This window comes from Pteropus medius, unplaced genomic scaffold, assembly GCF_902729225.1.
Source record: "Pteropus medius unplaced genomic scaffold, Ma_sr-lr_union100, whole genome shotgun sequence".
In the NCBI taxonomy this organism is placed as follows: domain Eukaryota; kingdom Metazoa; phylum Chordata; class Mammalia; order Chiroptera; family Pteropodidae; genus Pteropus; species Pteropus medius.
The window spans coordinates 24,667,278-24,811,456 of record NW_024349802.1 but is presented as its reverse complement, the minus strand read 5'-3'; the positions used below and the strand labels follow the sequence as shown (position 1 = coordinate 24,811,456).

At 38.5% G+C, this 144,179-nt stretch overlaps 1 protein-coding gene and 1 pseudogene across 2 annotated transcripts; both read left to right on the top strand.

The window, feature by feature from the left end:
- Positions 1 to 449: 449 nt before the first annotated feature.
- LOC120581757 (uncharacterized) lies at positions 450 to 568 on the top strand (annotated as a pseudogene).
- A 59,851-nt stretch (positions 569 to 60,419) lies between these two features.
- Positions 60,420 to 138,515, top strand: LRRC3B (leucine rich repeat containing 3B). 2 transcript variants are annotated; one of them, XM_039836725.1, is made up of 2 exons: positions 60,420 to 60,884; positions 137,250 to 138,515. In XM_039836725.1, the coding sequence occupies exon 2, from the start codon at positions 137,414 to 137,416 to the stop codon at positions 138,191 to 138,193; it is 780 nt and encodes a 259-aa protein (XP_039692659.1). In that variant the 5' UTR covers positions 60,420 to 60,884; positions 137,250 to 137,413; the 3' UTR covers positions 138,194 to 138,515. The 2 variants fall into 2 exon arrangements, with proteins under 2 accessions (XP_039692659.1, XP_039692660.1); XM_039836726.1 differs by lacking the exon at positions 60,420 to 60,884 and adding an exon at positions 62,824 to 63,149.
- Positions 138,516 to 144,179: the final 5,664 nt, after the last annotated feature.

The following is a 144,179-nucleotide window of genomic DNA, read 5'->3' as shown; positions in this document are numbered from 1 at the left end:
TTATTTTATATTGCTGTCTAATGACAATGAGTCTTAGCTTAGTTTTTCTTTTCATCTAACTGTGTAAACTTGAGGAACTGTTACCTTCCTTGAGAAAAAATGTATGTACTCAAGAGGATTAGCAACACGGTGTTGCACATACACAATCACACACAGCACACAAAGCCCTAGGAGAGCTTCCTTTCTTATTTGCCAAATGACAGAGTCCCTTCCACCTTTATGAATCTGTAATATCATGATTCTGAAGCAATGCTTCTTAAACTTTAATGTGTATAATTCACTTGTGGGTTCTTGATATATTGCAGATGCTAATTTAGTAGGTCTTGGTTAAGGCCCAAGATTCTGCATTTCAAACAAGCTCTCAGGTGATTATGATGATGTTGGTACATGGACCAATGCTCTACTAAATAATTTTTAGCTTTTCTCCCATCAAGAAATTAACAATTTCTGTTTACAGCCATGCCACCTTGAACAAGCCCAATCTCGTCTGATCTCAGAAGCTAAGTCGGGTTGGGCCTGGTTAGTACTTGGATGGGAGACCACCTAGGAAGACCAGGTGCTATAGGCCTGAATAATAAAATAAATAAGGGATTGTAAGCTGACAAGGTCCTTGCAATCTGTGAGGTCAACCAAGGGTTGCCTCGCTTAAAAAAAAAAAAATTAACAATTTTTTCATATAGACAGAGAAATATACACTTAAGAGAGTTCTTATGTAAAGAAATTCAGATGAATCTTTGAACGCAATAAAAGAAAATCTAACCATAAGGCATTTATCAGCCTTTTAAAATATATCAGTTTTACCACTACTTCTTTATTAGAATGGCTAATTTTAAAAAAATTAAAAAATGACTATTCCAATTGCTGGAAAGGATGTAGAGGAATAGGAACTCTCATTCATTGGTAGGAATGCAAGATGGTAGAGCCATTTTGGAAGATAGTTTGGTCATCTCTTACAATGCTAAACATAGTCTTATTTTATGACCCAGCAATTACATTCATAAGTATTTGATGATCTGAGAACTTATATGCACACAAAATCCGCATGCAAGATAGATAGCAACTTTATTTATAATCACCCCAAACTGGAAGCAACCAACATGTCCTTCAATATGTGAATCTATAAACAAACTGTGCATATCCTTAATATGGAAAATTATTCAGAGACTTAAAAATAATGATTTGTCAAAGCCATACAAAGACATGAGTAATGTTAAATGCATATTGCTAAGTGAAAGAAACCAGTATGAAAAATGACATACTGTATGATTCCAATTATGTGACTTTCTAGAAAAAGCAAAATTATAGACAAGGTAAACAGATCAGTGATTGCCAGGGGTTCTATGCAGAGGAGGGATTGAGTGAGTAAAGCATAGGGGATGCACTTTAGAGAAGCAAAACTATATTGTACCATGCTGTAATGGTAGATACATGATACTATGCATTTGTCCATATCCATAGAATTTTATGGCACAAAGAGTAAACGTTAATGTACAAAATTTAATAATAACTACTTAGGAAGTTTAAGGACCCAAGTATGAAACTCAGAAGATGTATAAAAGAATCTGTATGAAACAACCTCATGAAAGAAGGTGAGGGGAAAGATGTTGAACTAAGTCACTTTGGAAGAGTAGAGTCTGTAGCACCAAAGAAACTATGCTCTAGTTGAAGTTATTTCCCATGGGTATATGAGTTAAAAATTATGAAACTTCTATATATGTACACTGGGATTGATTAATTAATGGCAGGTGATGAGAGCCAGGTTTTTCACTATTGGAGTGGGAATTTACGGATAAGCAAGTAAAGGAAGCTAAAATAATCCATGTAGTAAGGGATTAGAGTTGGAAGCTTCAGCATAAATTCATGTTTAGCTTAATACGAATACAGATAACTCGACATAGAAATATTTATACATATGTGTACACACACAGGTTAGTATACATGTATGTTTTTTTCTTGCTCTGTCAGCTGAGAAGACCTAAAAACAATAAGACCCCAGCAGCGACAATTATACCTAGCATTCAGGTCTTAGTTTCTAATACCATTTTCCAATAAGGGAACTGGGGATCCTTGGAGAAATGTTTCATTCCAGGACTGAAAAAGGAAATATACAACATAGACTGAAGACTCTTGTAGTGTCAGCAAGTAAGGAAATACTAAAACAACAGCAACAACAACAAAATCAACAATTATAGTGATATGTCAAAGGGGCAAAAAAGCCAACTGAAAGAGCTCCCAGTGGCCAAACTTGCAACAATTTGAGCAAAAAAATAAATAATGTCATATTTGAGTATAATTTGGAGTATAAAATAAATGTCTGTGATTCCATTGAACTTCCCAAAACCAAATAAGATTATTGTGAGGCTCACTTTGGTAGACAATTTGCCTTCATATTGAAGTTTTTATTTTCTCTATTAAGCAGATTATCGGTCTTCCAGAGATTGATGCCCTTTGAACATAGACTCTGCTAAACCATTAGCCAATCAATCACCCTAGAAGTTGGATAAGCCAATGGCACTAAACTCCTTACTCAATCCCCTGGGATAAAGTTGCATGGGCAAAGAGGAGACCAGGAGAATATTTGGATGTAGGAGATAATTATGTGACAGTATCCAGTTCAATGAATCCTTGCTGGTAAATGTTAAATCATTAGTCTTGGGCATATGTTCTCACAGAAGCACAGGCTTACAGGATATTACGGCTCATCCTTTGTAAGAAAGGATAAATGATTATGTAAAACTAATATGCATGATTGTCCCCCAGCTCCCTATAACCTGTCCCTGCTTCTCTCTGGAAATGCTAATGCTTAAATGAGAAATTTCAACCAGACAAATGAAATTCTTTGAGGGAACCATCCTTCTTCTTTATTGTGGTTTTCTGAGATCTCCTTTATGGAATAGCTCAAGGAAGCAGAAGTAGCAAATCAGATACTTTTACCAATCTGAGGTATTCTTTTTTTTTTTAACTCCCCATGAATTTCAAGCTAATTTACCCACTTTGAATGGTCCTAATTTGAAATGAAGCTCAGGTAGGTCAGGTGAATAGTCTCACTGGTCCAATTTTCTTCCATCACACACAGGCTACATCCTTCCTATTTGGAAAGTGTGTTTTGATGTTTTGTCACTAATGACTGGCCTGCTGGGAGTCTCTGAGGACAACAATGATTTTAAAGGGGATTTTAATTGTTAGACTGTGCTAATGCTCCTTGAGATCTTTGTTGCACACAGCAGTTACCTAATACCCTCAATATGCCTAGAGAATTAAACCAAAGCCTTTCTGTGCTATCTGGTATATCTATAACGTTTTTAAAAGGAAAAATGAACAAAACCTCTAGCATGAAGTTGCAATGCAATTACAGATTAACCTAAGGAAGAAAGAAATAGGAATGATAATTTAATCAATAACACATATAATAGATATCTTTGTCTCCAAAACTCTGCTAGTGAGAAGAATACGCAGCTGTAGAAAAATATTGTCTCTGACCTCAGCGAACTCACAAATCTAGTGGGAAAAACAGATGGCGTGAAGGCGAACTGTAACACAATGAGCAAAGTTGCTGGGGATAAAGCTAATGAGGAAGGACTGACTCTTAGTGGTAAAAGATGGGGCAGAAGAAGCATTAAGAGGAGATAAAATTAAATTTGGACCCAAAAGATGAGTATAAATTTCACAAAAAGCCAGGGAAGGCTAATCTAGGCAGACTAAATAGAAAAATCAAACATGTGGCAGTGTGAAGATGCTTGTATGTTAGGGAAAGTTTGGATAATACAATCAGGCTAGGACAGTGCCAGTAGAAGTGTGGACCATGCATCAAACAGCATCAGGATCAACATCTGGAAGCTCATCAGAAATGCTAATTATCAGACCCCAACCCAGACTGCCTGAATGGGAATCTCTGGAAGCGGGGCCCTGCAATCTGTTTTTCTCTAGCTGACTGATTCTGACACAGATTCATGAAGTGCTGGACTAGAACACTAACTGATCATGGAGACTGACCGCAGGGGAGAGAAGCAGGGGAGTAGATTGAAGGTGGGGCCAGGCTTTGATGCTTCATTGTCCTTAATTAAGCATAATTAAACAAATTGAAAATGTGATGAATTAAAGAATAAATCTGATCCTTGGCAAACAAAGTATGGGATAACTTCAGAAGTACAGGATATTAATGATGAAGTGCTTAATACAAAGTGGGGAAACTCTAGGAGAAAAATAAAAACAGAACCCGTGTTTAGGTAAGTGTTGGAAGTCACAAAGTAGACAATTGAGACCTAGACCGATTTCTAAGGGAGAAAGTCCGGGAGCTAATGTACAGGGATAATCTGAATACCTGGTAGAAATATTTGGCAGAGGAAATTGGAGATGTCCCAGCTGATAGAGTCTCAAAGGTGCCTGGCATCTCCACCTTGTGCAACCATTTCCAATCAACTCTGTTTCTGAGAGAGAGCCAGAGGTGTCATAGAGACAGAGCATCTCAGGCTAGTCAGTAATGGTGAAAGAACAGGCAATTTCCCTGTCTCTAAATCTGACATTTGTATTTATTCAGAAACATATTTGTGTATTTATATATATATGTATAAACATACATATTTACACAGTAAAAGATATTTTAGTTTACTTAAATTTACCATTTTCTACTTCCCCACGTGTGTTAGGTGCTAAATCATGTGGTTATAGTAACTTCTCTGGCCTAAGAGTCTTTGGAAAGAATGTGCCTTGCCCTAGACTGTACTTCAGGAATGACCTAAAACTAATGTAGGAGGGAAGTGCTCTTGGATCTTTCAATACAGGCAGCTGAATGAGGCTGAATAAGTGACTCCAATTAATACTACATGGAGCAGAAGAACCACTCAGCTGAGCCCTACCCAAAATCCTGACCCACATATTTGTGAAAAATAATAAATTGTTATTGTAAGCCCCCAAGCTTTGGGCTGGTGTGGTACATAGCCCCCATACCATCATTACTCTCAGTCAGAATATAATCTTAATTGGGGCCTGAAGAAAGAGCCACCATGCATAGTGAGTGCTAAGGGAAAGCATTCTAGGAAAGGCAAGCGCAAATCTCTGGAGGCAAAAAAAGGTTTAAAGTGTTCATAGAACTGAAAGCAGACCAGTGAGACTGTAGCACAATGAATGAGAAGAAGGTTGAGATGAGGTAGGAGAAGGAAACAGGAGGTAGACTATTTATTATACTATTATTATATGGGGTTTGAAGTTTATTTTTATGAGCAATAGAAAGTCATTGGTATATGTGTTAAAGATGATCTGATTTATTTTTAAAAGACTCTGGCTAATCTGTGGATAATGAATAGTGGTAGGGCAGGAGTGGAGGCCGAGAAAGCACTTAGGAACTATTACGATGGACCAGGAAAGATGTGATGCTTAGATGAATAAGAAGCAGACTATGGACTTGGAGAAGGGTGAACAAATTAGAGATGTGTTTTGAAAGTAAAATGGATAGAACAGTGATTGATCTGAGGATGTAGTAGAAGAAAAGAGGAATCAATATGACTCCTGGATTTGGAGCTCGAGCTACCAGGTACTATATTTTAATAAACAAGACAGACTAGAGGAGGAGGAAGATTGTGGTGAAGGACATAGGAAGTCATCAAGGGCCCTGGTTTTAGTCATAAGAACTATTACAAAACCTGGTTGAACGTCAAGTAAATGGTAAAAGATTTGGGCTTGACTCCTGGGATTAATAAGATCTCATAAGAGGAGACTGTTGACAGAGAAAAAGAGAGTGATAGGCTAAGCCCTGAGACAAGGTGATCCCAAAAGGTTGGGGTAATAAAGAAAAACTTGCATAATACAATGGGAAGGGACAGCTATTGAGGAAGAGGAAACTTAGAAGACTAAAATTAGAGTGTTTCAAGAAAGAATGAGGAGTACACTGTGTTGCGTATCACTGAGAATCAGATAAGAAGATGGAGACGATGTTCCTTTGACTTGGCAACGTGGGAGGTGTTGATAGTATTGACATGAGCAGTTTCCTTAGTGTGAGGGAGCAGAAGCTGGATTTTACGTGATTGAAGAGTAAAGAGCTATAAAGAGCAAAAAGTATGGACAAGTCCTTCAAGAAATTTTTGTCCAGACAGAGAGAAAGGAGGTGAAGACTCCAGAGAAGGTAGGACTAAAGGGAGGGTGTTGCATTTTCTTCTTGTTTTATATCTTTATTTATTTATTTATCAAAGTAGTACATAGTCTTATTTTGAAAAACTTAAACTTAATTTAAAAAAACAAAAAACAGTAGTCCCTTACCCTACCCAAGGGGCAGCCATTTTTAATTCATTTAGCTATTTCTTCTTGTCATTGCTCTTATATTTTAGTAATACAGTTATATTACTGTTTCTCAATGTATTAAGATATTTCCTCCTGACTTACTGCTGTAAAAGGTTTTTTTTTTACCCCTTTAATGACTACTAGAGAAGAGATTTGCAAACTTTTTCTGTAAAGGGCCAGATATTTTAGGTTTTGTGAGCCATTTGGTCTCGGTCACAACTATTCAACTCTGCTATTGTAGCATGAAGACAAGCATAGACAATACATAAATGAATGAGCATGGCTGAGTTTCAATAAAACTTTATTACCAAAACAGACAGTGGGCTATATTCAGCCCACAGGCTGTAGTTTTCCAACCCCTGTTTTAAACATAATCGTGCACTTATGAGACTGATTCAAGAGAGAGGAGGTGATTGATGATGCAACTTCTAACTATAGGGTTTGAAATGGTAAAGGGCAACACACCACTTCACATGATGTTAGAGCTGTTTTCAATCTTCACATTTCACCACATCCTCAACACTATGGCAGGAGATCAGGAGCTCTCTGCTTGGGCAGGAGCACAAAACTAGTGTAGACATTCCTGCCCCATTGGGTATGGCTCTTATTAATATACCATATTTCAGTAGAACTCGACAACAAGTGAGATCAGCTGTATATATATGGCTACTTATACTGATGCAGAGGTCAGAAATCAGAGATAATCAGCATAGTGTATTAATGTCTATAAAACCAAAAAAGACACAGGAAGACTCTAAGGTCCCTCAGAAAACCCAGGTTAAACAAAGATTGCAAATCGAGTAGCCCATGTTCTCACCTATGAGCTATGATGTGTTTATAGAAATAAGGTGCTCTGGTTTTCCATGTCTCTTAATACCTAGTGGCTCAAGAACAGGATATTTATTGGTCTTGACAAAATGAATAGCTGTAAACAGCCTTAAAAATAGACACTGTTAAATAATCCAAGCTTTCTCCAAATGTGATACTCCTGTGGCCTTTCTTGTTCCTTTTGATATAGCATGGCAGAGGCAGAATGGGAACCCCACCATCCTAACATGAATAATGACATAATAAGCAGTGACATTGGTGGCTGGAGACAAACTACTATTGCCTCCCAAAATGTTCACTTTAGTTCTAAGCACTGGAGAAATCTGGCTAGCTGGTCAATATGTTTTATGGTTATTTGATTAAAATGACCCAGCCTTGGTCAAAAGAAAATATTTTTGTCAACTAAAATGCACTTTTATGATTACTCCCCAAATCAAGTAATGGTTTATTTATACAACAGAGAACTTCTGTTTTATTTACTTGGGATGTTATACTGTTAAATATAGAGCATAGGCCCTTACGCTAATTTATTGATGATATTTTGTGCCTGAGATGGTTTATGTGTATGTGTAAACATGAAAATTAACCTAACTAGTTAAATTTAAGAAGTCCTTCCTGCTTGTTAATCCTTAAAGAAATTCCTATTTTTAAGAGAAATTCATTATCCAGGGGCTAGAAGAGTTGGCTTTGGGCTTTGAGATATTCATATCAGCTAGCAACATGTTTAGGGAGAGATACTTGGAACATGCTTTGTTAGTTTTTGTAGTTTATAGTGGTAAGAATGACTGAAATCACAAACTTAACCTGTACAGGTATTTATTTTGGATCCACAAGGACTTTCTTGGGGAGCAAGATTGGTTTGCATCTCCAATTTATCTGTGGGGTTCCTGGGAATGAGGCTGTTTACAGTGAAATGAATTTACAGTAGGATCAAATTAGATCAATGGGCATTGGTACCCCATGGAGAAAAGCCAGATAGAAAAGATAGTGAGAGCAGCCCAGCTCACCTGGTGTCCCAATTGCCTGTGAGTTAGGAGAACTGTGTAGTTCTGGCTGTGATGGGCATTTGGCCAGTGCTCGCTTCAGAACAGCGAACCCACTGCTCTGAACCAAGCAAACTGGCCCTTTGGAGAGAACATCAGATGTCCACAGCTCAGTGCTCTCAGCATGTGGTGCTAAAGTTGGGGAATGAATTTGCCCTTAGAGGGAAAGAAATTGTCATCAGTGGCCTCTCCTGCAGTCTCCACTGGCTCCCTATTCTCACTCTCCTCAGAATGCCTGTTACTACCTACTGTCCATCCCTCTTCTCTCAGATCTATGTGTGGTGCCACAGCTGCCTCCTGATTGAGGGTGCTGAAAGCAGGAGGTGAACATGAAAAATGAGGCGAGGGACACACATCTGATGGGCTTTAGCCAGTATTAAATCTTAAGATGAGGCTTCATGTGCAAGTAGTTTGTTAAGAAAGTACACTAGAGGGACCACTGGAGGAGCAGGGGCAGCAGGACAGGGAAGAGAGGAAGCCAAACAGAGGGTGGTCTCAGACACCGTGCAGAGGGGAGCTCCAGCCTGAGTCTCAGGGGAAACTGCAGTGTAAGTTGTGCCAGCTGTCAACATTGTCCTAAACTCATGCATACTTTTGCACCAGCCAGTCAGTGATTAGCTGCCACCCAACAGAAAGGGGCACTTTCTGTTCTCTGCACCTGCTGGTCATGTGGTTTTAGCAGCCTGAAACCAGTTCTATGAGAAACAGCCACAAATTCTAGCCATGGAAAGCATATGGAATCCAGAGAGGGCACAGAGCCATGGTCAAGTACTTATGTGAGAGGATCTGGAGATCCTCAGAGCACTGACATCATCCTTATGGCATTTGGTGAAAGGTGAAAAAAGACAAAAGACACAAAAACTTCAGTTTGGTAAGCTCTCCATTATGTGTGAGGCACCATTCTGAATACTGACATACGTTATCGCATTGAATCTCTACCTAAGGATGGACATTTCTGTTCTCCCCATGTTATAAATGAGGAAGGTTAGGATTGAAGAAATTAACTTGCCCGATTTCAAACAGCTCCTAGGTTGCAAAGATGGAGTTTAAATCCAGGCTTCATTTACTCCATCATCCATGCTCTTCAGCATAGAGTATGTCTTCTCAAAATGCTTTCATATTACTCAAGATTTTCCAAACATCACATGAAATTTGACATACCCATTCCTCTGCTTAATGGGCCTTCTCTGGAACGCCCTTCCTCTTGTGTCCACTTGCCGATATCCCTTTCTTTCATCACAGCCCACCTCCCTCCATTGTCAAGTTTGTCCTCATAGTGTTTCAGACAAGCAGTCAGTCCTTGTTTTGTTCTTCCTAAGCTTTGTGTTGTCCCAAGGTGCTGACCTTTCACATTGTGTTGGAATTGCACAGCCCTGTGTTTTCCCTCACATTAGACCACAAGCTCTTTGAGGTCGGAGAGCATGCCTCACTCATCTTTGTAGCCCTGGCAGTGAAAAAGCACCTGGCACACAGTAGATGGCTAATAAGTGCTGAATTTTATGAGTCTGTGTATAGCAAGGGAAATCAATGTCTTTCAATTGCATGACAATCGGAGGGTCAAGCGAGTGTTAGATTCGTAGAGGAAAAATTTATTTTTGTCTGGGGTATTGAACAAGGCTCCATGGAGATTTTGACATTTGATGATAATTTCCATGTTGAGAGGTGGGATTTGGGGGCAGACTTTTCAGATGGAATTGGCAGAGTGAGCAAATTCAAAGGCTAGAAAATGTAAAATATTTGAAACAGAATTTATGTGTTTTTGAAATATAGGATAGGTGGGAAAAGCCCAGGAAAGTGAACATGTTCCAGATCTCAGGGAACTTTGGATGCTCTGCTAAATGAGAATTTTTTTTTTCATTTTGTAGACAATAGAATATTGAAATATCTTTTTTTAAAAAAATGAGTATACATATATATATATATATATAAAGTGGTTAGAATAGTGCCTGATACATAGTAAGTTTACAATAAAAATTGACTAACATTATTGTTAAGATTTTGAGCAAGAAAATTTAAGTAATTATAACTCTAAGGGTGGCATGGGGTGGATGGCAGAATTGAGTGGAGAGATTGACTAGAATGTCTTTATCGATAGCTATAGCCTAACTCACGTTTGTTCTGAACTTTGGTAGCTGGCAACAGTGGAGGAAGCCACTAAATCCCCACAGAAAAAAAAGTACCCACCGCAATCCCAGAATTTCCAAGCGAGCAGAGAAAAGCAAGGATGAGTCCAGGGAGCACAGTCAGGCAGGCCACCCCATGGACTAGACTCTCCCCAGGCTGAATGCAGGCCTGTGTGCCTGAGGGACTGTGCGCTTACCCCTTCCTAGTATTTGTTTCATCTTCATGCACCTGACTTAGGCTGGGGTCTACTAAACTAGGCTGACTTTGATAATTCTTTCAGAATCCAGGGGTGTGGGAACAAAGGTATAGCAGAAACTGTTCTCATTTTTTTCTTCCTTAATTAACAAGAAAAGCAATTCTGGAAATACTAGCTTCCAACTCCCAACCCCCACAAGCCTTCCCTCTATTCCCTCATCCTCAATCCAGGAAGCCAAAGTAGATTCTATCAAAAAGGAAATGAAAACCTATGAGACTTTTGACTTGCCCTTTCTGTAAGAAGCTACTTCCCTTGCATAGGTGATGATTCTCACAAGCTTCCCCCAAATCTCTCTTTTCCATTTATAGAAGGCTTTGAATTTCCCAAGCCCTATGGTTTGGAAAGGAATGATTTCATCCTCTTCTCCAGATATGGTCCTTAACTGGTTTTAGCTAACCCTTCTATTTCATCTCCTCCTGCAATTATTGGTTCAGAGATGAGTAAATGATCCAGGTTTGGCCAATCAGGGAAAATTCTTTCTCTTTTCAGTAGCGTCACACAAAATTAGCTGGTAGCCCCCTGAATGCCGGCAGCCATTGTATGACTGCAGGAGGAATACATTGTTAAAGAGAATCTTGTAATGAAAAGAAAGAAGCTGGGTTCTTGTTACATTGCTTGAGTGCTGCATGAGGCCAGGCTTAAAGCCATTTTTACCATTTTCAGTTATAGGAGATAACATTAAAGCAAGATAAACAGGATATCCATCTTCAACCAGTTTAGATATAGAGTTTTCTTAGTCGCAACCCCAAATGTCTTAATGCACACTGAGATCTTTCTTTGCCTCAGCTGCTGGTTTGGATCACCTGGAGGATACTATCATTTACCCAACCTACCTTCCCTTCCAGCATGAATACACACAGTGGTGACAAAGAAGACATGTTTACAGGCAGCTTGGAAATATAAAATTATGAGTAGTTTACAAATGCTATAACAGCAACATTATCCTACACAGTGGGAGATAGTGACAGTCCTGAGTCATCGTCTACTTCGTGGTTAAAGAACTGACAATTTTCTCTTCATAGGGAGTAAAACCCAAATATTTTCTCAACTACATATAATTTTTTTAAAATTTTATTTTAAAATTCTTGACCTATGATAATTCAGTTTGATATATTCTTTAGCATTATTTCAGACAATATATAACCAATAAGAAATTAGTTTGGACACCAAGCTTTGCTGATCCATCTACCCAATCATTATGGAAAACTCAAGTTTGATGGGCAAATACAAATGCCGGCTAAGAGCTCTTCTCAAACCTGGCATTCATCTAAACTTCCGTTTTGAAATAGTAAGTTTATTACTAAAGATTGCTCTCTGCTTTTCCACCTTTTAAAAACAAACAAGTAGATAAAGAAACCAATTCTAAACCTATTTGGGGGACATAGTTCACAAGAAGGCATAGAAATCCTTTTACTGAGAAGATTCATCCAGCATTACAATACTGATTATAGGCTAATTTGCCAACATTTCTTATCATTTAATTAGATTCTAAACCTAAGAGATGCTCTTTCTGAGTGTTTATTTCTGGAACTACAAAATGCACAGAATATCCTTTTAAACCCTACTCTGATGCAGTAATACTACACTACACAGTGAGAAACACTCACCGAGACTGAACTCACCAAATAAATGACACATTGATGGAATCTGCTTCTGATTTGGAGACTGAGAATTCTCCTAGATTTAACATTATCTACCTAGGACCTTTTGAAGAAATAAAATATATCTCCACATCAACCTGTAAAATTTTGTATCAGGAAGTGTACCAGAAGCAGCATATTCTAGTGGCTAAGACATGGATTTTTAACTTTTTTGAGACCTAGACCCCTTTGATCATCTAGTGATGTCAGTAGATCATGTCTTAGAATAATGTTTTTTAAGTCCACAAAATAAAACACATAAGATTGACAAGGAAACTAGGAATTATATTAAAATATAGTCATCAAAATATTTAAAAATCATGACAAATAATATCTCTTCTTTATTAATAAATTAAATAACAAGATCTAGCAGGGTCTTATAATTACTGTAATTTCAAAGTGGTGATAAGTGTAAACAATATCTCATCCTGTTCGTAAAAACTCTGTGATTTAAAAATGTAAAAATGTATATTTTCAATTTGTGACAAATGGTACTGCTAATACAAACATGGGTTGTTATCTATATTCACAATGAAGGATGAAAGGAAATACAAACTATCACTTAGAAAGAAGTGAAAATAAAGATGTGATAACTTTTTCCCCATGCATGTTCGTAGACTCCCTGAATTCCAGGTCAGAAGCCCTTGCGCTAAAAGCATAGAATCCAGGATTAATATATCAGTGTTTCCAGCTTTGTGGATTTTAATTTTTTTTAGGGGGTCATGGATCCTCCATATATTTGAATTAAAACTATGGCAACTTTACACATTAAAATGCCCATATTCACACACAGAGATGCTTGCATGTAATCTGGTGGGGAGTGGGTGGCCATGGAATCCAGGTTAACAACTGTCCCACTGTAGGGCGGGTGTTATGCCTTGTTTATCCAACTTGTTTATTCAACTGCCTAATCATAGAAGCAAGTGTTTTGAAATGAAGATGATGACAGTGATAAAGAAGAAGATGAGGAAGATACAGGTGAATTCTGGTGAATAATAGGGACAATAGCAAGTATTTCTGATAGATTTCTAGCAATCAGGGATCAAATAGGATTTCTTTCTATGACTCATGCAGGTACAGTGGACAGAATATGGGTTACCTGTATAAGACATTTATTGTTTTTACCTGCTGGGTTGCCCATTTTTCTTCCATTTGATAATCATACCTCAGTTTTTCTTGGGAGAACCAACTCCTCCACTCCCTACCCTCATTCTTAGTCAATGTCATTTGAAAGAAGTTACCTCTTCCCTCAGCCTCAATGTTGGATTCATGCCTACCCGATCAGAGAATTCTCCCTTCTTGGCCATAGCAATTGGGTCAGACTTTGGCTCGTGACCTCAATCAGACAAATGATGCTCAATTTCAGGACTTTTGTGGAACTTTTAGCTAAGAGAAATTCTCTTTCAAATAGGATACACAGGAGGAAAGACTGCTGGCCACCATTTTGCCACCAGAAAGAAACAGTCTGCCTGAGAATGAAGATTAGATGGAGAAAAGCAGAAATCAGACATGGGAAAATCAAGAATGAATCTCAATGAAATCATTTGAACTCCTAGATTAAACTGTGCCCGAAGCTAGATATGTCCATAGACTCCTATTACATGAACCAATACATCCCCCTTCTTTACCTTTGAGCCATTTTGAGTTTGATGTCTGTCCTTTAGCAGTTGTTTTGACTAGCACATTACCCATCATCCCTCCAGTAAAACCAGTGTGAAAGTAGGTAGAGTCAGAAGAGATACCTTTTCTTAATAGCCAATTCTTAATAACCTGACAAAGCATTTTACATTTTGCAGATTAAGTCTGCTAGCTGAAGGATTTTCTTTGTATTTCTCTTTCCAACCTCCCGACTTTCCACCATTCCACAGGATCCAGGATTCTGATACTAGAGGAATATGGAATAGGCAGGGATATAGTCTCATCAAGAGGTTAGTACATAAGTGTGTGATTGAGCTTGTGTGTGTGTGTGTGTGTGTGTGCCTTTCAAAGCCAAATAAAATTACTGTTTAATATTAGTTCACATTACTTATTACTATTGACCTACCCAGCTTTTTAATACAGTTAAACATGTCACCTAGTATCTGTAAATTATCAGGATAATATACTGACTTCAATATTCTTAAGATTTTAAGATCATTTCTTAGACTCCTCACAAGTATCACATTTTGAAGAAACAATGTACCATTAGGGAAAAAAATACCCAAGATGAGTTGAAAATTTTGTAAAGCCCAAAGCTACTCTGATATATTAAAAGCCCTAAGTAGATCACTAATGGTAGTTGAATAATCAGCCGTTAGGTATAGTCATTCATTCCACAGATTTTAATTAAGTACTTACTATATGTCATCTACTATTCTAGGCTTAAGGGAAACTATAGTTAACAATTCACAGGTAAGTTATCTACTCACATAGAGCTTCCAGCAGGAGGGGAGAGAGAAAGTAAGTAAGTAAACAAATAAATGAAGAAGAGAATATCAGATAGAAATGAGTGATATGAGGAAAATAAAAAAGGACAGTTTAATAGAGAATGACTTCGTAGGGGAAATGGTCATTACAATAAATGGTAAGTGTTGGTTTCTCAAAGGATGTGGCTTCTATTATAATAGATTTGTTTTCTAAACAACCTTATTCTCACATGTTCTTCATGATAGTAAAAATTGGTGCAAACACTTTGCAAACCTATTTTACTCTGTCTATTCAGGTTGCATGAATTCTGTCTCAGCTTGGGCTGCCATAACAAAATACAATAGTCTAGGTGACTTAAATAACAGACATTTATTTCTCACAGTTCTAGAGGCTAAAAGTCCAAGATCAGGGTGCCAATATTTTTGGGTCTAGTGTGGGCTCTCTTCCTGGCTTGCAAACAGTTATCTTCTCACATGGTAGAGAGAGAGAGGAAGAGAGGAAGACAGGTAGGGAGAGAGTACACAAGTATAACTCTGATGTCTCTTCCTATAAGGGCACTAAACACATGATGGGCCACACCCTTAACCCAATTACCTCTCAAAGTCCTCATATCCAACTAATACTTTGGAGTCTCACAGCCAGCAAGTGAGAGAGCCAGGCAAGCTAGCTCCTGAACCCCTGGATTCCTGCCCCTAACTACTACCCATTGTACCTTTGCCGAGGTGCCAATGAATAGTCTGACCGATCCTAATGAGGAATGAACATACGTTTTGGGAGCGATGATCTGTGTTCAAATCCCAGTTTTATGACTTATGAGCCTGGTGAATTAGAAAATTTATTTGACCTCTGTGATATTTAATTCTCTCTAATACGGAGATAAAAATAACTACTCCTTTAGTCTGAGATGAGAACTTGTGTACAAGTGTTTTATTTGGAAGATACTTTCCCAGGAAGTAGCAATGAAGGAATGGGGAGAATAAAGCAAGGAAGGAGGAGAAGGCGGGCAGTGGGGGCCGGGGAGAAGGTAAGTTATTAAGGATGTGCTGTCGGCCACAGGAACCAGATTCTTCCATGACCACCTGAGAGGAGTCCAGAATGTCTCTCAGAATTGATCACTGGAAAGATATGAGACTAGAGAATCCACCTGCCGGTTCTTGGTCCATTTTGGCTGAGGGAGGCCTGTAGTATTAACTTCCTTGCACTTCCAGGCTGCTTTGTCGATGCCAAGTGAGAACTGGCTCCTTGATATCAGAGAAGAACCTGAAGGAAGGTAGAGTGCTGAGGTGGAAGGCTGCAAAGGAGCTGATGAGTCGGAGGTGGACCAGAATGCCCATCGCATCAGTGACTTAAATAAGAGATAGGTCAGGGAGATTTGCCATAGGGTACCAATCTGCTACACTTATTTTTTAAGATTAAAGATGTTACCTCCAAAGCATCTGGCCATCTGTCTGAGTATAGTGAATAAACACTATAGCCTCCCATTTTTCAAAGATACCAGTGTGAATTGGCCTACAACTGCAATTATGTCTTCTTCTGCTACCACTATTTCACTGTGATTGAGCAATTGGAAATTCATAAGCAAAAAAAAAAAGAAAGAAAGAAAGAAAGAGCTCTGATCCATAACTTATACTACATAAAAATTAACTCATGATTCATAATATACCTAAATATAAAACCTAATAGTATAAAAGTCTAGTGACCTAGGATTAAGCAAAATATGGATCCATAAAAAAAAAAAAAAATAAATGAACTTCATCAAATTTTAGAACTGCTTTCATAAGTCACTTTTAAGAGACTGAAAAGACAAACCACAGCTGGGAAGAAAATATTTGCAATTTAGATACTTATGAAAGACTTGTATCCAGAATATATAAAGAACTCTCAAAACTCAATAATAAGTAACCAAGCAGTAAAACAATAGGAAAAGATTTGAATAACATTTTACCAAAGAAGAAGCATAGATGGTAAATAGGTAGATGAAAATATACTCAAGATCATTAGTTCTTAGGGAAATGCTAAATAAAACTACAAAGAGATACCACTACATATCCACTTACAGTAAAAACACTGACCCCACCAAGCTTTTCGATGATGTGAAGCATCTGGAACACTTTTACACTGCTGCTGAGAATGTAAAAGGATACAGCCACTTTGGAAAACAATTTGGCAGTTTCTTAAGAAGTTAAATATACACATATCATATGATCCAGCCATTCCTCTCACCCGAAAGAAATGAAATCATATGTCCATATATAGACTTGTATGTGAATGTTTAGAGCAGCTTATTTTCAATTGCCAGAAACTGAAATATCCACCAAGAGGTAATCAAATAAACAAATTGTAGAACATCAACACAATAGAAAATATTCAGCCTTAGAAAGAGGATAAATTTTTATACATAAAATAACATGAATTAATCACAAAATAATTATATTGAGTTTAAAAAGCTAGATGAAACAAGACTATGTGCTATATGAATCTATTTATATACAATATCTGAAATGCAAAGCAATCCACTATGATAAAAATTGGTAGGTTGGTGGTTGCCTGGGGAGAGGGGCATGTGGGAAAGAGATTTTAAAAGGACGAAAGGAAATTTGGGGCGGGGGGTCATGGCTCTAGTCACTCTCTTGATCATGGTGATGGTTTACAAGTTCATTCATATGTCAAAATTGATCACATTGCACAATCTAAACATATGCAGTTTATTGTGTGTCAATTGAAACCATTAGAATATTATTATGATAAAATTTCTCCTGAATTAAGGATGGGAAAATGGCCAGTGCAGCTTCTCTCTTCCAGGTACAGCAGCTCTCAAAACGTAGGTTATAAATGGCCACCTACTTTATCTGTTCACAAGGTCACATTTAATATACTCTCTCCAGATCTCTTATAAAAGGAATGTCATTAAATACTCTTTAGCCCTGAATTTGCACACATGTTTATATTTGTGCATTTGTCATTGCATTAGGATTAATGCTTTAGAGATCACATCTTTAATTCATTAACCCCAGGTCCAGATGGCACTGTGTCTAGAGAGAGATTAAATTTTATCATCTGTCTTTAGAAGACTGGACAAATGCTCCTGCTCAGAGGTGCTCTGTACCTCACTGGAAAGAAACATGTTCATCAGGAAGAAACTCACCCTTAGAAAAATATTCTACTTTTTAAAAATAACACAAACACCCAAATTATGGCAGATGTTTTAAATTTCCCGTGCTAATCCCAGAGTAGCAGGGATAGACAGTTCCACGCACTGGCACCGATGCCATCCCCGCTCCAGCTCACTTCTGTTTTTCTCTCTGGGCTTTCTCTAAATGCTAGGAATCCCCTCAGCCAGCAACCAGGCACAGACCAAAATCAAAAGGTATTTAATGTTCATGCAAGTAACTCTCAATTAATAGAGCATGAGTTGACAGAAAATGCTACCTACATTCTGCATTCCTTCAGAGAGAACATTCTAAGGCACATTCTATGTGATGTCTCAGAAGACAAGCCTGAGTCTCAAGGTGTAGTGGTAAACCAGTAATACACTCAGATTGTCTTTGATAACTTCTCTGTTTCCCTCTTTCCAATTCCTCATCTTTGCTTCCAGGAATTAACCTCCCCAATACATTTAAGTACATCTTAGTCCTTGTCTCAAGCTCTAGTTTTCATCATTACCACATTAAAATCTGTACTTTCAGACTCTAAACAGTTCAACATTTTGCTTATGGGTTGGTCTAAATAAGTTGGGCAAAAGCTTTGGTAATAGAGTGGAATATTCTTTCAAATTCTTGATGTCTGAAAAAATTTTCTGATATTATTTTCTTCAACTTTTTAATCCTTCATAAGTAAAATTTTGACATTCTAGTCACAGGTTAAAAAATTTACTTGGGCAAGGAAAATAAGGAACGAATGTCTGTATTTAAAATCAAGACCGATTTTAGAAGAGAAACTCCAACCAAATAGGGCCCTTTGGGCTCATGATATTTGACACTCGATGGCATGGATACACATGAAAACATTAACTGCTTAAAAATCACACTGCAGTGCCCTAAATTGGCATGTTGACAGAATCCTCACTAGTACAACTATATCTTTTTCTACCTGGTATATTAACTATTTATATTGCTCAGAAAACTCCTGCTGTCATCAGATACAACTTAAAAACTAAAATTTAGATGTCAAATGTTAGTTTAATCTATTATTCAGTATAAAAAACATAGCTGTCATAATACATTTATGATGATTATATTTATCCTTGACAGAAATGAGCCCATAGAAGAACATTAAACAGTGTCTAACTACTTCTCTGCATGTCTAAGTGAACTCTTTTATTTGACTGATGAATACATAGTTATCTCCCCAAATTATGAGACTTATTTTCATGAACTATCCATATGAAACTAATAATTTAAATGTAAAACAAACTTTACTCAGGGTATGCTGGATCACTATGGTATTTGATATTTCATTTACATAAAATTCCAAAATTTTTCTTATTTAAAAAGTATCATAAGGAAAATTATATAAGCACAGATGAAGAGAGAAGAACAAAATGAAAAATGTTTGTCATTTGAGCAATGCGGTATATGCTAGTTTTTCTGTTTTCTGACAGGGGAAAATTTGTGACTTGCTGGTTAAGAAGTGAAACTCTATATCCAGTCAAGCTCCAAGTCTAGGTATTCCAGGAATATCTGCCCACAGATGCAAGAGTCTAATCCTGAGACATTAGTTTTGCCTTTCCTGTGTGCCTCCAAAAAAAGCAAAGCATACTGGTTAAGACATAGGGCTTTGGAGTAATACATAGATTCAAATCCAAGCTTGTCTGCTTATTAGCTATAGAACTTTAATTCTCTGAGCTTCATCGTCTTTAGGTCTAAAATAGAATTTGTAATATCTATCTGACAGGAATATTGGGATAATTAAATGAGCTAAGTCTGCAACATGCCTATAAAATGACTGGCAAATAGCAAGTATTCAAAAATTCTTCTGCTGGCGTGAGAGAGTACCATTCTCTAAGTAACTTTCTGTTAAAAAGAAGTCAGCACTTACTGAAGAAAGACAACACATTTCAAACACTTAGCAGTATGACACTTACAATGTCCAACATCTAATAAAAATTTACTAGATATGCAAAGAAGCAGGAAAATGTAACCTATAACAAAGATAAAAAATAATTCATATATATAGGTCTAGACATGATGGAATTAGCAGACAGGATGGTTAAAACACCTATTATAAATATGCTCAAAAATTTAAAGGGAACTATGATTATAATCAAAAGAGAAATTAAGATATTAAAAAGATACAAATGGAACTTCTAGAGCTGAATATTACAATATCTGAAATAAAAATTTCACTAAATAGGCTTAACAGCAAACTGGATGCTGCCGATCAGCTTCAATGAACAAAAAACGTAGCGGTAGAAATTACCAAATTGCAGTTCAGAGGAAAAAAAAAAAACTTTTACAAATTAACGAAGCCAAAGAGACCTTTGTAACATCAAGTGATTCATCATATATGTATTGAAGTTCCAGCAGGAGAGGAGAAAGAGGGAGAAGCATCAAAAATATTGACAGACACACTGACCCAAAATGAAAATTTTCAAATTTGTTGAAAAGTAAAACCCACAGAGCCATGCATGACTCAAAACATCCCAAACAGAATAAACACACAGTAAATGATACCAAAGCACATCATAACCAAATTGCTAAGTCAGTGATAAAGAGCACACAGATGACAGAAAAAACACATTATATCTAAAGGAACAAAGAGAAAATAAGTGTTTACTTCTCTTCATAGCAATGCACTAGAGAAGACAATGAAGCAACCTGCTTATTGTGTTTAAAGAAAAAAAAAACTGTCAGCCTAGAACTGTACAGTCAGGGACAATAGCCTTCAAAAATGAAATGAAAATAAAGACCTTTATAGACCAACAAAGGCTGAAATAATACATCATCAAAGAAATATTAAATAAAGTCTTTAGGCTAAAGGTAAAATGATATTGATAGAAACTCGAATCAATAAAAAAGAATGACAAGAACCATAAAGAGCAAGTATGTGGTTAAATACAAAAGAATAAAATCTAATTGTTCATTTCTTTAAAGATATTTGTTTGAAATGAAAATAATAGCAATGTGCTATGGGATTTATAATATGTATAGAAGCAAAATCTATGAAAACAATTGCACAAAGTACTGAAGAGGTGGAATGATGAATAGTGTTATACTATGGGTCTTATATGTAAAGTAACATACTATTGCATAAAGGTAGACTGCAATAGCTAAAGAAAGACATTGTATATTTTAAACTCTAAAGCAAGAGCTAAGTCGTTTTTTTAAAAATAGCACGTAGCTAATAAACCAACAGACAAAATAAAATGCATTACTAAAAATAAGTATTAATTTAGAGAAAACGGAAAAAGACCAGGGAAAATAACAAATAAGAAAAACAGAAAAAATAGTAAGATGGTAGGTAAAACCCAACACATCTAACTCTTTATCTACAATGATATAGTTATCATTGTAAATCGTCTAAACAATCCAAATAAAAGCAGAGCATGAGAGTACATCCTAGGAATATAAGATTAGTTTATATTTTAAAACCAAACGTTACACATTAGAATAAGAGAAGAAAAAATAAAATCGTCCTATTAAACAATAGATACAGAAAAATTGTTTTACAAAATTTAACACTAATTAATGATAAAAAGTAACTCTAAACAAATTAGGTATAGAAGTAATAGTCCCCCAAGTTCACGATATCAGTATATTCATAAGAAAACACCAGTCAAACCCAAATTCTCAAAGTACTTTACTAGAATTCCCCAAAAGTGTCAGGTCATGAAATATAAGAAAGACTGAGAAACTTTTGGATTAAAGAGAATTAAGGAGATATGATGACTATACACTTGAGATATTCTTAATTGAATCCTAGATGGGGATATTATTAGGAAAACTGGGTAAATCATAATTAAGTCTCTAGTGTAGTTAATAGCATTGTACTGAGGTTAATTTCTTGCTTTTGATAAATGTATCAGGGTTGTAAGATGATAAATTTAGAGTAAGATAAGTGAGGATAGAGTAACACTTTATAAATTCTTGCAACTCTTCTGTAAATGTAAAATTATTTCAAAAATAATTTAGAAGTGTTCAGATTGAAAAAAAAAGATAGGAACTGTCTTTATTCACTGGTGACATGATTGACTCGAAGAAAATTATAAAGAATCTACAAAAAAAGTTACTAGGACCAGTATGTGAATTAAGCAAGTTTGCAGGATCAAGATCAATATATTAAAAGTATTTAATATATACTAGCAATAAACAAACTGTAATTGAAATTTTAAAATACCATTTGCAATAGCGTCAACATGTAAAATAGAAATAAATGGATAAAAATTGTCAAGACCTATACACTGAATACCAGAAAACATTGCTGGAAGAAAATAAGGAAGTCCTAAGTAAATGGAAAGATATATGTTGTTCATGGAGTAGAAGACTTAATATATTAAGATGTCATTTCTCCTCAAATTTCTCTAGATATTCAATGAAATAAGAAACAATTCCAGGAGATTTTTTTTTTATAGGAATTGATGAGCTGATTTTTTTTTTTTTAGATTTTAAATATTTCAATTTTTTTTAATTAATTAATTTTTTATGGTGACATTGGTTAATACAATCTAATAAGTTTCAGCTGTACATTTTAACAGTAAGGTATATATATATATATATTTACACTGTGTGTTCACTTCCTTGGTTAGATTTCTTTCTGTCACCACATATTTGACCCCTTTTTCTCCATCTACCTCCCCCCTCCTCTCCCACCCCCTACCCTCTAGTAACCACTAGTTTACTGTCCATGTCCATGAGTCTCTGTTTGTTTGTCCTATTCATTTGTTTTAGGTTCATATCCCACATATAAGTGACATCATGTGATTTTCAACTTTTTCTGTCTGGCTTATTTTGCTTAGCATGATTATCTCAGGGTCCATACATGTTGTCGCAAATGGCAGTATTGCATCTCTTCTTATAGCTGAGTAATATTCCATCGTATATATGTACCACAGCTTCTTTAGCCAATCACCTATCGTAGGACACCTCGGTTGCTTCCATGTCCTAGTCACTGTGAATAACGCTGCTATGAACATCGGTGTGCAAATATCTTTTAGGATATGGGTTTTCAACTCTTTAGGATAAATACCCAGTAGAAGGATTGCTGTATCATATGGTCGATCAACTGTTAGTTTTTTGAGGAACCTCTATACTGTTCTCCATAGTGGCTGTACCAATTTGCAGTCCCATCAGCAGTGTATGAGGGTTCCTTTTTCTCCACATCCTCTCCAGCATTTGTTGCTACTTGTCCTGTTGATTATAGCTATTCTAACTGGTGTGAGATGGTATCTCATTGTGGTTTTGATTTGCATTTCCCTAATAGCTAGCAATGTTGAGCATCTTTTCATATATATGTTGGGCATTTGTATGTCCTCTAGGGAGAAGTGTCTGCTCAGGTCTCGTCTGACCTTGGGTTGGGTTGGGCCTGGTTAGTACTTGGATGGGAGACAGGTTGATTTTAACATTCATTTGAAAATGCAAAGGATATAGTTAAAACAACTTTGAAAAAAGTAAACAAAGTTGGAAAGTTTGCACTACATGATTTCAAGATGTATAACATAGCTACAAAAATCAAGACAGTATGATATTGGCATAAATTTAGACAAATAGATCAATAGAACAGAATGTGAAGTTCAGAAATAGACTTGCACAGTTATGGTTGATTGATTTTTGCAAAGGTGCAAGGACAATTCAGAGTAGGAAGGATAGGTTCTCCAACAAATGGTGCTTGAACAATTCAATATCCAAAAATACAAAAATAAAAATGTCCATTGCATTCCTGTTATAAAATAAATAAGTCATAGGGATGTAATATAAAGCATGGTGACTATGGTTAATAATATTGTACTGCATATTTGAAAGTTGCTAAGGGAGTAAAAATTCTCATTATAAGAAAAAAATTCTGTTGCTATGTATGATGATGGGTGTTAACTAGACTTATTGTGGTGATTATTTTGCAATATATACAAATACTGAATCATCATGTTGTACATTTGAAACCAATAGAACGTTGTATGTCATTTAGTTATATTACATGCCAGTGAGTCAATTCCAACTCTTGTTGCACCTACGAATTAATTATATCCACAGTGTCCTGTCCTCAACAGCCCCGTGCAGCTCCTGTAGACTCATGCCTATTGCTTCTTTTATGGAGTTAATCCATTTCATATTTGGTCTTTCTTTTTTCCTACTGCCTTCAATTTTCCCCAGAATTACTGTCTTTTCCAAAGAACTCTGCTTTCTCATGATGTGCCCAAATAAGACAGGTTCAGTTTTATCATTTTTGCTTCCAGGAATGTTTCAGGCTTAATTTGCTCTAGGACCAGCTTGTTTATCTTTCTGGCAGTCTGGGGTATCTATAGAGCTCTCCACCCAACAGCATATTTTAAATGAATCAGTTTTTTTTTTTCTCTTTTACCTATCAGTCTTCTTCACTGTCTAATTATACCTCAATAAAATAACTCAATAAAAAATTAATATCTAAAAATATAAAAATAAACCTATATTTATACATTAAAACAAACATACACAAAAATAACTCAGATAGATGATAGATTAAATGTAAAATCAAACACATAGACTTTTTAAAAGAAGCCCTGGAAAAAAATCTTTTGTGCTTTAGGTTAGGCAAATAACTCTTATATGTCCCCAAATCACAGTCTATAAAGGAAATAATTTATAGAGTTGACTTTATGAAAATTAAGACATTCTTAAAAGACATATATTTGCAAATCACATATCTATTAAAGGACTTTAAACCAGAATATAAAAAGAACTCTCAAAACTAAATAATAAGAAAACAAAACCCAGTCAAAAAAATGGACAAAAAATTTACATACATATATATGGCAAATTAGTACCCCAAAAAAGTGTTCACTATCATTAGCTTTTAGAGATACAGCGCTAATACCTATTAGAATGTCTAAAATTAAAAAGACTTAATGATACTAAGTGTCAATAAAAGTGTGGAGCAACTGGCACATTCACACACTCCTGATAGGAATATAAAATGGTGCAACAAACTTGAAAAATAGTTTGGCAATTTCTTAAAACGTTAAGAATACGCCCATCATATGACTCAGCCATTTCTCTCCTAGAACTTACTCAAGGGAATTGATGACATATGTTCACATAAAGACATGTACGCAAATGTGCATAGCAGCTTTATTTGTAACAGTAAAAAGAAAAATAAAAACAGCCTCAATGTCCATCAACAGCTGAAAAGAAAAACATTGTGTTGTACAAATAGAATGGACATTACTCAGCAAGAAAAGAAACAAAGTATTACCTACATGTAAAAAAATAAATCTCAGAATAATTATGCTGAGTGAAAGAAGCCAGACTATAATCATAATAGAGTATATGATTCTATTTATCTAATATTCTGGAAAATACAAACTAATCCATAGTGATGAAAAATTATATCAGTGGTTGTCTGCAGATAGGGGGTGAGTTGGTGGGAGTAGCAGAAGGGAAGAATTGCAAAAGAAGCTTTTTTGTGTGAAGGTATGTTTGTTCATTATATTTGTTGGAGTGATGATTTCTGGGTGTACATGTATGTCAAACATCAAATTGTCTACTAGTTAAGTTTTGAGAGAGTCAAAAGTTACATGTGGATTTTCAACTGTGCTGAGGTTGGTACCCCTTAACCCCCTTGTTGTCAAAGGCTCAACTGTACTTTAAATGTTTTCAGTTAGTATTTGTCAAATATACCTGTAAGAAGCTATAAAACTTATACATAAAAATATTAGCATAGTGACATAGATAACTGTTAAAATGTCTGATTTGGTGGTACTTATAGATCTTTCTCAAATTATATGCATACTACCTAAAACCATGCACATTCCAGAAATGGGTGGATGCCATTTGTATCATCCAAAAAAACATGTACTTCAATAGCAAAACCCAGCAAATAAAATCAAGAAAAAAAAAAAAGACTTTTGTAATTTACAAAAAAAAAAGGCAAGATACTTGAGCTCAACTGTAGTATTGCATTCCCATAGTGGGAAATAAAAAAGAAGTATATAAATTGCAAACAAAATGACACTAGACAGATTTATGTTCTTTATGGCTTCACCATTAACCCTGTAGTCAGAACAAAGTAGTCTGAAAAAATTAAAACCAAACCCTCCAAACTCTTAGCTCTGACTGTGCTCTTGAGTTTTCAGAATATTACATTTGGGTCTGCTGACTATGATCCTTTTCCTTATCCAAGTAAAAGACATTAAGTACCTATTTGTGTGGAATCAACACTGAGCAGAAAGCATGTTGAGCACTGTACACAATTATCTGCATTCTCTAGGGATTAGCTATTTCTGAGAGCATGTATGAAGTCAAAATTGACTAGTCTTCTAAGAAAAACTTTTGGCACTGGATATGTGGCAACAACTTAACTTTTCCTTAGCTCCATTAGGTTAGTGGTGGGGAGGGGGGGCGCGGCGGGCGTGAGGCATCAATTTGATACAGATGTACTGGCCTTCCAGAGAGTGATGTTTATATACACATTTAGAAACCCTGCCTTTGTTTTAAATTTTCTTTAACTTTTTTTTTTTTTTTTGCTCAGGCTTTTAGCTAGATGGCCAAATAGATTTTCCAATCAGCTTTGCATTTTCTATGTATATTGTGAGTAGTAGCTGGTAAACCTGGGACAAACCCAAAGGATTTTTTGGAAATCTGTAGACTAGAGATGAAGCACTTAGATGGTTAGGACAATGACTCTCTGGTGCCTGGCACATTTCCTGGTACTTAGTGAACACTCCATGATTGAATACATGAATGAATGGATGGATGAATGAATGAATGATAGAAATAAGAAGATGCTAGATTGGCACTATATAGAACCAAAGGAAGTGAATGTGGTGGAGCTCTTTATCCAAGCCATGGTGCGGCCTGATGAATCTACTGTGTCATGCAACAGATTTCCTTGACCGATGTCCGGGATTCTTGTGACTTCACCCCCACCTCAGGTTTAGGGACTCTCTGCAACAATAATGAATTGTCAGGTTGGCATCTTGGAGCCTAGTTTGCTATCTGAGTCACTCCTTTCAACTGAAACATTCCTTCTCCAGATGAAACAACCAATCTACCACTGTACTCCCTGGGACACAGCATCCCCTCCACTCTGTGGGCTCCCTTGATTTTCACTCCCATAGACAACCTTCTTTCCAAGTTTTGACTGGAACCCTCACTATTGCTTATGAACAGTTTTTCTAATGTTTTTAGGCCTCACTCTCTTCCAAAAACAACTGAAGTTAGCGCACAATAATGCATAAAATACCACAAGAGAATATAAATTAGAAAAAGGTGAGGGGAAATCTAGGAAAGTATCACAAAATGCAGCTAGCAGTGATATTAAAATTCATACAACATTTTAATTCTAAGTTTTCTTACCACCACAAGGGATGACATCTTCAAATATGAACCCACTACTGGGATTCTCAGTCTTCCTGTCTCCTAGATACTGATGTTTGTTCTCTAGGGCACGAGGTCTCTTGCCCATCCACACAGGAGCCTCCTTCAAATTAAAAGGAACACATATTCAAAGAGCTTAACCACTTTCCTGCCACCTGAAATCAAAAAGGTCGTTGTTCTCTCTTCCTTTCCCAGTCCAAGAAACAGACTCAGAGAGGTGCCAGGGAAATACACAGACTTAGTGCTCTCTTTGTATTTTCAAAGGCCTCTACCTCTGACAAAGCAGTAAGCTGAAGCCCTTTGTCATTTGAAAAGAATTAAGCTGAAATATATAAATGGGTTTGCTCTTATTCAAACATATGCAGGCGCTTTTACCTCCCTGCCTCCCCACCAACCTTCTCCCCATTTATTTCTGTGGTGACAATTTCCAGAGCTTTTCTCTTTGATTCTTTTATAATGAAATTCACTAAGGGGAGAACAGAGAGATTTTCAAGGGGAATTATAAGCTTGACAGACTATGGCCATTTTAACTATTTTAATTAAATTCTCGATGCTTCAAGAGAACATAGCACACATCAGCAACAATGACAAAGAAACAAGACAGGGGCCTCGGCTTTACTACCAGCAAAGCAGATAAAATGAAGTAATACCATTCTGTCCAGTATAAATCTTCCTTCTTTTATCTCTCATGCTGGACTCATAATGGACATGTCCTGGGTGTTTTTGTTGTTGTCACTGTTGTTGTGTAGCCTGCAACAAAGCTGTGCAAGAAGCAGACTCTTCTATTCTTGTCTTTGTGATGTGAGGTCTTTGCAGGCTGAAATGCTGTCTCAAGCTTTTGTGTGTGTGTGGTTGTTAGAAAAGATAACTGCATTTAGTGACACATAGAAATCTTACCTTGCAGGCCGAGCTGAAAGCTTCCTGGGTACGTTTTCTTTCCACTGCACAATCAGCTCGTGGACTCCAGTGACCCAGGAGTACTCTGCAGTGACCTGCAGTGACCGAGGAGCTACCCTTTGACATTTAAACTTAACCATTATTCTGCTCAAGTATCAGTTATTTTTTAAATTAAGTTTATTGGGGGTAACATTGATTAATACAATTATATAATTTTCAGGTGTACATTATAATTTGACATCTGTATATTCTATTGTGTGTTTACCACCCAAAGTCCAATATCAGTTATTAAAACTATATTCAGTCTTCGAAGTTTAAAGAAAAAAGAAAAGTGACTTTTATTCTGAATGATTTGTTTAAAAGCACGCAAGCCATCTGAGGGATTTTGAGACATAGAAAGGTGTTTCTTTAATAATAAGCCTCGGTTTTCTTAATAATTCTCTACAATAGTAGTAAGGCCAATACCACATAACACTGGTATGAGAATTAAAAGAGAAAATAAGTGAAAAGTGCTATGCACAGTGTCTGATGAATAGTAAGCATTAGTTTAGGAATGTTTATTAGTAGCATTTTTTTGGTCATTTTAATGGCCATATATTGAGCACATATTCTGTCATGCACTGTAAAAATAGTTTTTTCGTACAATTATCTTTTATCTTCACAAGAACCCTGAAAAATGCATTCTACCAAATTTGCCTTTTTCTGATAGAGCAATATACTTTTTGTAGGAAATTTTAAAAATGAAGAAAGTATACATAAAAAATAGAAATTATCTATTATTCCACCATCCAGAATTAATCTCAATTCATCTTCTCACCACTCTTACACTCTTAGAATGTTTTAACCCAATTATTGCCCTTATGTATACAATATATATATACTTTATAAAACTGGACTCATATTACAAATAAATATGACTTTCTGCATTCATTTAATTCTATAGAATGAGCTTTCCCCAGAACATTCAATATTTTTGAATAACATTGACTACTGTATATACCATCAAAAGGATGCACAATAATTTTTTTAAGATTCTGCAAAGTAGCTATTATTGTCCTCAGTTTATAGCTGGGGAAGTTGAAGCTAAGAAAGCTGAGTGATGCCCTAAGGTAGGACGGTATATGGAGAGCAGACCAGGATTTGAAGCCAAGTCTGTCTAGCTACAAAGCAGATAGATACTCAGTGCTCCTCTCTTATGCCCTTGGTCCACACTGTAGGTCACCCGAATGTTCCTATCCATGCTTGTGGTTTCTTGCAACTCTACCTGAAGGTACTTTCTAGCCAGAGGGAGTGCATTTAGTTCTTCAGAGGAGGAAAATATTTGTCTCTATCCCTTTTATGGTCTCTCCCAGATCCCTTGTAACAAAAGACAGATTAACCAAGAGAAAAACAAGTTCATTTACATGTGTCTCACCCATGTAACATATGGAAGTACCCAGAAATGAATAACTCAAAGAAGTGGCTTAGAACTTTGGATTATATAGTATGTTCAACAAAGAACAGTAAATTTGTAAAAAAAATGACCAAAGGGAAGTGGTTTTTGGCTTTCAAGGGTGGTAAACTGAGAAGGTAAATATATGGGAAGGGACTACTGGAGTAAGGTTTGTTTGTAGGTTCTTCTGGTACCCTCTCCAGTTAAAAGAGCTTATATCCTGCCTTTGGGTAGAAAAGGCAGTGGGTAGAGAGGGCTTTTCTTGTTTTTGCTGCTTAGTAATTGCCTTCAGCTCAAAATCATTTGTGTGTCAAAGAAGTGTATTTTGTGGTGACATGTTCTGGTTCCCTTTAGCTCCTACATGTCACAGCATGGATGTGTCAGGAGATAAGGTCCCAGGTGTAACCCTCCCGGGTGGGGTAGGAGTTCATGACCAAGTATCTGTGCTTCCTTATCCCTGGTGGACAATTCTGAGGGGTGCTGTATAGGGTTCTTCAGAGTGTTGCAGGATTCTCGAATGGAGAGACGGGACACCGAGGCTGTAAGCAGGAAGCAGCACTTATCGATGCTGGCACCGGCTCAGCAGATTCTTATCCAAAGGCTGAGCCCCAATTGTAACATAACGGGCAGTTTTATACAGTCTTGTCATCCCTACACAGCTACAGGTATAAGGAAGAACATTAATTGGTTGGCAAACTATGAAACAATTGATATTAGGTTAGAGAGTCTTTGAGGTGGGGAAGGTAGCTATGAGAAAACTGATGTTAGTTGGAGAGTCCTTGAGGTGGGGGAAGGGCAGTCAGGAACAAACTGATTCCAGCAGAAATGGCCAGGCAGGGTCAGGCTGCTACAAGAGGATCCCATGAGACCGAGCCTCCAGTGCCCACAGTGGTACACTAGTCATTCGTGCGTCCTTCCTCCCTATCTCCCTTACCCACTCCCTCACAGCACTTTCCAAATAAACGACATGAGCAAAATCTCTTCCCTTAATGCCTTGTTTGGGTACTCAAACTAAGACAATCTCAGACATACTCACATTCTGCAACCCTAGGAGGTGCTTGGCTTCTTCCCACCAAATGCTCTTGTGTCTGCCTTACTGTTACGCTGATAGGGGAGTCTCTTCATGGCAAGCATAACATTTACAACAGTGATAACTTTCATGATGTACGCTAAATGGCTTTGAAAGTTCCTTCATACGTTATTACATTTTGTAGTTTTAGTCCTCATAGGAAACCTATTAGACAAGCAAGTCAGTTCTCATTAGGCCCATCTTATAGATGAAGTAAAATTGGCCCAGATAGGTTAGTTATATTACTCAGAGTCTCAAAGAGAGATAATAATTACTTTGTACAATTTCTGTTGGATCCCATTACATACAGATTCTCTGCAAAGTACCCCTGGACGTCTCCATATTTCATAGTCTAGAATAAAAAGGAGCTGGGATTGATTGGTAATTGGAGAGAAAAAAAAAAGTTAATTAAAAGTAAATAAGATGGTTAAAATCTTTCATACTAGTAAGTTTCAATGTTTTTTTCCCCATAAATTCAATGGATTAGTAATGCAGCTTAAATAACAATGAGTTTAACCTTATCTGCTAAAAAAAAAAAGAATAAATAAAATATGAAAACTGAAAGGTCACAGTTTTAAAAGGCAATTGTATCTCCCCCTTTTTAGATACATTTTGTTTCTGCCTGACAAAATGTTCTGTTAGAGCTGATAGGTCAACACAAAGAAATATGTATGTGGGGGCCCAGGGCAGGCTGCCCCAAGATATCTCACAATGGCATGTTGATTATTTGGAATTAAAATCACTTGAGAAGCAGCGGAAGTAGGAGGAGCTCTCTGGCTCCCCTCTAGCTCTCGAAATGCAGGAAATAAATCTTGTGTTAGGGACCCTCCCTGTTCTGGAGGGCTGAGAGACAACCTTGTCATAGGAGTTAAAAGTCCAAAAGCCTATACAAACAACCTTGTAATGTTTCTACTAATTTACTACCTAAGCCCAAACCTTCCTTACATTCCTTTCTCATAAGTACTAACTTTCTTTGTCCTGTCAATTTCTCACTAATTTATTGTTTCTTTGTTGAAAAAGTATTAAAAGGTGCCTGGTTCAATCATTTCTTTGAGCTTCATTTTATGATCTGAGCATCATATTATGATTCTCCTGTGCTCACATATTGAATTATTGTCTCTCCTGTTAATCTAGTCTTGTGTCAATCTTATCATTTTATTACTAGTCCAGATGTAAGAACTAAAGAAGAATGGAGTTGGCGGGGGGGAGGGGTGAAATTCTCCCCCTTCCTGACATGTGCAAAAGGAATTTCCTTCTGTGTGGAAGATTTTGAATTGATAGTATAAGATGGAGTTGCTTTGGGCAAGTCTAAATAAAACTACATAGGAGGTATTTATACACATAAATAACTACATGGGCTAATGTCTCACATGTGCAGAGCTCACTGATGACCTCTTCTTCTCTTGAGGCTGTTGCCCAGACTCCGTGCTGCTCTCTGCTTTTTTTCCTTAGGTTCTCAATCTTAGAGAATCTACCATTCTCATCATGTCAATTACCCTCTGTGGATCTTTTCTCAATCTAAAGCACAGGGGCCTCTCTTTATTCTGACTCCAACGTCATATCTTCAACTACCAACTGGGGATTTTTATTTAGATGTCCTAGAATGGTGTCAAACTCAAACGTTTGTGTCCCTTCCCAACATCATTGCTTAAGTCTAAGAATAAAAAAGATACTCTCATTTATCCCAGGAATCTTGCATCTTCTTTGACTCATTCTTCTTTGTTCTCCATAATCAAAACCTAATGCTAATCATTTTTCTCATCAAAAATGAAATCCCATCAACACAAAGTCATGTAATTACATCTATTTGAGTTACCAGAACAGCTTCCCTCAGTTCACCCCCAGAACAGCCCACCCCCTCTCTCTGCGTATACTGCTGTTCAAAGCACCATCAGGGCCTTCCTTAGCACCAAATCCCCAGCGACTCCCATTACCAGGTGTAATTTCCTCCTGATTTTCAAGACTCTTCCTGACATGTCCCAGTTTTGGTCCAACTCTGTTCTTTTTTATTCTGCTAATTGTGCTTTCTATTTTGGTCAGTGTTTAAAGTCCCAGAGATTATTGGTCTTTCAACTCATAATTTTTTCCATGGGTTTACACAAGTGCACAAAACAGATGCTCTCTGAAGGCAGAGTTTAGTTCCCATACTCTGTTCACCAAAATGCCTGGTATAGCATTAAACATAGTAGAAGATCAACAACAATTTTTCATTGACTCATTAAGTTTAAAGGCTAAAACCTCATTTTTGAGAGTAGAGAGTAAATATTGCAGGTGCCAATAAACAAGTCCATTATACCAATATCCTAAAACTAGACTTTTTTAATTTATATAAATTACGTTTACTGACTTTTTCTTTGTGCTTTGGCTCTTTTAACTGTTGTAGCTGATGCATTGCTTCAGGGCTTGCAGGCTGAGAGAGATCCTTAGCGCCCACTCTCCAGGGAGAAATACATTGTTGCTCAAGTCAGGGCCGTGGCAGCCAGAGGTCACAAAGTCCAAGCCACATTGAGTTGACGCAGGATCTAGTGGGGTAGCTTCCTGCTCTCCACTCATACTGCAGTAGGTTTCATTGAATGCTGCTGGTGGAAATTTGAAGGAGAGAAACTATGTTTTCTCCAAGGAGAAGGGGTAGGGGGACTTGCCCCCCAGTCCCTTCTCACCAAACCAAAATCTCGTTCTTCCTCAATCAAGTTCTCTTCTCCTGACTATAGAAGAAAGGGAAAATTCATATTGTGCCTGGAAAGAAGAAAACAAATTAAATGCTGCATCAGGGCTCATTTTACAAGTTAAACCCCTTATGGATGAGTCAAGTGTTAACTTGAATTTGACCACTTAGAAGCAAGTTCTGAACAGTAGAGAGAGATGAGTTTGATTTCCAAGTGAGTAGTTCCCAATCCCAGCTCTTCATCAGGGTCAGGGAGGTGAAAGGTTACTTTCAAAAATACCATTCATCGGCCTACAGATAACGATTTGGTAGTTCAGGAGTGGGACTCAGGCATGTGCATTTTTTAAAAGGTCCCCAGGGAATTCTGATTAGCATTTGACATTGGAAACCATTATTTTAGATGTAGCAGCATGGGTTACATGTACATTTAAGTTCCCTTCTGTCTTAAAAGTCTGTGATTTGCCCAAATAAACCAAGTAGTATGCTAAAAATGATACTTCCGGGCTAGAAAAACATGGCTTGGTGGAGGAAAAATATGTTCTATAGACCATATTAGTAATTTTGATTCTTCCTCATAGCAGACCGTAATACAGCTATATGCTTAAGCTACCATCCTTCCAAATGTTAAAGGAAACAGACCTGTTGGCTGACATTGACCTTGTGGATTCTAAATGGCTACAATTTGCAACACCTATTGACCTCCCATTTCAGAGCTAAGAAGTATTTTAAACCTAATGAGAATTGTCCTCTTGAATCTTTTCAAGTAGGAAAGGTTCGAAATCAGATCAACAAGTGGGAAAGGTGCAAGCAGGAAATTTGTCAACAAGAACAAATTCAATGCCCGTCTGCTTTCTCGAAATAGTGAATTCCATGGGTTCCCTTTCATTCTTGGAATGTTTATCACTTTCTTCTGTGTTCTTTTTCATTTTCAGATAATATCTTTGAATTTCCAAATCAAATGTCAGATTACATCACTAGTCCACCCACTAACAAAGTTACTATATGGAAACATTTTGATCTTCCACAGAAAGCCTTCATGCGCTTTTTGCCACTACCTTTAGTGTGTTTTGAATTTAAAACATAACCAAATGAGAAGTTTTCACTTTGAAATAGACGTGATCATTCTTAGAAATAGGAGAAGGTGTTATTTTAGCACTGAGTTGACCCTGTGGCTGAATTAAAAAGAACACTGCCAGTGACACTCTTGGGAGTGTCTTTTATAGACCACTCTACCGAATCAATGGCACTTTAGTGACTTGTGCCTGTTGATTTAAGGTAGCCTCACAGGAAGGAAAAGATGTATTTTCCACTTAAAAATAAAGCCCCAATGATCTGAAGGTCCTGCACATAAGATATTCATTGTTTTGGATTAATTTGTTGCTGAATGTTAGACGGTTAACCTGTTCATAGTCATTTACACCATAGTGTGAGCTAGTTGTTAGTCACTTTCTCGCTATTTTCATTTGGATCCCGGAGAATAAGGTGGATACTTCATTTACAGGATACACCAAACTGATGTGATGACCCCCGGCCCCTCAGAGAAAAGTGCAGAAATTCCACGTAGCAATTACAGATGTCATCTGAGCAGTGAAGTTGGACAGCCTGGGGTCAAGGAAATTGTTCCTCTAACAGCACTAAGAAATTATCTGAGATGCAAATGCATACACTTAGCCTCTTAAGTTTCTCTACCCTACGTAGCCATCAACTGGAAAACAAACAAACAAACAAACAAACTGAGCAGCTCCTGGAATCTACTCTGAGATTTGTGAATTCTCTGGGTAAATTGAAGGTCCTTTTCCCTCTATGCTTGATTTTCCTTTTAACCAGATCCTAACTGTACAATAGTAGCGAAGTAGCAATGGTGAGATACAAAGTGATTTGTCTTCAGCCTGCCCCCTACCTTGAGATAGTCCTAGGCAGGATGATGGGTTCGGGGTATGAACTCTTCCCCAGGTCTGACTGGAGGGATTCTGAGGTCTGAACACCCTGAAAATCAGCAAGAAAAGTCTGGGAGCCTGGGAAAAGATGACCAGACAAGTTCGGAACAGAGAAGTCAGAACATCACCTGCAGAATTTTCTCTCTCACTGTGACATTATTATTTTCCCCTCTCATCCGAGTTCATTCCTGGAGGTAATCATAGGTTTTTTTATCTTTGCATAGTCAATCACCAAACACAATCCATGTTCCCTGAATATTCCACCAAAAGCTTCTTTCCTCCCCAGCCATACAACACTTCTCAATCAAACCTCCATCACCTTTCACCAAGGCTATGGCAGTTTCTGTCTACTTGATGTCCTGGTCATCAGTCATAATTTCTGTAAATCCACATCTCACAATGTAGCCAGAAAGATGTTCTAAAAGGGTAAATTTCCTTCCCTAAAACCCGTTGAAGATGTTCCCATCACCCTAATTGAGGGCTTCTCTAATTGTAAAATCCTTGCCACTGGCAGCCCTGAGGGTACTTTTGGAGACTCATGGTGACAATGTTACCTCACGCCGATCCCACAGCAGCAAGCCCTCTCCCTTCCCAGCTGTCTCCATCCTTCTAAATGAAAAGTTTGCCATATGTGCTTGGTGGCTTTCATATTCCTCAAAAACCTACTTATTTCCCTTTTTAGATGAGGGACAGTAGGCTCAGAGCCTTTGCAAGCAAACATATCTAGCAAGAGATTACTAAGTTTTTTCTTCCTTTACTTATTTCGCTATCATATTTATGGCAAATGATATGGGTTATTACATACGATAGCAACAGAATTTTCTAATAAAGTAAGTTTATTTAAGTCAAAATAAGTTAAATTAATTTATAGAAAATAGTAAATAAGAGGTTAAATAGGAGAAACTGCATTATTCAGATCTGGCAAATAATTGTGAAGATGATGCCAACTGAAGTTTAGAAAACACTGACCTGATGGATATGATTCGTGCTAAGTAAAATGCCACTCATGACCTCCAGTAACAGTTCTACCCCCGTCTCCAGCCATGTTGATGACCACCTCATCTTCCCCTCACTGTGTCTTGTCACCTTGTTCAGTGCCTGAAGACCTGCCCTCCTGTCAATATCTGGGCCCCCCTCTCAACTGAGTGTTCTGGCCGCTCCTCTAATGGCAATGAGTTCTGCATTCTCTGAGTCTCAGCTCATTTTCTGCTTCTGCAAGTAGTTCTGCCATGCTCTCTCTCTTCTCCTGTCCACTGGGATAGCTGGCCTTTCTAGAGTCATTTATTCTTCCTCTATATGCCACACCCCCTCCTCCTGCCCAGTTTCCATGGACAAGCAGTCTGGTAGGGCTGAGACCCTCATGTAAAAAAATTATCTGATTGCAACATAGTGTGGTAATCGCAATGCTAACAGTAGTTAATATTTATTGAGTGCATATTATGTGCCAGGTACTCACTTTATATACAGTATCTTAAGTATTCTTCACAATAGTATGACCAAGGAGGTATTATTAAGAACACCATTTTACAGGTGGGAAAACTGAGGCATACAGAGGTTAAATAACTTTTTTCAAGGACACAGAAGTACAAACAGTAACTAACCATTCCAGGAAGTCAGTGGAGAGGAAGACTTTTTGGATCTGTGCTGTTGTTTCAAGGCAATTTAAATGTAAATGCACCTGTGAGATGTAACCATTTTTCACATTTGCTAGGATACAGAGGGACATGAAGGTAATCAGAGCCCTTGTCTGAGGCAGAAAGCATCAGTGCCCAAAACCCTGCTCCCTCCTGTCCCATCCCTGAAAGCAACTGTTATACTTATGAGAGTACTAGCAGATCAGAGCATAGAATAGTCTGTGAGAATTGCAACTGGACACTTAGGGGTCATGATTGTAGAAGCAGATTATATTTCTCTCAGATTCTAAAATGATTTTCTTATCATGCAGTCTAAATGCTCACTGCTTTAAAATTGCATGTGTTTCCATGCATATCTCATTTCTGCTCACATCCATCCTATGAAGTATGCTTTCCTGCTTCTATTTTACAATTAAGAAAACTGAGGCTCAGGAAAGGTAAGCACTTTGTCCAACATCACGGACCTGCTTAATATAAGAGCTGAATGGTTGGTTACAAAATCAATTGATGCTTTATTTTTTAAAATGATATCATATATTATTTTGGATTCATATTATCTCTGAAAATGACATGCCAGCTGGCTGGGGATGATTTCTAGTCTAGGATAGTGTGAGAGAAGAGTAGAATCATTAAAAACCTTAAACCTGTTGATTTCTATCAACTACAATTCAAGAAAACATTGGCTCTCTGTGAAATGGTTGTGTGCAGACTGGCATCACTGTGGGACATCATCAGTGCTGCCCACAGGAGGTGAAGGGATTCTTCCTTTCTGCATAGGCAGACACCCTCTCTGCTTTTTGATATATTAGGTTCAGGTCTGAGGTTCAGCTCCTTAGTGGTTTCTCTTCTACTGCTCATTTCCCATCAAGTCTCATCCAGACATCTGGGCTACTTGCAGTGTCTAGAGTCCTGGCAGCTGGGCTCTGTGCCATTGTCTTCAGACAGTGATGCAGAAACAGCATCAGTAATGGGCAAAAGGCTGAGGGGATAGAATGTTGCCTGTATGTAGTGCATCATCTGACATGGAGCCACTCCCTCCATTCTTCCTGCACCCCACCCCAAGATGGTCTTGAGTTCCCATCAGCTTGGGAGAACAAATGACCCTCCTTGAACTTGACCTTGTCCAGCCATATCTCCCAGCACATCCTCATGCTTTAGCCACACCAGGCTCCTCCTCTTTCCCCTGGTAGGTTCATGACTCTCATATGTTCTCATAAGTTTTAGCATTTCTTGGTTAAGGATGTTGTACTCTATCTTTTCCACATTTAAACCCTGCCTATTCTTAATCTGTAACTCAAATATCACCTCTCTGAGGAAGTCTTCACCATTTCTCTTCCTATCTCTTCTCTGAAACTCCATAACTCCTTAGTTCTGATACCATATATCACAGAAATTACAAGCACTTGCTTTAGAGTCATATAGATCTGGGCTCAAAATCCAATTCTTCCAATTACTAAAAATAACATTGAGAAGGTTATTAATTGATCTAATTATCTCCTCACCCATCCTATATGAGAATGGTCATAACAGCTTCCTCATTTAGCTAGTTCGGAACTATATAACATGGAACAACACATACATAGCATGGTATCGCAATGTCAAAAAACACTGTAAGATTTAATTTTATTTCTTTTGCTACAAATGAGATTTCTCACCTGATACTTTGTAGAGCCTTTACTTGGATACATGTCATATACTGATTGCAACCTCAGATTCCTCAGTGGGTTCAGTCTTTGGGCCACCCAAAGGGAGAGAGTGGGAAAAGGGAGAAATAATAAGGAAATGGAGAGTGAAGTCAGCATAGGTTTTTATTTGCCATCATCTTCTCAGCAGAAGGCTGCTGTAGACACAGCAAAGTGCTCCTACTCCTCTAGGCTGTGGTCATATAGGCAAGCGCCTCCACGAATTAGTACAACAGCTTCCTCTTTATGGCCTCTAATGTAGTGAAGAATCTGAGATGCCTGGCTCTTGTCCCTGATACCTGCCAAAGAGTTTGCAATTCTGGCTTTTCCCCATGGGCAGCCACAAAAATTCCTTACCTTATCTCTTGGAACCCTCTCAAAATTGTTTCTTGGGCTTTCCCTTTCAGGGCCTCTAATTTTAATTCCTAAGAACCAAGATTGTAACTGGGAGACATTCTGGTGGAATATTTTATTGTTTCTCCCTCTCTGACTCTCTCTCTTTCTGTTTCTCTGTCTCTCTCTTTCTCTGTCTGTCTCTCTGTCTCTTTTTCTCTCCCTGCTTTTCTCAGTGTGTGTGTGTGTTTGTGTGTGTGTGTGTGTGTGTGTGTGTGTGTGTGTGTGTGTGCATAGATAGAAATAATTAATACTTAACTAGCACTTATTTGTGCTGGATATTCTTTTGATCACTTTGCAGACATTAACTCATTTAGGTCTCATAATGATCATAGGAAGTAATCTCTATTATTATTCTCATTTTATGGATGAGGAAACTGAGACATCAAGAGGCTTGCTTACCAAAGGTTGCGCAGCTAATAAGTAGCAGAGCTGGGATTCAAACCAGAGCCCAGGAAAATAATCTCTAAGCCACATCCCTCAATGGACAGACAGACAGATGGAAAGTCAATTATATTGATGTGAATCTAAAGATTGATTTAAATTTTCTCTGAGACTCAGCTGTAGTTCGCTTCCCCTTAGAAACTTCTCTAGCACCTGCTCATCCTCTCCCCCCAAGTGCATTGTGCCCCCTTCTTTCTTCTTTTATCATTCTCAATCCTGACCCTTCCACTAGACTGTGGGCTCTGGGAAACAGACAACTTATTTTATTTATCTTTGCCACACTAGTGTCTACCACAATGCCTGACACAGAAAAATTCAGTGAATGAATGAATAAATAAGTGATTGAGGCTATGTCTGTTTATTAAATCTATGGGAATCAATCAATAATATTCCACTTCTTGAAAGCAGACCTTAGGCTTTATATATTTTTATATGCCTTCAAATGCTTATTACCCATAGCAGAACAAAGGCTACCTAAATGCTAACTGAAGGAGCAAATGAATAAACAATGCTTTTCTGGAACCAATAAAGTCTGCTCCTGCCCCTCGTCTGCTCTGTCTCTTTCATCTAATGCTTTAGCCCTGACAGGCTTCATCTGTATAACTTATTCATATATAAAAATGAAGATGACACTCCACTATCTTAGAAATACTCTTGATTCCAACTGCTATTTTTAAAAGGGACAAGTGCCATTGTGGTTATAGATTTATGAGAGGAAGAGTGGGCATTTGTCATTTGTTGGTGCTATGGAATAATTCCAACGTTTATGGTTCATTTCTTTCTTTCTCTCCCCATCAGGTTTTCTTAGTTCCCAAGCAAGATTATGTACTTCCATGATATAAGAAAAACAGTACTAAATCTGATGGGGACTCTGTGTCTAGGGAATCTGAGGCAATGTGAAGAATACAAAAATAACTAATTGATATAGCCCTTCTCTTTGACCCTTTTTCTTGGTCTTCTATTAAGAAAAAACATGCCTAGATAAGCCATCCTCTATATTCTTCATATTGATATGTAGCTGGTAGGGAAACCTCAAGCAAAGGGGTCCACTGGGTCCTTTACAAGGGATAACCTCAACTCTTGTAGGCAATTATGTACAACCTCCAAAGTGACCGGTGAGAGTCTCTGCCTCCTGGAAGTCACACACTTGTACAGTGCCCTCCACATTCTCTGTGACCAATAGCATTTATGACAAAAATGATGACATGTCACTTCTGAAATTAGGTTAAATACCTCCTAGAACTTTTATCATGGTCTCTCTCTCTCTCTCTCTCTCTCTCTCTCTCTCTCTCTCTCTCTCTCTCTCTCTCTCATCATTCACTCTAGAGAATCCAGCTGTCATATTGTATACAGCCCTGTGGGCCGGCCTACATGGTGAGGAACTAAAGTTTCCTGCTAACATTTATGTAAGTGAGTTTGGATCTCTAATTCAGTGGAGAATTGGGATGACCACAGACCCAGGCAATATCTTGACTGCAACTTCAAAAGAAACCCTCAACTAGAAATTCCATCTAAGATGCTCATCTAAGATGCTCCCTGATTCATGGCCCTCCGAAGCTGAGCGAGGTCATCAAAGTTTATTTTAAACTGCTAAGATTTGGGGCAATTTCTTATGCAGAGATAGGTAAGTAATGTAGCTTTATAGTTAGATTGGGGAGTCGAAATCAAACAGGCTGAGTCAGCATTGCCACTTTTTTGCAGTCTGACCTCTGTGAATTACTTTACCTTTCTGAGCCCCAGCTTTCTCATCTATAAATATCAACTTCATCTCAGCAGTCCTGCCTTATAGAGGCATGATTAAATGGTAAAAAATGCATGTGGCACATTTAATACTAGGATTACCCAGTATTAGTGATATTTCAGTGTTCATTAATCTTTAATTACCTTTAAGAAACACCAAATATAAATCTAATTTTTAAAGAAACATCTCTCTTATCTATGTTTAGTATACAGTTAGTTTCTCATGAAAGCAGTTAGAGAAAACATATTTACTAGTAACCATACAATGAGCAGTAGAGATGGGAGGGGTGGGAAGCAGATAAAAATGTTGGATGTCTGGTGGTCCAGAGGGGAGCTAGTGACCTGACTCATTTGTTTATTAATATAGAGCCCCAAAGAGAGGTTTTCAGCTTGAACAGAGGACCTGGAAATTTTTCGCCTGACAGCCCAGACTCTGGTGGGATGTCCTGCTCAGGTAGACTTGAACAGCATATTTTCTCTCTTTTATGGATGTTGTGTTATAAATGTTTAAAACTTCACATTTCCCTACCACCTCAACACCTCCCCAAGCAGGTCACCTCATCCTGTTGACCAAGTGTACTAGTGTAATACTAGGGTTCACAATATCTCTCAAAGTACGATAGTTCCAAAACACATTTCTACAGGCAAACTTTGGGTCTTTTTCAAGGTAAAGTGCCATATTTATTAATTATAGTTTTTGTGTATTTCTTAACCATGTAACATGTATAAATTGTAACAATGGTTTTTATTAGGTTCCTATCTTTTTCTATGTGTCACGGGTAGATTTTCTTTTTTAATGTTGTTCCCTTAATGTCATTTTTTTTTCTCATAAGTTCTGTTGTTTTATTGTGTAATTTTGCATAATGTTTCATAACAGGGCCCTCGATCATGGTTCAACAAATTGTGTCCATGCCACAACTGGACCATTGCCTATGTTTAGAAGTATAGTATTATTGGAACACAGCCATGTCAATGTGTTTATATATTGTTTGCGGCTGCTTTTGAACTACAGCGGCAGAGTTGAGTGTCTGACAGAGACGCCATGGCCCACAAAGATCAATATTTGACCCTTTACAGAAAAAGTCTGCTAGTGCCTGCCCTAGATCAAAAAGGAACATGGACAATCCAAATGAGGCTGTCTAACCAAGGTTAGGAGAATGAAGTTAAGCTTTTCAATACAAGGTCATGAACCCTTTTTCCAAAGTCATAATATCAAGACATTTGTGGGAGGTTGAAAAAACTCAGAATTATCAGTATTGAATACCCAATAGACAAGCCAAGTATGGGGAAAATATCTTTGAAAAAATGTTCTTAGGTGATTCCAAAAAATAATATATTCATCATGGGAAAAATTAGAACTTTCTTGGTATTTCTTAAATTTAATTTGTATTTTTTTTTATTGTTTTAATTTCAAGAGCATATGGAATGTGGGGACAACTTAGAGTTTTAAAATCTTACCTCCAGGAAAAATTATGGCTTCTGGACTAGACTTTAAGGCAGGCCAACAAAGAGGTATCAAATCATTGTGTCTATACTTCTTGGTTTGTTCCTCTTTGCAAATCACCAACTCTCTTTTAGATGTTGACTTGGGTCTTCTATTTTCCCATAGATGACTTCAGTATAAATTCCAGCCCATTATATTCTGTTATTTTTGGGGAAATTATTTAATCTTTCTTTGTTCCTATTGCTCATTCATAATTTGGAGATAGTATCTACTCAAGATATATTCTGCATAAGGTGCTTATAAAAGTATCTGCTACACAATTAAGCATTCAGAAAATGTTATTTTAAATTCTTATTTAAGTTGCCAATATATTTTCCCCCAAAGAATACTTAATAAAAACTGGAAAGGGACAAATTGGAGTGACATTTTTTCTAATTAGAAAAAATTAATTTTTTTCTCTATTAACCTTAGATCTTTGAAGTAAAACCATGTTTCTTGTCCTAATTTGTATCAAATGATCCTTAAAAAACTGTTCTACCCATAAAAATACAAACCACTTTTGAAAGTATTTCAGTCCAAAAGTAAAGGAAGAAAACTGACACATATACAACACTGACTTACATGCCAGGTTCTGTGCTGTACTGATGTTCTCTAGCTACCTGTAAACTATATATTATTTGCATTTTGCATATGGAAAAACGAGGTTTTAGCTTTTTCAAGGCACATAACTAGTCGATGGCCCTGCTATGACTCCAAAGATTATCCTGAGTTCCTTTAGCTTTATTGATGGTTCTCAACCAAGGCTAATTTTGCCCTCTAAGAGAAATTAGGCAATGTGAGAGGGGAGCGGTGAGGCAGGGGTGCCACTAACATCTAGTAGGTAGCGACCAGGGATGCTCGTAAACTTCCTACAATGCAGAGAACAACCCCAAATTTTCTGTCCCAAAATGTAAGCAATGCTGAGGTTGAGAATCCTAGGTGATATCATGCTGCTTTAGAGATTTTTTTTTTTAAAGAAAATGAATGAAAAGAAATGAAATAAGATTTCTAAAGGACTTGCTGAAATTATTTCAGTTGATTATTATTTAAAGTTGCTGATACAATGGACTCCTTTTTTAAATCTCTAAGTTGTTTTACCATCTAATTTTAACCTCTTCCACTGCTCTCTGAGACTTGTTAATATGGCTTTTGTAAAATGCTTGAAACATTTCAAGGAGAAAAGGAAACATTATTTGGTATTGCAAATACCATGTTGACATTGGCCTACATTAGCAGAGTTTCCTCAGAAGGAACTCAAGATACCAGATGTGAAACTCAAGGCCACTATGGATAATGCTGTGCCAAGCAATGATACTTAGAGAAAGTGCTCTTGGGTATTTTTTAAGAAAATGTGATTCATGTCTCCTTGAGATTGGCAGACATAAAGCAGATGCTGTTGGTGCCTCATCCAAGTCTCCTTCACAAGGTAGGGGCACCCACTTATAGCTTCTGTGATTGTTGACTGCTAAGGTCTCACAGCTGCCCCAGGAGAGTCATTCCCCATCCAAGACTGATGACAAAGGGGTATGAAAGGCCTGTCCCTTTGCCTTAAAGAGGACCAACTCTGTGGTACCCTTTCATATTCCACAGCTCCCAGTGGGATCAGGCTAGAGCTAGGCTCCAGCTAAGACTACACCCTTGCTTAGATTTCTTCCCCTGCTCTGTTAGGCCTCTTATACTCGCCTTCTCTGGAGAATAGGCCCCAGTAAACCGCTTTCACAAAAACGCTCTCTAGGGCTCTGTGTCTGTGGAACCTGATCCAAGACATATGAGGTCAACACTTCCAAATGACAATGAGTATTACAGATACCTCCTCCATGGTGACACTCTCCTTGCCCTGCTACATCTCTGTTGTTCTTTAGCCAGGATGGTAAAGGAGAGGCAGGACAATTAGAGCTCAGAAGAATGTGGTCAAGGGGATGCCAAGTTCTGTCTGCTCATGAGAGACTGCTGGGAGCTTGTCTTTTCAAACTCAAGCTTTTCCCTGAGAAGAGTAGTTTGTTTCCTTGATCTGAAACCAGACCTCAAGGCAATTGCAGTTTTGCCCGATACCCAGCTCTCATTAAAGTTAATGGAGAGGAATTTTTCTTACTTCACCATTCCTATTGAATTAATACCTTTAAGACTGTCAGCACAAAATAGTCCATGAAGCTTTGCATCCCTTAATATGACTATTAATTATATCTTATGTGAATAGATCTTTTTCTATTCTGCCATGATTCCTGAAGTTCTTGAAACATATCTTGACCTATTTATACTACTCGGTCCACAAAGACAAACTGCAGTCACCAAATAAATAAAATAACAGTTAACACTACTTCCTAAGAATAATTTTCCAAACATCAGTAATGTTAGGCTTTTTGAAATATGCAGTCATCAAGTTAAAAGGAAATTTATGATGTTTTTCTCTGCTCTCACCACACATTTCTAGAGAATTTTTTTTTTGTCTAAGTGAAGATATACATTTATTTATTCATTCCACATGTATTTGTCTAATACTTTGCATGTGCCAGACACTGTTCTAGCCACTGAAGATACAAAGATGAGCAAAATAGACAAAATCCCAGCCCTCTTAGAGCTTACTTTATAATGAGGAGACAGAGAAGAAACAGAATACACTGATAAACATATCGTGACATGTTATTATTTCATAATATCAGATATTGATAAATGAAAGGAAGAAACATTTAATAAAACTAACACTTCACGTTAATGAAGGAGATAATAATTGAAATCAGATTGTGACATAGCGTTTCTGATCAGATGACAATTCAGCCAAGGTTTGAATGAAACGAGGAAGCAAGGCACAGGGATATTCAAGGAAGAGCTGTTAGGCAGGGAGCAAGAAGTATCAGGTCCCTGAGATTGAAATATGGTTGGCAGGTTCAAGGAGCACCATGGAGCACCTCCTGGCTGGAGCACTGAGAGCAAGATGGAGAGTGGAGTAGGCAATGAGGCTACTGCATCTTATCAGAGCTGTCAAACAGTTTAGGCAGGTCGGTTCTCCACGGTTTCTCCTATTACAGGATAGTTGGCTTCCTCTGCCCCCAATTACTAAAGGCCAATAGCACCCCACTTATTATACAACCAAAAATGTGTCCTACTCATTTCCAATAGCACCTGGGATACAGAATTAGTTCCAGTAGAGGGAGGACTAAGTCTCATAGCAAGGAAATGATCTGATCAGGTTGATCTTGTTAAGGTCACTGTGGCTATTGGGTACAAAACAGATTACATAAGTGGAGAATTGAAGAAGACACACTATTTTAGAACATTTTGATGGTCGCCAGGTGGGAGGGAAGTTGGGGGGTGAAAAAGGGGAAGGGGTTAAGAAGTGGAAATTAGTAGTTACAAAATAGTCATGGGGATGTAAAGTATAGTATAAGGAATATAAGTCAATAATATTGTAATAACTATGTATGGTGTCAGATAGGTGCTAGATTTATCAGGGTATTCACTTTGTAAGATATATAAATGTCTAATAACCATGTTATACATCTGAAACTAATATAATATTGTATGCCAACTATAATTAAAAAATTGTTTAAAAAAAAAAGAAGATACACCATTTAGAATGCTATTATAGTGGTCCAGGAGAAAGATGACGATGGCCGGAGCTAGGAGATATCAGCGGGGGGTTGTGAGAAGCAGCTGGTTTGGGAATATAATTTGAAAGTGGAGCTGGCAGAATGTGCTAATGTTGGAAGTGAAGTGAGTAAAAGAGAAATGTCATGAAAAACACTAAGGTTTGCTGTTGTTATTCTGTTTGTTCTTGTTCTGCTTATAAGCAAGTGTTAGAAATAATGTAGACAACTTTATCCCCTTTTGGTCATTTGTGTGTGTGTGTGTGTGGTAGTAGTAGTGTGTGTGGTAACCTTTATTGTACATGGTACAGAGCCTTGCGCTGCATTTTGAATGTTACTTCTTCTATGTGGTTTTTTTTTTAGCATTGACACTGCTACACTGAGGAGCTGTTCCATGAATTGTAGGATGTTTAGCAGCATCCTTGGCCTTTACCCCAGCAATATTTTGTGAAAACCAAAAACGTCTCCCGACATTGTCCAATGTCCCTTGTGAGGGGGCAAAATTACCACTAGTTGAGAATCACTACTCTGAGCAAAAGTGGCAATGAGACCGTGGTCCTGGTTCTGCCTCTAACTGAGTGGCCTTGGGCAAGCCACTGAACCTTTCTGAACTCTATTTTTTCCTGTGCGTGTATCATAAGTATGAATAAGAAGTCTGTTAACCTAAGTTAGAAACTCCGTAAATTAGTTAACCAACTCTATCTTTTTGAGGAATTAACTTCCACTGAATTCCAAATGAACAGTGTCTCAAAATATCTTATTAATATAAACATAAAATTAGTTTTTATTCTGGGAGTGAAAAAATGGGACTGATTTTCTCAGTCTAGGCCATAATTTAAACATGGAAAATTTGGTAATAGGCATTCCCAGATTCTGAAATAGCTTCTGCAATTTCCTTATTTGCAGAGGACAATTGAAAACTTACAACCGCAGCTGTCCATGTGTGGTTTTTTGTGGGCCTTATTGGGCAATTTGGTCCAATAACATTTAGCTTTTGGTTGACAATATTGAATTATGGCAGGAACTGCTGGGGATTATTTTGCTACATCACGTCTGCTCCTTTGCTAATTAGAGCTGTCCGTAAACAGATGAAGTTATTGACACAGACAGAAAAATTCCGTAGCAACCTCTTCTAAATTATCTTGTAAATCTTCCAAAATTTTTTTGGAATGATTTCGTCTAACTACTTGTATGATTTTTCTTATCTACCTTGAAATTTGAACTTTGAGGCATGATCATAATCAAAAGGATGATACTCATTTGAATAAACTGAGGTCGACATAGTATAGGCTCACTTCTCACCTCTAACCAGAGAGGAGTTGGGATCAGAACCCAGGTCTCTTCATCCTAGGTCTTAGGCTGTGCTAACCACAATCACAATGCCTGTTGCTTTGCCAGTTATTGAGGAAGCAGGCCAGCACGCAAATGTGTGGTTGGTTGTAAAAGTGTGTTTACAAAATCATGGATAAAAGAGAAGGTTGAACCATATTGTGATATATTTGTGTTTATTGTAAGATGGCTAAAACTAGTCTGTGTGTGTGTGTGTGTGTGTGTGTGTGTGTGTGTGTGTGTGGCATGTCCTCTATGTGGATGACCTATATGCAGGGTTTCTACTTTATGAAATCTGTGGATGCTTTTTATTAAATGAAAAAGATAAATCAATTTTCTGTATTTATCCTAGAATTCTAGCTTCACGAAGCTTGGCCACTGCCAGAGCCTTTTAAGAAAAGCAGAGTCAGCTCAATGTGTCTGCCCCTTGTTGGCTTTTCCTGAATTCTGGATGGCCAGGGATTTCCTTCTTGGCCATATTCAGTGGTCAATGCTGGATGATAAATGGTAAATTGATTTGTAAAATTGATTACTTTAAAGTAAGCACCATATGCATAGAGTGATCTTAAGAGAGTGACTTTGATAGGAAAAACCTTGAGATGACTTTCATTATTCTAATGTCAATAAGGCAATTAAGTTTTAGGAAGATGGCAGTGATGTGGCTCACCATGAAAAAGGCCCAAGATTTATTGAGCATCTTTATTCCAAAGAGCTCTTTGGAGCAAGGCTCTACCTGGAGGAGTGGTCGAATAGGAAAACAGAATACATTTATAGGGCAATGCAGATCATCAGTATACCTTAGAATCCATTATGTCTACTTATTGGAAGTTCTAAAATTTTCATTGGCCAGAGGAATTGCAAAGAAATAGTTGCCCCCATTATTCTTTTGTTCAACAGATATTTGAATATTTGTTTTCACATAGCTTTATGCTAGGCAGAAAGGGGAATACAGAGCTCAATAAGACACAGGGTCTACTCAAGAAATTAGTGAACTTGTACAGGTCAGACTGTCATGGATATTCCTAAATGTACAACATTAAACTTGACAAAATAAAACGCATACTGTGATAGAAGGGTGATCAAATATAGAATAACAAAAGAAAGTACAATTAATTTCCTTATAAAAAGAGCTCTATATAGTGAATATATTAATTAAGACGCTCCCAGCTGCAAGTAACAAAATACCCAATTAAAAGTGTCTTAAACTAGTGCTGAGATCTTGTTAAAATACAGATTATGATTCATTATTTCTGGGAGAATGTCCAAGATTTAGTGATTTTAACATTCTATGTTATTTTGATATAGTTGGTTCACTGACCACCCTTTGAGTAGCATAACTTTTGAAAAAAGGCCTTCCATTATCTTGTATTAAAAAAGTTTTAATAACTCAAGTGATATCAATATTCCATTCCATTCTTTTTTTCCTGAATATAATGGCTTCTGTCTTCAGGCTTTTCTCTCATGGTCTCAAAATGGCTGCCACAGTTCTAGGTATCACAAACAGACATGGAAAAATGCATGACTAGTAAAAGAGGGGTGTGTGTGTGTGTGTGTGTGTGTGTGTGTGTGTGTGCATGTGTGAGAGAGACTCTTTTTAAAGGGAGAAAGGCCTTTACTAAAAAGTTACTAGCAGCAAGCTTCCATTGGGTTCCATTGATTGGAATCATGTCTGATGATCATCCTTTACTGCAAGAGGTTCTGGGAAAGCAGGTGTTCTATCTCTATAATGAAATATGGGCTCTGTTGAAAAAATGATGGGGAAGAAAGTGGTCATTTGGTTAGATAGCCAGTGGTGTCTGCAACAGTGGGGCTGGGGTTCTATTGGCTATGGAAATCTTGAAGGGCTAGGGATACCCCGCCTAGTTAGCACATAGAAGGAATAATTGGAATCCATCATAGCGTGGGTACTTAGATAATGTCAGATGCCTTAATATGACTCATAACCATCTCCCTCTATTAGTCCATGACTTACCATCACCCTTCCTATGGTATTGATTCAGAACTCTAACATTTCTCACCTTGAGTATTGTAATAGAGTCCTAAATGATCTCACTATCCATCTTGCATACAGTAGTCAGAGACTTCTAGCCTGCAAATGTTACTGTGATGGAGCTCGTTCAAAATTCTCTAATGGTCCCTCATACTCTTCATGATAAAATATTAACTCCATAGAATAGTCATTAAATCTCATTATAATTTCCTCTCTGCTACGTGTCCAGCCTCACTTCCCAACAGTCTCTACTAAAAGTCAAAGTCTTAGATTTAAAGAGAGTAAGAGGATAATTTTCCTAGGACCTTTGATTAAATTCTATGGATATAAGTTCATCTACTTAAGAATTCCTTTCGATATATCTGCAGATCATGCAGAGCGATTACCGGGATTCCCTTGATTTGGAACATCTATATTTTCTGACCTACTTCATATGTTAGATGCTTGATCATCAAGGTCATCCTCAAATGTGCCGGGAAGATTTAATAATGAAGACACCAGAGTCTTTCCACTCACTGAGAGCCTGGAAGTCATTTAGAGCCAAAGTTCTTATTTTCTTAGTACTAACTTTAGTTTGCCTTCTCCTCCGTGATTTATTAAGTTCTACCCAAGATTAGAAGACTTTCTGGCTTATTGAATTTTCAACACGCATGATTTTTTGTTATTATCTCTCTTCCCATCCTGTCATTACTTTTATCATTCTGCCAGATGTAGGTCACACACTGCTTACTTTTCCTTCTTGTCTCCCACTTCCCAAAAATCACAAGCATGGAGCCTGAGATATAATAATTAGTGCTTAGTAAATGCTCTTCCAATTCTCTCCCTTAGACATTTATTGAGGACCTCTTATCTGGTTTGGTGCTGGAGAGTTGAAATCTAACACATGATCCTGGCCTTTAGATGATCACACTTGAGTTTACCTTGACAATGGTAGTTTGATTTTTGCCATATCGAAAGCGTGTACCTGGAATGCTGAGAATGGGGGTGGGAAATAGACTTTAGGTCTTCCTGGAGAGTTAGGAAAGGCAATTCAGGGATGGTCTTGGTGAGAGACACCTAAAAGGTATGGAGAACTGGATGCATGAATCGAAGATGCCAGTCAGTGTCTTAGCAAGAGGCACAAGAGTGTGATGAATTTTGGAAGAACTGTGAGCAGCTAAGCTTGGCTGGACTCTAGAAGAGAAAGTGGCAGAGAGTGAGGTTATTAAAATAGGCAGACAGAAGATTGTAATGAGACCGTAGGCTGTGTAATAAAGTTATGATTTTAGTATGAACCACCGAAGAATTTTCAGGAAGGCACGTCACAGTCACATCGACAGGCCGGAGGATCGCTCACTCCAGCTGCTGTGTTGGAATGAAGGGAGAGTGAGAGGCAAGCTGTGGGTAGTGAGACCCGTGAGGAGGATATTACAGTACTCAGGTGAGAAATAAAAATGTGCAGAATCAAGACCACAGTGGAAGGAGTGTTGATTGTGTGGAATAGATGATTAGAGAGATATTCAGAAGGTAAACTCGGTTCAATTTTGTGGTGCATATGGAAGGTAAGGACGAATATGACTCACGGGTGAATATGCAATGAAAGAGAAGAATATGACTTCCATTTTCCTTCATTTTGAAAAGATGGCCCCTTGCTGAGTTGTTACACAATCCTTGTATACAAAACTGTATTCCAGACACATCCCCCGAAACTATAAGCAGAGCTCAATCTTGATTCCTGGTTAAACTCACTAGCAAGTGCCTTTCCCCATTTAACTCTTGAGGAAATGAGTACCACGGCTCGTAAAAACAGAACATTGGCCACATGTGAGTATTGCACTGTCCTCTTGAGTCAAATCTCTATTTTTATTGAACAACTGTCAGTAGGCCATGCAGCATTGCCAACAACAGACTGAAAATAGAATGACAGCAATTACCTCAGCAAAGATGAACACAGAAAGTAAAACTGCACTTATGTAATACTCATCTTCCAGGCATTGGGACCAGCCTTCTGTTGGTCTGTCTGTATCTGTTTCAGCATCATCACAAAGTGAAGCCATCCCTGTCCATGCTGGAGGGACCCACGCTCTCCATAATTCCTCTCCCTGTGTTCTCTAAACCTTGTCTCAGAGCAGACACCAGAATACAGCACTACTCCCAGCGATGGTTTTACCATCACAGAGCTGCAAACAGATGAGAGATAATATTAGCTAACAAACATATCAGCACTCCTCTGGTGTTTGGCAACTACTTGTCAGTAAACTGGAGAAAATGCTTGTATTTTGGAGAATGTCAGCCCTGAGAGGAACTTTAGAGATGATCTAAGTCATTCCTGTCATTTTACCAAGGAAAATGGTGAAACTTGTGGAATTCAATGGCGTGTCCCTGGCTCTCTCCATCCTTTAAACTTAGAGAAAAACTGGAACCCCCACCTCGACTCCAACAAGGGCATTTCTCTGACACTCTGGGCTTCTTACAATGAAGCAGGGATGGCAGAGACAGCTTCCTTGTCACATTTCTAACACCCCCAGTGGGTGGAGAAAACTTTAATACGAAGGAAGAAAATCAACCCCATAATTACATACAGAACTGACTCCAGACCAACTAACACATTTATTGTGCTAGCTTCCATACGCACTACACTAGGAGGAAACGGAAGCCTGCACCGGCGATTGGAGACTGATGTGTGGGTCTAATGGATTGATACCATTTTCATAAAATACAAATAAGAGAGAAAATAGCTATGATGGGAAGCAAAAAAAAAAAAAGAACAACTAATTACTAAAAAGGGCCACTTGGCATCAATTGTTAATGTTACGTTGCTTCCTCCTCACCCCCCGCGCCCCCCCCCTCTGCCGCCCCTCTCCCTCTCCCCCAATCCTCTGGCATCGAAAACTGAGCTGACTCATTGTATATATTAAATTATAGTAATAAGAATATTAACCTCATTGCTTGAACTCTGACCACACTTTGTCAGGCCAAATCTTACATCTGAAATTAACAGGGAGACATGAAGGATAATGGAGATTTCAGGAAGAAATGAAGTGCCTGAGACAAAGTAGTAATTCTGTCTTATGCACTTGGATTCCTATTTGTGTGTGTGTCTGTCTGTGTGTGCGTGTGTGTGTGTGTGAGAGAGAGAGAGAGACAGAGAGACAGAGAGACAGAGACAAAGACAGAGACAAAGACAGAGATTGAGAGAGAGTCTGTTTGCCAGATACGTTGCTGTCATATACACTATCTCCATTCTTACAAATACCTTATGAGATGAGTATTATAGTATTGTTCTCCCTTGTAGGTAAGGAAACGGAGTCAGAGAGGTTATGAACCCTCCCAAGCTTGGGCCTTCCCAAGTTTAAACCTAATTAAAGAAGAAAATAATATTTCATTTTGAAATTGTTTTACATTTACAAAAGAGTTGTAAAGATAGTACAAAGCATTCTCTTATACTTTTCACCCAGCTTCCCCTAGTTTTAATATTTTGTACCACCATGTGGACCTAACTTTAAGAGACTCATTGAGATATAATTCACCTATTTAAAGTGTAATTTTCAATAGTTTTTAGAATATTAATAGATATGGGCAACCATCACTCCAGTCAATTTAAAAATAGTCTGTCCTCACAAAGAAACCCTACACCCATTAGCTGTCCTTTGCTTTCCCCTACTCCACCCACCCCATCCCTAAGCAACCACTAATCTATCTGCAGATCTCTTGGACATCGCATACAAATAGAATCATATAACATGTGGTCTTTTGTGACTGGATTTTTTCACTTACCATAGTGTCTTCTAGGTCCATTCATGCTGTAGCACACATCATACTTCATTCTTTTTAATGGCCAAGTAACATTCCATTGTACGGATATAACATTTTGTCTATTCATTTGTCAGTTGATGTGTATTTGGGTTGTTTCCACCTGTTGGCTTTATGAATCACGTGGATCTAATCTCAGTGGAATCAAAATGTCCACTATATTGCTGACAAAGCTGATTGAAGGACATAATTTTAGCTCTATAAGGACCCATAGGGTGTTCTAACCCATCATTCCTATATTAAACTGACTTATCAATCCAGTTGCTCACTAAGGCCTTCCCATGAGGCAAGCCCTTAAACACATGGCAGAGGGCAGCAGTCCAAACATGCATGTCTTATGGACTTGCCATCTCCAAAAGAGAGGAATGTAATAGGTAATGCTCAGTTTCTTCTTTCAAACTCGTCGATCAGGTAATTCGACCCTCTTCCTTAGCAATCAGTAGTGAAGAGAGATGGCTTAGATTGGATTACCCCAGAAGCAGACCCTTTAGATAAAGATGGGAGTTTGAGTAGTTTATTTGGAAAGTTCTGGTAGAGATCTAGAGAAGCGAGACATGGAAGGGGAGGCCACCAATAAAGAGTTCACTTTTTAGCAAGTTAGCATTGTGAGTAATTAGGGCACGATCAATGTATAACATGCCTCAGAGTCATATCAACAGAGGAGTAGCTTGTAGGGTGTCTATCCATCAATTCCCGTCAGTCATTGGGAGTGGGGCAGTGAGTCCCCTGAGTAGCACTTCCAGGCTACTGCTCAAGGGACCAGGCATAGAGTAGCAGGTGCTTGTAGTAGGAAGCTGTGCGACTGGAAATGGTGAAGCCAAGGGATGTGGTGGAGCACCGACAGCTACAAGGGACTGGGGGTGTTGTTTCCATATTAAAAGGCAGAGGGAAGAAGAAGATGGCTTCCACCCTGATAATGAGACTTTCCAAGGAAACATTGACTGGTGAGTATCGGAGGCAGTCATAGCTCTGCCATTATTTATCTAAAAAATAAGGACTAATTCTGTGTTCACTAAATCTTTGATAATTAAAATTGGAATCATACATGAAGCAATATCCTGGTCCAATCCTGCCTTCTTTCAGCTTATTGCACCTGAAGAGATTTCTGCCTTATAAAGAAATATGTTAATATGTGATTGTGGTATGGTACAGAGAGTACATAGCATGGAGACTGATGCTCCTGAGTTCAAATCCTGACCCCAACATATAGAATCTGTGTGCAAATTGTTTGAGAAAACTTTTTAATCTCTGAAAATAAGTTCTCTCGATCCATAGTTGCCCTCACCTCCACTCCCCAGTCTGATAAATTAAATGAGATGTTTGACGACATTTAGCACAGTGGCTGGTTTGTAGTACGAATTCAGTAACTAGTAGTTTTGTTTTTTTCCCATTTCTATTTCTTACTGGGAGTAAAGAAGAGATGCAACAAACAAATACATTAACTCATTCAACAAACATTTATTAAACCCCTACTATGTGCAGAATTTTATTGCAGTCATCAAGTTATAGTGACAAAGAATGGAAATTTCCACCCTCATGAAGCCATCACTCTAATAAGTCACAAACACTGGGATCCTGTATTTACATGTCAAGTCTTATTTTTATTGTCTGGAAAAATAAGGTTCAATTTTTGTTATTCATTGGGCTTTTAATTTGTCAAAATGTAAGCCATATCAAACTGTCCCCAACTGTTCTCTCTTCAACTTTAATCAAACATATTCTGAAAAGTATTTCTCATATCTTTCTTTGATGTTGCATTAGTTGGAATGCTTTTGGTCCCGAGTGACAGAAACCAAATTTGAACTAGTTTAAGAAAACAGAGAATTTATTGAAAAGAGAGAGTGAATAAAAAGCTGTGGAAAAAGCAGAAACAGCCAGACCTCCAAACAGCTGGAACCAGGGACTGACACCCTAAGCGGAATCACTGCCTCTCACATCTCTCCCTTGTGGCAGTTTTATCACCCACACTGCAGTGTGGCTTTCTCATGGCTCATGGCTCCTGCAATTTACATCTTGCAGCTTTAGTCACCAAAGAAACTAACCCAAATCTCCCAAAATTTTCTCATCCAAAATTCCCGGGGAAGAGACTGATAGTTTCAGCTAGTCACGTGGATTTTCTATTGGATCATTCAGCTTTGTAGTTACATGACATTTCTTGTGGTAATTATATGGCTGGGGGATTATGAATGCACTCCCAGATTCTCATAGGTACCCATAATAACTGTGAAGACACAGAACCCCCACAAGACCGATTCTTACATTGTGGGCACCTTTTTGGCAGGAGGCATGTATAAATAGCAGCTCTAAGACATGGAGAAATGAATAAATACTAGAGCTAATAAGATGTGGCTAGAAGAGGTGTCCATGAGTAGATTACTTCCTGAAAACTGGTCAAATATATTTAAAAAAAAAAACCAAAAAACATTAAAATGGATTATTAACCATCTATGTGTCAGAGAAGTAATAATGTTTTTATAGCACATATTAATGTTTTTGAGTGCTTCCAGGGTACTGTAGAACTTTGAAACATTTTCCAGTTTCATAGAATTAATTAGTTCCCCCTGTGGAGCAGCTCAGGAGTAATATTGCCGTTTTGGAGATAGACTGATTAAGTCGAAAAGGCAAGGGGTGTTGAATTACTTATATTTTCAACATGCATGTAGCAAGCACTCACTCCATGCATGACTCTGGAGTGGGGTTATAAACTGATTGAAATCAAATCTCTTCTCCCAAGGAACTTATAGTCTAGTAGGAGAGGCAAACTTGTCAACTGCTAGGTCTAATAGAAATCAACATAAGGCCTAGAAACCATAGATAAATATGATAAGCTAGAGGAAGCTATGTGATAAGGCTGGGAAGAGAGATAAATTGCAGAAGCCCATGAAAACCGTAAGGGATTTGGTCTTCACTATGTGGAGTCATCATTAAAATTTATATATATAGATAAATTTTTATGAATTCATTTAAATAGCTAGTCCTCCAATTAAAACAAACAAACAAACAAAAAAAAAATTTCTCCCACCTCCTATCTCTAACATCTATGAATCTATACTTTTTCCCTAAGAGTTTATTTTTCTTGTTTCACTTAGCATAATGCCCTTGAAGTTTATCCATTTTGTCACAAATAGCAGAATTTCCTTCTTTTTTATGGATGAATTTCATTCGTGTGTGTGTGTGACATTCTCTTACTCTTATCCACCCATTCATCAGTGGACACTTAGGTTGCTTCCATGTCTTGTAAACAAGACGCAATGAACATAGGGCTGCAGATGTATTATCAAGATAATGATTTAATTTCCTTTGGATAAATATGTAGAAGTGGAAATGCTGGATTACATGCAAGCTCTATTTTTAATTTTTCATGGAACCTCTATTCTGTTTTCTATAGTGGCTGCACCAATTTACATGCCCAGCTAGTCCTCCAATTCTTTATGAAATGATTTCAATAAATGGAAGATAAATAGATCCATTTGCCTAAATCGTTCAAACGATGAGCTAGTTCACTAGTTTACTTTGCCTTATGAGTTCTGGATTAAAATTTATAATATCGTATGAATACTTGATTGTATAATGAGCAATGCTTAACTGTTCAGGTTTTCATTACCCAGAGGAGGATTGATTCCTATTGGGGCTTTCTCTGTGAACCCAACTGCCATGAAGTGAGGAAATTATGAGAGGCCTATGTGGAGAAGAGCTGAAGTCCCTGGCTCTTAGCTGTTGTTGAATGCCAACAGCTAGCACTGTCTGCAAGAGATGTGAGGGAGCCATTTGAGAAGCGAATTTCCCATTTCTGAGTTCAATGACCCTAAGCTGACACTGAGTGGGCCAGAATTGAGCCTTCTTCCCTTAGCTTTGTCCAAATTCTAAATTCAAGCTAATAAAAGATTGTTATTATTTTAAGCCAAGAAATTCTAAGGTGGTTTGTTATTAAGAATAGTTAACTGGAACACCTTGCACAAAGAATTCATGACAATAACATTTTTTCTTTTTTGCCTTGATCCCATTCATTCATTAGACAGCAGGATTTCAGAAACCCCCATTATTCAGATTTCAGAAACTTAACTCAGGGGCTCAGAGGAATGCATTTCCATTTCTTCATAGCATTTCAAAGGGAAAATACAATTAAAAATTCAAGGAATTCTCTTTTACACGCAATATTTCTGAAACATGGATTTTAAAATGATGCACTCCTATTTTTTTTAAAAAAAGTTAAACTGAAAATACCAATAAATTATATTTGCCTCTATATTTATGTAACATTTGTAACATACACAGACAAGTGTAACAAAATCTCCACCTCTGACCCAGAGGAGCCACTATTGTAGATGTGAAGGTCATTGAATCTCCTGACCCTTCAACGTGAGGCTTTCTTCTTTAATTCACTAATCAAAAGTCACAAAAATAGCTCCTGATACCTCCTCTATCCTCTTCTTTTTTCATTGGCCATCAAGAGAATGTAGAGCAGCAACCAATTAGCTCTTCATATTAAACAATGTATTTTGCTGAGCTGAACTTGACTCCTGGTTGCTACAAAACAAATCTAAGTTTATATCAGAAGTAACAAACTCCATGCCCTGTCATTTGTCCTTTTTATAGCATGGGTGATACCAATAGTTAGCAAGACTTGTTGATGATTATATGAAGCAGAAAACATCTAAGTCTAGAGATTTCCTGTGTCAATCGTTAGAAAATTTTTTTTATTAAAAAGAAAACTAAATTAAAAACAAATCCCACTGCTTTTGATTACTATACAAATTTTTAAAAAGAAATTCATAAACCCAGTATTAACAGGGATAAATACTGTTACTACTGGACTGCATTTTACTCTAGAAATGATTCTAAATGCATACATATGTAAACAGTGCATTATACTGTGAACTCACCTTTATACATTTAATGATTGCCAAAAAAAAAAAACTGAAATTTTACTATGTACTAGACACTATATTAAGTGCTTTATAAATACTATTTCATTTAAAGCACAACAACACTGTCAGGTAAATAACATTAACCCAATTATACAGTTGAAGTATTGGAGATCAAGGTCACAGCCAGCAAGTAGAAATGTCTAGCTCCAAACTTAGATCTGTCAACTCTGAATTTTAATTTTTACTATTTTTACTATTACATCTGATTTTTCCAAATAAAATTATATTTTAAGCACCATTTATGACAGTATTCACCTATTCACTTACAACAGTTTTATGTCTGACTAGTGTTCCATTTATAGCTTTTAAAAATATTTCACCATTCCTCTCTTGTTAGATATTTGAGTTTGGTTTTGTTTGTTTTCAATTTTCTGCCAGCATAAAATAACACTGCAATAAATATCTTTGTAGATAAATCTTGTTGCACATCCTCAATTTTTTCGCCAGGATGAAATTTCTAGAAGTAGAATCATTGGGACAACGGCATGCAAAAAGTTTATGCTTTCAATAGTAATGCTAAATTTTCTTTCAGAAAAAATATGCCTAATTAGATACCTGCCAACTATATATACCTGTCCCTGAGTCCTAAATCCTCATTAAGAACAAACAAACAAACAAATAAAATTTCAAACAACAACCTTTTCAATCATAGTATCATCTTAGATATAGAAGATATCTTAGGAATCATTTTTTCTAATCTATACATTCTGGACTTTTTTCATAGTGCATTCCTGATCTGAGATGTCTATCCTTTATAATTTATAGGAAGTGGGGACAGAAAATAAAAAATGATTTTAAATAGCCCTAAACTACAAAACACGTTTATCTCTCAGCAATGAAATATTACCCAAACTATTCTAAAATTCTTCCAGAATAACAGAGTGTCACTGGAAATGAGAAAACCTTGGCAGACTTTCAACATACCTGACACAGGTCACAAAATGATAAAGATTTTTTGTTCATTCTCCACCTGGAATGGGTTTGCTCTAGGTGTTGGCAGCTAAGTACAAATCTCTTGCTCTATGCAGTTGAGCAACAGCTTGATTTTGTTTGCCTTTGGGAATTCAGCAAAAAGAGGTGGAGTGGTCAGTGGGAGAAGATTGCTGCCTAGAAACAAAAATAAATTAGATAGTTTCACATTTCTAGGTCAGAGGGGCTGTGAGTATAGCTATACATGTCCTCTCCTCCCCCCAGACATAAAAATTTCACCACGGAATTTCTTTAATTCTAGAGACACTGGGATTTAGCTTTGTTTGAAGGAGAAAACGACCTTCAACTGTTAAGCTTTCCTTGAATACCCATTAGATACAAAACAATGCTGGATGTTGCAGTGGAAAGCACAAACACACAAAAAAGGTAATACTCGTAGGTGAGTGAAGCAATAGAAATCTACAAAATATCTATAAATATGCAAGTTCTGTAAGTAATTGGCAAATACAACTGTGACAGCAAAGAGAAAGGAAAGATTATTTCTGTCTGCATTCTGCCTGGGGTAAGAAGTACGGGGTAGGGGTGAACAAGTCTAAAAAAAGGTGGTATTTGTAAATGCTAGGAAGGCCAGTTCCACTGTACTAAATTATTTTGTTTTCGTTTTTGATGCAGATCTGATCGTTTTGATCATGAAATAAGAACATTACTAAATCGATAATTTGCTTTAATTTAAAAACACGCACACACTTTTTAAGAGGCCTATAGACTTCATTTCGTCTGCACATTCATAGTTATCCCTGAAGAAGAGGAAAAATTAAATTCTTCTAACACCTTCTGCTTTGCAAAACCAGACTGGTTGGGGTTAGGGATCAAGGGCCATGACTCAGTCCCAAAACTTTAGGCTTCAGGAACTGCAGGGGATCATTCTGGGATCTGATCATGGAGCCTTCAGTAGGGACATCCCACTTTATTCATCCTCCCCACAAAATAGCCTAGTGCAGTACTTGGCACCCAATAGGCAATCATTTGTAGATTGCATTTTAAGTATCTTCCTTTTCCCCCATTAGAGGACAGTCAACCCAACCATGTTATGCTTCTTCTGCCAGCTTAATTTAGCTCTGATCTCAGTACTTAGGAAAACAGAAGAAAGAGTGGGGCTGTGTAGCATCCTGAGAGTGGAGCTATGCAAGGGGGTGTGAGGAAGGAAGAAGGCGAGGGCGGCAGAGGGGGCTAATACTCCCACCTCAGCTCATCTCCTCCCGCAGCAAACGCTCAGCCTCCGCCCTCTCTTTCCATTCCGGACCCCCACCGGGGAGGTGAGAGGGCAGCGCCAGCGAGGCGGTGGCAGGGCTCTGTCACGTTCATTCCCTGCTGCTTTTCTAGTCCCCAGTTTCCTCGCCCCTCCTCCCTCCTCCCCAGCCGAGGTTTGGAGGCGATTCCCCTTTAGTGACTGAGCCGATTGCTTCTGGACGAACGGCGCTTCGCCTCTCTAGCGTCTTTGTCTCCTCCTCCTAAGAGGCTCCGGGGCCCGGCGCAGGGTCTGCAGCGGCCGCCGCAGCAGCTGGAGCCAAGCCGTGCCCTACGCGGCCGCCGGGAGCCGCACCCGCGCTGGGTGGAGGCGCGGGAGGACGCCAGCCGAGCCACGCACTGCCCCGCCGCGTCCCGCGCTCCAGCCGCCGCGTACCAACGCCGCGGTAGCGGCGGGGAAACCAGCCCGCCCGGCCACCCAGGTCCGGGGTGGACAGCGGGGCTAGCAGCCGGGTGCAGATAGCGGCCGCTGCAGCTCTGGTAACGCGCGCACCCCCAGACATACGCACCCAACGCCTCCTCCCTGCGCCACGAGGATGGAGCAGCCACCCCGGCCCGGGACTGGCGCAAGGTAAGGTGCGGCCGCCTGTTGCTTTTCACAAACAGCGGTATTGTCCCTCTCACTGCCAGCGTGCCTAGGCCGTTGCTCCCGGAACAAGTAGAGGAGAACTAGCACACCGATTTTGAGCCATGCCCCAAATCCCCGCTCCCTTTGGCGCAGACCCTTGGAGAGACACCTCCTGGCGAGGGGAAGTCGACCCTCTGCTCGCGTGCAGCCGGCTGCAGTGCAATAGTCTACAAACTTTTGTGCCCCCTCCTTGCGCGGTGCTCACCTCGTGCAGTGCAAGTTGCACGTCTAGTTCTCGCGTGCACCCTTCCCCGCACCCCCCTCCCTTGCCGTATACATCTGCCCATTTCTCTCTGTGTGTTTTTGCCCGTCGACTTTTCACTCCCTGCAGCTCGCGCTAGAGAGGTGAGGGTTTGGGACCCAGCAGTGCTCATCCTGCCTGTAGGAGCTGGTTAGGAGCCGAGATGGTGGAATAGGAGAGGTGGGAAGTGGAGGAAGGCTGCGGCCACTCCTGGGGCTCTGTCCAGCGCGGCGGGAATCGCTTCATCTTGCATATGCCACCCCCAACTCGGTAATGAAACCCTTGGAGGGGCTTGCGGCTGTACGCCGTGGGAACGCCAAGTGCAGATCGGGTGGGTGAAGTAAGTGGTTTTGAGAGGGAAACGGTTGCTGGTGGGAGTAGGGGGAGAAGCTGAAGCTCGGGGATAGATCTGGTTGAGCGGGAACCAAAAGCCTCTGCTAATGTGTGAGATGGGCCAGCCCCAAGCAGTCATCTACCTGATGAGGAGGAAACGGGATTTGAGTCCGGAGGGCGCTGGCCCCGGCGGGTAAATACAGATGGGGGAGGGGCTGGGTACCTGGGGAGGCACAGGAAGGCGGATTGGAGACCCGGAATGCCGGGGCCCTGGGGGACTTGGGAAGGCCTTCTGGGTGACTGGCAAGGGGCGATCTCCCTCTCCAGGAGAGACAAACCCCCCAGGGAGCTTCTGAATGCGTTGGTGTCTCGGGAGGTGACTGAGTGGTTAGATCATGGACCGGGGATGCTTTTCCTGGCTCTAAGAGGACCGTAGTCCTCTCCTTTCTCTGGCACCGGCTTCCACACCCTTCCATCTCCGCAGCCGGGTCTGTAGACCCACGCCCACCTTTCCTGCGGGGCGCTCAGGAGTTAAGGATGTCTCCACAGCCGCAGGGTGGGAAGGGGATTCCTGGCCCCCAGAGGGAGCGGTGTGTGCGAGGTAGGAGGAGAGTCCCCAGCGCCAGGCGAGTTGACAGGGGTCCAAACCGGTTGGAGGAGAGCGCTGGGGCAGGGACTACAGTAGGGGCCCCCTTTCCTCACCTCCCCTCTGCGAATCACACCTGGGTGGAGCAAGGGAGTAGCAGAGACCCATGCTGAGCCCAGAGGTTCGTGAGCGCAGAGTTGGACAGCTAGGGGGGTGTGGGCATCGGGCGAAGGAAGACCGGGCTCCCAGACCCGGGCGCCCGCGCCGTAGGTGCGTCTGTCCGCCTTGCAGTCTCTAGGTAGATCCTTCCGGTTGTTCCAGACGCTTTGGCGGATGCCAGAAGGTTAGCCTCTTTCCTCCTTTGCACCCCAGAAATCTGGGATGGAAGAACATTTGCGGGAGGGGGCCTAGGCTGCTGTTGCAAAGAAGGGACACCCTCTCTCCGGGCTCCATTTATCCTGGTGGGGAATATCCTGGGCTGCAGAAAGCCCGGACGCACCTCATTTAACCCTTCCCACTTTGAGTTGGTGCACGCCCCTCTCCAAGCAGCGCCTTTGGCTAGGCGTCCGGTTCTCGGTTTCTTACTGTAACTATAAAAGAAGAATGTGGAGGTTGCGTGGATCTGGAACTGAGTCAAACCCTCTGGTCCACCCTGTCCAAACCTCCCACGTACAGGCTTTTAAAAGGGGCACAACCGTCTCTGCGGTTTGCCCTGTAGACATCTCCTGCTCTCCCGTACCAGCCGTGAGAAAGCAGAGCTCAGCGTAGTCCCCTTTGGGAGCCCCACGCCTTGGCCCTTCCGGAAGAGACGTCGATTCGCCAGGGCTCTGGGGAGGAATCCTGAGTTCGGTCCTCCCATCCTGGGGCACCCCTGGAACAGCGAGTTCCCCGTCGCCCCGCTGCAAGCTTCAGAGCCTCAGGAGCGGGAACGGGGATTCCCTCCGTGGAGGCTCCGGGGGCAGCTTTTGAGCACAAAGGCCACACCCTCACAGGCCAGGCATCGGGGGAAAGAGCACTGGCTTCTTCCGAATTACCTTGGATACCTGAGGTAGGACCCCGGAATTAAGTCCCTCATTTGGCCAGATTTAGCTTCCGACGCCCCAGGGCCCATTTCTTTCCGGGTGCTTATCTCCTGGATTTGTGCTCAGGTCACTTTCCTTGCCTAGAAACAGATTGGAACGTGTCCTTTGCGAACACTTGAAGGAATACTTCATATCCGCACTAAGGCGTTTTGTTTGTTTGTTTGTTTGTTTTTTCAGATTGCTGAGCTATTCTGGGGAGAAAGGTAGTAGTAATAATAATAATCAGCGCTAGCATTTATTGAGCCCTTTACTCTGTGCCAGGCATTATTCTAGATATTTTATGCACACTTCTTTAGTTTCAATGCTCACAACAACCCTAGAAGATAAAGTTAATTTTCCCATTTTATTGGTGAGAAAACTAAGCCATGGAGAAATTAAGTTCTTTGCTCTTAGTCATCCAGCCAGTAACTGGTGGGGGAAATTGATGGTACACCTGGCCTTCTCAGGGTCTGTTGGGATGCACCTTGTGTAGAATAGGATCCTCGTACTGGAAGCAGACTTAGGGAACCAGCTGCTCGCACTGGTCTTCTCTTCTGAACCTTTTGGTAGACATTCCCTTTTTAGATGAGAGGAGAAATGGGAGGAGGGATCCAAAAGTGAGCAGAGATTTGCTCTGTGGTCACAAATTGCAGAGACTGTATTCTGCAAAATCCTTTTCTAGTGATTGGACCACAAAATAGTAGAGCTAAAGGTATCTCAGACATCACCCCTCCCAATCCAGGGGCAGAGAGGAGATATGGTGAGTGCTCAAGGCCACTCAGGTGTTCCTAGTGTAACTGGTACTTAGAACCACTGTCTTCTGACCTTTGGTCAAATAAACTATGTTTTTGCATAAATACATTGTGTTCACTGCTGCTGTTTCTCAGCATCTTAAAATTAATTAGGGGAAAATTAAGTAATTAGGAAAAAACTTGTTTGTTAAAAAAAGACTATTTTGCTAATTTTTCATAAATGCCTCAATCAGCACAATAAAAAAAAAGTCACTATCTTATAATTGACGAGTATGCCTCTTTTGCAAAAGATTGCAATAGAATATTTATAAGCCTTCGAATCAACAAAAATCACCTAACTCTGCCACCTTTTAGATGATTCTAAATAAAATCAAATGGATTCACCATCACTTTAGTGAAGTTCTTCTGTCAAGTTGAGTAGGGCTGTCCTGCTCTGCTCCCAGGTATTTGTGAAAATAAGAGAAAATGTAGTACATCAAAGGGAAAAATCCTTTTGAATTCAATGAAATGATTTGTTATTATTTCTTCTGGATTTCTGAACATTGGGTGAAACTTTAGGCTGATGTAAATGTGAAGCAAAACAATATCTTTCTAGTGGATACACTTGGGGTTTAGAAAGGGGAAAACTAGTTCTTTGCCATTTTCTTACCCACTTTAACAAAGGGGACTTTCTCCATAAACTTAGGTATTCCATATACTGCTAGGCATTCTTATAGGACAGAATTCTGGTTTCTAAGAATATCCATGTCTTTTCTCTGTAGCTACAGTACCAAGATGTCCCCCCTGGAGCCAAACCAACAAAAAGTCAGCTGGAGCAGTTAGAGAGGAGAACTGGGAAAAGCCTGTTTCTCAGAATCACATCAGAGTGGTAGGAGTTACAGGCAGATGATGGAGACTCAGTGCACTTGTGTCACCTGGAAGAGGATTTTCATCCCTGATGCCCTGACAAGCAGTAACCAGGGATGGAAGAGGAAAAGGTGAAGGTGAAGGAACAGAGCTGTCAGGAAGGCAAGGAGTTGGGGAGGTGACACATGGTCGATGAAGGGCTTTGTGTGACAGAAATGGCCATAGAGAGTCCACACTAAGAGATGCTCATCTTCTTTCCCTCCTGCCACCACCTCAATCTTCCTTCTGTGTTGGGTTGGTTGATCTGAATCCCAGAAGCCTCAGTTATATGAAGGAAAGCATTCACTTTCTGGAGAATTCATTAGAAATGAGCATTGTTTTTACATTAGTAGGGAAAAATATGCACAGCTGCCTCACTCTTCATGGAGAACCATTAAAAATCATCCCGGAAGAGTAATCTTTTGAAGGTGGGGTGCAGGTTTAGTTGGATTATAGCAGTGTTAGAGAACATACTGCTGTAACACTGAAATCGGGTATGACGAAATCTAAGGGGAAAAAAATGGTCTGTCTTTTAGGAACCACAGGAAGAGAATCTTTTTGTACCAGTGCATATATCCTGATTCCCAATTCCTAGCTTTTTCAGAGGTGATAGGAGAGTTAGCTATATCCTCATCCTAATGATATGATAGTAACGGTGATCCACATCCTCTTTATTTCTTTTTCTCCTGTGTGGTGTAGTGTTGAAGGGTCCACACAACACTTCTGTTGGGGCAATTCCTTAGGTGCGTGTTTATCTTAAGTCATATAAATATGAGTTTGCTGTCAGAATGACAATTACTATTAAACAAACTGCTCCGGGAAAAAGGTTATAAAAAAAAGAAAAAATTTTATTCAGAATGCAATGAATAAATATGTTTATGCAATATGTAGTATGAATTAAAATTCTCAGATACTTAAAAATAAAAAATAATAAAAAACCAGAGCATCTGAACTTGACCTATTTTTAATAACAAGAAAAGCCGAATAATAAAATTCTGTGGAATTTGAAGATATTGGCAAGGGAAAGACAGTAGAACCTGAGAAGCTTTACTCTAAAGGACTTTATTTTAAATAAATATATGACATCTTAATCTATATTTAGATTTGAATAATTGATAAGATTAATAAATTTTGCATTTTATCTGCAGATTGGGACTTTGATGAGTTTTGTTCTACAAGTGGTAGGGAATGAGGATGGAAGCTCTTATATTTATATTCTAGTTATAGTCATACATGCTTTATAAAAACTTAGTGAATTAATACCTCACAGCACGGCATACGAAATGGCCATTTTTAAAATGAGAATAACATCTGTAATTTTCTCAAGAGCTTTTGGACTTGGAACATACTATTTTCCCAAAGGGGATAAGTTAACAATAAGGGCCCTATAATTCATTTAAAATAAATAAATGAGTAAATATTTTAAAAAACCAACTTGGTAAAAACATTTTTTAAGAGAATAAATGAACAGATGAGTGAAGTTTATAAAATTCATGGTTTCATTTTATCCTAAGCATTTTGAGCTGTTTTTATGTTAACACTAGTCCAGTGCAAAGTGTCATTACATTTTCAGACAGCTTTTAAACAAGGATTTGTCTCTTTTATTAGAAGTAAAATGGGAACAGATATAAAAAATAAATAAAATATTATGAGTCATTCTCAAACATGGAGTAGTTCACAAAACTGTTTTCAAATGCAAATTGGTTTCCTTTTTTTCCTCTTTTTCCTTCCTTCCTTCCTTCCTTCCTTCCTTTTCCTTCCTTCCTTCCTTCCTTCCTTCCTTCCTTCTTCTTCCTTCCTTCCTTCCTTCCTTCCTTCCTTCCTTCCTTCCTCCTTCCCTCCCTCCCTACTTCCCTCCTTCCCTCTCTTTCTTTCTTTCCTTCTTTCTTTCTAGGTCATCGATAGATTCTCAGTCTGCATTTAAGTATTCAGTACCTTGCTCAGAGAGATGGCTGTTTCAGAACAAATATTTCCCTGAGTGAGACCAGGGAGAAGGTACAGTGCATTTACAGGTTTGTTTAAAGCTAAAACACGAAGTTTGTGAAGTCACACCGGCTTTCCTTCTAGTCTACTAACTCCTGTTTACAGAGGACTCATCCTGTTAGCAGTGACTAAGCAGTATACTTTCCTTTCGCTAGACTGGGAATTTATATACTGAGAAGAACCCTGGCCCAGTCTGCTTCCCTAGGCATCTGGTCATCAGGGATTATCAAGCAGGAACATTTTCCATCGTTTCTACAAATTATTTCAAGCTTGGAGTTGCAAAGTTATGTAGTGTTTCTTCCAGGAAGTGTTTCATAGTCATTTATTTGGGTGGTCAGTCTGTTTTGCTTCTGAAAAACACTTTCTAGAAACAAAATTAATAACCTTCCCTAATGGAAGGAATACTGTAGATTCTTGGTACCCAAAGCATCTGTAACAAATCCCATACAAGAGGAATGACTGATAGCTAGCCAGGTAAGGAGGACCAAAAGAGAGACAACAGAGAAACATTAGAGGGTGAGGGTTGGAGAGAAAGGCGGAGAGGGTGAAACAGACAGGCCATTAGGGAAAACAAATCATCCAAGGGAACAAAACCCAGCAATTAGCACAGGAAGATCAAGAGATATTTGATAGTAAGCCTAAAATGGAGGATAAGAAAAAGAAAGGCATAAAATATGAGAAGATAAAGAAAGCTAATGTGAGTGATAAAGAAGAGTTATACAAAGAAAAATAATGTACCTAAATAATTTCTCATGGTCTAGATAACTCAAAGGCAGGCTAGTTCCTTAGCCAGAGGACATGGTCTCTTTCTTTTATATTCCCCTGTCTCTTGTTAATATGGCTTCTCAATCACCAAGCCAAGGGCTCTTAATTTTACTTATGCCATGGTGCCCTTTGGTGGTCCAACAAGCTTGGGGACCTCAGAATGATGTGTTCAAACACATAAAATGTAGTACATAAAATTAGAATACAAATTTTATTGAGACAATTGTACATAATATATAAAACATTATGACCTACCCATGTCCTTATATAAGATCTAATGTTGAGACTAATGGCAACCATCATTTTGAAGTAGGGATGAGCATAAATGCTACTGTGAGATCACTGTAGCGACTGTATGATGTTATGAAAATATCTGATTTATGTTGTTGATAAAATCGCTGGTACTGCTACTGCATTTGGAGTTTGTGGCCTGCATTTATAATAAAATGAAATGCTAAATTGCGCTCAATGTTAGTAAGCAAATTTGGGACTTCTTTCCATTTAATTTCATGGATCCTTTAAATTCTATTTATAGATGCCTTGGAGGTCTGTGACCCCAAGAACTCAAACTAGGGTAAGCATGTAATTTACTATCAACAACTAAGATACTTTTGAGGATGAAAGGAATCATCCCTTAGTTGTTACCCTAAGACAGTAGTTGTGAATTTGGGATGGATCTGGGCAAATTGTAACATGAATCCTGATAGCACCTTTTTCCTCTCTGAGATCTTTCTCCCCAGACCAGTTTTCACTTCTTTAGCCCAAGGAATTGGCTTTCTCTTCACCCATTCATAGGGATGATGGTTGTGGAAACTTACAGGATTGAAAGTGGAGAATAGTTTTAGCCAAAAGAGGGTGATATGTTAGGGACATGGATGCCTTTGTAGGAACTGGAAAATGGACTTCATCAGAGCAGCAGCAGCCTCTGATTCCTGGGTAGGTGAGCATTGGCTTGCACCTCAGTTTCCAGTGGCCATCTTGGCCAGATGCCCTGTAGCCTTGGCCAATTTCACCTGAAGTGAGACTGAATTATCAGGCTACATTGCATTTCAGCCAAAAGTTTTAGCTTCCCCTCCAACAATTTTTTTTTTTTTCCCAATGTAGAGCTACCACAATGGCTTTTAAAGGTTTGCTTCCTTTCCCTGCCCACTTCCTAGGTATCAGGAAATGGCCTCAGTGCAGGCAGGTGGATAGAGACCCATGGGAAAAAGCCAGGATCTAGAGAATTCTTAAACTGGATAATAAGGCTTTAAGAGGGGACTGTGGTCATGGAGTGTTTCCTAAACAGATGGCTCATATTGTCCTGTGTCGGGGGAGGATGACAGGATGTCCCTGCTCCCGGATATCACCATATTTTTGTCTGTTCTAATTGATGAAGTGGAACTTGCTTAGTAGAAAAAAAGGTCTTTAAAAGGTCTTAAAAAGAAAGCCTTTGACTTTGCAAGGGGAAGGCTACATCTCAGAAGACATACTCCATGCGCATATAGAGTATTTGACTAGAAACCAGTCAGCCTGGTTCTAGTTTCGGCTTTGGCCCTAACCAGCTCTGTGGCTTTGGGCTGGTTAAGTTGACTGCCCCCTGCTCCACTTCTCAAATAAGAGGATGATTGGAAGCTACATAGTTTCTAAAGCCCCTTCCAGCTCTATAATCTGTAATGCAAGGATGTGTCGGGCATTGTTTTATTTACACTCCATGTGATGTCTTCTCTGTTCAGACTGGTTCGAGCCCACTTTTTTACTTAGGCCTTGCAGCCCTCACATGCCACAGATCCAACAGTGACAGAAGGACACTACAAACCTGAGGGTCTATGCTACCGAGAATACTTCTGGGAGCCTAGAATAAGGGAAGCCTAGAGTGGAGAAATGGAGGCAAGAATAGCTGATAGAGAAAGAGATCGAGAAGGAAAGGAGTGGAACGATTGATAACTTTCTGGCATCAATAACAGTCACTCAGGAAAGATGTAGGAAGATGAATATGGCTTTCTAAAATTTTGGCTATGTGTCCATCTTGCATCCATAATCATGTCACTCCCTACTAACAACTTTTAAATGACTCCTGGTTGCATAGAGGAGGATTACATCCTTAGTATGGTTTAATGGGTCCTTCCTCACCCAGTTCTACCTGTCTCTTCATCTGTCATTTTCCTTGGCATATTCTACCCTTGGTGTATTAGAGCTGGCGTGTTAATACTGGTTAGCACTGGCAATTGTCCATATTTTTTCTCTCCAACTCTGCATTCAGTGATATCATGTTGGGAGCTTGGAATCAGCTACAATAGGAGTATTTACACCATGGAAACTGACAGACATTACAAATTTACCAACACACAGCACTTTATCTAAAGACTTGTAGTTCCTACAACAGAAAACGCTCTTTCCTTTCTCCATTTGGTTTGTCATTCTCTGTCTTTCCCTTCTTCTCTCTTTCTCTTCTTCTCTCCCTCCCTCCCATCTAACTGCTCATCCCCCTACCATTCACCCATCTATCCAGAGGTAGCCAGACTTGTTTCCCATGTCTGTCTCTTCTGCCACTTACCAGCTGTGGGAACGACACTGGGAAAATTTCCAGACCTTTCACATGCCTCAGTTTTCTCTTTGTAAAATGGGTATAATAAGACACAGTCGTGTGGTAATATGTTAACATGTATAAGGCACTTTGAACAGTGTCTGGCACATGGTAAGTACTAGTTAAGTCTTTGTCTTTAGGAATGATCACAACATTACTAATTGGGTACTATGTGCCCAGCAGCGAATATGCACATGTGCAAAGGGGTTCAATAAAACAAGCACAGGAAAATGTTCAAGAGCCTGAAACAAAGCCTAGTTAGTTTTTCCAGAGATACCAGAATTGACTTCAAGGATCCAGGGGCATTTGAACTGAATCTTGAAAAGACTGATCACGTATACCCATCAAACTGGCAAGACAGATAGAGGCATCCCAGGAGGAGGGAAGTCGCGCGAGCACAGGCGTGGAAGAGGAAACAGCATTGCATGTTTGAGTTTTTGTAGATGAGCATCAGATCATGGAGGCAGAGGAAGGGGGTCCTTGATCATATTTGAGTTATGGCAAGATCCACGGAAAAGTGAGCGACAGTGTCTTCTTAGCTCTCTCTGTTGCCTGTACCAGTACGAGTCACACCGTTGGATTTCCCTAAAAAAGTCAGAAATCCAGATTTTTATGTGAAAACTCCTAATATTTAATGGTAAAATTAATTCAATTTAAAAACAAAACACATCCACAGGCTATATTCAGCCTCCTGCAGAGAGTGGAGCTCTAAGTTCCCAAGCTCGTGTAAAGGTACGATCTACAATTGGAATTCCTGGTTTTGAATATGATTCTGTCATTAGCTGATAGACCACAGGTAAGGGTCCCTTAAGCTTTCTGAGCCCTGGTTTTCTGCCAAATGGCTATCATGTTTCTTGTCCTATACACCTTGCTGTAAGGAGCCTTTGGGGTATGGAGATAAAAGTGATTGCAGAGAACCAGACATGTATTGGAATTATTTGTAGGCCCTATGTGCTGTGGCAGAGCCACACACACAGAACAGTCCCAAGTCTGATTTGAATCACCCAAAAATATCCAAATACCTCACCTGCGTTTTTAACTTGAACAATAGATGGGAAAAGAGAACTATAGGAGTATTTTTTGCCCTTCCTTCTGTTAAAAACATCACAAGGAGCTTGGCATTCTGTTTTGGAAGTTTGTATGTCAGAGAGCCAGCTAAGAGTTATTGATGGCTTCTGAATGGATCCAGGATCGTCGGGGAAAAGGTGCATTCAGCCTCTATGTGGTGTTTGTTGATTGTTTCTTTGAGATGAGGGACGATTTTCTAAGAAGTCAGCCTCACTAGGTGTTAGTCCAGGTCATTTCAGAACTGTACCTAAATTTGTGAAACTTCCTCTCTTTTGATCTTTTTCCATTTCTGGCTTTGATCATGCAAGTTTTCAAGGAAATGATCAAACCTCAGAAAAGTCAAACTATTTCTAGTTGAGGGACTGAGCTTGGTGGATGTTGGCTTTCACACAGCAAAGAGGTGGATATACACCCAGCCTACTCCATCAAGCATGGTTGAAAGCGCTATGTAATTGCAGCTTTGCAAAAACCTTAAGCTTATTATACTACATTGAATCTTGGTGTTATTCTGAGTTTGTGTTATCTTTATATGTTTTGTTGTATTGCCTCATTGAACTTGATCATGAGAAGCTTCAAAGATGAAGGCAAGCCTTGAAGGATGCCTGACTTACAAAAGCACATTAATTATGGATTTTGGTCACACTGCAGAAATCTTACCACCTCTACTTCAGGAGCTGACCTGAGCCTCAAGAGTCCAGTTCACTCTCCTCTAAGTCCCAAGCCACTTGGGCCCTGAGGACTGAGGTGTTTGATGCTTCTATAGCTCTCATCCCCTGTTGGTGTCTGGGGCCCTGCGCCCACTACCCCTGAAGGAACCAAACCCCAGAAGAACCAATGTCCTACTTTCTGAGATGGATCAAAAACACTTAAGTCTATTGAATTAAAATTATAGGTGAAATCCCACATTTGATGTTATGGAGGTGTTGAAGTGCTAACTCCTAAGGCGATGGTATTTGGAGGAGGGGCCTTTGGGGAGTAATTAGATTTAGATGAGGTCATGTGGGTGAGGCCCTTATGATGGGATTAGTGCTTTGATAAGAAGAGACACAAGAGAGCTTGCTTTATCTCTTTCCACCCACACACACAGCAGAATGGCCACATGAAGATACAGAACATGTCCAGCTGCAACCTGAGGAGAGAGCTCTCACTAGATGTTGACCGTACTGACACCTTGATCTTGGACTTCCAGTCTCCAGAACTGTGATAAATAAATTCTTATTCTACCCAGTCTATGGTATTTTGTTATGGCAGCCCAAGCTGACCTATATAGGAGGTTTTTATATAGATTAGCCTGGATACCTAGCCACCTTGTGAAATAGTTCTTTGAGCAAAGATATGCCTGTTTTTTTGCCACTGTACCTAATGTTCACCATCAGCCTGGCACATAGTAGGTACTCAATAACTACTTGTTAAATGAATGAATGAATGAATGAACACTAATGAATGGACTGAAAAACATCCCATTTATATTTATAAACAAGTATTTGGAAAACAATAATCTTGGTTTGAGATTAAAAACCAAAAATTTGGTTTGAGATGTTTTTATACATATGTATGTGTATATATGTGTCTATATATACATATATACTCATATATATAGTGTGTATATACACATATCCACATACACACACACACACACACACACACACACACACACACACATATTTATTTATCACCAAGCTGTTAATAGCCTGCATTTTTTTTTCTAGCTCACCCCATGGAGACATAATGATAATAAAATAAATACAGTCAGCGTGGTTTCCTATTTACCCAGCATGCAAGCAAATGACTGTTTCTAAGCATTTACAGTTTCATCAAGGTCTCCTAGAACTATTCTCCATAAAGCGATGGTGAGTTGAGCTGCTGAACTACCGAAACCTAATGAACTTAAGTTTACCAAAATCAAAAAGTCATTTATTTATAACAGAACCATAGTACCTTGATATTGGAAAGGACTTTTGAGATCCCTTTTCATTTTAAATACCCAGTGGGCAGGTTCCATAGAAGGATGTGATTCTTTTGAAAAAATGGTGGCTTTGGGGTTCTTTCTTGTCCCTCTGAGAAATCACTCAGACACTATGTGGAATTTGCTCCATGGCTTTTGCCATTTGAGAATGGGGAAGCTATTTCCTCAAGGTGCTATTCATTTTTATTCATATCTGGGTGCAGATGAGTTCACAATGTGTGGGTGTGGGATTTGCAGAGCCTGAAATTCTTAGGTAACAGTTGGCATGCTGGTCGTGTAATGAAGAATATGTATTGACAATATTAAATTGTGCGCTGAATCTCGTTTTTGGTGTTTAAAAAAATGAACAAAATTTCTAAAAGTGACAACATTGTTTTTATGCTGGGGTGTTTTTCAATGTTGGGACAACAGTGCTGAGAAATATGGGCCTCCAATATGCGTCACTTTCTTCTGCCTAGCTTGATTTTACTGTATAAGCCCAGCATAGCTTTCTTTTTAAGTGGAAGGTGCTGTAGTGTTTCTAAATATACATTCATATTGTACTCAACTGACAGATGGAAGTAGCTTCAGTAATAACAGGCAAGATTTTAATTCACTTCTCATATTGAAGGTGAAAGAGTCAACTGGTTTCTAGAAAAATTAATGGTAATTTATTGAGTTACTAGGAAGTCACTGCTTGCTTCCCAAGCTCCAAAACCTTTAAGTCATCATCAGGTTCTAGGGCTTTCTCTTGTGAAACTGCACCATGACTTCTTTTAAAAAGCCATGTTCCTTTCTCTGTCTTTTCTTTGTGCTGACAACAATAGAGAGGAAATACAAAGAAACCTTCTATTCAGTTGTGGGTGGAGTGGGAAGTGTGAGCATGACTGTGACCAGTGTAAGGTAGTAACATTTGTGGATTCTACAGGTAGTAGATGTCTCTATTAAAAACACATGGATAGTCAGGATCTTAAATTAGTAACATAATGTTTAGGTCAGGGGGGTTTAATCATTTTTCCTTTGGGCAGTCTAGGGACCTATGTAACCCTTCTTATTTTTTAAAAAGTAAAATTAATATTTTGAATTTGTTTAAATATAAAAATTGAAATACATAGGGTTACAAAGAAAAAAGAAAGTACACAAAACACACTGATTTTCACAGAACTTAGAACATTTTGCATGACATATCGCTGCCCAATCTATCAAAACTATTTTTAAAAATTAAATAACACACTTCAATAGTTAACATTCATTAGATGTGTTTTAATTTACCTGGTCTAAACATATAGCTCACATGCCTATCATATTTCAAAAGGCAACGCTAACTTACGAGAATTCAAATATTTCTTTTTAAATGTCCAGTTTTGCAAAACTGTAACAAATAGCTTAAATAGCTGATTTCTTTCTATATATTTATGAAGAACAACTAGTATAAATAGAGAATACCATAAAGCATCCTAAATATCTGGATCTAGCTGAGAAGATGCACTTGCCCCGTTTTGTGGTTGATGACTACCAGATGAGTAGTTGACCAATAGTTGCCTCTGTTTATTATGAGAGGCTATAGTCCGAAGAATTAACTATCGCAATTTTAAATGATATTTCAGGATTTCTGAAACAACTGTGTTGTCGTATGGGAAAAAAAAGCTGTGATTTTTATTGGTGACATCATAGGTACTGAGAATAGTAGTGTAGTCTGTTGATTATATTTAAAATTAAAGGAAATGCCAAATTCCCATTGGAGATCAGTGGGGAAAAAAATTGAAAAAGACCTCCCATAGTTGTGGATCCCTGCATTTCAGACATGACCACACTGGGGGACCATGGACCCCCATGTTAAAAATCTCTGTTTCAAGGTGTGAATGAACACCTGGCAACATGGAAAATTACAACCAAAGAAATTTGCAGACAGATGAGACCAAGAGAAGGGATTATAAAAGAATGTCATTTTCTGTTTGATAATTTATGTAACCAGCATGCCAGAATTCAACCTAAAGAGTGTAGTTGGCTTCAAAACTGGCCTCTTTGGAGAAAAATATTGTTGCCCTTATTCAAAAAAGTATTAGATCTTCTTTGAGAGGCAGTAATAAAATGATTTGAATATTCTCATCAATGTTAATTCTCAAACGGTTTGGATGGGTCTGGTGTTTTGAAATAATCCAAAGTCATTCAAAGTATGGCTACTGAATGTAGAAGGTGATCAAAGTGTATAAACACCAGATTGGGACTTGAAAATCCTAAGGCTTCTTTTTGGAAGAGGCTTGTCAGTTACCCTGGAGACAGCTCCATATTGAGTAGAAGAAGAAAGGGATGAGACCCTGAAAAGATTGCATTTCTAAAATGAGAGCATCCTAGGAACGAACACCTACAGTGTTCTGGAGGTGACTAAAAAGGGACCCTCATGTCTCTCTGTAAAGTAATATTCTAAACATGGTTTTAAAATATTTAGTGACATTTGATCGTCACGTTTTATACATTCTTATATAGAACTGGACTTTCCAATAGAAGTATAAAGCTAGCTACTTATGTAATTTTAAATTTTCCAGCAGCCACATAAAACAAATACAAAGAAAAGGCTGAAATTAATTTTAATGCTATATTTTACTTAACCTAATATATTAAAAATTATCGCTTAACATATAACCAAATCAAAATTTGTTGAATTTTTTTCTCATACTGCATCTTTGAAATCCAGTGTGTCTCTTATCCACTTTGGGAACTAAATTTTCATTAGAAACACTTGATCTATATTTAGAGTTCATAAAATTTACAATGCAGAAAACATATTTATACATCAAAACTGTTTGAAAAATACTTAAATGTTTTCCAATAACTGAATTAAACATTAGTTTTTAGATTTAAATTTAAATTAATCACAAACAAAATCAAACATTTAGCTCCTCAGTCTTACTAGCCACATTTCAAGTGTTCAGTACCCACATGTGATGAGTGGATACCATATTGGGGCATACAGGTCCAGATTATATGGGGAAAAACTGGAGAGAGATCCGTAGGCACAATGCAGGCAGTTAAATTCTCTGGAAAATTTAAAGAGAGATGCTTATCTTTCTAGTTGTGTTGTCCTTTCTCTGAATCAGTTATTTAGTTTGTTAATCTAGTATTTTTCCACAAGTTCCCTATCTTTTCCTTAGTATCCTTTTATATGACCCCCAAAGGGCCTTTCCTTATGCGTAGTCATCATTTACATCCAGGGTACCATATGGATGTTTCAGGGATGAGTTTAGATGATTAGATGAAGACAGGAGGCTAACTCTCCTGCCCTAGGTTCTTATGACTAAGCAGCTGAATCTCAGGAGTAAAGTTTTATGACTTAAGCCCCATTGGGCGCTTGCCACCCTCCAAGCACCTCTGATTCTGATTCTGACTCTAAAGATTGGGGTGGGGCCCAGGAAACTGCAGTTTTATCTAGTCTTTTTTCGCTCTTCTCACGTCCCCCCACCAAGTGATTCAGAACCACCTAATTTAAGTACTGCCCTAAGCACCTCTCCTCCCACGATATTCTTTTTGCTAGTGGTTCATGAGGTGTGCTCTGAGTACCCCTTCATCAAAATGCTCTGTATTTTGTTAAACTGAAGAGTTCTAGGCCCTGCTCCTAACCAGCTAAATCAGAATGTCTGAAATATCCAGATATTCACAGAATATCTGGATATTTCAGACATTCTGATTCACAGAAGACAAGAGTTATATCCATGGCACTAGGAATCGACTTTTTAAAAAAATTTTAAATTAATTAATTAAAATTTTTTTTTATAGTGACATTGGTTAATAAAATCCAGTAAGTTTCAGCTGTACGTTTTAACAATAAGGCATATATATATTTACATTGTGTGTTCATCTCCCATAATTAGTTTTCTTTCTGTTACCACATATTTGACCCCTTTTATCTCATCTACTTCTCCCCTCCCCCTCCCCCTTCCTCTCTGGTAACCACTAGTCTATTTATTGTCCATGTCCCTGAGTCTCTGTTTGTTTGTCCTGTTCGGAATTGAATTCTTAACAAGCTTCCCAGTAATTCTTATGTCCAGTAGACTTTAAAAACTTTAAACTTTATGTAGACCCTCCAGCTTAGAAAAAATGAAGTTTTCAATGCCACCTTTTCTCATTCATCTTCTTGCTCCATGTCTGATATTTAGACATTGACAGTGCCATATTCATTCTGCCTCCACTGTCTTCAAGCCATTTAACAAACATGGGGCTACAAAGATATAGATCGTGAGCTACTGTCTCTGATTTCAGAGAGCTTGCAGACATAGCACGGAGAAACAGATCTGTGGAAAACTGATTTATAAAGCATTACAGATGGAGCATTACATTTATGTGCTGGGTACAGTGAGGACATGAAGAAGACAAGAGTTATATCCATCTGGTTAGTGAGTTGGTGAGAATGGCTTCAGAAGGGCTTCAGAGACCCTGGGTTGATTGAGGAAAGAGAAAATTGATATTCCATTAGACAGGAGGGAAAGGAAACCTGCAGACTTAGTATATGAACAGGGAAGCAGAGCCATTATGAATGACATGGAGTAATGCATTTATTGTAGGGATCAGACCTTGCAGAGTTGTGGCAAGGCACAACTTGGGATGCAGAGGTGTGGCAAGGCACTGGTGGAGGAACAAAGAAAAATTTATTGAGCAAAGCCCATGAAGGGAGATGAGGAAGAGGTATACAGAAGGCATTGCTTCTGCTGCTGCTGGTGGGCCTGACATAGCTATAGATCAACAGGGCTCAGAGAGGAAAAATCAGGACTGAAGTGAGGAGAGCAACGATAAACTGGAACCTGCTCCTGTAGAAGAACCTAGTGTCTTTTGACCAGGAACTGCAACAGAGTCTCAGAAACCAAGGGTGGAAACCTGGTGTGAGCTGGGCGAGCTGGGGGCCTACCTCTGTCTTGCAACCCCCAGTGAGGTAAGGTAGATGGTCATGTGTGGAGGCTGCAGCAGTGCCTTGCACACACAGCTGAGGTTTCACTCTGCTTCTAAATTTCACCCAGATTTCTGTTGTGGCTGACCCTAACTTGAACCCCACAAGGAAGAGAATTCTGGGACACATGCTGAAAAAGCTAAGTCAACACATTACAAAACCCTACATACAGTTGGCTTAGTCAACCTGCGCTGGGGGTGGCTGGTTGGGGTATAGGGTATATCGAGATATTGGAGTGAGGTAGTAAGGCAAGCCCTTACGAAGAGATAAAGCTGCAATGGATGGCCTTAAGGTCCCTGCTAAATATTGAGGACTTTATCCTTTGAACAGCAATGGATTGTAAATGGAGGAGTAACATGATGAAATGAATTTTCTTTAAGAAAATAACTCAAGCTGTGGTTCTCAAACTTTCTGGTGTCAGAAACTTTTTTGATGCTCAACAATTATTGAGGATCCCAAAGAGTTTTTGTTTATGCAGGTTATATTATCTATATTTGCTATATAAGAAATTAAAACGGAGACATTTTGAAACATGTTTACTAACTCATTAAAAATAACAATAATAAACCCATTACATGTTAACATAAAACACATTTTTTTAATGAAAAATAATTTGTTTTCCAAAACAAACAATCAGTAAGAAGAGTTTTACATTTCTACACATCTCATTAATGTCTGGCTTAAGAGAAGACTGTCTGATTCTCCTGTCTGCTTCTGTATTCACTCCCATGTCAGAAAAACTTTGGAAGACTCTGCTGTACACTTGTGATAGATTAAGAATAGAAAAGGCAAATTATGTCTTCAGTATTATGATACAGTATTATAGAAATAGTCTATATCATGTGTATAGTCGAATTATGTCTACAGTATTTTAGAAATAGTCTTATCCTCAAGGATCCCCTGTAAGGGTCTCGGGGACCTCCAAGAGTCTCTGGCGCACCCTTTGAAAGCCATGCGGTTTGGTGGGCCAGCAGCTCACAGGAGTATAGGAAGGAGACCTTGTAACAGTCTCTGGGAAGAAAATAAGGGCCTGCACCAAGGTGTATCAGCAGAGAAGGAGAAGTGAAGATGGAGGAGTAAGATACCCGGGAGACAGATGTCACAGAAGTTAGTAACCAGTTGGATGTAGAGATGAAAGACAGAATGTCTTGGGCCAATAGATAGCTGGGTATCTACCAGCTGCTAGTACAGGTATGGGGTGTTTCTCAACCTACCCTGAGCCAGCCAGGCCTTGTGCTCCACAAAGGTTTGATCTGGGTGGGAAGGAAGTGGAAGGTTCAGCCCTAGGATAATCGTCTGGAGTTCCAAAGGTGACTTTTTATAGTATGATCACGCATTGAATTTAGGATGGGCAGAGTTACTAAAAGTTCTTGAGTGTGGGCTGTCCTAGGCTGTGTGGTTCACATAAGCGGGGACACAGAGAAAGATGGCTTTTTGGTGAGCAGCAAAGATGACAAGGGTGAGATTTGGAGAGTACTCTTCTCTTTGAGGCTAGACACTTTTGTACTTGAAAGAGAATTTAGGAGTGATGCAGGAAGCCAGTGAGCTTCTACATGTGTGTGTGTACGTGATATATATGTGGTTAAATGTATGTGTGCATATAAATATGGTTGTATATATATAGGTGATTTTATATATAAATAGCTATATAGGCTTAGCCTCAGCATGTGGAGTGGAATGAACTGGCTCAGGCAGCTGAAGTTGAATAAAATTCCTAGTTTGCCGCTCACTGGCAGTGAGACTTTGGACAACCCACCAAGCATTTCTGAGCCTCAGTCTCCTCCTGGGAAATGTAGAGGATGTGAGATCCAGTACACATATTCTGTAGGCCACAAAGAGTGATCTTCTGAAGGATGCAGTGATTCCATCAGTGTCAGAATTTGCTTGAGAAGCATTTTCTTGAGCCCTGTTTTCAATCTAGCCTGTTGAGGGACTGGAAAATGAATGGAGAAGGAATCAATCCGATGTCAGAGAACTATAGGCAGAAGCTTTGTCTCTCAGGAGTTTCATGTCTGTCATTTGTTTTGATGTTGTCCTCAGCTAGGCCTGGCAACCTTGGCATCTTGTTTCCTGAGAAGTTCTAGAGAAGGCTGTTTGTGCCAGTTATGTCTACATGCGCACACATGCATGAGCACGTGCGCGCGCGCACACACACACACACACACACACACACACACACACACACACTCCAATGTTACCACACTCTACTCAGTGTTTCTCCAAGGACTCCAGTGTGGTATGGGAGGTAGTTTTAGATGTGTAAATTTTTTTTTGTATTTATGTATATTTTGATAGGTATTAGAAAAATATAGCAAGCATAAAAAAACTATTTATATCAATATTACTTCTTAGGATAAGAAATAGTTTAAATAAGTAAATTGAATTAAAGTAAAAGTGCATAAATGCTAATACAGATAGAACTCAAAGTAGCAAAATCCTTGAAGGGTGTATGTGAGTGACTAATATGTGCGAAGCACTAACTTAATTGTATTATGAGATTTTTAACAAATGTGGAAAAGGTCTTATCAGGTGACATTTGATCCTATGCCAGAAGTATTTTATTCTTCATTGGTTTGGTATTTCAGCCTGAAAATTCCTTTTGAAAATCTGAGTTATTTCACATCCGCTTTATATTGGTCATATTAGCTACTTAGAATGTAAGACTGTAACGAGATATAATTAGAGTAAAAAATGAGACATATTAAATGAAGGAAAATTCTGTAAAACAGCTGTCCCTGGGCTCTACAAAAATCTCAGTGTCATAAAGGACCAAAACAAAACAAACGAATAAATAATCAACCAACCTCCAAAAAATGATGTCTGGGGAACCATTCTAGATTAAAGGAAATTTAATAGATATGACAACTAAATAGAATGTGTAATCCTTAATTGGACCCTGCATCAAAAATAAGTTATATAGAATATTTGGGTACACTTAAGGAAATATTAAAACTAACTGCTTATTAGAAAATAGCACAGGTCTAAATTTTAAATTTCCTGAGTGTGATAATTGTGCTTATAAAGAGCTAATCTTGGTCTTCGTAGATTCATGCTGACATATTTACGGATGAAGTACATCGATGTCTGCAACTAACTCTCAAATAGTTTTAGCCAGAATATGCATACATATACATATACTCACATGTGCACATAATGCCTATTTAACCATACACACAGATATATACATATATATAACACAAATATGCACATACGTTTACATAGACACATAGATGTACATGCCACGTACATAAATACACGCTATAGACACATATTACCTGGAGAGGGAAAACAAATGTAACAGAACATTAACAGTCAATCCAGAGTGTTCACTGTGCAATTCTTATACCCTTTCTGTAAACTTAGAAATAATAATTTTTTTCAAAATAAAAAGTTGCAAGAAAATATTAGACTTTTTGAGATAGCGAGGTTGCAGAGATAATCTAAGAATTTTATGGTATAAATCAAGATTAGGGATTGAGGAATTATATAATGTTTTTCATCTTTTTTTCCTTTATTATTATTATTTTATATTTCTCACACTATTTTAAAAAGTTTTTTGTTGTTGTTTTTATTTCACCAATCCCCTCTCCCCTTTGGCAACCATCAGCTTGTTCTCTGTATCCGTGGGTCTGTTTCTGTTGTTTTGTTTATTTTTAGATTTCACATATAAGTGAGGTCATACAGTATTTATCTTTCTCTGTCTCGCTTATTTCACTTAGCAGAATACCCTTCTAGGTCCATTCATGTTGCAGATGGCAAAATTTCATACATTTTTATTGCTGAATAATATTCCATAGTGTGTGTGTGTGTGTGTGTGTGTGTGTGTGTGTGTGTGTGCCACATCTTTATCCATTCCTCTGCTGATGGACACTTATGTTGCTTCCATATTTTGGCTATTACTAGTAATGCTGCAATGAACATAGGGGTGCATATATCTTTTCAGATTAATGTTTTTATTTTCTTCGGATAAACACCAAAAGTAGAATTGCTACGTCATATGGCAGCTCTATTTTTAATTTTGGGGGGAATTTCCATACTATTTTCCATAGCGGCTGCACCAAATTACAATCTTGCCAGCAGTTTACAATGGTTCCCTTTTCTCCACATCCATGCCAGCACTTGTTATTTGTTGATTTTTTTTTTTGATCTATCCATTCTGACAGGTGTGAGGTGGTATCTCACTGTGGTTTTGATTTGCATTTCCCTGATGATTGGTGATATTGAGCATCTTTTCATATGTCTGTTGGCCATCTGTATTTCTTCTTTGGAAAAATGATTATTAAGGTTCTCTGTCCATTATTTAATTGGATTTTATTTTATGTGTGTTCATTAAGTTGTGTAAGTTTTAAAAAATATTTTGGATATTAACCCCTTATCAGATGTATCGTTTGTGAATATCTTCTCGCATTCAGTAGGTTGTCTTTTTGTTTTTTTGATGGTTTGGATAATATTTTTCTTGAGCCTACTAAGGAACATGCTTACATTGGTGCAAAGACCTACCATTGCTCCACAGCTATTCCACCTCTAATATTCCCTCTGCCCCGTAACAGTTAGACATTTAAGCTGGTCTCTGGTCAGCAGAGCCGGTGACAGATGGTTCATGGTGACTGCCTGGATTCTAGCTTGTACAAGCTTTACTATTAAACCTGATAAAACAGTACTGCTACACACAGAATATCCTCTGCTCTGGTATAATAAGATTTTTGTGAATCTCAAAGTCCTTCAATAAATATTTACTGAGTGCCTACCATGGTCCAGGTGTTGTTTCTATGGTAGAGGAAGATAGTTAAGATCCTATTTCTTATGGAGATTACGTTTTGAAGTGGGAGGGATGGAAGTAGCCAAGCAAGTAATGAGATGAATCAGGTGATATAAAAAATTGCTAAGTCTTGTAAAGAAAAAAAAAAAAACTATGAAGGTAATATGACAGGGAATGATGAGACAAGGTGAGATAGGATGGTTATGGGGGCATTTCTCTGAAGAGATGATGGATGGTTAAGATCATAAGCAAGAGTATTTTATTTTAAATGTCTCTGCTGTTTATTCCTAATTCTCCCAGCCTTAGAGTTTGCCCCTGATGTCAAAGTCAAGGATCTTCTGAAACCTGACTGTTTTGCTGGGCTGCCACAGGGTCTGTGTTTCTGGTGTATTCCACACCAAGTGGCTACAGAGCGGGGTCAACGCATGGGACAACGCATGTCCCCCTGTTCTCTTGTTGATGAATGCAGATGTTCTCTGTGCACTTTTCATCTTTATGGCATACTTTTAAGAAAGTTTAATCCAAAAACCATGGAAAGCTCGTCATTTTCTCATACTGACACATGGTAATGAAAGCGAGTTACTGTCCCTGAATAATGCTGCAAGAAAGCCTTCCAACCAGTAATTTTCAATAATGCCATATTGGCACCCCTCTGAACTTTATCTGCTTTTGCTAATTCAATATGACAGGTTTCTAAAGCAATTTGAGTTCATGTAAAAGCAGGGACAGAGAGAATATTCAAACTTGTTTAAAGAAGGATAAAGGAAAGAACTTATATTGCATTCTCCTTGTAACACAGATTAAGATCTATTTGGATTCATTTCCTGGAGGCATTAAATGTTTTTTTTTTTTCTTTTTCAGTCACCTTTTCAGTCACATCTAATAATTATGTTCTATCTGCAGTTCTTGAATTTACTCCAGAGTGTAGAATTCATCAGCTGATTTTCCAGCCCAGAAGCCACCAAGGATAGGAATTTCAGCATTAGAGAAATTCCAATTTTTAAAAATTAAGCCAACATTATGCCCCTCATATAAAATCATTCACAAGATACCCGGATAGGTAAAAAAGGATCCTATGTAGGATTCAGAATATCAATGTTCCTTCTATATCCCCTGTTTCTACTTGAGTGAACCCAAGCTGACCTTGCAGATGGCAGGGTGTGGGCCAGGCACTATGGTATAGTGAAAGACTAAAGGATTTAGAGTCAGAGAACCTGGTTTGAGTCCCAGCTCCACCACCTATGTCTGTGAGCTTGGCTCTAGGCCTGACCTATAATAAACATTCAACAAATATGAGCCATATTTTCTCCTTCTCCTCCATCTTCTTGTTTCATGCATGATCACGCATACTCAAGTAGGGAGCCCCTAACTATCCTCTCAGCCCCATTCAGTCATGCTAGCCTTCTCTATGTTCGTAGAACATTCCAAGCATATTCCTGCTCAAAGCTGCTGAACTTATGCTTTCTTCTGCTCATTGTGTCCCTCTCTGAGATCGCCCTATGCTTGCTACTCACTTTTAGTTCTTAGCTCAGATGTCACCACTAATTCAGCCTTCTCATCCTTGATCGCTCTTTAACACAATACCCTAATGGGTTTTCTTCATGGTTCCTCTCACTATCTTACATTTTCTTGATGATTCATTTTGTTTTTATTATCTGCCTCCCCCTCTCAACCTTCAGCTCTGTGGAAGCAGAGGCCTTGACTATTGTGAGTATACCAGCGCCTGGTACATACTAATTGCTCAATAAATATTTATTGCATGGAAGTTATTGGGACCTCCATGAAAGATAAAAGAGCCTTGCATGGCTGTTCTGAAGGTCAGATGATATCGGTTTCCGAGAGTACTTTGGAAATTATCAAACACTCTGCAAATAACACTTATCATTAAGCCTTCCCCACCTCATCCATGAAGCACCACTTCCCATTGTCCCAGCCTGAGTATCCTCTTCATATTCTCATAGCATTTTCTGCAAGTTCTTGAGTTCTGCTGTTTCTGACACCTGATACATCTCATTGGCAGGAGTTTCAAATGAAAGTTGGAGGAATTTGAAGCAAGATGAAAAATCCTCCAGCTTGGAAACTGATACTCAGCAAACAGTTTACAGATGTAAGTACACAGAGTAGGCAGCATTTAAACAATGCCCAGCATCAGAGGGAGACTATATTAAGAACTCGAGCTACACACAGCTTCCTTGCGCCAAGTCTGGCTTTAAGAAAATGGTATCGTGTGCCTGATTTTGGGGGAGGCAGGAAATAAATGCAGAGGGTTCAGCTTGCAGGCAGGCACAGTGGTGCCAAAGCCATGGCCCATTTTGTTCCTTGGTTTCCTTCAAGACAGCAACGCTGTGATGTAGGAGAGCGGTGCTGATAATAAGCTGCTGGGTACATCTTGCCCGTGGATGGTAGAAGGATTTCTTTTTTTCATCTTTCTACCTTTGTGGAAAAAATGCAACCTTTACTATTTATAACCTTTTCAGGCTTCAATCAAGATATAGTATGTTAGCTTTGAAAGAGCTTGATTTAAATTGTGGAGGGAAAAGGAAGGGGGGCTTCAGAAATCTCAATCCATTATTCATGATGTTTAGAAAAATGTGTTTTTTTACAAATGGGAAAATCATCCTGAGAGAGACTGAATCAGGCAGTGAACTGTGTTGATTTCAGAGGGTGAAACCCCTTCCTCACTTCTACCTTGTAGACACAGTATGCAAGGGCCTTGTGCCTTCTTCCCTCCTCCCTCCCTCTCTCTCTCTCTCCTCTCTCTCTTTCTCTCTCTCTCCCCCCCTTTCCCGCTCTCTCTCCCTTCCTTCCTCCCTCCCTTCCCCTCCCCCACTTCTTTCTCTCTCTCTGTTTTTCCAGGAAATTAAAAAGGATTATTTAAATATTAGTGGAAATTGAAATTTCTAGTTTAAGAAAATGAAACCAAATCTTAAATTTGGGAAAAATTACTTCACCTGTGGCTCTCAAATTGGATAGTCTTACTTTCTTGAAATGTAAAGATTTTGGTAAACTCAGTCAGAAAAAGAGATTACGTATCCAACCTGTTTTCTCCTCTCCCCTCCCCAGAGGACCAGAATCCTGCCCACATCTCCTGAGACATGGAGCCTCTTTGTTGAACTCCCAAGAGAAACCCTCACAAAAAAAGCTCGTGTCCACTGGGAAAAAATAAAAGTATTATATAGCACATGGACTTTGATGCTTGATGAAAAACTATTTCGATTATGTTATTTTTAATTTTTAATTTGAGTGACTTAAAGAATGAACAGTTTTAACACCAAACTTGTAATATGGACCGTGTCTTAAAATCAGCACACTATCTGTAATAAAGATAAATATACTGACTATACTCTCTTAAATGTAAATTTCTCCCTTAAGGTGACTCACAAATAAGAGTGGGGCATTTTTCTCCTTTGGAGAGCTGAAGATTTCTTATAGGGACCTTTATTTAAAGAGGAGAGGTGAATTAATTAGCACAGGAGAAATCACATTAAGTGCAGCCCTGAAATACAGCTCATTTAGAGGATTTTAACACATCTTTTTTTTTTTTTGAAGCTATTTATGTTTTCAAGAAAAGAATTAGAAACAGAAGGTGGATATTTAATTATTAGAGGGGTCCAAGGGTTTCATACTGTATCGTCTGACTCAAGGCCAGGGAGTCCCATTAGACAGGGACAAACCATTAGACAGGATTTTCATGGAACATCGTACAAGTGATTCTTTCGCTTGTTTCCTTTTTTTTTTTCTTTTGAAGATGAAAGCTCCCACTGGCTTTTGTGGAGACACTACCATTTGAGTTCTAATGTTCAAATAAAATTCTTTGCCCCTCCGACTTCTCTATACCATTTCTTTGGAAACTTTAGTTCAGAACATTTATCTTTAGTTGAGAATATGACAAATTAAAGAGAACTCTCCTAGATTCCAGTTGTGTGACTATTTTCCCCAGGCCTTTATCTTCATAATTCCTCAATTAAAAATAAATTCAAACTCTGAGTTTTAATTTCATGGTATTTGACTTAAGGTCATACATTGCCTTTATATTTGAAGAAGCTCCTCAATTCACGTCCAAATTTGCTCCTTCTTTACCCCTCCCTCTATCTCAGTGTTTACTTCATATCACCACTGATTCATTTTTCTAAAATACTGCTTTCAGTTGGTTACATCCTTGCTTAAAGCATTTGATTACCCTCAGCTATTGATTAAGTTAAATTCTTTAACTTGGCATTCACGGCCAGCGATGGCCCCATTCTCCTTCTCCTAATATATTTCATGGTGCATCTCTGTGCTCATGCTGGACATCATTCAAACTACTGATTGACTCTGAAAGTACTCTTCACTTTCTATGCCCCTGATGTAGTCTCTGCTTAAGACTTTCTCCTTCTTCTTCTTTTCTTACTCAGTACTATTGCATCCTGTCAATACTTGTGTCAAATACTAATGCAGAAGTTTTCCTTGACCACCTCTCATTAAAGCAATCCCTCCTTTTAAATAAGATTTCTCTCTTGAATTCGTTTGCTCTATTTTTTTTACCTTTTATAAGCTATGTCCCAGACTATATGTTTTAAGATCTTGGATCTTATGTTTTAAATAAGATTTCTCTCTTGAATTCGTTTGCTCTATTTTTTAAGATCTTAGATCTTAAAACATATAGTCTGGGACATAGCTTATAAAAGGAAATTAACTTTGTGTATGTAGGGGGAGAGGAGAAAACAGGTTGGAAATTAACTTTGTGTATGTAACCAAGGATGTAACCAACTGAAAGCAGGAAATTAACTTTGTGTATCCCATTCACTGCCTAGCTTGCCATCTTACATATGTTCGGTATTCGGCAAATATCTGGTATTTGCTATCAAAAGGGAGGTAATACTCTTTTTAATAAATAGGAAGTCTGGGTGACTCCCATGTCTACAGAAGTCAAATAAACTTTTCTGTTGAGCCTCAGAACCTATGTCAGAGCACTTTACTTCCAGAATATGGGCTATTGTATCCAGGTCTGAAAAGCTCATGAAGGAGAGTGTGAAACACATTTAGAAGGGAGAGCATGCTAGACCCAGAAACGAGGACATAGGGGTCACTCAGCTCACCCTATCAGTGGCATATTTAGGGTGGGACAGTGGGATCAGTATACCATGAGGGCAGGCAATAAGAGGGCACATAGAGAATTCAAAACTATCATAAAACCAACTAAGAATTGTTCAGCTTCTTGTTACCACTAAACACTAGCATTGTGATACGTGAGTGATAAAATACACTTTCCTTTCCAAAATATGTGTTGCTGTGGTTACCGTTAAATTTTAATAATATATGTAACCTCTAAATTAGCTTATTATTATTAAATAAATGCTGTATTCTACATGGAAGTTAATTCTGAGAAGTCTCTGTTATGCAGCCTGGAACACATGGCCTCAGTTATCCACACAACAGGAAGGACAGAACAGTGCTGAGAGCCTGCTCTTGCTTCTGGCACAGCTCATGTCCCCAGCTCCTGTGGAACCATGTATTTTTTCATTTAAATAATTCAGATCTGGAATAAAAAGTGGAGCGCAATGTTTGTAAAAATGAATAGAACTTGAGTTACATTAATTCTGTCATTCCTTGGTCTTTGTATTTAACTTTTGGATACTTCAAAGTACATGATTTTGGTGAGTGCACATTTTAGTTTATACATAAAGTATATTTGAAATATATTCATAATTATCACTAAAATCATTTTTTTTCATATAGAGGAGGGAGTATATAAAAACAATTTACTTTGAGAATACTATATACTAAAAATTCCCATGCATCAGATGTGCTTGTTTTACTGAAGAACAATTTTCACGGTCCCCAGATGAAACTCTACACAAGTGTCACCTTATTATATGAGATCACACCCCTACCCCAACCCACCCCATTCTTTGCCATTCTTATTCCAATTTTTTTTCTCCACAGCACTTATGACCCCAACATTTTACTCGTGAATGTGTGTGTGTGTGTGTGTGTGTGTGTGTGTGTGTGTGTGTGTGTGTATTCCTGTTAACCTTTTACTGTCCGTCTCCTCTACTAGTCTCAGGTTCCATTGGGTCAGGAAATTTGCTTTATCAGTGCTGTACCTGCGCAACTATAAAGAGCCTGGCCTATAGTCAATGCTCAATAAATATTTGTTGAGTGAGTGAAGAATAATATATCCTGCAGTGACCTTTCATTCATTTTCCTCTCTCTGGAACCCGTGTAAACAAACCTTCAAATGGGTTACAGAAGTACCTCTTTGCCCATCCTAAAGAACATGGTTACCATGAATTAGATGGAAAATTGTCCCAACTTCTTCATCCATCGATTCAGCCTACAAACCTTACTCAGAAAGTGGCAGTGTAGTAAAAATGACCCTATATTGAGAATTTACTATAGTTAGGTTCTTCGTATGTATTATCTCGATGAATTTTCAAAAAAACCATCTTATAAATGAGAAAATGACAACACCCGTGTGATCATCTGGGCCTGTCCTATCCCCAGGACCGGCAAGGAAAGACAGCTGGGGCCCACGAGGCAGAGCCCAACTCTCCGTGGCACCCTCTCCATTTCTCACAGCCTCTGCTGCTTTGGCACCTGCTCCTGCCAGCATATGCTGCTGGGAAGTGTTAGGTGTCATCGCACAGCTGTGAAATGGGGAGGAAGAGAGAAGCAAAAGGGAAAGCATGGAAGAGTCAGGGAACTAAATGTAGGGCTTCAGAGGGGTAGAAGAACAGTGCTGGCTCAAATTCTGCAAGAGTAAAGGTCCTCTGGGGGAAGGATGAGTAGGAATCCTTTAGTCCAAGGAGTTAACTGTGCACAAGAAGACAGGCCATTTTCAAAGGTATTCAGTATGCCTCTGAAATGGTACTCATTATTTTCTGTCTCACTCTTTGAATTACTCACTCCGCAATTAACTTTTTTTTTTAAACAATCCATAGATGTTTTAGAGACTAAGTCAAAAACTTAAAAGTGCATACTTTTTTATTTGAAATTTTAAAATTCTACTAACAAAGTTATAACAACATAACAAAAATATAACAACACTAAGAAAAGTAAACAAAGCATCTTCCTAAATTTTACTTTACTACAAAATATTTTCAAACTTTTCTGGGTTCTTGTCTTTTCAGTTCTAATCCATATGTATGCATTTTATTATGGCATAAGCCTTTATTTTTAATGTGCTTGAATCTGTTTGTGGAAATTGTGTCCACTGCCACCAGTATGAGTCATTGCCAGGGTGAAGGAGGAGGCGAAGGGCTGACAGTGCCCCCTGGTAGATTCACGCTTAGGGAGAGGGAACCCCAAAATCAGAGGCTGATCTTGTGAGATAAAAGGGTGAACATGATGTCAGGGGATATACTGAGGAAGAGAAAATAAAAGTGACTAAAAGACTGGATTTTAAAAAATTGAAGAGACATAGATGGGGAAAAGATAATTATTTAAAAGAAGATATTAGTGGGAATTAATGAAAAGAAATTGACTTGCATCTCCCTGACATTAGTTCAGCTGACTTGTGTTAGCCACAACCTATATCTGGATGGTTTCTCCAGGAAATCTACAATTTCTATAATTTTTCTATAGGCAAAATAACAAAGGTGGCTGAAAGACTGATTTGAAATATTCTCAAAAATGGGCTTAGTTATACATGTGAGTTTAGATTTTGCAGAAATGGGTCTGTCATTAATAATGTTTTAGGAGAAACTGACATGTCATTTCTCACTGACTTCAGCCTCTGGGAGGCTGAGAGAAATGGAATAAAAAACAAAACCTGTAAACCGTCACAAGGAAGAACTCATAGAAAACGAAGCTGACAGTCAGTGTCCTTTAAATAGGAGTAAGGTAAACTGAAGTCTAGCAGAGATTTTGAGAACTCTTGATCATGCTGAGTGTTTTAGGCCCGTAAATCAGTTCTCTGATTACAGCTCAGGACCAGGTATTAGATTTTACTATGAACTATAATGTCACCTATTTAAACTTACTCTTAACTGTTTGTTTTTGAGAACAGACTGTACCCATGTGTCAGGAAATAGTTAGGCACGGTCATACTGAAAGACACTATATTGAAAACAATAGTTCATCTAATTGATGTCATTTTGTTTATGAAGATGTGAATTGTATCATGTAGAATTGGAGAAAAGTTTATAGTTTCTGTACCTGGTAGCACCAGACGGCTAATTTTTTTCATGTCTAATTAACAACCTAAAATAGCTTGCATAATACATTTCCTAGATATGGAAGCAGTCCAAAGCCTGGCTGAATTTGTTGTGATGCCTTCCTGTTTCTGGTAGTCTGTTTCTAATAACCTGCACAATAATGCAATAGAATCATGATGGAAAACCCATCAGAGATTTGGGTATGCTGGAACAAGACCAGGATGGACTTAGCAAACCCAGGCCCACATCCGTTCAGAATACTGATATGGATGCTCGAGTCTTTCCCCACTGCCATTCCATCTATACTAAGGTGAACAAACATAAAAAGCTGACTGTCCAAAGCGGGAGCCTACAGAAGATTTTAAGTGTCAATAGTAATGATTCCCAAACTTGACTGCATACTGAAGTCTCTCAGAGAGTATTTAAAATCCTCCAAGTCTCAGGCTACATGCTACACACAGTAAACCAGAATTTCTAAGACCGGGGCTAGGGCATCAGTAGTTTTAAAACCCCCTTAGCTGGTTATTTTACATAGCTGTAAAATAAGGTAAGGTATAATAAATGCTGATGAGAAATGCGGATATGCTCTAGGAGTACTTTAGAGAAAAGAGAAATAGCAAAGACGTCTTTGGCAAAGAGTAAGGGGCGTTTTCCAGGCAGAGGGAACAACACAAGCAAAACCAGAGAGAAAAGAAAGCCTGTAGTGGGACAGTACAAAGTTCTTTTTGGCTATAGCCTGGAGGCCTAAAGGAATAGCAGGGGAGAATATCAGGGAATATCAGAATGTGCTGTAAAAGGGCTGGCATGCCAGGCTGATGAAATTGAGTATATATGTAGTTTCGTAGGAAAAGGTAATCATTGGAGAGAGAAGGTTTTTTGTTTGTTTGTTTAATGAACATGACACCAGTGTGTAGAAAGTGCCTAGAAGAAAGCTGAAACTATAAACTTATATCACTTTGAAAGGCCAAGATTGCTTTAAAATGACATTTTCTGACTTTAGATATTACCTTACATCTTTCTGATTTTGTGTAAAAAATCCTAATATTTTTAGGTGGATTTATTTATTTTACTTAAATATATCTTTAAAGAATATATATCTATGTCTGTCTATCTATCCATCTATCAAATACTTATATAATTACCATAATGGAAAACTAATATCATTTTTCATAAGTAAAATAGGAACCAATACCACAAAAATAAAAAAAAAAAAAAGTTGTTTCTTGTTAAATACTCTCACCTGCCAATGATTCGGAGTTTGAGGCCTACTCTCTTCATGAAAAGGGAAGATTTGCAAGTGACATTAAAGACGTAAAGACAGAGTCTCACTAAGCAGGGTGGTGGCCATGAGGATGGAGGAGTGGGAGTGGAAATGAGACAGCTCAGAGGCAGAGCCACCCAGTCTTTGTCCAGTGGTCCCTGTTGGCTCTGCACAGGGATGATGGGCATTTTGTCGGTGTTGCCCCAGAGAAGGGAGTCGCAGTGAGCCATGTGTCAGCTGTCGTGCTAAAACAATTACAAGGGATATGACTGAGAAACACGGTAAAAATCACAGCAGCGAATCTTTGAAGGTGCTTTCAGATCTAATCACCTTGTCTTAGTCTGCCTTAGAAAAGGCCGCTGCCAATGGTTTGATAATTCCAGGAAGAATGAGCTTACTCTCAATGTGAATGAATTTAACTGGTAACATGTAATGTCACTAAATATACTTGAATTTAGAAATTATCATTTTTAAAATGCAATATCGAATCACGTGAGAATTTGGAATGCCATGGAATTAGAAAATAGTGTACTATAAGGCCATAGTTTTATGTGGGCACATTTTATTCTGGTGATGGCTTGATTAGGTTTGAAGCAATGGAAACCCTGTGGTGTCCATATGTCTGTCAGTGTGTCCGTGTTGTGTTCACTAAGCACTGTGATAAATGAGAACTTTTAAGGTCAGGTTTCAAAATTACTAGGCAAAGAAAGTAATGAAAGAACAAACACTGTGACTCTGTCCCCAAACCGGTGACCAATAGATAAGAAAATGTAATTCTCTTTAACCCTCCAGAGTTCTCTTAAAGCCAATGAGAGACACAGTAATATCTGTATCTTGAGTTTCATGCTGTTTTGTTTATGTAGATTATTAGTAAAGTCCAATCTGGAGCCTTCTACGATTGCGTGACTAAGGCATTTTGCTGATAAGTAGATCTTACTTGGCGGGTGGACCTAGGGCTATTAGTAAAATCCAGTTGTGCTGAAGATGAATATACTTCTGTTCATTTCGCTGACTCATCTGCCCTGTTGGCATCAACAGCACTTACCTTTACCTTTTTAATTGTCTTAACTGTCTTTCATAACTGCGTCCTCTTTAAAATACCAAGTGAAGAGCTCATGTTACTTCTGCATAGTTAACCACCCATATTACCTTCAACTATAATTCAAGTTGTTTTGTGGTCACAGAAAATGCTGGCGGGGCACATGCTAAATATTAATAATGCCTATAGGATACCAAGTATTCTTTACGTGGCAGGGTCTGAGCCAAGCATATTGTGTAAGTTGTGATATGGCTTAAAATTCACTATAACATTATGGATGCTTATTATTACCATTTTACATATGAGGAAACCAAGACTCAGAGAAACTAAGAGACCAGCCAGAATTTGCACAGCTAATAAATAACAGAGCTGCATTTCAAACGGATTTGTCCATAAAGCCTGATCTCATCTACTTGCCCACACTGCCTCTTGTGTCTGGTTACCCACCTTCCCGGCTTATTTTGATGCAATGATTTATGAGTGTTCTAAAGAATTACTGCAGGGATGGCTTTGATAGCCTGTGAAGCAGAGCAAGCTGCTGCCCTGAGCTGGCATACAGGACTGGTTGTATATAATAGCCAAGATAATCTAAGTACTAGAACAAATTGATCCAAACATGTTATGACTCAACACAACAAAAGTTTATTTCTTAATCACATGATTGTGCAGGGCAATTTGAGGTTGGTGGTGAGATGGAAGGGGAAGGCAACTTTGCTCCATGCTGTTACTCAAGGACCTAAGCTGACTATGCTTCTCTTATCATCAATACATGAATTCCAAGGGTGTCACTGTCTCCAGAAGGGGAAGAGGCTCAGAGGAGTGTGCATGTGATACTTTCATAAGACAAGCCTTAGAAGAGGCGTACATTCCTGGCACTCTCATTCCATTGTCTAGACTTAAGTCACATGGCTATACCTGATTGCAAGGAAATATGAAATATAGTCAAGCTAGGCATCCAAGAAGACAAAAGAATGATTTTAGAGAGTACTCACAGCAGGAAAGCAGAAGAAAGCTCCCTAGTCTAGGAATCTAAAGATTGGGGTTTCAGTCCTGATGACCCATCGCTAGTCGCTTACGTTTCTCATCTGAAAATCAGAATTGCTGGTCCCTGCTGCTTTCTATTTCCCAGGGTAATTTAAGATCAAAATTAGAGTGAAATAAGATATGTGGATATTCGTGGCAAGCAACTTAGGACTTAGCGTGGGAGAGTAGACAAAGACTTAGGCTGGGATATAGAATCCCAGTTCACGTTCTTTTTTCTGCCCCTTCATAGCTGTGCAAGCATGACTCACTCGTTCAGCTTTCTGAGCTGCAAAGCCTTTTCTGTTAAGTGAGGAGGAAAACACTTCCCTTATCTTCTTTATAGGGATCCAGAGAGTATACAAATCTGTAACCTATGCATGTTTAAAACTCATTAAATGTCAAAGAGATAGTAAATGTTTTTGATATCATCGGGCCTTCTGCTTAAGAATCTGTTGTCTGTTTAATGCTTTCTAAACCCCAAACTTTTAGTTCTGCCCTCCCCTCCTTACTTAATGAAGTAGAATATTTATACATGAAAATATTTTTTTACAAAATTGAAATAGAGGCTTATTTTTAATACATATCACGAATGACTACAAATTCCTGAGAGAACAGCCTGAATCACCTCCATGTTTGAAATTCCCGCCAGTTACATAGTTGCTGCCCAACTGATACTTACTGAATTATATTCAATTTTAAAATATACTTTCTGGCCAAATAGAAAGTGACCAGGGGGCTGGCACAATATGGGTAGTGAGTAATTTCTCGGGAACGTACTCAGAGTTCTTGCAGCTCTCATTTTTCTCTTTGAGTGTAAGACTTATCCTGAGTGATCGCGTTACAACTTCCTTATTTGCTAAGTCACTTTTCTGAATTGTTGGTGTTAGTCATTTAAACAGACTCATACTTTTTCATGCATTGAGTAGTTCCAGAATTAGAGTGATTCATTAAGTTATCCCCCCTCCCTTTTTTTGTTTTTGTCAGAGTCTCTTAAAAATTCTTATTTCCAGCCAAGGTACTCATTACCTTCAACGTTGCCTTCTGAACCCAGTTTTGCAGAAGGATAATTGTCTGGCCTGGCTTTTCATTCATTTCTGGGCTCATCCAGCTATGAATCGACAGGCAAGCCTGCTCTTCTAATTGTGGACTAGGATGACTCACTCTTTTATTTTTCCGGGTTGTTACAGGTGAGGCTGCATCTGCTTTTTCAAGTTTTAATAAGTAAATAACAAGACACATTAGAGAAAATCAGAGAAAGACTGGCTGCTTGTAGTTTTACAACGGTTGCCAAACTGTATCATGATTCTATCAAATTTAGGCTAATCTCAACTTTACCCACCCACTGAAAAACTAACAGAGGGTCATTGTTTAAATGACCTCTCCAATAGAAGAGACATTGCAAGTAAACCACCCGCAGAGAGTGTGAGAACCACCCTGTGCTTCTCACACTTGCCTGTGCACAGGAATCACCTAGGGTGATTCTTGCAATGCAAATACTGGTGCAGGAGGTCTGAAGTGGAGCCTGGGATTCAGTATTTCTTACTGCTGGTCCTGGTCCAGCTACCACACTTTGAGGAGGAAGGAAGAGTGGGTGAGGTAGGGCCCATTCTTCCCAAGGCCTCATTCTTTACGCAAAACATTTTCAGACGATGTGGTCTCTGTGATCGGGAGTAATAACTAGGCTGCACTTGTGGAAATTAAAAATGCAATCAAGAGAAAGTGGGATCTTTTACGTGTTTTTAATCTACAGTTTTCTACGAAGTCCCTCCTCTGGGTCATTGTGAGTTTGCATAATTTAGGCAGTTCCAATTCTAAAATTGCATCCATGCTGACAATAAACAGGAAGGTAACAGATCCCGTTCCATCTGAGTGATCTTATGGGTGTGACTACAGTCGGCGACCTGACAGAAGGGACAGTTAGCTGTAAGAGCAAGGGCGTCTCAGGATCCACAGAAAATTAAGGATCTGGGTTGGTATCATATGCTAACTTGCTAATGATTTTGCTCAGCATGTTGACAGTTTGGGATATACAAGTATAAATATTGGGAATATAACAAACATATTTTTTATGTTTAAGAAGGGAGATAGAACCAAATATCTGTATATATGTTAATATTAATGGCCCTGTGGATGGGCTTACTAGATGCAAGCACTTTGCAAATATTAACTCATTTTATCCTTATAACAACCCTCTGAAGTAGGCACTATTATTATCGCTATAGATAAACTGAGTAACAGAAAAGTCAAGTTTTGATACTGCCTCAAACATCACAGCCTAGATTTTGAATCTGGGCAGGCTGGCCGCTGAGCACACTCTCTTATCATGCTTTTCCTAGACTTGTGTAAGGCAAGGACATGTGAGTTCAAGTTCAGGTTCTGCTATTTGCATTTGTCCTTTAATAAGTCCTTTAGTTTCTCTGTCTCAGTTACATAATCTATGAAATGGGCCTAATGATGCCTCGGCTACGTCTCAGGATTGTTGGGAAGTTGAAATAAGATAAAGCATGCAAAATTTTATGTCTGCAATATCAGTGCAGACATATTCTAGGATTAGATGGAAGCATTTGATTATCATTGGGTATTTTAAATAGTACTGTGTACATAGACAACTAATGTTTCTTTAGTCTGTATTTCTATATTTTTGCTGCTTCCTCATGAAGAGCTTATTTTGCCTGTATACTTAAACAAACAAAAAAAAAAGAAAGAAAGAAAGAAAATAAAATTTTAGATTTGCCTTCTTTGGGTTTTCTGGAAGTGGAAAGTTCTGTAGTGGCTAAAATCCAATAGAAGACCCATCAGCTGATTTCATTCATTCCCATTTTGTGAAATATTATTCCTTGTAGATTCTTCTCTGCAGTGTTAGCCCATCTGGAGTGAAATGAGTCTCCAACGCCTCTTGCATTTAGCTCTTCATTTGGAAAGGTGTTTTGTGACGAAATCAATTTCACCATAGAATTTTGCACTCAGATTTAGTTCATGATTTTTCTTGTTGCTTTGTCTCATCCAGCATATTTCTCATTCTGCAAAAGCCCTCAGTTGTCTTAGAGTCTTAATGTTCCAGCTGCACACACTTTTTTCCCCTGAATTTTAGTGGGAGATAATACAAGGCTCCCCTCATAACTGTATTACTACATCCCTACTTGAGAATAGGGAATTATAAGAAGAAAGGATTTACTGGGGTTTGCTTGTGTTGCTTTGACCAAGATTTCTATGACTCTGGTTCCTGGATGCATGTGGTGGAAGTGCCTCTTGATTATTTATTTAAAAATTATAATTAGAGATTAATTTTCTTTTCTCTTTGTTAGAAAGCCATGATAGTAAAGCAAGTGAATTTGAAACTAGAACTTTATTCTATTTCATTTTATTTAGCCAAATCGGATTTGTTTCCTTTCAGGCAACAGATTGTGGTAAGTCTTTGTGGGTAAATGTTAGCGTTAGATAACTCTCTTAAATAAATTAGCAAATTCAAAGCAGATCAAATATGGAATGAATTTTATGTGTGCAAATAGGTAACACTTTAAAGCTGATTTAATAAAAGAACCATCAAACAATCACATCATCATTTTCCTATCTTTGGCTTCTAAGATAGGATTCATTTAGAAACTCTAATATTAAATATGTGTCTGTGTCTTCCAGTGCATTGCTTACCTTCTCTGGTATTGTTCTAGAGCAAACATTGCTAGAGAAGGATGGTCTGTGAGGACTACTGATCTCCAAGGTATCTAGGTGTATATTTCTGGTGTCAAAAAACACAGACAATATAGAATAGTGGTCAGAGAGTACACAGTTTAAATCCGACTTTTCCCATTTCTTAGCTGCATGACCTGAGTGAGTCGTGTCTTGCCTAAGCCTCTGTTTTCTCATTCTTACAATGGAGATGTTAAAAGTACTGACCTCAGGGGGCTGTGGTGGGGGTTGTATCATCATAGTGTATGGCATATTCCATATTTCTTAAAAAATAGTCTTACGAGTTCATTTTAAAATACTTTTGTTTTCAATCTTTTACTAATCCATGTGGGATCTTAATAGTTCTAACATATATAGATATAGATAGATATAGATGATATTGATGATATAGATGATTAGAGAGAGAGATGATATAGATATAGAAAGATATTTGAACAGTTTCAAACTTTCTGAATGGATTATGGGTGCCTTTCAAACCAGTCCATAAAATGCTGCCCCCGGAAGGGTTTGCATCTTTAATAGAAATCCCATCACCACACACACGCACACACACACACACACACACACTCCACAATAACATTGGCCTTTGTTTAGGGGAAAGTCTTTTGTGATTAGAATAAAAAGTGTTATGGCTCCAATTTGGAACCACAAGGATAATTCTTTGAACACCGCATTTACATCCTACATAATTCTATATTAGTGTAGGTGCCCACATTTTATCCAAAGCAGGCTATTTTTTCAATGCATTTGTTAAAATAAATTTGGAAAATACTAATAAGATAAAGAAATGCCACTCAAAATCTCAATCCTCATACCTAAATGCTATTAATATTGGTGATTTTTATATCTTTATGTATTTTGTTGTGGTTAGCTGCAATCATACCGTACTGGTAATCATATATCCTCCCTTTTCACTATATTAAAAAAAAAAAAGCATTATGATAAAGTTTTATAAACATATTGTAATGGCTGTGTAACATCCCATTAAGGGGATATAACATTACAGTTTATGTAGCCAGCTTTGTAGACTGAGTAAAACATTTATGTCCCGGTTCTTTGTCATCAGAACACTGCTCCCGTGAGCATCTTTGGGCACACTACTGCTGCAATGTTTGTGCCAGGGATCACTCGTGTCTCACAGATGCTAAATCTGTGATAGTCATTAGGTTTAGAATTTGGTTGGTTGATGAAGCTGCCATTACTTTCTTACTCTGCATTTCCTGATTTTCTTAGATTCCTCCAGCTTAAGACCCAAACCCAAAGCTGGTCTCTGACATTTCTGTGTCTTTTAAAGGCTGAAAGATCAGGAAAGTGCAGAAAGATTCATAATGGAGAGAGTTTACTCATCCTGCTGGTAACTTGCCCAGATAACTGTGTTGTCCATATTACAGGTTCTGATCTCTGTGAGTCCTCAAAAACTTCTAGTAATTATCTCAGAATCCTGAGGATCCGCCAAGAAATGCTGTTGTCCTTAACATATCACCCGACATTCACTTATCTGTTCCAGAAAACTAGTCAGATTAACCTCACCATTAAAGAAATGTGAATTTCAGCAATTGTGGTGAGAGCCCTCCTTTATCCTTCTTTTGAGTTAGATAATTGAGTAATTTCTTCTAGCTGTTAATACTAGTTTACCGTATTGTTTTTGTTTTCTAGGTCATTGTGGTCAATTTAATTCATTACTACAATTTAATTCGTTAGACTCTCTTCCATGGCCTACTTGTGCTCCACATTCTGGTATTCAGAGAGTTTAATACAAATAAAACATTGTTTGCTAGGACTGATATTCATCTGATATACATGGTACCAGCATACCAGATGTTGAAATATTGAAATGTGTTAGTACTGATCAATAAATAGTTTCTACCACTATGTCCCCTTAAGGGCCCCTCATTTAGCCCTTAACTTGCTCCCATTTTCATTATACTCTGGCAACCCCTGCCCCCCCCCCAAAATCTCCCTACCATACAACTCCTCAAATTCTGCTGTAGCTATGTCATTGTTTATTCTGATTGGTTTCTGTCCATGTCTTTAGATAGATTAGATAGATAGATAGATAGATAGATAGATAGATAGATAGATAGATAGATAGATAGATAGATAGATGTGTGCCTGTGTGTTTTAACACAACTTCCTGCTTTGTTCAAACTGGCATTTGAGTCTGTAACTATACATTTCTTGGAAAGAGGGCAGCTCCTTCGGCGGTGGAGATATCTAGTAAGGGACTGGGGCAGTGAGACAAAGAGGCAAAGGGAAGGAAGCCAGGTAAAGTTGTGTTACCGAGAGAGAGTGCCACAGAGAGTAAATTTGGTTCACTTCTACAGGGGAGTTCTGGAAACATTTTGAGTTCCACCTCTGATTTGTCTTCACCAGGGGTGAGACTCCTGGGGTGTTGACACTCTCACCTCTGTTGGCATTGGCTAAGGGCTGCCTCTCCCCTAAAATGTAAACTCCTGGTCACTTGACTTTCTATATATATAGGTCAGTGGGGCTCAATATTGATCATGTGTCAGGAACACCTGGAAGGCTTATTAAAATGCAGGTTGTTGAGCCCTACCCCTCTAGTTTCTGACTCAGTAGGTCTGGGATAGGGCCCAAGAATTTGCATTTCCAACAAGTTCCTAGGCGATGTTGATGCTTGTGGTCTGCAGATTCTACTCTGAGAAGCACTGAATTAAGCAAAATAGGTTGCAGCAGCCTGAGGGTCATCCTACAAAGAAGGAATGAGTACAGCCTCTAGGGAATGAAAGCACATCAGAAGCTGGTGTACTTGAGACCATCAAGAGATCCATAGTGATGAAGGTAGAGAATCTGCTTCTGGGGATTGGGTCCTGACTAATGCCCAAGAGGATTTGAATCTCACAGTGCAGAGTACTGCTGGCCCCGTTTCAAATCCAAGACCAGATCCCAGTTTGGAGGACCAACTTACCTGAATATTAACCTCTAAATCAAACTTCACTGCTGTTATTGAGAATCACAGCTACTAAACTATTTCTTCTTATCATCTTTGGTTCTCTTCTTGTCCTCCTCATTTAGTTGTGCTAGAGGTACCACTGCTTTGTCTTATTGACATGTTTTTCTTCCCAGTTGATCCTCTGTATGTTCTCTTTTATCATAGTTTACCAGAAGAAACTTCAAAATGTTGTTATCTATCAGAAAAGAATGTAGTTTAGTACTAATAACTAGAAGAGAATTGAGGAAACAAATGATAAAATATATATGGTATAAGAAATCAATAACCAGGTACCAAAATTGGCTAAATGAGCAAGGAAGGACCTAGAATTAAAAAAAAAAAAAAAGTTTGTTGATTTAGTAGACACTCTTTGGAAATAAGTGAGGAATCATTTGGCAATTGTGGGAGTTCTGGTCAAAATTATGCTTTTGTTTAAGTAAAAGAGGGTTTCTTTCACTGTTTTCATTTTGGTCGTTTGACAGAGTTCATGGAGCTCCCAGAGGCATCTGATGTTTACAAGAGTAACTCATGTACTGGAAAATCTTTCTAACTTAGTGCTTTGAAATAAATATGAGAGAGCAAAAAGTTTAGTGTTGTAATTAAATCTGACATCATGCTGAAATGTTTGCAAAGGTAATAAATCATTCAAGAATCATGAAACAATTCTTTTGCTGCACTCTGTGTTCATTAATTTAAATCGATTTAATAGAAACTTACTGAGAACCTACTCTGTGTGAAACCCAGGAAGGGAAAGGGGAAGGGAGAACCATAAAGAAAAGAGGAATTTTGTCCTTAAGAAACTTACTGTGGGCTGTTTTTGTGAGAACACTTAGTATGATTTGGATCCCAAATCCAATGATATATGTGGAATTTAAAAAGACTGCATAGAGAAAAGACTTAAAGGAAGAAAGAAGAGTAACTTTGAGGAAAAGCTGATAACAAATAGGTTATTGGTGATGAAGAAAAGGACAGGAAAACATCTCAAATCTATGAATGTTTATGATGAGAAAATAAGTTTTCCAGCCATCCCAAGACAGAAGTACATGTCAAAGAATTTATATGATAACAAAAGCATTGGTGGGATTGTAAGGGTTTACTCGGAAGGAAAGATATTACCATTTGTTGGATCCCTTCTGCAAGTCCCCAGCTTTTACCTATTATCTCGACCAATCCTTTCGACCACTTATCAATAGCTATTGCTATATTTTTCAATAAAATTTTAAAATTTAGAATGATTTTAGATGTATGAATAAGTTGTAGATAAAACAGAGAGTTTTGGTGTACCCTCACTCCATTTCCCCGATGGTTCACACCTGCTATAAGCCAAGTTTATTTGTCACAATTAAAACTCCAGTATTTGTACATCACTGTCAAACTCCAGGCTTTATTTGGATGCCACTTGTTCTCTCACTACTGCTTTTCTTTTCTGGAATCTAATCCAGGACTCCCATTACCTTTAGTGGTCATAACCCCTCATTTCCTCTGGTCTGTGACAGTGTCTCAATCCTTCCTTGTTTTTTATTACCTAGGCAGTTTTGAGGAGTCCTGACTAAGTATTTTGTAGATCATAAATTGCTATCTTTAATAGAAATGTGTCAACTATAAGATTTTCGTCAAAGAAAGACATTTTGTCTGAAAGGAGAGGTATAACTTAATAATTTTTGCCAGCAACAACATTAAAACTAAGAATGAACTTGAATTGTTTTGTAGTGATGCCTGGGCTCCTCGGATTCTAGGAACTGTCCCTCTGTGGTTTTTTTCACCGTTAGTAAAGCCTTCCTTTTAAGAAAAAGAGAAAAAAACTCAGCTTAGAAAAGTATACCCCATCCTATGGCCCTTCAGTCCATGGGAGATTTGATGAAGTTGCTAACCTTCTAAGTGAATTTTTTAGGATAACTAAATTTGATATTCACTAACTGAACATTATTAAGTTTATTAAGGTTTCTAATTCTGTATTCTACTGAAATGCCTGGTTGTCATACAAAACTTCATATATTCTTTATGATTAGGTTTGGCTGTGAGTACAGAGATCTAAAATATAATTTTCTCAACCAGAAACAATTTAGTGTAGGTAATCCAGAGCTGGACTGAGAGCTATAGAGATTATTCATTCAAGGACTTAAGCCCCTTCCAGCTTATTATCTGTCACCCCAAGAGCGTGGTCCCCATCCTTATGGACCAGAAGGGCTGGTAAAACTCCATCATCATTCATCACATCCACATTCCATGCAACAGGATGGGGTGAGAGAAGGGTGTGCCTTCTCACTTATAAGATTTTCTGGAAGTACAGCGCCACACTTCTTATGCTGACTTTTGGGACTCATTGTTTTGGACCTGTCATTATTTTTTGCATAAACACTGTTTTGGACCTATACTTCTCAAATAACTAGATGATAAAAGCATATCTGGATTAGAGTTAAATATTTTTTAAAAATGGGTTTGCTTTCTTTGTAATCTATTTTGGGAATGCATAGAATAGGGAAGCTGTCTTCTTCCCTACATAAATGAGCCCCATTAAAAGAATTGGAGAGCCTTTGTTCCAGAGGATGTGCTCTTGGAAATGACCAGACTCTTCCAAGTAGTAGCAAGCAAGATGGCTCTGAAGGGCCATAACAGATCAGGAGTTGGTTACTAAACAGAGCGGTTGGGCATGAGACTAGGGAGGTTAGTGGGGCAGGATCAGAAAGCTTTGGGGGCCATGAAATTACCCAACAAGTCGATGAGGGACCCATCTGAAAGACTTAGGCAGAAGCATGACTAGGTTACTTTTGTGATCGAAATGTAATTGTTGTTGCCAGAAACTTAGTTTTTGTGGAATATGTCATGGAATGCACGTTTGGAGATCCATAGTTTTCTATATCACTTTGCAGGAATGACTTCTCAGGAGAAAGTAGGAGCAGTTATTAAGGACATTTCCCCCAGCATCTGGATTTTTAAGTTTACAAAGAACTGCTAAGGTCTTCCTGATGTAGTGGCATGGAGACCTTTGGTTAAATTTTTTGTTTGTTTTTTTTGTTGTTGTTGTTTGTTTTACCATGAAAGAGGCAAATACTTATTGTTGAAAATTTGTAAAATATGAAAAAGCAAATAAACCTCCCTAGACTATTCTAGCTAGCGATGAATATTGTTACCATTTCAGTGTATGATCCTCTGGCTCTTTTTCAGTGCATATAGACTGCAAATTTTTGCAGGATAACATGCCGGAATGCCTTCTAAAAGTCTATTTTTGTACCATGGAGTCTTCAGTAGAAAGAAAGTGTTTGTAGTTCCATCTGGCAGCTGAAGAATTCTAGGGAGCCACGAATTACTTATAAGGGTCCTCAAATCCACACATTCATCAAACATTGTCTGTAGATCGGACAAATTAATATGTCACACAAACATGTTCAACCATTGTGTAAAAATAAAAAGATGCTATTCATTGAGGTTAATAAATGCAAATTCATTCAAAAGCACTATTGAATTTAGAGTAGCTTGCTATCATTAGTTATGTTTTCCGTCAATGAATAATAAATAAGTTCAACTATTTTACGGTAGATTCACAGATGTACTGCTGTTCCAAAGAGGTCTATGTCTTTATGAAGGTGAAAGCAAAAATTTGATGAGGGACAAGTGACTTGCGGAGCCATTGCTGTTTCCACCATATCATACTTCAGCTCATGTCAGTCGCATGCTTTCAGAACAACCTCTTTTGCCTTCAATTTTCCCATTTATTTTCTTTCACTAAAGGGAAGCAAATTGTGTGATGCTTCTTCTAGAGTTGGATTAAGAAAACTGAATTGTCTTAGCAAGATCCCTAAAATGAAAGATTTGATTATTAAAGCAAAGCTGTTGTATAAATGTACCAGTATTTGTGAAATAAGATAGTGGTTACTACCTTTTTGCCCCATTATGATCCCAAGAGTAATGTAACTGAACCCCAATTTTTACTAATTGCTTGTTTCTTATTCAAGATTCACTCTCTTAGTAAAATCTGTCCTATTTGAAGAGAGGAATCCTATTACTTAGAAAAGAAAAGGAGTTCCTATTTGCCATTCTAAAGAAAAAACTATTTCACACTTTATTACTTTTCTTTCCCCAAAATTGAATCTTATTTAAAGTCATACGATTGCTGGTGAAGGATGATTTCTTGCATTTTCCGTGAGCAGAATGTGTTAATGGAGACCCCTTCCAAGCCAGTTAGTTTAGTGTAGTTTAGTTTAGTTTAGTTTAGTGTGGTTTAGTGTATTTGGGTTCAGTTCCATTACTTGGAGAGTGGCTCCCAATTGAAAGATCAAGTCTTCTTCATCACTCTATTATATTTCAACTTTAGTTACAGTTCTCTGAGCTTAATAAAATGCTGTTTCTCCCCTCCCCACTACTTAGTTTTCTTTAAGTTTTTTAAAGTAATATTTCTTCACTTTCTATACTGGATGGAGTTTACTATTAGTTTAGTGCCTCATTCTAATCATTTCTCTCCTTTGTCCCATTCATTTTTATCCTGTGTTCACTGTTAATTCATCTGTTTCTTTAATCACAAGAGAAGTGAGTGTGGTTTAGGAAGGATATACATTTCCTGGTGGATGCTCAGTTCCAAAGAGAAGACATTTCATCCTTTGCCTTTCAGAAACTAGAGATGTGAATCAGTCTCCTAGAATACGGAGAGATACATTAGTAGAGTGTTTCTACTAATGACTAAAGGGATTTGATTTTCAGTCCTGTCCCCTCCCTCCTATTTCGTTGCTTGCTAGAAGGTCACAGTGGGTGATACTGGGCTGTTCATTATATTTTTAATCTGAAGGCTTGAATTCTTGTTCACTCTGCTACTTATATCTTTGGGCAAATTGTTTCTTCTTTCTGAGCTTTGGAGTTTTTAATCTATAAAATGGAACTAATAATATTTCCAGGTTGTTTAGGAATCCTATGAAATACCACATGTGCTATATAAATATCAAGAATTATTACTGCATCAAAGATTTATAACAAGATGAATGCAAAAGCCATTTGTGTTTTATTTGTTTCTTTATTATAAAAGGAGATAATGAGTCAAGTATGAATTCCCAGTTCTACCAGTTAACTGTGTGACTTTGGGCAAGTTATTTTACCACTCTGTGTCTCAGTTCCCCCAAGTATAAAATAGAGATAATCATAGTTACTGCCTCATTAGGTTAGGAGAATGGAAAACAGTGATCCACATGAAGAATTTAGTAGGATATTGGGAACATAATAAAGGCTCAATAACCATTAAGGTCTTTATTATTACATACAAGGAACTAGCTAGAAGAATTCTGACATTTCAGTTCTCTTATTCAATGTGTCTTCATTCTACACAGTGTGCTCAGCTTTGGGAGAGGTGGACACAGTCTTCTTCTCATGTATCTTACAAAAATAATTTCTATATATAGAGTATTAAGACTAGCCCTACTCTGCAGATCAAGCAATTGAGGCTCAGGGATATGAAGAAAATTATTTTAACCATTCTGGACCTTCAAGTTTTTGTCCTAGAGGTCTTTCTTCTATATTTGCAAACTTGAGCTTCACATTCTTCCTTAACAGAAAATTCTCCCAGCAAGGCCAAGAGTTTAAATGTTGTGGATTTTAAACACGAGATCTATTTTGTTGCTAGAAAATTGAAAACCCAATAAAGTAACAGTGACTCATTGTTAAACTCATTTTATAGATCTTTCAAAAATGTGGTGTCTGTGCACTCCTCCCCCTCCAGTTCTAGGCTTCAAACCATTGAAATAAATTGTTGTCTAGTAACTGAGACATTGAAGCATTGCATGTAAACAAAGCCAATGATTCTTAAAATCAGGTCTGCAATGTAATTGTCCTGACACCCCAGTCAGATGAATTCTCCAGTGACAGGGTGACAGGGTCGCAAGTGAGGCCAAGGCCAGTGGCCCTGGATCATAGCAATGATTCCAGGTGCCGCATTCCCCTTCCTGAAGCACTTGATACTTTCAGCCGGACACACCCTCTGCCAACCACCCACTATCTTCCTGGCGCTCCGGAGAGATGGTCGGAAAAGCAGCTGGTGGCATGGAAACAATTCTCAACTTCTTTTCGTTTTCCCAGAATATTCCAAGCTGTGTGAAGAAGCCCCAGCAAGTGGTGTTTCCATTTTTACCAAACAGTGTGTGAAATCAGAGATTCAATAATGATATTGATAAAAGTGAAGTTAATTGGTATAACTTTCTCCTTGCATTGTTGAATGTATATATTCAGATTGACAAACTTGTATCAACTACCAATTATATGCAAAGCAGAGTTGAAGGAAAATTATTTTCATTTCTGCACTTTAGATTTGAATCTTTAATTATATTTTTAGAAATAGAGTGATATAAAATGGTTTAATGGTTGTTTCTTGGAAAAGACTATCCCTTATCCTGTAATGTTTTCCTTCCTATTTTAAAAGATGTCACTTTTTTTAAATGAAATAATGGTGGTAGCTGGCAAAATGAAATGTGGCAAGCCTATATCAGATCTTTGTTTAATTTTGAAATTTTGCACATCAAGGACACTGGTCTGGAAGCATGGTTTGGGTAAGCTGGGTCTAGTCTTCACTACAGGCTAAATGGACATGTAGAACCGAGATGTTTGTGCTTCAGAATCACATAATAAAACAGGAGCTGGGTGAGGTGTCATGGTGCAATGGAAATGGTGCTCGTCTTGGAGTTAGAGAGCAAGGTTCTTATTCTAGCTCCAACATTGACTACTCATGAAGGTGAGTCATTAATTTCCTCATCTGCAAAATGGAGACAAAAACTGTATCCACCTTACTCACAGGGATGTTGAACAAAGAAAGAAAATAATGTGCATGAAGCACATTGAAAATTACACAGTGTTCTACAAAAATAAGGCATTAATCATACAAGGAAGCGATGGTTTCTTTTAGGGGAGTGGGAATATGTGTAGGTTGTTATCAAAAATATTTAACCATTAGTGCCCTGTGCTGCAGAGTGCACTTCGCATAGGCTTCCACATGAGGGCGAATCTGAGGGACGTCCGGCCAGTGACTGGCAATAGTCATCACGATATGCCTGTCATGGAGTTAGCACTGCTGCAAAGGGGACAGGCTTCTTATTATGGTTTCTGGCCCACTCTGGAGGAGGTGGTAGGCTTCTATGTGAAGAAAGGATTGTCTGTGTGAGTCAAAGCAGATTGGCCAATGGACCATTTGGTTGAGGGATGTTGGAAGCACTCCTGTGTCAATGCCATAGACATTTGAAGGTTATTCAGAGTAAGGACAATACTGCTATAATTCTAGCCAAAAAGGAATGACTGATATGATGAGTTGCCAGATCAGGATTTTTAAAAGTTGTTTTAAGGACATATGAAAGCCTCAGAGAAGCCTTCTTGGTGAAATTAATGAATATCTGGCAGAAGTAGTGAGATTGAGGGTCAGTGTGGTGCCTGAGGAACCAGATTTTGCATCTGAGAGCTAGACAACCCTCAAAGCCACATGCTAAGCATGATGCTGGTTCTTGAAACTTATTCTGGAAGAAGGGTTGGAAAATCACCACAATCAGAGACCATAAAATCATAGATTCAGAAAAGCAAAGATAAAAATGACTTCGGAGGTCATCCAATACCCAACTCAAAGTTTGATGAAGGTTAGTGTGAAAGCCTTTGAGAATAAAAAGGAAAAAGAAGAGCTTTCTGGGAAGAAGTTTATAAATTTCTTTCTTATACTTAAGTTTTGCCTGTGAGAAAAAAATGCATATTTTTCCATTATGTTTCATTAAAGACAATGTGAAAACTGGACTTCGAAAAGCTCAGATCTTCAAGGAATATTTGGTGAACTTTCTGTTGACAATATTTCTGTTGTCTTATAGCAAATCCAAATAAATTTAATAAGAAAAGATCTTAATAAATATGACAGAGTAGGGTTTTTTGGGGGGTAGGCAAAATCTTGACTGCTAGGATTATTCATTCATACAGTGATTTAGTCATCAAATATTTGAACAGGGGCACAAAATACTCCAGGATTGATAATCTGTGGAAGAGTAGATGATTCTACAGGAGCGGGGATGGAGTGTGGCCTTAGTGTGACCACATCAGCCAGAGTGATCGTTTCAATGTAGAAATCATACCATCTTCTTTCTCCACTCGCAATCTCTCAGTAGCTTCTCATTATGTTTAAAATAGAACTCAAACCCCCTACCATGGTTTTTGAAGTCCTCTGTGGTCTGGCCCTTGCTGATCTCTCTAAATCTCCTCTACCACTGTGCCCATGGCTGCTTTGCTTCAGCTGCACTGGACTCTTCACTTGTCCTTGAAGAAACTGAAGATGTCTCAGGATCTTGGCACATGCTGTTCCTTCTGCCTGGAATGCTGTCTCCTCCCCGCCCCCCCCACACACACATTATCTTCATAGATTATTTCTTCACTTCAGTCAGTTCTCTGACTGAAGGTTACCTCCTTGAAGGGGCTTTTCCCAATCCTCCTATCTGAAATAGCACCATCACACCCCAGCATGTTCCATCCTCTTATTCCTCTTTATTGTCATTCACAGGAGTTGTTACTTCCTAACTTTAAATGGTTTACTTATCTATTAGCCTCCTGTCTGGCCTGCTCTCCTCCACCAGAATGTACAGCGTGATGAGGGCAGGGACCTGGACTGTCACGCTCACTGCTTTATCCCCAACATGTGCCTGGCACACAGGAGGCTCTTAAAATATTTGTTAAATAGCAAGTGACTGAATGAAAGGGGAGCGAAACAAGGACTGAAGTGAGGAAAAAGGAGAGTGGGGAATAGCTTAGTTTCGATTTTCCCATCGGCCACTACCAGACCCTGGAGTGCTCCCTCAGACGAGGCAAAGAGAATCAAAGCTTCATATGGAACACGTCACCTGGGTCTTGTGAAAATGCAGGTCCGTACACAGGAGGCCTCACGTGAGGCCTGCCATTCTGCATTTCTAAGAACGTCAGTGCAGCCAGAGGAGAACAAGGGCACCAAAGCCGCCTGGGGCATGGGCCCTTCCCAGCCTTCCTGGTCCCATCCACCCCCTCTCCCTATCTTTGGGTCTCGGATAAGGTGGAGTCATGATCTGTGAAATGCAAAAAGGATAACGTGAGGAAGGGTCCAGGTGTGAATTAACTTTTTACCCCAGAGGAACTCAGAAAAATTATTTCTCCTGAGGGTCTAATTCCATGCTATTTTTGACTTTTAAGAAAGTTATTAAAGGTCAAAGAAATCATAAAATAATGAAAACCTAGACTACTTGGAATTTGAGGATTTACTTTTTTTTTTTTCTGACTATTTTTATTAAAAAAAAAAAAGTCTTGTTTTCCCAGGTGTTATTTTGTTTTTCAAGGAAAAAGTAAAAAGCTTGTCCTCAATCCTCCTCATCTCCTAAAATTACATAATTTCAACTTCCATGTGTCTCATCTTTGCTGAAGAGCCAAAATAACATGAGCCTTTTCTTTGGAGAGGTCCTTAATGCATTTGGTATCAATTTATAAAGAGCTATTTATTTTTTCACCATGTTTCTACCGATAGTGGAAAAAGACACCTGCTGGGACAGTCTGGTTGAGAATTTGGTACCATGTTAGCATGACTGGGTAATTTCTTGAGCAGCTCCAAGTACTGGAGTGTCCAGTGAAATGTGATGGTGGGTGATCTTTTCCGCTAGGAAGTGAGAACTTTGTGCTGGACAACGTTAAGAATCCTATATCTATAGTGTTAAGCATCCTATACTGATTATTCTGAAGATTTTCTTGCCAGAACAAGAAAGTGTCTTCTCTCTTTATTTTATAGTTAACAGATAAAGACTAAAGAAGATACATGAAAGATTGTAAGGTCTTGTTTTCATTTCATAAATAAGTTAGTTCACAGAATCTCAGAGTGGTTAGGTCATCTGTCCAGAATCATGCGGCCGAGCCTGGACTGCAAGTCCATCAACTTTGAACTCTTTCTTTCATTCCCATGATACCTTTTGGTCTAAGATTTAGACATAGGAACCATTTGTCAAATAAGGAGATGGTGCCCATCCTGCTTGTATAATGTCAGCAGTCTCGTAAAGGCAGGGGCTCACTCTGTTGTATTTATTTCTGCATCCACAGATCCTTAATTGGTGCCTGGCACATAGTAGGCTCCCAATAAATAGTTGTTGAATGAGTGGTTGCCATTACTGTTTGCTAAGATGAATGTTCTATTTTAATGAGGAATGGTTCTGGACTCACAGGATACAATGATATCTGAGCTAAAAAAAAAAAAAAAAAAAAGCAGAACGCACTGGGGTTGTTTCATTTGTCACATTCTTTCCCTCCAGGAGTATTCCATATCCTCCTTATCTTCTAAGTATTTATTCTTTTCTCTACCCCAAAACTTACCCAGTGTCCCTTATTTAAAACCCCAGACCCTACTTCTCCTACTACTCCTCCCCAACCAGAGACATGGAAGAGAAGCAAGGCCCAGGCCAGAGCTGTGCTTGATGAATGAGGGCTGTAATTTAGAAATTAGACACCAGTTTACCACCTACATGTCACAATCCCGCATGAAAACCCATTCTTTTATAACTTCAAGGATGTATTATTAGATTAATATAGGTAACGCTCATGTTATGTTTGTCAAGCTGCAGAAGAGAATAGCTGTTGTGAAGATCTATTTCACTGCAAGTCATTATTATATTTTACTCTATGCGAGGAACTTTCTGAGCACTTCTTTTGCTTTTGAGAGAGTGAGAAAAAAGTAGAGAAAGGTTGGAAGGTGAGATAATTCACATAGTTTCTGTTTTCATTGGCATTTGTTTGTCCTTTTTATTGTTCTTTTTGTGCTTATAGACATTCTTTTAGACAGAAGTAACCTAATGTAAATCCTTTGGGATTGCGGTAAATTGTGTTAACAAACATAATGTTAGGTGTAGATTTCATGGTTTAAAACAGTATAATATTGACTATGTAGTTATAACAGGGAAGTTGTTTTGAATACCAAGGCTAAATAAAATATATGTTTGACAACCTATTTGTATCCCATGAAACTTTCTTCTTCACAGTCTAATAGGTAAGAATAGACATAAACTCCATTACTTCTGCACAGCATGAGATGATATTCCATAATATTTATGAGCTCAGGCTCTGCAGTCAGCATCTCTGGGTCTACAACTGACCCGCAAACTTCTCTGAGCCTTAATTTCTTCATCTGTGAAAGAAAACGATACGATACTGTTTTCCACCTTTCCGGGCAGCTCTGAGGGTGGAAAAAGATGAAGTGATGTATATAAAGTATAGAGTCCAAAAGAAGGGCTAATGCAATTCATCATTCTTATTACTGTATTATTATTAATATCAATCATTGTCTGGAACTAGAGTAGCAATTCGAAAATTAATGAACCTAAGAGAATAAAAGTATTTCTGAAACTGACAAAGGCTCTTGAATTGAAAATTTAAACAAAACAATTTATTTAATAAATCAGTACGTGCAGTATTTACCAATTTAACAGTTAACGAGATCCATTTTGCACCATAGCCAAATGACACAGTTAACCCCCAATGCATTCTCACTCAGGACTTGGCGACAGCTTTGTAGTCAGACCCTCTTCTGTGTCCGACCCGTTTATTTCTTGCTGATTTTATTTTTCTTATACATTATCTAAGATTTCGAACCCCTCTGCATATAACCCGTATCCCATGATTGCACCTTTCCCTTATAAACTCTCAAGTTCACGCCCTCTTTCTCTTTGCTTCCCACCCCTCCCCCTCCCCATGCATACTCACGTTGTCACCTGCAGAAGAGAACTTCTTTGGTTGCTCTCGAGTAACCTGGTTTACTGCATAACTGCATTTCCTTTCGGTTTTGTTCCTGGTGCGAAGAGCTATTTATTTCCCCCCAGGAAGTCCTGTCATTGAGATGGGAAAATATGTTTCCTGGCCAGGTGCCACCAGAGAGTCCCCAGGCTGGAGAACAATCAAATGCTCTCTTTGGTGATGGCAATGTCCACTTTAAAGCCCCACTAGGCTTCCATGAAGGCCGCCCCTCTTCAGGGTTCTCACACCGGGGGCATCATTATTGCCCCAGTGGGCTGGTTCTTTCCCTTCCTATTGCATATTGCATGTGGTGTTCACCCACAGAACATTAGCGGCAAAAGAGTGCTGTTTTTCTCTCTTCTACATCAATTAGCTCTCTATTTCCCATTTCACTTTTCCATTGTGTTTACCCAAAACAATGCAAGAGCTGAGATTTCCTAATTTACACCCCGTGTTTCTCTACGCAGGCATTCTGTAGGATTAAAAATGACACGCAAAAACAATTCTGTCTTCAGTTTTTTTATACCAGTTAAACCGGAGCAACTCTATTCTGAGATCCTTTATATTCTGGTCATGCTTAGTTCCAAGGCATGCTGAGACTTCAGCAGCACATTTTGGAAATGGAAGGAGGTTAGGAAAGGTCAGTATCTGAGAAAGGGAAATGAACAAGCTATGGGCTTCCCTCACTCCATTGGGAAGGGGACAGCAGTTCAAATCACACCAATAGTGGTAAACACTGGCTTGATGCAGGATGGCATTAATGCCACAGCCATCTCTCTGTTGGGTAAGTTGCAACAGCAGCAGCTGGAATCTCCAAACGTTGGCAAAGCCGGATTTGAACAGCTGCAACACCCTGGGGCTGGATCAGTTCAGACCAAGGATAAGCTCTCGCACATTCTAGATAAGTGAAGAAGAGGTCAGCAAAGATGCAGGAGTTGGATCCCCAAGGAGCAGAGAGAGTCATGGCAGGGCCCCAGCAGGGGCTGTAGGATGCAGAGCAAAAAATGAAATCACAGCCATTTTTCAAAGGCCTGGTCCAACATGGAAGGGTTTTGGCTGTGTGGACCCATGGGTGCCTGAGGCTTCTACCCTATTTAAGCAGTGAAACCAATCCCAGATTCCGAAATTCCTAAAATACTGCTTATTCAATGCAGGAAGGCTTCTACCACTCTGCAGCCTGATAGTATCAGTACTGGCTCAAGAGAACAACCTGGCTTCTATTTTGTATTCCTATGTTTATTTGTGTAGAGCTGGGACACCCACTTTTCCTGTTACCTGCAGCAGAATTTCTCATGAAAAAAAAGAAATACTTTTTTTCAGCACTTTGCCAGACAAATCTTGGTGCCAGCTCTTTGGGTCCTTCCAACTGTAGGGCACAGCGATATCTGATTGGCTGATCTTTACTCTACAGGGCTTGTTCCTCTCAATACTGTCTCGAGATGCTCTAGCTGAATTGTCTGCTATGGCCTTGTCCCATTTCTGCTAGTGGATCAGCCAGTTTAGATGGTTTGCTGGTTATTCAGTCAGGATCACGACTGGATAAACATTTCCTTGGAAGCTTTTGTTTCCTTCTTTTTAAAAATAAAGTTGGGGAAGTTCCAGCTCTCTCTGGGAAGACCTTGCATTTTCTGATAGTGGCCAAGGACCCAAAGGTGAAAGCGGATTGCATGGGAATGGTCAGTCCAGCTGATTCCCATGAAATCAAGTCATAGTCTTAATCTGTGTGTCAACAAAAGGACCATGCTACATCAGGAACTGGGCAGGTTGGTAGGAAAATCTTGATGATGTCCTGGCCTTTACCATGACATGCTGCATCTGTGCTCACCCTATGTCTACTCTGAAACTTCTGGTCCTTTGTTCCAGCTCTTTTACTGACTTTCCATAAACATATTTAGTGAGTTCAAAATGAACTCCTTATTCATGTGGCATACAGCACTCTGATTTTACCCCATTCAGCCATTTAATGTACCCACATACATAACATTTGCTGTTGCTCACCTAAGTTCTGCTCAGGATTCACTAGGCAAAGTGATCACATGCCCACACCTAACTTCAGAGGGTGAAGAAGGGCAATCCTACTACTTTTGAAGAAGGAGCACTGAAAATTTTGTGAAGCGCTGTAAGGACAGCCACACCTCTGAAAAACACATGAAAAACCCTAGGACATCATCCAAATGTCAGGTGGTGTCACTGCGCTTCCTCTTTGCAAGGGCCAACTTCAATGTGGCAATGGGAACGGAGGTAAATTAACTGCTATATGCTTTTTATTTGTGCAGGCATAATAGCAAAGTGAGAGAAAGCCCGACGTAGTGGTTAGCATGGATTCTTCATCGGTTCAAATCCTGGCTTAACCACTTACTAACTCTATGACCTTGGGCAAATTAGTTAACTTTTCTTTGTTTCAGCGTCTTCACCTGGAAAATGGAAACTATAATTGTAAATTTCTCAAAAGGTGTTTGTGTATTAAATGAGTTAGTAATTGTGAAATCATCAGATGTAGTACCTGATACCATATATGTATTTGCTGATTACGATGGAGTTACACTACCACACGCACTGTTCTACAACTGTCTTTTTTCCTTTAATGTTAAACTGTGGTAGATTTTACATATGTGTGTGTGTGTGCATGTGTGTGCATGTGTACAGGTGTGTGTATTCACCTTGTTTTTAAAAATAGCTACATACTATTCTATTTTTGGCTCTATCTTAATTTGGGGAGCAGTTCAATTGATGGAAAATTCCTATAAGACAATTCAGGAAGATCTTGGTTTCATGAATCTCCATTGATTGAGCTGTTTCTTGCTTAGTTCTCTCAAATGTAGGGTCTAAAGGCTGTGTCTAATGCCATTCAGTGGTGAGTATGTCCAGATCGATCAATAATTTAGCCCAGTCTCTCTCCTATTGATATCTTTATCTGGTGGCAAACATTCTCTGAGATTGTATCGCAAACAGTTCTCCCAAGTAGAAAGTACCATGTTTTTAGGCTTAGCCAAAAAAAAGGTTACTTTCCTGTTAATGAATTCAGTTGTGGTAGAGAACTCATACAGACTATGCCCCTTGCCTCTCTCAGGTAAACACCATGCTGCCCCCTTCACTGTTCCCTTCACAATGCTTGGACCTGATATGGATGCCATGAACATTTTTTGATAATGTAGTGACTTTTTGGTACTCCATGTTCCTTATGGTTACTTCAACACTGCTTCTTTTAACATTAAATTTGAAACCAAATCTCTGTTTTCTACTTCTCTTGGGCTCATTGAAAGCCTTTTTTCTCCTACATCCCCCGCCTCTCCAACAGGCCTTTCTTTTTGATGTGTTTCATAGCTTCTTTTCTTGTATATACCAATCTCATGCACAAAAGTGAATCTTCAGCTTAGAAAAAGTGATAAGCTATATATATCCCAGGCAGGATGAAGCAAAAGTAGTGACCCCTGCATTTTGAGCTTCCAAGGGATAAGACTCTGGAGATGAGATTCTCCATGCAAGTGATTTATTAAGGAGAACTCTTGGGATCAACATTTGTGGGATGGACTGGAGAAGGGGGAAATGTCGAGCTGTGGTGCAGACCTTGTGAGCCTCAGCCAAACACACAATCAGCCCTGGGTCTAGAATGACCCTTTAGAGCTGACCCAGATTAGGCCAAGATGACCAGGCCTTTATCTTCCTCCCTGGTCAGTCATTGGATATGGGCTGTCTCTGAAAGACAAAGAGACTCTCTGTTGTGGAAACAATTCCCAAAGGGTCTGACAGCTGAAAGTTCTCTGCCACCAGCACTCTCAGCAGCTGGGACAAGCCCTATGTTGCAGGAGTATCTGAGTGGCACATCACAGTGTCTACCACAAAGCAAAACAGGACATTGGTGACCATAGTCCAACCCATCCTATTTTATAAGCTCAGAGGAAGAAGGACATTTCCTCCTTCTCTAGGGTTCCATCTGCTCTGTGCCATCCTACCTGTGTTGGTGACAGTGGGTTTACAGGTCTTAATTTGTTTTTCTTCCTTTTCATTATTCTTTCAGGTTTCGAGACAGTCTTTGCTTGTTTCTGCTTTTGCTGTCCTTGGCATAATCTTTTAAGAATACTTTCTCATTTTCTTTGTGCTGCTATGACAATCAGTGCATCCTCTGCATTATAATTACTCTAAATATGGTCTCAGCATCCCTTTTCTTCTAGTTTCGAGGGGATAAGATGCTTCCAAACAGGAGTTTGTTTAATAAAATTTGGACTACTCTGTGTGGCATGCTGCCACTGAGCATATAATTCTCTTTCCTTTTCTTTGAAGAAGCTACTGTTGGAGGGAGCTCCCCCCTCCTTTCTTCTTTAATCCCACAGATCATTTCCATGCAGCCCACTCGATATTGCCTGGCAGCAGGGGGGACAAGAATAGCATGAAGAATTGAAACCCACAGAAGAGCCACAACTTTCTCCCCTTACATATTTGCAAGCTGAGCTGCTAACAGGTGGCAGAAGTGGTTCATTTAAATTTCATCTCCCTTCATTTTCTCTGCCTTCTCTCTGGTGCTGGTGAAAATGACCTAGGACCCAGGAAGTAGGTGGAGAAACTCCAGGAGTCAAGATAATCCATGGTTTGAATAATCAAGAACTAGCCCTGGTTCCTTCATCTTCCACAGCTTTATCTCATGAAGTCACTGGACAGTGCCATCAAACAAAGAGTCATTCCACAAGTGGCCTCTGGAAAGATTTCCTTCAGATTTTTCCTTTTTTTCACACTGCGAAGATACCTCATGGAAGTTTCCATCTTGGTCATCTCAGAAAAGGCTCAGGTGCCCCAGATGCACCTGGGAAGACATAACATGGAAGTTTTACTATAATAGATTAATAGAAAAGGGATAAATCTTTAAAAATAGGTCCACGCCCAGACACCTAGGCATCTGTTCTTCTTTGGTCAGCAGATAAGAGTAATGTTCTCCTGCAGAGGAGGACAGGCACACATTTTAAATAAAGGACCACAGAAAGAATAGTTCTTGATGCTTATATATGACAGGGGACAAAATCCAGCCTAGTCAGGGAATATTAGCCAGCACCAGTAGAGAGTAATGACCATTTCCATCGCATCCCTATAATTACTGCCTGCAGTATACGTCTCACTCACTCCTCCTAGTTCTGGCTATAGAAGGGCAAGTATATAATTATATATGGTTATTGGTAGGAAACAGACCTACCTGGACCCTCAAACAGGCAAGAATCTACTACCTGGATAGTAGCAGAATCAGTGCTTCATGTGGCCAAGGCCATGGCTTCCCCATCTTAGGATGAGTGCCACTTGTTTCTGCAGCTGGAGAGAACTCAGTGTCCGCAGCCCTGCTGTTTGCTTTGTCTCCAGGGAGTTCCTAGCCACTGAGCACAAGGAGGTCTTGTAGGCTATCGACGCTCCATCTCTCTCAGGGTTGGTGACGAGGGCTTACCTTCTAGAGCTGAGACGCAGTATGGGCAAAGAGAAAAATGCTGCAAATTAAAGTGAAAAATCCATTTAGTACAGATTTAGTCTCTTTCTGCCCCTCCGTTCCCCATGTTTTGACTATATGTTTCTGAAACTTGTGGGCCAGGTCAGTGTCACAGGCTTGTTGACAGTGTGCTTGGGACACCATGACTCTTCCAGACATGTTAAACAACAACAAGCCATCCTATGGGCCGACCTACTGTAACCATAGCCATCCCTGGGTGGCTTGTGGGAAACAGAAGTCATCATCCTCCTGATCTTCTTAGATGCCGATTTTCATGAATCAAACGCTGCCTTCTCCATTTCCCCAGTGTGAAAGGCTCTCTGCTTTTATTTTTAAACCTGATTGCACAAGAAGCAGCTCACAAATTGTGTTTCTATCCTCCATTTCCATGTGGACTGCCATACAGACGAGAGGTGGGGAAAGTCCTCACTGGTGAGAGGAGGGTGACTCACTCTCAAGGATTCCAACCCCTACCCCATCAGGTGCCCGGGTTTCTGAGAAGCTTTTGCTGTTTTCAGCCATTCAGCCTTTCATTGAGCGAACATGTCACTGGCCCCAAAGCAGCCGTGGGCATTCCCACAGCTGAGACACGCAGAGGTCTACAGGCCCACCCGCACGTGGATGTGTTGCTGTGCTCTGTCCAACATTCCCATTTGTGACTTTAGGAATTACTGAACTGGAAAGAAGAGAAAGAAGTGTTGGGGTGACAGATGATGATCTGCTTTTTAAAAATTGTGTGAATATCTAGAGGAGAAAAGATGGGAATTTATGTTATCTTTTTCTGGAAATGGCTCTCTCTCCTCTGCTTGACTTTCTTAGCTTTGCTGGACCAAGTCATACCTTTTTTACTTCTCTTACTAGCTGGTTGGTTCACCAAGCTAGAGTAAATGCTTGGATGGAGAACAGCAATTCGGTTTTATTTAAACTGGCATATTATGTCTCGGCAAGGTGGTAGAGGAAGCCCTACTGCATCCAACAGACAAATGAGTTTGGAACATTTTATTTGGTGTGTTGTTGACAAAAGCTAAGTCCCTGGGTAGCTGTTAATTTTTCCGGGTAATTCCCAGAGGAAAATCCAGCCAACTCAGTGCCTCACATTTCCCTGTAGAACTTTAATGAACTGCATAGTATGGAAAAGATAAATCTTAGCTCTGATTTCCGTTTTTTGTTCTGTTTTATTTTGTTTTATTTTGTGGAGTTTCCTTACTATGGAAGGAAGAATTTTTTTTCTTGTTTTATTTGGGAGAAGCCTATGTTTAACTGAGAAGGTAAAGGGCTCAGATGGAGAACAGAAAGTAGCAAGAACCATTACTAGACTAGATCCAACCCACTGATCTAAAAAGACCTGCCTCATTCATCCACCGGCATAATTAGGTAAACAGGAGACAACCTGTCTGATGAGTCTTCTGGTAAAATTAAATTTCTATCAAATTTCTATCAATCCAGGAAAGGTCTTTTTTTGTTTTTCCATTTTGTCTTCTTTAAGAAATACTTAAGTTTTTTGGAAAAAAAAAATATATATATATTTTTATATAAAAATATATATACATAATATATATATAAAATATATACATAATATATATATAAAATATATATAATATATATTATATATTACATATATAATATATATTATATATATAATACATAATATATATAATATATTATATATATTATATAAAATATATACATAATATATATATAAAATATATATAATATATATTATATATAAATATATACAATATATATAATATATATTATATATAAATATATATACATAAAATATATATATAAAATATATATGAAATATATATATAAATATATATATAAATATATATATAAAATATGATAAGAAACACAAATATATTAACTTTTTAAATTGTCAGCATGAGATAAATGAGGGAAACTTTGATCTTAAATGATTTCCCTATATGACTATCGAGAAGATGAAACTTGAAAGTGTGCATTAGGGTAATTGACAGAATGGAGAATCTAAATGTGAAATCAAAGGCAAATTACATGAAAGTTGGGGATGATTTATACACCAGTAACCAATTCTGCTTGGTTTGATAGTGATTCTAGAAAGAAAAAATTATGAGATTCTAGTCGGAAGGATAATTCTACTGGGTTTGATTCTAGAAAGAAAAAATTACGAGATTCTTGTAGGAAGGATAATCTAGCACATATGAGTCCTCTATTCACCTTTAATTGAAATCTAGGTCCAGGTGTCAGCCTCAGGTCATCAGCCTGGATTATTTGGTGAAAATTTGTGTGAAGTCACAGGTCCGGGCAGGCTCGTTGATGCATGAATGGCCAAAATGAAATTGGAGAAAGCCATCCCTCCAGATTCTATCCTTCAGGCCTGTGTAATGAAGAGTGAGCTCCTTTTGCAGACAAAACAACAGGTGAGAGCCCCTAAGTAGATATGTTGGCCATAAGTCCTAAATTAATAGTGTTATTTATTTCAAGTTTTGTTTTATCGCAGTTGCTAAAACACGCCATTGAAGTTCTTCACTGAATCTCTAGCTACTGCTTTCTTTGTAGTCTTCTCTTTGATGTTTGTTTTTGTGTTTGCTGCTTCTAAGAGCCTGAGAGAACCACCAGGCACTAGGATGGCTAGACACATATGCCCAGAACTACCACACATGCTCTGTGTCCATAAGTATGTTTAAAACAAAATCATTCAACAGAGAAAAATAACCAACATTTATTGTGTACTGTCTATGTACCAATTACTATTCTAAGTACTTTACCTAAGGAATCTCACTTAATCCTTACTATAAATAGAAGAAGTGAATATGGCTGTTATCCTCCTTTACAGTTGAGGAAACTGAGGCAAGGCAAAGTCTGAACTGGGATTCAGACTCAGACAGTTTTACTCCTGAGGCCTTGCTCCTAATCACGGGGCTGCAATGATAGAGGGCTGACTCCATGCTGGACACTGTGCTAGGCAGGTGAGCTTTGCGACCAAACGATATTTAAATGTATTGTTCAGATTTGACCTTGGAATTGCATGGATATCTTTCATCTATGTATCAGTTTTTGTGGGCTACTTGGAAGTTACCATAATAATCTGGAACATTATCAACTATCATCGTCAGCAAATAGAATTAAGTAATTTTGTTTCTAATAGTGTAACTGCTAATATCCTTCGGCATTAAGTAATCACAATAGTCTTGAATGAGGTCTCTATTATAGTTTTATTAAAAAGCATACTCATCTATTAGTTGTTAGTGTGTATATGTTAGATAAATATTAATCAAACCTTGTGATAAGAAACACAAATATATTAACTTTTTAAATTGTCAAAATAGTCATGTGTATCAGCTAGCTTTGCTATATAACAAGTATTCCCAAATTCAGTGGCATTTACTATTGCTCACAAACTTCTAGTCTTGGCTAGGCTCACTCATGAGTCTGTGGTCAGCTGCAGTTCAAGTAGTTGGCTCTGAAGATCTAGGCTGGGCTTTCTCACATATTGGGAGTATGGCTGGCTCTAGGCCAGAGTACCTCAGCTGGAACAATTAGCCTTTCTTTTCTTTATATGATCACTCATCATTTAACAGACTAGCCAAGGACTTTTCACATGGTGGCTGTAAAACAGGAGATTCCAAAAGAGTATACATGGCTCTTAGAGAGACCTAGGCTTGGAGCTAGCATAATATCACTTCTGCCTCATCTATGGTCAAAACAAATCCCAGGCCAGCCTAGATTTGAGAGGTGAGAAAATAGACTCTACCTCTTGATGAGAGGAGCTTTATGGTTATATTGCAAAAGTGGATGGGTAATACAGGATGGGAAGTAATGGAAGCTATTTTTGAAAACAATCTACGATATCATGTGAAATAAGTATTATGCCCATTTTATAGATTAAAAAGTTGATATCCAATGTTAAGTAACATGCCCTAAAAATTATAAAACTTGTACATTGTAAGTTACTAGCATTAATTGGTTGAATGACAAAATTAGATAAACATAGGTATGTCTAACACCAAAGCTCTTTCTTTGAAATACCACTTTGTAAGGTTTTCAAAGCCTTTAAGGATTCTGTTATTATTAATAATCTTCACAGAAATAAAAGTGGTGTCCAAGGATGAGGAACTAGGAGAGGATAAAATTTAAATATAATACTAGCTGGTTCATTTTCATTTACTTACAGGCATGAATAATTTTAATCAAGGAACATTTCTTTAACAAAATGACCCTTACTGATAGCTGTGGATTATTAACTTTTTCATCTCTGCATGCAATAGACACTGTTTGTTGTTCGTTGCTTCTCTTTGGTATATTGTACAGCCTGAGAGGGATCACATGCAAATAGAATTCTCATTTGTGAAACTTGTCATCTCCAGAACATTTGGGTAAATTAAGAGTATAATAGTAGTAATAGTAGTAGTAAATGTTGTTTAATGAGATCTGAATTTAGCAAATATCATATCCTTTGAGTGGTTATACTGTAAATATAATGGAGCATGAGGAGGCCTTTAACAGGGGGACCAAGTACTTTTGGGAAATTTGGAATTAACAGGTTACTTTGCTGTAATTTCTCACAAATTTTTAAGAGGCTAATACCCATTGTGACTCTCAAGGAAGGCAAGTCTCAGACTTATGTGACTGCAGAATATTCATTTTGTGGAATTCTCAGACACCTAGTAATCCACAGAACCCTTGGAAAATATGAACTTAATTCTGATCTTTTCGAAGGCTTACATGGAGTTAATAGTATTTTTCTAGCATCTGCCATGAGAAAAGAACTATGAGAACCATGTCAGAAATCTGTGAAATAAGCATTGTTCTTATTTGTTATTGAGAAAACTCAGTAGGTAACTTGCTGGCCCAAGATCCCCCAAGTGCTACCATATCTGAGAGCTGAACCTGGCTTTATCTGACTTCAAGCCAATGGTGCTTCCTGGATACTCTGCTGAGATTCAGACAGTTTAAGTGACTGGGTGATTCAGCTGGTCAGAAGAGACACTATGTCTCAGATACTTTTGTAAACTCTGTAACTCCTAATAAAAAATGGGTTATTAGTCAATGCCTACTGGACAATCCCTTTGTTTATCACCGACTTTTATTATGATCATGCTCATGGACAAAAATTGCAATAGTAGAAAAGTGTGTAAGATAAAAAGTAAAAATTCTTCTTCATACCATCAGCTCCAGAATTATTCTCTAGAGGTAAGACTATTATTGATTTTTTTTATTCTTCCATACTTTTTAAATTATACAAGTGCATGTGTGTAGATCTTTCACTTTTGTTTTAAGTAGATGAGATAATACATTTTCGCCCAACATAAATTTGAGATTTTTTTTAATACAGGATTTGTAAATTTCTTCTTTCTTTTGTATTGGTGTACCATATTTGATCATTTTGTGATGGATTGCTAATTTTTAGGATAATTCGTTTATTTTTTATTTTTATTTTTTGCTTTTGCTATAACAAACAGTACCTCCAATGAAGAAATGATCTTGTACATATATCTTCACACAGTTATATTTTGAATGGAAAACAAAACATAAAAGTCATCATTTTTCCCCAGTGACTCCTCTTAGGAAAAAAAAAAGTGGACTATTGCCAAGAAAATGTTATAGGAACTGTAAATAAACAGATTTTTAAATATATATTTTGACCAAAAATAGTATCCTGCTTCTCTGGTTTGCTCTGCTCTGACGAGGGAGGGAGCAAATAGACTGAGCCAGTGGTCCTATCAGATGCCATATGACTATGATCCACAATGGCTAAAACCAGGAGAGGGATACTCAGCCTCCTGGAGCTGCCATTATTCACGTGGAACAGCTCTGCATAGTTTGGTTTTGATATTATGGATGCAGAGTCAATATAAACTGGACAGATGAAATCAACTCTTTGTCATTTCAAAGACATCGCCCATCATATTATGCAATGGATCTTTCAGTGATGTAGACCATGAACAGAATTGAAATGAGAACTGACTCAAATAATGTCACTTCTGGGAATTTATCTTAAGGAAATGATCCAAAAAGGAAATTTTATTGACTCAAAACATTCACTTCAATTCCACATAATTAATGGTAAATTATTAGCAAAAATGGGAGCATACCAAAATATATAACAAAAGAATAATCTTTCAGTAGATCTAATATGTAACTCCATTCATGGTGAGGCAGGCATTATGCAGGTATTAAAATGATAAATGTCATGACGATTTAGAACCCTGAAAAAGAAAAAAAAAGGTTACCTATGCTAAAATGGTAATTATATAGTGGACAATTTAGTGACAGACAGAGAGAAGGGGTGTTGAGAGTTTGGGAGAATGGGGTGAAGGATTAAAGAAGTACAAATTAGTAGTTGATAGTTGGGCATGGGGAGCATGGAAGAGGGAATGTAGTTAGCATTAATATGATGGCTAAGTGGAGGGCCAGGAGAGGGAAGGAGCAATTGGGGGGATTGTTTTATGAATATTATAGATGTCTAACCAATGTACTGTATACTTGAAACTAATTTAAATAAATAAACTTATTAAAAACAAATAACCAAACCAGCACCCCTTAAGGGAAGGAAAAAAAATGATATTTATATACATATATTTTATAAGACCTAGAAGAAGAAAATATTTGATTTGTTAGATATTTGAATTCTAGATAGTCTTATTAATTTATAAAAATATATCTGTTTTATAATATTACTTATAAAATTAAAAGTTAATAGTCCACAGAAGATAATTTATGTTGATGTCTAGGAAAACTATGAGCCCTCACCAAAAGTCTGCTTAGTCTCAGTCAGGGATGGACATATTCTTTTATTTATTTTATTATTTTTTAAATTTATTTATTTTTATTATAGTGACATTGGTTAAAAAAATCCAGTAAGTTTCAGATGTACAATCCAACAGAAAGGCATATATATATTGCACTGTGTGTTCACAGCCTATAGTTAGATTTCTTTCTGTCACCACATACTTGATTTTAAAATGGCATACTATAGATTTGACTAGGCTCTCTCCTAATTCTTAAGGAGGTTGCGTGTAAGATGTCATATGTCACATTTTGGTCTGTGACAGTTCTTATTTAAGCCTATTGTCCCTGTACAATTGTTACCAGCACTGCTTTTCACTGTCAGAGTGACTTTATTATTTGTTTGTTTGTTTGTTTGTTTGTTTGTTTGTTTGTTAAAACTTACCCAGATAATCTGTGGACCCCCTCACTATGAGGGACATGGTAACTGTCCTGTTCTACCACATTTGCCATTCTATTCCTGCTTTAGCATGCATCTCTAGTGTACATCATCCTTAGATGATGATTTAACTTTCTATGGTTTGGTAAGTCTTTCACAGAGCAATGATTTCATCTTATGCCTAAAGCAAAAGAGGAACGTATGTGCATCATTAATGAAATTTCAAAGATATTGTCCATTACGTTGCATGGCAGCTCTTTCGCATGACCTTTTAAAAATTCTGAAAATTTGAATAAGTTTCTCTCCGCTAATAACTAATCATCTTTCATCATGTTAAATAATAGCCATTTTGTAATTTGACGTTCTTGTCTTCTTCCCTTGGCTTCCAGAAAACTTGGCACTAAGTCAGGTATCTAGTCACAGCAAAAGTCCTTAACTGGTGTAATAGGGAGTCAGATACAACTGATTTTGAGTTCTATTCTCTGCCTATTACTGTGTTAGTTTTCTATGGCTGCTGTAACAAATTACCACAAACTTCATAGCTTGAAATAACATACCTGTATTATCTTATAGTTCCGGAGGCCAGAAGATTGAAGTCGGTTTCACTGGACCAAAATCAGTTGGTCAGCTGGGCCAATTTCCTCCTGAGGCTCTAGGGGGAAATCTATTCTTTGCTGCTTCCAGCTTCTGGTGACTGCCAGCATTTCTTGACTTGTGGCCACAACACTCCAATCTCTACTTTAGTAGTCATATTGATTCTATTTCTCCTGTGTCAATTCTCCCTCTGCGTCCTTCTTATAAAGGTATTTGTAATTACCCAGATAATCCAGGATCATTTCTACATCTCTAGGATCCCTAAGCATACCTGCAAAGTCCTTTTTTCCCCATACAATGTAACATTGCAAGACCTAGCAATTTTGGAGCAGGGAGTATTTCTGCCTATTACAATCTACTCTCTGGTCCCCAAAGACTCACATCCATCCCCCACGCAAAATATATTAATCATATCCCAACATCCCCTGAAGTCTCAGCCTCTTACAGCAACAACTCAAAATTTAAAATCTCATCTAAATATAGTCAGCTCAAAAGTCCCAAATATTATCATCTAAATCATCTAAGGCAGATATGGGGATACTCTGGGTATGATTCATCCTTGGGGAAAATTCCTCTTCATCTTCAAAGTAAAACATTTGGTCTAGTGCTTTACAAATAGTAGATGCACAAGAAATTTTAGCCATCATCAGAATTATTTCCTTTAGTGCAATAAGTGGAGGGTCACACTCCGTAGACCCCACATTGTCCTAGAAGAAAGAAGATAAGGTCTAAGATGATGATGATGACGATGCTATCAATAATAGTAGTAATAGAAGGGACAGTAATAGTAACTTTTACTGAGGCTTTATCATGTAACAGAAGCTTTTCTAAGTGTTTTATATGTTTTCTCAATTAATTCTTATGAAATCTCTTTGGGGTAGAAACTCATTGCCCCCTTGTTCAACTGAGAAAACTGTGGGATAGAAACGTAACATAATTAGTAAACCATAATTAGTAAGCCATGATCTCCATGCAGCCCAGTCACAAACAAGTCCACCCTGAATAAGTACCCTAGATCAAAATGCAATTCCTTTTTCTAGTTTTGGCATGCATGAAAAGTAATTTTTAAAAATTGATGCTCATTTTACCTTGGGTTTCCATTTTGTGTTGTTATGAGGATATAAGCCACACTCAGTGTTCCTGAAACTCTTTTGATTCACCAGGAAGGAATTTCTTCTCTTTTTTGTTTTGTTTACTTTTAAGCATAGAATCTCCTTTCCTCCAAAATTTTCATTTTAAAAACTTGAATCTTTCAGAGAAATTGAAAAATTGATACAGTGAACACTTTCATATCCATCACTTTGATTTACCAATTGTTAAACTTTTGCCACTTTTGTTTCTCTCTTTTCACATATAAATGTAGTTTTGTTTTTGCTGGACAATTTTGAAAGTTGCAGTTGTCATGATGCTTTACCTCAAAATACTTAAGCATGTACCTGTTAAGAACAAGGATACTCTCCTTCCTACCGATATCATGATAAAGCCCAAGAAATTTAAATTTGATACAATAGTATTTGTTTGTATTAAAATTTTTACCCAGTTGTTTCAATAGTGCCCTTTTCTAGCATTTTTTTTTTAAATCTGCAAGTCCTTAACCTACATTGCCTTTAGTTGTCACATATTTTTCCTTTAATCTAGACTAGCTCTGCAGCCTGTTTTTGTTTGTTTTTTGTTTGTTTGTTTGTTTGTTTCCCTTCAATGACCCTTTGAAGAGCCCTGATCAGTCACCCTGTAAAATGTCTCAAGCTCTAGATTGGTCATTTCCTATTGATCCTTTCCTATTGATGAGATTCAAGCTAAATATATTTTGGCATGAATATTGCATAGGTGATGCAAGAATTATTTCCTAATTGATTATGCTTAAGAAAAAGAAATTCGAGGCTCTGGAATAAGAATGATCTGATACTTTAGGAAAACCGCTAAACACCGAAACCCATAATAGAGCTCAATCTTTGAATGGTCATTGACAGTTTCTGAAGCATGTTTCACATATATTTATTTTATTTTATCCTCATAATGAGGTCAATGAGATGAATATTATTGATCATAGTCTTAGGGCAATAAAGGCATTGACGTGATTTGCTAAATTCCTGGAATTCATTCCTCAAAGCTGAGGTTTGAATCCAGTTTCTAGACTTTGGTTTTGGATCTCAATCTTATACTTTTCCCACCCAGTCAATGGTTAGGGTTAAGTAGGATTAACGTTTTAAAAACGGTGGCAGTCACTTACTCTACTCAGAAATGCAACTGAATTCAGCATAAGTTAATGCTTTCTAAAAGCAGCTTTCAAATTGCCTCTGGACCCTGGCCGAGTCTTTAGGAGCCTGCATTTAAGTAGATTATGTGTTAAGAGTTTGCAGAGCTCTCACTGTTGTAAATGCTGTAGACACTTGCTGGGAAATAATAATAGAGAAGCAGAAAGAAACTGAGATGGATGGGTTCCCACTCAGTCTTCCTATAAACTTGCAGCATATTGAATAATAAATACAGATGTTAGCAAAGACACGGTCTTATCTTTATTCTATGTTTTGTACCCACAAATGGTGGGTCTAAAAAAAAGTGATTTTTCTTTGTTGCTTTGTTTTTCCAGTGAGTTCATGGGTGGGAAGAACTTTTAAATCCACCCTGGAGAACTGTGGGCATTAGATCATGTAGGAAGGAGGCAATGTGTTCATAAGAGTTATTTTTTTTTCCCCAATAAATTGAGGGTTTGCTTAAAGATTTGTTTTATAAAATAGGTTTCAAAAGAGGAAAATCTGTGCCTGAAACTGACTAAGATCTGGAACAAATGTATTTCATGTCATTTTGTTAAAAGTTTTGGCCTCTACGAGATTCTCATAGGAACGGGAGTTTTTCCTCCCTTTGTTGACTTTCTCAAACTTTGTAGGAAGCTGTCAACAGAGGGCTGGCTTGGCATTTGAAACTCGGCACTTGCATTTAAAGACTTCATATGAAAAAGTGGACGGTAAAAGAGTTACATGTACCGAGGAGAATTGACTGGGATTTATTCTGCAGAACACTTGGGATCCAGGTTCTGTTCTGCTAATCAGCTGTGTGACTTTGAACAGTGCTCGTTGAGTGAGTTGCCCTACCATACCAAAGTAGGACTCATGATGCCCATCATGGGTGTCTGACAGTTTAGTGAGAGTGTATCCACGAACTTGCCCCACAAGCATCTAATGTATTTCGCAATGCAAGGCAAATATGTGATTTTAGGGTGTTTAGTTTAGAAGCATACTGAAGGCTTTCTCCCTTCCTCCTCTTCTCCCGGCAGTCTTGCTTTTCAGTGTGGAGAAATACTCCATGGTAAAATCCATGCTGGTCCTTTCTCCTCATCTTAGTGGAGTCAGTTGAAAAGGAGAAAAAAAATTACTATAGTTTAGCTCTAAAGAGGTATATAGTGCCACATTCGACCACACAAGTTCTGAAGCCAAAAGACTTGTGTTAAGACCTTGCCTCTGTCAGTGAGTAGCTATGACAGTGGACAGGTTATATAACCTCTGTGTGACTCAATTTGCTCATCTATAGAAGACTGTAATTGCTACCTTTCAGAGCTGTTGTGAGGATTGTGTAAGATGGTGTATGTGTATCCAGAAGAAAATGTGACTTAACTTTTTGCCTCCATCATTTCTTTAATCTCTATTCTGTGTGCGTGATCATCCTCCTCTAGTCCCTGAATGAAAACATCAGTTGGCCCCATAATTTTACACTTATTAGTAGGTAATAGATTATCCTATCATTACTTTGTCACAAACTCAATTAATTTAAACCCAAGGACAAATTAAATATGATAATTTAAATGTCTAGTTCAAGAGGTTAACCGATACTCTGAATTTCACTCAATGTTCAATTATTCTTCCCTCCTCTTTGTTCCAGGTTCAAAGGGAAGGGAAAAGGAATATGGTAGGTGGATTGATTTCATCTCTCTTCCCCTTCACCCCACCCGCTCCCAGGCCATTGATATAACTGAATTTTAGCTGCTTTGCTCAGAGGCTCACTGGGAGATAGAATAGGGCAAGCTTGGTGCTTCTCTCCCAGGGCTCTTTCATACCCCTAGGCTCTTTCATACCTCCCACCCCCACCCATTGGTCTCCCTTGACTCTGTAAGTGGATATGTTCCAGATGGTTACTTACCCAAATTCTAAGCATCTACCCTTTGGTTTCTTGTTGCTGGGTTTCCTCTGCCCTACCAAGGAATCCTATGGAACAGTGAGACAGGATGCAAGATATTCTCCACTGGAGATCTCCCCAGGTGGCCATTTCGGACCCATAGGCAATAGTTTCCCATCCCTTGACTGAAAAACTCTGGGAGTACAGTCTCATGCCAACATCACCTAACTCCTCTACCATATGATGGGTCGACCTGGTTCTTGTCTTAGGGCATTCTGCCATCCAACCCCTCAGGTCCAGGGGTTATGTAATAACTCCTCTTCTTGGAGAGGTGACAGAATAGGTATCTTGTGACACCTTTTACTCTCAAAGTGGGCAAGAAGATGTTGGACTCACAGAACATGTGTCAACCAAACTTCACATGGCAACTTGACACCTCCCTTAGGAATTCTATATTTATTTAACCAGGGACCTAATCAGAACTGCAATTTTACCATATTGTTAGAGGAGTTCTTCACTTAATAAATACTTGGCATGTAATAAATGCCAAATAAATAACTATTTTGTGATGAAAATGAGAATGAATCCTAATTCATTTCAGTAAGTATTAAATTCTTATCATGGGCACTGTGAGAATAAAAAATGGGTAAGATACTGACCCTACCCTCTGAAAGCTCATGGTCTGGTAGGAAAGATAAATAGATGTTCTTATTTGAGGAGAAAATGGTAAATAATATAGTAGAGGTTAGGATAGTAGAGAGTAGAGAAAGGAGAGTTTGGAGATTTGGGGAGTTCTCTGCCTTAAACAATTATGGATCTGTGAGGAGATTGTACTCTTTTTAAATATAAAAATCTTTGATTTCCTCCTGTATCTGTCTGCTTTATCAGTTTATACCCTTAACTAAGTGACCATAACTGCTGTTAGTAATGGGCCACCTAAATGACTCATGGACCAGATCGTCATAGATTTGAAACCAGGAAAGCTATTCCAAGCTGCAGAGGTCTTCAGTTGGGATGGTTTCTGACAAATCTTGTATTTGCAGGATGAAGTACTGTTCATCATCAGCTTTCTAATCATCGCTCTATGTTTATTGAGCTCAGGTGTCTGTGTGCGAGTAAGGAAGTGTGATGGGAGCTACAGTTGAAAAAGAGGATTATTATAAAGAACAGAGGGGTCATTAAAGCTCTTGAGCAGGAAGAAAGATTAGAATGTCACTTTAACCTGAAATTAAGAGAATGGGAGCAGGGAAGGACTGCGTACAGGCAATCAAGACGGAGGTTTTTTTCTTTCTTTCAGAACAATAGGATTGAAGTTTGAACAGGAAAGAGGCATTAGGAATGTAGAGCATAGGAGAGGTAGAATGGAGAATAAAAATGAAAACTGTTTTAAAGAATCAGGAGGGAAGAACAGGTGGCTTATGGTGCAGAAGGAAGGTAACTGGGTGGGATGATGGGTGAAAATGATTTTACTTTTAGGTATGCTCAGTTTGAGGCTCTGGTGGAATCTTCTGGTGATAGGCAGTTGTGAATAGAAATGTAGAACTAAAATTCATGGCTGGCCTTAGTGCTAACAATGTGAATTAAGGAGTCGTATCTATGAGCGTGTTCTCAAAGAACAGCAGTAGAGAAAATTACCTATAAAGTTCATTCACCTGAATTATTCAGGTCCCAACTCTCCCTAATTTTTTGGTCAGGAATAACACACATTAATGGCTTATGCAACCTGCACTTAGAGTATATACCAAAAAATCAGTATATAATTTCTATAAGAGGTTATAAAGCTAATTTTGGAAACATTGCATTTAAAATAACACAGACTCAAACATTAGACTTTGTGGAAATTAACAAATACTACCCAAATGAGAACGAGCAAAGGCCTTTTATCCCCCAAGCTTTTTATAGAGAGGGAGTTAGCCACCATCCTTCGAATTTAGCAAAGACTCAAACACGAGCAGGAGGGTGTAAAAGCTTTAGACTGGGAAAAATGAAAGGCTTCAGATATGCCCTGATTGGAGGCTCTTTGGCATATAAAAGCTGGTGGCAGGCTAATTAGAACCAGAGTATCTTCTGTGATTTGTTAGGGGAGCAGATTTGGCTTTCCCTGATAAGTCCTAAGTTGGAAAAAAAGGACAAAAATCAGGGAAGCTGGCAGTTATTGATCAAGACCCAGCTGATTAGGGCCAATTGCTGCAGAGGTTAGAGTTTGGCTTCCTGGGCTGGGTGCTGCAGGTTGTGAATTAGAGTTCTATTTTTTTCCAGATGGCCTCATCATTGTGTATTCAGTCTCTCATGGTAAAATACGTTCAGCTTTTAAAAATTCATTATCTTCTCATTTGCTTGACTTTCTTGGCCACCACTGTCCAATTCTCATATGCTCAAAAGTCACTTTCTGAGATATATATTTGAATTGGTTTTCCAGCTAATCCCCAGTCCTTTTGTACTAAATATTTTAAATCTTTATTGTCAAACGATAACGAATACCATAAGAAGTTAAAACCATACAGAAATGTGTAAAATGAAAGGACAATTCCTCTTCTCTTCGTGCCAGCTCCTGAGTTCCACTCCTCAGAGTTAATCGCTATTAGTGGTTACTTATACATCCTTGTGGAAATGGTCTATGCATATGTAAACATATAAATTATATATCTATAGTTGCATATTTGTATAAATTTTTAAAAATTTTACGCGATTTGGGATTATACTCTAAGAACCCTGTTTTTCAAGCTACTTTTTCTGGTCATCTTTGGACATCTTTAATATGAGTCAGTCTATCTTATTCTTAAATTTAAAGTTTTTGTTAGATAATTCCTCAATCGGCTATGGAAAAAAATGGCCCAGTTTATCCCCTCATCAAGTGTTTGAGAGTATTTTGTTTTTCACATTTTCATTGACATTAGATATTTTTCCTGATTTAAAATAAGAGGATAGGTACTTTAACTTGAATTTATCTTACCGTCAGTGAGATTAAGAACATTTTCATATGATTTATTGGTCATTTGTATACTCTATTTTTCTGTCCATCTTTCCATTGAATTCATTTCCAACTTCTTGTATGTTAAAGAAGTTAGCCCTTTATTTTATCATCTGTCTTTTCACTTTGTATATGGTCTTACTTTTTGCCGTACAGAAATTTGAATGTTAAGTACTTAAATTTATGAAGTTTGTCATTTATTTGAAATTTTTTGTCCTGAATTGAAAGGCCTTCCTGTTTTGCTATTTTTTTGTTTGTTTTTGTGTCAAATTCTTCTGTTTCCTAACAGAGTTGCATAGAATATAATTGGAAGAAACTGGTGTGTCTGGTATTTCTTTCTGAATTAATACACTTAGTTATCTCAGAGAAGTTAATGAAAGCTTTTGGGCTAGAAGCTTTGAGTGTCTCCAAGTATCCCCTAATGGTGAGAAGAAAGAAACTGGAAGCAAGACAGAGATATTAATCAGCCCCTGTCTTCTCAGGCAGTCTTATAAGTGCACTTTTTTTTTTCTTCTGGAAACAATATTTGGTGGTTGCCACCTTATCCTGGCATTAATTGCTATAGCTCAGAAACATTGGTGACAGGAAAATGTAAGCAAGACATGGGTTTAGGGATAAAATGGCCCTCTTTGGGGGCACATCTCATACTTGGATACTACCCTAAAAATATTATAGCTTCCTAATTGCCCCAGATGTATTTGAAGGGAATGATGGGATAAGGATAGAATGGTCTAATGAGTTGAGAATTGCAGAAGGGCAGTTAGGAAGTAGAGAAGATGCTGTTTGATTTGGTATGTTCTTTTGGTAGGTCTTTTTCCTTATCAAAAGGACAGCCAGTGACTGCTGCTGCTATTGCTATAGGCTACCACCAGTGGAACATCAGGCCTTCTTTATGTCCTACCCACACATTCTGAAGTTAGAAAGTTAAGTAGGCACTCTTTTTTTTTTTCCCCAGCAGCATGGCTTGTATGATAGTTTGGGTTTGTGGGTAGACCTGACCAGAAGCAAAGCAGGAGAGAATTTTAGGTTTCCAGCTTCCTCTTTAGCTCTGTAATTTGCTGGGTGATAACAAATATCAGAAAAATTCTCCCTTTTTAACTCTGAAGCACATCTTTCCATGTCTTCCTTTTCCAAGAACCACTGTTGACCTAGTCAGTAATTTAGGCAATGTTAAGATGGTAATCTCTTTGGAAAACAGTAATTCAGCATAATAGAGAGGAGAGGCTGCTCTGCCATCCTCTCTGCTGCAGATGACCTTGACTTGGTATCTTTGGCCTTACTGTCTGCTTCCTGGACAACTAAGGGCTCACTCTCTACATCCTGTATCTCTTTATCACTTTGTCCTGGCTGGGAGTAGAGGCTCTAGAGGCTGAGTCATAGCAGCAGCAATCTAGCCAATCCTAGGAGCTTTTATTCCTCTTTTGTCAAACATCATAGAGAGAAAATGAAATATTTAGAGTCCAACCTCTTTGAATGCAAAGGATACTCTGTATTTGTACTCCTAATAAGCATTCCATCTAGAATATAGGAGGGCCATTTGGGGCACAAAGGATTCCATTTCAAGAGAGATTTCACTCTGATGTTGAGAACTCAAGATACGTCCTAACCACTTCTTGTCTGTGACCATGACCATTGGATCGATTGTTCTAGAGAAACTACAATTGAGTTTCTTAAATTTAGAAGCTTACTACAGAGAGTGCCATTCTTCCTTCCATTAGCCAGGAGCCTAAACTCAGGATTTTTCCAAAACAATCATGTTGACACATAAAACCAGTAGACGTTTGATGAGCCAATATTTATTTTAAAATTAATAAAAGTAATTACCATAGAGAAGAAAAAGCACAGCTAGATTCTTCAATACTTTCTTGCCTTATTCATATAATAGATATTTAGCCCTTACATGTCAAATACTGTGCTAGGAGTTGGGAATGTATCTGGGATAATAATAGTAACTATACCTAGCAAATATTAAGCTCTTAACTCCCTATTAGGCATTGTGCTAAATGGCTCACATAGATTGGATTATCTCATATAATTCTCAAGACAACCTTGTAATCAGGTTGATTTGTAATCTCTATACAAAGATAAGAGAAATGAGTTTTAGAGAAGTTAAATAATTTGTCCAGCAGCATACTGCTAATAAAGATTAAATCTTGGCTACAAACCCAGTGTACTCCCCACTTTTTAATTGTTTACTGCTGTTTCTACATGAGGCAAACAAGCCCCTGCCCCCATGGAGCTTATAGGCTACATGAGAGAATATTTTTCTTCAGATAGACTCTTAATTTGTCTCTGGAGAGATGTGGAATGTCCTCCAGCGAAAGCTTCCCACCTTCCAGCAGGATTTAGGATGGCCACACATACTCAGTGGATGGAAGTCTCTTGATAACATGGGCACCTTTTATTTTCTCTAATCACATTCATTTCTCCCATCTCCTGTGTCCTTCTCATGTCCTCTTCTTTGCATCCTTTGCCTTGTCCTTCTGCCCTCTTTCTTCGTTGAGTGTCCTCCCCTCCACACTGGTTAATTTTTACTTTCTCTCCCATCTAGACAATTACTAGATTCCCTAAATACCATGCCATGCACTTTTGAGGGAAAAAAATGGAAGGGAGGGAAATTTTCACTGGAAATGAAATGAGCTATTGATGGATGTCTTAGTAAGCCTAGGGGGTCTTTCTTCAGCATTCTCTGGCATTTAAGGGACTCGAGATTCCAAAAGCACATTCACTCCATTCTGCTGTTGCTAATCTCATTTTTTCTATGATTAACAACCCAGTTCATTATGTTTTCAGCTCACATTAATCTTCTCTTCTGTGAGTTTGGTAACATTTGGAGTCATTTCCCTCTGTATTTATCCATCTGGGATCTTTAGAAAAGATAAGTTTGCAGAAAGTCATTTGTTGCTCATGCAGAAAGACATTTGTTGCTCATTGCTGTAAAACGAATGAATGTTTCTCCAGTCTTAAGAGAGAATCCTCTGAGGTTAGCCATGCAGTCCCTCCACAACGCAGAGAGCCCCCTCCGTGTACTTCCAAGGGGTCCTCCATTTGGGACTGAGCTGCAACATAACAGCATCAGAAATTACAAGCAATGCTCCCTGGATCCTGACTGTCCTCATATAGCAGATGGAATTGGGAGAGAGCTGTGGGGGTAGCAGAAAGAGTTGCAAGATTAATGAGTCAGAACAAAGTCGTTGGCTTGAGTCCTGTCTCTACCACCTACACGCTATTTGACCTTGGGCAAGTCACCTAATCTCTCCAAGATCCACTCACCTCCTCTGCAAATCGGCCCCAAAGATGCATGTCCTCTCTTTTCTATGTGAGAGAGTAGTTTTGAGGGTTAATTTATGTTTTCATTTCTGTTTTTGAGTAAGCTCATAACTTTTGCTCATATTACTTAAATTTTATAATTTCTGAGGCTCCTTCCAACATTAATTTTATATATATATGTATGCGTGTATATGTACATATACACACATATATATGTATATATGATTAGAAAGAAAAAATAGGTTATTGGGGAAGACTTAGAAACTAGTATTTCTTATTTCTCATCTTATATTTTAAAAAATGCTTGGAGGTATGTGTCACATTTGAAGATCTATTGGGGAGGATAATTGTCATTTAGAAAACAGAATCCTTTGGAAATTCAGTTAAGGGCATCTTCCCAGGTATAATGTAATCTCAAGAGGTCACATGGGAGGCAACTCTTTTGGAAATTCTGGGCTATCAGTCCCTAGCAACGTTTTGTTGTGAAGGCTGGAATACATTCATTCATTTTTTAATTCAAGTAAGATGTTTCTCTAAAGGAAATATTCCCACTTGGAAATTCATTCAAAAGCCATGACGGATATTGCTATCTATGGTCATTACCTGTGAAATTTTAGTGTTATTTCTCATTGCTGCCCAAGTGCAGGGTTAAATTGCATTAATGCATGTGTTATTGTAAGAAAAGAAAAAGGTGAAATTGAATTTTATTGCCGTAGAATTTAGAATGTGTTCAGGATGCGGAGAAGAAACAGGAGACATGAGAGAAATCTGAACTGTTTGCTCTAATTCTGTACAACTGAAACAAGGCAATATAATTCGGAAATGTTGTCAGTTATTGACAGTTTTCTACCCTAGCACCTGGGACTTGAACGGGAGACTCCCATTACACAGGTAACTCCCAGTGGTATTGGTGGAAATTACCTGCATAGCCAACTCTACTGCCTACACAGGATGCCAGACGCCTAAGGGCACTTTTAATTGCAATGTGCCTCCCTTTGCAACAGAGCTAATTGCACCTGCTTCCCTTTCTTTTAGGTACCCAAGCAAGGACAGAAACAATAAAGAGACACGTGTATTAGTTGCAGCCTTCTGAACCACGCAAGAAGGGAAACAACGGTGTGGACAGGGCTGGAACCGTTGCTACGCTTGCTTGTTGGAGTAAATGAGGAATGGGTTTGTGATTATGCTGACATTCCAGCATGAATCTGGTAGACCTGTGGTTAACCCGTTCCCTCTCCATGTGTCTCCTCCTACAAAGTTTTGTTCTTATGATACTGTGCTTTCATTCTGCCAGTATGTGTCCCAAGGGCTGTCTTTGTTCTTCCTCTGGGGGTTTAAATGTCACCTGCAGCAATGCAAATCTTAAGGAAATACCTAGAGATCTTCCTCCTGAAACAGTCTTATTGTATCTGGACTCCAATCAGATCACATCTATCCCCAATGAGATTTTTAAGGACCTCCATCAACTGAGAGTTCTCAACCTGTCCAAAAATGGCATTGAGTTTATCGATGAGCACGCCTTCAAAGGAGTAGCTGAAACTTTGCAGACTCTGGACTTGTCTGACAACCGGATTCAGAGCGTGCACAAAAATGCCTTTAATAATCTGAAGGCCAGGGCCAGAATCGCCAACAACCCCTGGCACTGCGACTGTACTCTCCAGCAAGTTCTGAGGAGCATGGCGTCCAATCACGAGACAGCCCACAATGTGATCTGTAAGACTTCCGTGTTGGATGAACACGCCGGAAGACCATTCCTCAATGCTGCCAATGATGCTGACCTTTGTAACCTCCCTAAAAAAACTACCGATTATGCCATGCTAGTCACCATGTTTGGCTGGTTCACCATGGTGATATCATATGTGGTATATTATGTGAGGCAAAATCAGGAGGATGCCCGGAGACACCTTGAATACTTGAAATCCCTGCCAAGCAGGCAAAAGAAAGCAGACGAAGCCGATGACATTAGCACTGTGGTATAGTGTCCAAACTAACGGGCATTGAGAAAGAAATTTGTTTGCAATTGCAGTAGAATAAGTGGTTTACTTCTCCCATTTGTTGTAAACATTTAAAACTTTGTATCTCATTTTCTTTTGAATTATGCCACTGTTTAACTTTTAACAGACAGGACAACATAAAAAATAATTTTAGTTTAGGTGATCCACCCTTTAATTATACCCCCGGTGGTATATTCCTAAGTAAGCTACTATCTGAATATTAGTTAGCTCCATCTCACTATTTAATAATGAAATTTATTTTTTTAATTTAAAACCAAATAAAAGCTTAACTTTGAACCATGGAAAACTGAGTGACTTATTGGGCAAGAGAACAGTATAGTCATTCCATTGCTTTAAAGTGAAACAGACAACCCTTGTTATCCTAAAGAACTATCATAATGAAAGATATGTTATTAAGCCCCACTGTACACTGGGGAGCCACAGCCAAATTATCAACCAGATAAAGTATCTGTCACACTTTAGAATACTGAGCCTTAGCAAACCCAGGTATCATCCTGCAGAGGAGGCTTAATAAGTTGGGATGCTTCTAGGTGTTTGCTATCTAAAAGTCTTTTTATAGCTAAACACACCACTTCTATAAAAAGGTCTTTGTATAGCTAAACACACCACTTCTACTCTATGCTAGACACATGGAAAAGAAAAAGACAATTCTTTTCTCAACATTACCCTGTGTTGGACAGGGGCGTGTGAAAACATAGAACGTCCTAATAGTCATGTAGCATAAAATGTTTGCAAGCTCTTTGCAAGACATTTTTATATTATTTTTATGTCTCCAAACCCTCACTGCAAGAGGAAAAAGAGACAATCATACCCCAGTTATATAGGAGGAAACTGCAGGTAAAAGGGGTTCAATGACCTGCCAGCTAGAAAGTATCAGAACTTGAATTTGAACCAAGTCTTCCTCTCTTCAAAGACTGAGGTCTTCTCATCATGTTTCTACTGGGTTGGTTTATAGAGGTATAACGCACATATTAAAAATGTGCTCATATAAGTTTTAACAAAATGTATATACCTCAAGATATTGTGTCCCTGATAATTGCTCAGAGATAAGAGAAACCTCATTCAGTTATTGGAGTAGGGAATCGTGGTTTGGTTTGTTTTGGTTTGGTTTGGTTTGGTTTTTGGTTTTGGTTTTAAGAGACCATTGCAGATAATCCTTGAAATGTGGGTGGGATCTCATTAGTTGGTGTTGTACCCAAGGAAGGTAGAGGAAGCACTGAGAGCAAAGGGATAAACGTGTAGGGAGGTATTTGGGCTGAAGAAGTCTGTGTAGGGGAGAAGTGAGAGACAAGCTGGAGTCATATCATGAAGATCTCAGTTCCAGACTCAGGAATAAAAGTAATGATAGCATTTATGGAACACTTTTCTATGCACCAAATACTTTTTTATGGTTGTCCTGGTTAATCCTTACAATTACCCTATGAGGTAGTCTTTTGTGAATGAGGAATCAGAGACACGGGAGTTTAAATAATGTATTCAGGATCCTAGAGCTTATGAGAAGTATAGCAGATATTGAAACCCAGCGAGTCAACTCCAGAACCTATGGCCTCTTAAACACTGCACTGTATTGCTTTACATTCATAGACTTTACTACATAAAGTTGCTGTTTCCCTAGACCTAAAGGTTTGCAGACTTCTAAGTGATGATTTCATTTAAAAATAATAGCAAAAATAGCTCTTCGTGGGGCTTAACTAGGAAGGAGGTATCCTTTGCCATTTTGACCCAGGTAGCCTTCTCCAACCCATATTAGGTTATCTTTGGGCCTCCAGGAATCACATTTCTGCCCTCAGAAAGCACTACAGTTTCTATCCATATCAATAGTATCTTAAAGGGTTACCACATGGACCGTGAGTGTCAACCAATCCAAGAGTGGAAGCAGGTCACTCATAGCAAAGTGGCCAGGCTACCTGTCACATACCCTAAAGCCATGGGCTTTTCATGCCCATACTAGCCTTCCTAAAAGGTATAAATCTGAGTCTAGAGCCCTGAGATGTAAAATTCAGGATATAGACCTCAGAGTCCTGCATTCCAGAGAGAGAAGGAAGCCAGACCGTCTGCTTTTGCTGTCTGGATTTAAAGGCCTTCCAGTGAATTTGGAGCTTTGCTGAAGATTTAACGCCCCCTAGAGGACAACGTTATAATATATCTGTAAGTACTACCTTGGAAAGATACCCAACTGAATACACCCCTTTTCCCCCCGAAAGAATAGGAAAAATCAAATGTTGGCTAAGATAACTCTTTAAAATTTGAAATAAACTGTGTTTATTTGAGTGTGCGAGTCACATTCAACTTAGAAAAGCTCTTACAAATTACATAATCCATTCCAGGTTGCTCTTTCTAAAATAATCTTTATATTCTTATTATTGTATTAATGGACAGTTGCTTTAGTCAAGTGAAAGTGTCTGCATAGGAAAAATCTCTGAGGAGTGTTGTATAGTCATGTTCTTCAGATGTGATAAAGTTAACTCCCACATTTTAGTTTGTAATTCTCTGCATATATAGAGTTAAGAGGTGCCTCCTAGGTTAATAATCATTCCCCTGCCTGATTTCTATATGTGGATTTTTAGTTAATAGTGACATAAGTACAAATGCTTTAAAAAATAAGTTAGCTCCATCTCAGTATTTTATAATGAAATTTATTTTTTTAACTTAAAACCAATTGGAGAAGAAAATTATTATTTTTTAAATAAATAACAGGCTGTAGGACCCTGTCATGACCAGAACTGAAAGGAAATACTCTTCCCATCAGCATGTAGGATGGGACCCTCTGGACCAACAGTGCACGATGCCAACGAGTAGGAAGAGTTTATGAAGGCTCATGGCTATACAGAAAAAGGCCTAACATGGATGTTCCGGTTTTGATCTCAACATGCTTCTTAACTTTCCAAATCTCTACAGATGTTTATGTCGATGGAGAGTTACTTATTTTAGGACACTAAGGTTTTTGAAATTAACTCTCATCATCTGAGGCACATACTGTCTTACTGCCTAAATATTTTAAATAGCAGCCTCTGCTTAACCTTCTCCTTTAGCAATATAACCTCAACCTTTTAAATTCAAAAATATCTGAGAGTTTTAGTCTAATCATTGACAATGTGCTTATCTCTGACTCAAGCAAATCATAAAACATGCCAACCCAACTGGAACAGTTTTAAGAAAGTGATTTAAAAAAAGTTATGTAATGGAAGATTTAACTTTCAAGAACATTTTGGTAAATTGTAAAGCACTGATATACAACTTCTGCCAGGTACACGCTGTTCTTTTTTATGTCTTTTTCTGATTACCCACAATAATTCTTGTTCTGACATCAACAAGCATAAAGCAGTCTGAGATGTGGGTAGGCTTTCCTTATTGTCTCGTGACTTTCAATTCATATAGTAAGTTCTTTCATCTACCTGGCACAATTAGAGAATGAAAAATTCTACTTAGTTGAATGTTCAGGGTACCAGAGATAGGCGAACTCCTAGAATGTCAGGACTAGAAGTGTCCTAGAGATGACCAACCCACTGATTTTATAGGTGTTGTAATCAAAACCCTTGCATGCTTGGGGATTGCCTCTCATGTGTCCATAGTCCCCACCCAGTGCCCCTTACAGGTTACCAACCGCTCCTTCTGATAAACTATTTTCCAATCTTCAAAGAAACAGAATAGCATAGTAATATGCACCATGAAAATGTCACTGGCTATTGGCAGCCATTTCTTTGAGGATTTGGAAGGCATGTATGGTTCCTACATTGTCATAGAAATATAATAAAGCATATCTATGATTCTAAAATCTTATTTCTTCAAAATATGATGAGAGGATCTGTTTTACTTTCAAAAATAGCTCCTGGATAACATGCTCAACGCTGTGCATGATATTGTTCCCTGGTGGAATAATGAAGAAAATGATTCTGGTACAACTTCCTAGGAAGGAGGAGTTGATTAGCATTTGTTTCCTTGAGTAGCAACATAAACTCTGAGTGGCCAAGTGCAACCCTGCTGGCAGGAAGGGAGTGAGTGTCCTCCATTTCCAGAGCTCTTGTCAGCCTGGCTTCCCAAAAGAGTATCATCGATTCATCAGGTTTGCTGGGTCTGACCCAAATAAAGCAAACCAGAGGCAAACTCATTTATTACGCATTTGTAAATACCCTCCCTAGCCCTTTCCCAAATCCAAATAGGTGAATCAGAATTTATGGAAAAAGAAGATATGAATTCCCTATCCTACATTTGCCCACACTCATTTTATGGGTGATCCCAAATGCACCAAATAAATTAGTGGGTCCCATAGACACAGCAGGGAGCACACATCAAGATCCAAGATTTTTTCCTTCCAACCCAGGGAAATTATGATCTTGAGGCCACAAAATGGACATAGAGTCCCATGATTTTATGGGGAATGGAGGTGACAGTAAAAGGAAATCCACTTCTATTAATGGAGCTAACTTCTTCAACATTAAAAGAACCAGAGCTAGTATGAATCACTTAAGAATGTGTGTGTGTGTGTGTGTGTGTGTTTATTTCCAGGTGTATCCATTGGGGTTACATGGGGAATTGGGTTCTGAGAGCATCAGGGAAAGAGATAATGAGAACACTGCAAACAATATCTACCTATCAGTAATTTGGTCTAGAGATGACCCAGGTTTCGGGTTTCTGGGGAAATTATTAATATATTTTCAAGGCTGTCCCCAAGTTCAGTGAAAACATTCATGCTTGTCACTAATGGTAGCTGAGTTGATCAAGTTTGTGAGCTGTGCTCCCCCAATGGTTGATAAATGTTTTGAATTTCATTCGTTATTTTCAAAAAAATAAAATAAAATTCAATGTATTTACTTTCTTTGCTGTGGATATATGAGCATCTAATTGACAAAAGTTTTCTAAATCTGACCTTAAAACCTAGGCCTGGAAAGAATACATTATAGGTCTCTCTGGAACTGGGACTAACATTCTATTTTTTGCTATGACATTTCATTAGTTTTTTTCTTCAGAGAAGAGTTTGAAAAATGGAAGGCAATCTAAAATCTGGCTGTTGATCTAAAGATTAACAAGCCATCTGTTGAGCTAATGGCATTGATTGCTGAATAGATTTTAAAATAAAATGGCCCTTCGGGAGTACGATGCGGCTAATCCAGCTTCCTTAGGATTGACCACATTTCTCCTGGAAAAAATATATATAAAAGATGCTGGTTGGCTTTCAAAGCCTTTCCTCCTCACAGACAGTCTTGCCAATTCCCTGTCTCTCTGAGGAACGAGCTGCAGTAATGAGAGGAGAATGTGAAATGAGAAACGAAGAAGAAAACCTTGGGAAGTGCTACCTAGAAGCAAGGATTTAGGGGAACAGATAGGACTGACTTAAACTTACATTTCAGCACTCCTTCCTCACACCGAAACATACACGGAGGAATTCCTGTGTGTAAATCACAGACACAGAATCTCTTACAACTAAAAGAACCTTTTGTCCAATAATTCCTCCTCACCTGAACAGCCCTTACCATTTACTAGGCATAGTTTTCCTTCCCTCTGTCCCTGCCTTCCCTAGTTCTCACAACAGCCCTGCCAAGCAGACATTGTCCTTGTTCCTATTTTACAGATGAGAAAACTAAGACCCAGAAAGTATTCTGCCCAGGATTACACAGCTAATGCGTATACAGGAGCTAGATCTAGCTATGTGCAAAGTCTTGTCTCCACTTAAGGCACACTTCCAAGTTCTGCATCATCTTTATGTTTTATGAAGTCTCATATTCAGGCCCATGATAATACACAGAGAAGAAGGTAAGACATATTTTCTCAATTTGCTCAAGAGAGAAATGAGGTTCAATGGAAAAAAAAAAAACCACACAAGCTTTAGCTCACTCAGCCAGTTGGCAAAGCCTGGTGTTTGGGCATCACAACAGTTCATCCCCTTTCCACATCCATCCCTCTGGTCCCAGCCCTGAGGTCCCATGTGCAGACAGTAAACTGTGCCCTTAGG

Excerpts from the sequence above, each read along its gene's own strand:
- LRRC3B (XM_039836725.1), top strand. The coding sequence starts at position 137,414 with ATGAATCTGGTAGACCTGTGGTTAACCCGTTCCCTCTCCATGTGTCTC.